This window comes from Triticum dicoccoides, chromosome 1A, assembly GCF_002162155.2.
Source record: "Triticum dicoccoides isolate Atlit2015 ecotype Zavitan chromosome 1A, WEW_v2.0, whole genome shotgun sequence".
NCBI classification, from domain to species: domain Eukaryota; kingdom Viridiplantae; phylum Streptophyta; class Magnoliopsida; order Poales; family Poaceae; genus Triticum; species Triticum dicoccoides.
The window spans coordinates 290,637,793-290,781,971 of NC_041380.1; positions in this window are offsets into that span (position 1 = coordinate 290,637,793).

Genomic DNA, 144,179 nt, shown 5'->3' on the forward strand with positions numbered 1-144,179 from the left:
GCTGCCTCGGCAACCGTTTGACTTGACGAGACTCTGTTGCATGCAGAGAGAAAACCATCATTGCGTGTGATCGTGGACGCCGACAGTTGGCCTCCCTCCGGCTATAAATGAGGGGAGGGGCGGAGCCCCCTTTGCTCATCTCCATCTTCTTGCCACCTGCTTCTTCTTCTTTCTTGTCCCATCATCTTGCTGCAATTCTCATGTCACCGACAAGGAAGTTTTCCGCCCCCGAGAAGGGGAAAGAACCCAAGGAGGGGCCAGACTCGCTACCGCCCAAGAGGGGGCGAGGCCGCCCTCGCAATCATGCTACAACCCCGATGGTAGCTCCTCAAGGGCACGGGCGCACTTCTTCGGGGGACGGTGTCACTTTGGGTGGCCGCAACGCGGCTTCTTCTCAAGGTGGGGGCCGCCAAGGGCGAGGCAGACCCAGCGATGAGGGGAGGCGCGCCCTGGTCGCCCGGCCTCCTCGGCCGTGCTTCCATTCGGCGGATCTACTCCCTGAGTTCGTCGTGTAGTCGGAGAGGCCCGCCGGCACCTGGCTTCAGCTTCCACGCTCCTTTGCCGGCGAGTTGCCGGCCATGGAGCTTGACGACCTCCGGCTGCAGGCTGACGGCTGTTGCAGCAGCGCCTTGTGGGTCGGGGTCGAGGTCACCGCCACAGGCAACGTGGCCCTGACCTGTAGTTGGCATGCGTTCGCCCGCACACGAGGCCTGAGCGGGAGGTGCAAACTCCACTTCAAGTATGATGGCCTCGCGACCCTCTGTGTCAGGGTGTTTGGGGGAGATGAACATTGCACGGGGTGCTGCCCCGAAGACGGCAGCGACGACGATGAGCTTGGCCTTGACGGCAGCTACGACGATGCTGAGGGTGAGCTTGCCCTTGGCGACGGCAGCCGCGACGTCGCCGAGGGTGAGCTTGCCCTTGGCGACGGCCGCGCTTCCTTCAGCAGCAACGGCTCCTCTTCCGGCCAGAGCACGAGCAGCGATGGCTACGACCAGCCACCATGTCGTCGGGCTCGCATCGGGGAAGGTGGCGGGCCGTCTCCTCGCCATGCTCCGGTGAAGCGGGAGGAGGACTCGGGCTGAGTCCGGGGCTGCCAGAGCCTGGCGTCAGGAGCTGTTGCGGCCGTGCGGGCCACTTTTGTTTAACCTTTCCTTCTTCCTGCATTTTGAAAAAAGTAGAGGGCCCCGCTGGGGTGTGTAATGAACTATGGCACTTACGCCACTATGCTATGCTTATTATTCTGATGTTATGCCGTGATATATGTGCTCCGAGTAGGTGTGGTTTGGGTACTTAGCTTGATATGCTTGCGGCAGTTTCCTGCCTCGCAAGGGCGAGCTTCCTGCCTCGCTAGGGCGCACCTCTCCAGCAGCGTCCGGCGGACCTCCCTTCCTAACGCCTCAGAAGCCGTTGGGGCTCAGGAGGCGTTATTAAGTCGCAGAGTTATTAGAAAGCTTGGCGGGGCGTCGCATTCTTCCTCGTGTGAGCCCCCAAGCATGGGTTGGCTGGGGCTAGTACACCGCGTCTCACTGCCCGGAGGCATGGACTTAAGAGGGTGCGCATGCCCACTAGCTCATTCGAGAGCATCTCGCAAGGATTAAAGAAGCCGAGGCTTCGACAGGTGTGTTCGCGGTACGGGTGAACCCAAACGCACACACCTGCCTAGCCCTCATGCGCGTGACGCGTGAGGAGGAGCGATGGGCAACTGCCGCTCTTCCTGGGCCAAGATCGAGAGGCAAGTGAAGCAAGAGGAGACAAATAAAATTCAACTAGGCGAACGAGAAAGAACGCGAAAACTCCAAATTCCATTAAAAAGTTGCAAACCAACTAAAAAAAAGCAAGCAAAAGAACAGCCGCGTCTGGCACCTAGTCTAATCTTCTCACCAGCGTGGAGTTAAGTGCTGCCACTAGGACGTGGGAGGGAGCTCCGGTGAGGCCTGCGGGCGACACTTAAGAGACTCCAGGGTGTGTACAGCCCCACTCATTATTACGTGAGAGTGTGACGCGCGGAGACCTTCATAGCCACGGGGCCTTGCTTCATGGGTAGAACTTCTGGAGGTGTTGGATGTTCCAGGCGTTCTGGATGGGGATTCTATCCTGCGCCTCCAGGCGCGCGGCACCGGGCCTGGAGACACAGGCGATCCTGAACGGACCCTCCCACATGGGTGAGAGTTTATGCAGTCCCTCACTGAAGAGCACCCGCCTCGGGACGAGATCACCCACCTCGAGCGCCCTGGAGCGGACGTTGCATCAGTGGTACCACCACAACGCCTGCTGGTACCTTGCTGCTTGGAGCGCGGCGTTCCTCCCCCAGCACGAGGTCCATCCCCCGCGAGGCGTCCTGGCGTGCCTCGTCAAACTCCAAGACCCGTGTGGAGCGATGCCTGACCTCGTGTGGGAGAACCACTTTAGCTCTATAGACGAGGAAGAATGGAGTCGCCCGTTGGCTTGGTCCGGTGGTACGGATGGGCCACAACATGGACTGGAGCTCGTCAAGCCAGCCCCTGCCGCAGGCCTCGAGCTTGTTCTTGAAGGTTCTTGCCTTGAGGCCTCTCAGGACCTCCGTGTTGGCGCGCTCGGCCTGGCTATTGCTCCTGGGGTGTGCCACTGAGGCATAGTATATCTGCATTCCAAGGTTAGCACAATATGTTTGGAAAAGGTTGCTAGTGAACTGCGAGCCGTTGTCAGTGATAATACGGTTAGGAACCCCGAACCAGCTCACGAGGCCCTTGATGAACTTGACCGCCGAACCAGCTGGGATGGTGCGGACGGCCTCCACCTCCGCCCACTTGGTGAACTTGTCGATGGCGACGTATAGGTAGCGGTAACCCCCAGGCGCTCGAGGGAACGTGCCCAGGATGTCCAGCCACCAGACCGCGAATGGCCATGAGAGCGGGATGGTATGGAGACCCTGAGCAGGCTGGTTGATTTGCTTTGCATGGAACTTGCAGGCTTCACAAGATCTCACCAGTTTAGTGGCATCTTTGAGCGTCGTGGGCCAATAGAACCCGCTACAGAACGTCTTGCCCATGAGGTGCGCAATGACGAGTGATCCCACAGTCCCCGCCATGTATGTCAGCCAACAGGTCACACCCATGCTCCCTAGAGATGCATCATAGAGAAACATCGTTTGGCCGTTTCCGATAGAGCTCACCGTGCCGAATGCAGTTGGCAGCGGCCTGTCGAGCCAGGCGCTCTACATCTTCCTCCTTCTCCGATAGGGTCCCCTGAAGCAGGTACGCCTTGAACTCTTTGGTCCATCATCCCTCCTGAGGCTCAAGCGCGAGGAGTAGACGCGCTCCCGAGGTTGGCCCGCAAGCAGGGGCTCCCGAGAGGGGTGCTGGGGGGGAGCTCCTCTTGAGGTGATGTTGGTTCTGCGGTAGGAGGGGCTGCTGAAGGCTTGAAGAGACACTCCTCGAAGACGCCAGGCTCCTGGGGCAGGCGCCGGGACGCCCTCTTGGCGATGTCATCTGCTTCCTTGTTTGTGCCGCACGACACATGCTGCAGTTCCAGGCCCAAGAATTGTTTCTCAATTTTGCGTACCTCCGCAAGGTATGCCTTCATGTGCTCGTCCTTCGGCTCGTATACTTTATTGGAGAAGTTGACGAGGAGCTAGGAGTCTCCCTTGATGGTGAGGTGCTTCACTCCCAAGGCTGCAGCAGCCTTGAGACCGGCGATCAAGCCCTCGTACTCCGCGATGTTGTTGGAGACCTTCTCGCCCTGCTACAAGCAGAGCTGCACGGCGTAGTAGAGCTTGTCTTGGATGGGCGAGATGAGCACGGCTCCAGCCCCCACGCCCTGACGCGCGAAGGCGCCGTCGAAGTACATGACCCAGCCATCTGGTGCCTCGCTTCTTGGTGAGAGGGGTTGGTCCTCACCTACTTCGGGGCTGGGAGCGTCAGTCCATTCCTCCATGAAGTCCGCGAGTGCAACGCCCTTGATGACCCTAGTGGTGATGAACTCCAACTAGAATGCATGCAATTCGATGTTCCATTCGACGACTCTCCCCGCAGCATTGGGGCTCCAGAGCACTCTTTCCAGTGGGTAAGTCGAGACCACTTTGATGGGGTGGCCTTGGAAGTAGTGGCGCAGCCTGCGGGAGGCGACAAGGAGTGCGAGCAAGAGCTTTTATGGCATGGGGTAGCGCGCCCGTGCATCACGTAGTACCGTGCTGACAAAGTACACCGGATGCTCAACGAGGGTAGAAGTGTCGGTGGGGTCTTGTACCTCCTGAGGCTGGAGGGCCTCAGGAGTTTGGTCGGTTGTTGGGGCAGCCAAGGTCTCAGGAGCACCGTCCTGAGGAGCTTGGTCATCCGTTAGTGCTGCCGAGGCCTCTAGAGCGTCGTCCTTAAGCTGCGTCGTCTTGACCGGGTGTGTGGCATCGCTGGGCAGGCCCTTGGCCTGGCACTCCTCCCGAACCGCCATCAGCATTGCGCTGGCTGAGTGAGTTGTGACGGCCAGGTAAAGCAGCAGGGGCTCAAGAGGATGCGCCACTACCATCACCGGTGGGCTGGTGAGGTATCTCTTGAGGTCTTGGAATTCCGTCTCAACCTCCAGGGTCCACTCGAACGACCCCTTCTTCTTCATCATCTTGAAGAACGAGAGAGCGCGTTCCCCCAGCTTGGAGATGAAGCACCCAAGAGAGGTCACACAGCCGGCCAACTTTTGCATTTCCTTGAGAATTTGTGGCGGGCTCATCCTTTCTTTTTCCTTGACCTTCTCTGGGTCTGCCTCGATTCCCCTGTGCAACACTAGAAAGCCGAGCAGCTTGCCAGAGGGGATGCCAAACACACATTTCTCTGGGTTGAGCCGCGGATCCACCTTGCGCGGACTAGTAATTGTTTCTTCCAGGTCCTCGATAAGGGTCCTTGTTTCCCAAGACTTCACCACTATGGCGTCGACGTAGGCCTCAGCGTTCCTCCCGAGCTGCTGGCCCAGAGTGATGTGCATCAGCCACTGGAAGGTTCCTATGGCATTGTGCAGCCCAAACTGCATGTAGGTGTAGCAATACACCCTGCATCGGGACAGGAAAGCAGTCTTCTCAACATCTTGCACCACCATCTTGATTTGGTGATAGCCTGAGAAGGCATCCAGGAAACACAGCAGGTCGCACTCGGCGGTGGAGTCGACGATCTAATCGATACATGGAAGTGGAAAGGGTCTTGAGGTCAAGCCTTGTTGAGGTTGGTGAAGTCGATGCACATGCGCTCCTTTCCACCCTTCTTGGGGATGATAACCGGGTTCACCAACCATTTTGGGTACCGCACCTCCCGAATGACACCAGCATCTTGCAGCTTGCCGGTCTCTTGGACGATGAATGACCGATTCTCTGTGGACTACCGCCGCGCCTTCTGCTTCACTGGTCGTGCATTAGGGCACACCCTTAAGTGATGCTCAATTATTCCCCTCGGGATCCCAACCAGGTCCTTGGGCTCCCATGCGAACACTTCCTTGTTCGTGCGTAAGAAGTCAACCAACACCTTTTCTTGATCTAGGGAGAGGTTGGCACCTATGATAAAGGTGGCACCCGATGCCCCGTCTTCATCGACCGGCACCTACTTCGTCTCAGCCCGATCTTGAGAGAACATCCGCTTCTTCTCTGCTGGCGCAGCCCCCGGGACCTCTGGGGGCCCTCCCTCGGCCAGGTGCACTACTGCTGTGGCCCTGAAGGTGAGCTTGAGGGCCATAAGTGCGTCCTTGGTGTCTCCTGCCACGGTGAGGATGCTGCTGCTTCCTAGCATCTTCATGAGGTTGTAGGCTGGGTGACTCACTGCCATGAACTTGGCCAGGGCCCGGCACCTGAGGATGGCGTTGTACGGGAGGCTGATGCGGGCGATGTCGAAGTCGATAATCTCGGTGCGGTAGTTGTTGCGAGTGCCGAAGGTGACGGGGAGGCGGATCTGCCCGAGGGGGCTAGCAGAGCTATCGACAACTCCAGAGAAGGGCTTTGTAGGGCGGAGCCGGCCATGGGCAACATGAAGCAGGCCAAATGCTTCCACCGAGAGGACGTTGAGGCCGGCTCCACCGTCGATGAGGGTTTTGGTGACCGCCATGTTGTAGATGGTGGGGGTGGAGAGCATCGGGACCACACAGGCACCGTCGGTGATCGCGGGGTGGTCCCCAGAGTCAAAGATAAGGTCGGCCTTTGGCGCTGCCCAAATTGGCGGTGCCACCTGCTGCCCGTCGAGCGCGCCCGCCTGGCAAAAGAACTGCTTGATGTGGCGACCCGAGGGTGGCGCCTGCGAATCATCAAGGAGGGCCGCGATGGCGTGAGGTGCCGGTGCCGCGAAGCGCCCGACGAAGAGGCCGTGCAGCTCCTCCCAGGAAGCCACAAAAGATCCTGGCAGGCTGAGCAGCCAGGCGTGCGGCACGCCTGCGAGGGCCATGGGGAGCCAGTTGGCCATGACCTTGTCGTCACCGCCGGCTGCCCACACACCCTCCTCTTACGCATGGAGAAAACCTACTGGGTCCGCCGCCTGTTGTATCGGGGCGGCAGCTCCGGCCTGAACTTGGGTGGCCACTACACTCACCACAAGGCGGGGGTGAAAGCCCGGAGGCCCTCGGCTCCTCCGAAGGCACGCGTCAATCTGGTCGATGGAGGAGCGTCCGCCACGAGAGCCGGCAGTGGAGCGCAGCGGACAGAGCAACGGATCTTCGATGCACCCCTACCTGGTGCGCCAAATGTCGGATTTTGGGTTCCGCAGACCCTTGAGAGGTTCAAACTCTAGGGTGCGTGCGAAGAAATCGTCCTTCCCAGTCTTCCTACTAGCTAATCTCATAGCCTAGCTCGACGAACTGAATGAAAAAGAGACACAACAGTTTACCCAGGTTCGGGCCACCTTGTGGTGTAAAACCCTACTCCTGCTTTGTGGTGGATTGGCCTCGAGGGGCTGAGGAGGAACTTGTACAGTGGGAGAACAACCTCAGGAGGAGGAGTGTTCTTGTGCTCAATGAGCTGGTGGGTGTGAGGATGATTTGAATGATCCATCCCCCTCTATGGTGGTGGCTAAGTCCTATTTATAGGGGCCTTGGTCGTCTTCCCAAATGAAGGTGGAAAGGGATCCCACAATAGCCAAATTCGAAGGGAGACAACTAGTACATGCTATCCTGGCAAAAGTAGTCTTCGCCTGCAAAAGCCTCTAGTCGTGACGCCGTGGTGGGCTCAGCGATAACCTCCGTCCTGCTGTCCTGGCAGTCTTGGACTTGTTGCACCAGAATGGAAACCTTTGGCTGATTCCTCGGGGCTCCGCGGCTGCGCTTTCCTCCTTAGTACCAAAGAGAAAACGGGTACACTGCACCCGCTGGTGCCCACCTGGCCTTGGTCGTCACAGCTCATGTCATCTGAACCTAGCGAGGTGAGCCTTGCATAGAAATCTCCGCTCCTCGGGAGCCAGCCTGGAGAGACTGCTCCCCGTGGAGGTCTTGACGTCGTCCGCCTTGCGAGGCTTGGCCCCTCGCGATGGTCTTGAGCTGTTGATGCTGAAGCTGGGCCGTACGGGCCATTAATGGAGCCAGGCCGTGGGCCACAGGCAGGCAAGTCTGGGTACCCCCGTCCCCAGAATGCTGACAGTCATATTGCTTTGGATGATCACACCTAACATAGTATTTGTGGCACAACCACCATCCATCATTTTGTATACATGTTACGCTAGATCATTGCACATCTCGCTTGATGACCCACAAGTATAGGGGATCTATCGTAGCCCTTTCCATAAGTAAGAGTGTCGAACCCAACGAGGAGCAGAAGGAAATGACAAGTGGTTTTCAGCAAGGTATTCTGTGCAAGCACTGAAATTATCGGTAACAGATAGTTTTGTGATAAGATAAATCATAACGGGTAATAAAGTAACTAAGGTGCAGCAAGGTGGCCCATTCCTTTTTGTAGCAAAGGACAAGCCTGGACAAACTCTTATATGAAGCAAAGCGCTCCCGAGGACACATGCGAATTATTGTCAAGTTAGTTTTCATCATTCTCATATGATTCGCGTTTATTACTTTGATAATTTGATATGTTGGTGGACCGGTGCTTGGGTGCTACCCTTCCTTGGATAAGCCTCCCACTTATGATTAACCCCTCTCGCAAGCACCCGCAACTACGAAAGAAGAATTAAGGTAAACCTAACCATAGCATGAAGCATACGGATCCAAATTAGCCCCTTACGAACCAACACATAAACTAGGGTTTAAGCTTCTGTCACTCTAGCAACCCATCATCTACTTATTACTTCCCAATGCCTTCCCCTAGGCCCAAATAATGGTGAAGTGTCATGTAGTCGACGTTCACATAACACCACGAGAGGAGAGACCACATACATCTCATCAAAATATCAAAGGAATACCAAATTCACATGATTACTTATAACAAGACTTCTCCCATGTCCTTCATGTCTACTATGCAACTTGTTCTTGTAGACTTGTGTTGGGTCTCCAAGCGCAGAGTTTTGTAGGGCAGTAGCAATTTTCCCTCAAGTGGATGACCTAAGGTTTATCAATCCCTAGGAGGCATAGGATGAAGATGGTTTCTCTCAAACAACCCTGCAACCAAATAATAAAAAGTCTCTTGTGTCCCCAACACACCAAATACAATGGCAAATTCTATAGGTGCACTAGTTCGGCGAAGAGATGATGATACAAGTGTAGTAACGATAGTAGATATTGATTTTTGTAATAGTAACAATAAAAAACAGCAAGGTAACAATTGATAAAATGGATCACAAACGGTATTGCAATGCTTGAAAATGAGGCCTTGGGTCCGTACTTTCGCTAGTACAATCTCTGAACAATGCTAATATAATTGGATCATATAACCACCCCTCAAAGTGCGATGAAGAACCACTCCAAAGTTGCTATCTAACGGAGAACATAAGAATAAATTATTCATAGGGTACGAAACCACCTCGAAGCTATTCTTTCTGATCGATCTATCCAAGAGTTTGTACTAAAATAACACCAAATAATTTCAGATTCATAATACTCAATCCAACACAAAAGAACCTCAAAGAGTGCCCCAAGATTTCTACCGGAGAAACAAAGACAAAAACATGCATCAACCCCTATGCATAGATTACCCCAATGTCACGCGGGAATCCGCAAGTTGAGTGCCAAAACACATATCAAGTGAATCAATATGATACCCTATTGTCACCACGAGTATTCATATGCAAGACAGATATCAAGTGCTCTCAAATCCATAAAAGTATTCAATCTGATAACAACTAAATCTCAAAGGGAAAAATCAATTCATGACAACAAGATAGAGAGGGGAAAACACCATATGATCCGACTATATTAACAAAGTCCGAGATACATCAATATCGTGACATCTCAAGAACACGAGAGAGAGAGAGAGAGATTAAACACATAGCTACTGGTACAAACCCTCAGTCCCGAGGGTGGACTACTCCCTTCTCATCGTGGTGGCCGCCGGGATGATGAAGATGGCCACCGGAGATGATTCCCCCCTCCAGCAGGGTGTTGGAATGGGGTATAGATTGATTTTTGGTGGCTACAGAGGCCTGCTGTGGCGGAACTTATGATCTAGGTTAACCCGGAGGGTTTTTGAAATATTTGGGATTTTATAGGGCAAAGAGGGGGTGCGGGAGGCCACCAAGCTGGGCACAACCCACTTGGGCCCCCAGGCGCACCCTGGTGGGTTGTGCCCCCCTCGTGGCACCCCTAGGTGCTGCTCTGGCCCATCGAGAGTCTTCTGGTCCATAAAAAATCCACAAAAAGTTTCGCGGTGTTTGGACTCCGTTTGATATTGATTTCGTGTGATGTAAAAAACAAGCAAAAAATAGTAACTGGCACTGGGCACTGGGTCAATAGGTTAGTCCCAAAAAATGATATAAGTTGCTATAAAATGATTGTAAAATATCCAAGAATGATAATAAAACAGCATGAATACTTCATAAATTATAGATACGTTGGAGACGTATCAGCGTCCCGAAGCTTAATTCCTACTCGTCCTCGAGTAGGTAAATGATAAAAGAAATAATTTATGAAGTGTGAATGCTAGCAAGGTGCACAAGTTTGATCAATGATAGTTTCAATCACTTTTCCTAGCATCATAACAACAACTCTTTCTTATAAAACTTCTCATGTTATAGTAGCAACCAATTCACATGTTAAGGTTCAAACAATGAATTCTCTTGAAACTCAACAACCTATGTTCTCAGTCACCAAGCAATTGTAATTTAACTTATTCAACAGAGTTTAAGTAAGAGCTCCACATACTCAACCATCATATAGTCTTCTATGATTACTAACACTCACCGCATACACATGAGCAAAACGTTTCAACCGGACACATAGAAAGATAGGGGCTTATAATTTTGCCTCCCAACGTATTCACCTCAAGGGTGATGTCAACAATAATAACTCATGCTATCCATATCCAACTGGATATATGTGCCTAGATCTTTCCTCACCACATGATGCTTGGCAAAAGAGAAAAATAAAAAGGAATAGAGAGAAAAACTTTGACTCTTGCATGAAAGTAAATACATAAAAGTAAAATATAGGCCCTTCGTAGAGGGAAGCAGAGGTTGCCATGTGTTGATTTGTTTGTATGATCAACCCCTTAGTGCAAAAGAATGTCACGTTATATTGCCCCTTATGATAGCAACCTTTATTATACAGTCTGTCGTTTTTATTGTTTGCCATCACAAGTTCGTACAATGCTCAATTTTCTCTTACACTAAATGATCTAGCACTTTTAGAAGCAATTTTTATTGCCTTATTGCACCGATGACAACTTACTTGAAGGATCTTATTCAATCCTTAGGTAGGTATGGTGGACTCTTGAAAATAAGATTTGGGTTTAAGTGTTTTTGGATGCTTAAGTAGTATCTCTACTTGGTGCAGAATTTTTGGCTAGCAAAGATGGGGGGACAAGCACTACATGTTGAAGGATCTATGACAATAGAACTTCTATGTGAATATGAACAAACATAAACCATTACGTTGTGTTCCTTGTCCAACTTCAACAATTTTAGAATATAATATTTTGATGGGGGCTCACAATCACAAAAGATTTCCAATATAGTGTATTTGTATGTGAAAGTTCTCTTCCTTATACTAATTATTCGTAAATTGCTTGTATGACCAATATTGTGATTGTCAAGCCTCAAATGATTCACATTCTAAACCCAATGTGAAGCTACCATTAGGCATGATATAATTTCAACTTCATGATATTCAATTCATTCAACGATTTACTCATAGGATATAAGTGAAGCACAAGAGTAAATGGCGAGCTACTCCAAAAAAGGTATAAGTGAAGTTCAAGCGAGTAGTTAAGTAAATAGGTAGCTATTTGAGGACTCTCTCTTATTTAAAAACTTTCAGATCTAAGAATTTTATTAAAACATCAAGAGAAACAAAATAAAATGACATTCCAAGAATAGCACATATCATGTGAAGAAGCAAAAACTTAGGCTCAACCGATACTAACTGATAATTGTTGAAGAAGACATGTGGGATGCCTACCGGGGCATTACCAAGCTTAGATGCTTGAGACTTCTTGAAATATTATCTTCGGATGCCTTGGGCATCCCCAAGCTTTATCTTTTGTGTCTCCTTAATTCTTCTCATATCACAGTTTTCCTAAATCTCAAAAGTTTCATCCACATAAAACTCAACAAGGACTCGTGAGATAAGTTACTATGAACCAATGCAAAAACCTTATCATTCTCTATTGTAGCAAATCAAGAAAATTATTATTCAACATTGCACACTAAATTCCTATGAATATTTAATACTCCTATCCTCAAATAGAATCATTAAACAAGCAAACATATGCAAACAAGGCAAACATAACAGCAATCTGCCAAAACAGTACAGTCTGTAAAGAATGCAAGAGTACCAATACTTACCTAACTCCAAAAGTTATGAAAATTTGCCACACTATAGAAAATTTATCAGAGCTCATTTTGCAGAAAGTTTCAACATTTTATCACATTCTGACTTTTCTAGGGAAGTTTGGCAACAACGGTAAACTTTCTGTTTTCAAACAGCAACATGTATACTTGCAAAATAAGTATGGCAAAGGCTATCATTGCGACTTCTATTGAAATAAAAGATGCAAAACATTATCCTAAATAACATAAATCAAATTCTAACAAAATAAAATGATGCTCCAAGTAAAACACATATCATGTGACGAATGAAAACATAGCTCCAAGTGAGGTTACCGATAATGTTGGAGACGAAAGAGGGGATGCCTTCCGGGGCATCCCCAAGATTAGTTGCTTGGATCTTCCTTAGGTATTAACTTGGGGTGCCTTGTTCATCCACAATATTAGGGTCTTGTCGCTCCTTATTCTCCTCATATACACATCTCACCTAAAACTTGAAAATTTAATCACACAAAACTTAACGGAACTTTGTGAGATTGGTTAGTATGATATAGACCAAACCATTTCACTTTTGGTACTATAAAAGAAAAGATTCATAATTTTTCTCACACAATGCCTACTGTAGCATATCATTTCCACAATTTATATTGAGCAATATAAGCCATGGAAACTAGAAAACAAACAAACTATGAATTGAAAACAGAATCTGTCAAAAATAGAACAGTCTGTAGTAATCTGTACTCTAGCCATACTTCTGCTACTCCAAAAATTCTGAAACATTAGGAAAACCTAATAAATTTGTCTATTAACCTTCTGCAAAAACAATCAGCGTTTTATCGCGCTTCTGTTAAAAATAAGAATTGTTTTACTGAGCGCAAAAGTTGTTGGTTTTCAGCAAGATCAAATCAACTATCACCGCAAGCTACCCCAAAGGTCTTACTTGGCACTTTATTGAAACGAATGATATAAAACATGATTACTACAGTATCTTAATCATGTGAACACACAAAACACAGTAGGTAAAAGTGTTGGGTTATCTCCCAACAAGCGCTTTTTAATGCCTTTTAGCTAGGCATGATGATTTCAATGATGCTTGCATAAAATTAAAGAATTGAAACACAATGGGAGCATCATGAAACACATGGCAAGCACATTTAAGCCTAACACACTTCCTATGCATAGAGATTTTGTGATCAAACAATCTATGGGAGCAGGAATCAACTAGCATAGGAAGGCAAAACAAGCATAACTTCAATATTTTCAACACATAGAGAGGAAGCTCGATATTATTGCAATACCTACAAGCAAATGTTCCTCTCTCATAATAATTTTCAGTAGCATCATAAATGAATTCAACAATATAGCTATCACATAAATCATTCTTTTCATGATGCATAAGCATAGAAATTATGTTACTCTCCACATAAGAAAATTTATTCTCATCAATAGTAGTGGGAGCAAACTCAACAAAATAACTATCATGGGAGTGAAAATTAAAATCATGATGACAAGTTCCATGATTATCATTATTATTTATAGCATACATGTCATCACCATAATCATCATAGATAGTAACTTTTTTATCATAGTCAATTGAAGCCTCATCCAAAATGGCGGATTCATCACTAAATAAAGTCATGACCTCTCCAAATCCACTTTCATCATTATAATTATCATAAATAGGAGGCATGCAATCATTATAACAAATTTGCACATCAAATCTTGGGGGAGATGTATTGACAAATACGATTTTTGATTGAATAGACGCTCTGGAGAAGGATGACGACAATGGACTGCTCCCGCGACCCCGATGGCGACGCGCCGCCCGCAGCCATGGCCCGGCTGTCTACGCCTCTGGCCGGCTCCGCCCCTCCCACCGGCGTTGCACCCTGTCCCCCGTCTCCCCTGAGCTTGTGGCCGGAGCCTCGCGCCCCCTGCCCCCCCGCCCGTCGCCGCCCCTGCTGCAGAGGTGTCGCCGTTGCGCTGGGCTGATGTGGCGGAGGAGGATGACGCCGCTGCTAGCCGCCCCGTCGCCCGGCGAGACCCGCCAGCTCGTAGAGCGGTGCCTCAGTCAGGGATGGTGGCCGTGCCTCGGCACGGGTGTCCTTCCCCTCCATCGGCTCGTCGGTGCCCCGCGCTCCCCTTCCTTTCGTCACCGCAGAAAAGGGACGCCCTTGGGTCCAGGACCGCTCGCCGCCGCCGCGCTCCGGCCTGGGGTGTTGCGGGGCGGCCCGACTTGGGCCGGGCCCGGTGCTCATGGCGCCCTGCCGCGGCCGCCGTCCTGCCCGCCGCTCCCTCGATGCCGGCTGCCTCTCCGGTGATCACCCCTAAATCCCCACTCCGCCCCTTCATTGCTGCGTTCGGCTCCTCTTCACTTCGGGTCTCTCCCAGCCGTACCCTACGCCGCCCTTGGCTCGCAGTTGCTTCTACACCGACGCCGGCGCTAGTCGCGGCGGTGGTTGCAGCTTCGGGGGAAACCCTAGATGCTGCCGCTCCGCATCGCAGGCTGGGTCGCATGGCTGTGGGCCTCAAGGCCTCTGGGCCGGGCGCTGGGCCGTCTGCTAGGGGCTGCCGCCTACGGGCCGGCTCACTTTGGCGCGGTCCGTGAACGGGCCGGCCTGCGTGGCGGTCCGGCCTATTAGGCCACCGGTTGGTTTCCCTCGACCTCGACCTCCCAGTTCGCCCCCTCCCCTCCCGTCCCAACCCTAACCCTAACCCTCGCCCAATCCCTTCCCGCAGCCAGCGGCGCTCGCCTCCTCCTCCCGTCGCCGCCCCCAGCCGGCATGCCTCGGGAATGGAATGACGCGGTGCCTCACCCCAAGCGACGCGCTGACGAGCGCCGGCCCGACGTCTCCCGCGCGGAGGACTATCGTGACTCCTCCCGCCCCTCCCCCGACGCACTCCGGCACGAGGCCGACCTCCGCCGCCATCTCTCCGGCCGCGGAGCTCACCGGTCTCCCCCGCCCGATGCTCACCGATCCCCTTCTCGCCGCTCTCCTTGTTGGGCTGACCACCGTGGTCCGTCCCGCTCGCCCCCTCCGCCCAATGCCTGGCGCGGCCAGCGCCGTCGGTCTCCCTCCCTGGTGCGCAGAAGGGATGCCATCCGTTCCCCGGCTTGCAGTGGCCGCCCCCGATCCCCCGAACGCCTCCAGTCCGCTGCCCCGCATGCCTCCCCCGCCCGCCGCTGGCCAGACACGCCGATATCAGCCACCTCGGGGGGAACTGAGTTCCCCCCGGCTGGCAATGGTGCTGGCCGGGGCCGGCCGAGCGGCAAGCGCAAGAAGAAGCGTGGCTTGGGGCATGCCAATGGCGCGCCCCTGGCCATTGGATCCTCTCGTGACCCGGCGACATCTAACACGACCGCGCTACTCCCCGATGACTGCAGCTCCGACCATGTCAAGTGCTTCAACTGCGGCCTCTCCGGTCACTCCCAGGTGGCATGCACGCGCCCCCAGTGCTGCTACCTCTGCTCGGATGCGGATCACCCGGCGATCCTTTGCCCCGACCATCCGGTGATGGAGGAGATGATGATGTACGGGCATGGGATTGAGGGCCTTGGCTTCTTCGACATCGAGGTGCCTGACATCCCCTCTCCCTCACCATCGCTCCTGGTGATTGTCACCGTGAAGGATGGGGTCGCCTCGCCTGAGATGATAGAGGCCGAGCTCAACCACCTCTACCACTGCTCCTGGGATTGGCAGGTCACCATGCTTTCTGGAGGTTAGTTCTCGGTCGTGTTACCCGACGCTGTCAGCCACGGCTACGGCACCCGCAGGAGCGACATCACCCTAGCCCTCTACAAGCTAGTGGTGGACATCTCCGTGGTGGTGCCGGACCCCCTGCTGGTGGCTGTCTTGGACACGGCCTAGATCCTCATCGGTGGCCTCCCCAACAATGCCCGCTTGGAGCAGGTTATTCGGAACATGTCCCGCATCCTCGGGAAGGTGGTGGTGGTGGACGAGCTGTCTCTCCGCAAGGAGGAGGATGTCCGGGTTAAGGTCAAATCCCTTGACTCATCCAAGCCTTGCGCCACGATCCGTGTGTTCTTCAACGACCAGGGTTTTGATCTTCGCATCTCCCCCGAGCCTCGCAACCACATTGGCCGCCCTCTTCTACCCGACGACGGCTTCTTGAGGGGTGGTCCGGATGGGGATGGCACGGGGGAACGCCGCAGCGACCGAGAGCCCCGCCACGGACGCCGCTCCGGCTCGGAGGAGGACGACGATGCTCCAAGGACAGTCCTCCTCACGACCAGCCTCCTGCCCCGGCTGGTAGGGGCGGCACTGGGACCAGCTGCACCCACTCCTCGGCCGCTCCCCCGTCACCCGACGATGACCTCGACGCTTCGGACGCTAGCCTTCAGGTCTTCCCTGCTTCATCGCATCGCTCCCCCGACGGTCCGCTCCTCGATGTCTTCGTCCCCCTCTCCGTCGGGACCGCTTCAGACCCGATCATGTCAGCCACGCCCTCGCCTGCCGCCCCGTTGGTGGAGCTTGTGGGGCGGTCAAGGCGGGTCTGGACTCGCTCTGCCCTAGGCATCCTGCAGGACCCGGCGCTGGAGTCGCTCTCCCCCATGCTGCCTGTTGCGACCTCCAGCCCGGCCCTGGGGGTCGTTGACCTGCCTCCCGTGTCTGGTCTGATTCTGACTCCCCGGGCCCCCACTAGGTCTACCTGCCTGGCTCCTCCTGCTCCGCCTCTGGAACCTCCGCACTCCGCTGGCGTGGGGCTGCAGGTGGTGGTGTCCACCCTGGTGGCCGCTCCCCCTCCACCCCCCGGACCGCAGCCTACTCCAGGCGTGGCAGGTCGACCTCGTCTCTGGTGACTTCCTCTCGTTGCAGTGCATGGATCGAGGCGGCCAGACCTGTGGGTAGCCCGGCTCTGCCTATCCCCGAGCGGGCAGAGCTCCGGGCCGCTGCCCGGAACCTCGAGCCAGGTACACCGATCATCCCTGCCTCTTCCGCTACATGCTCCTTTTCTTCCTTGGAGTCGGATCCGCTAGGCAACTTCGCGAAGGTGGCGGCGGATTCGGCAATAGTGTTTCACGGAGAGTTTGCCCCCCCCCCGCTAGTTCAGATTGAGGCTACCCGTGCACGGGAAATCCTAGATGGATGCCTCACCGAGGCCCGTGCATGCTTACCCTCCTCCTCGGGCCCCCCTTCGGGGACTGCCCCAAGCATTCCGCCTCGCACGGTGACCGACCCGGTTGAGATCCGCGGCCGCACAAGCTCTTGCACCGCTGCCCTCCGCGCCCAGAGCGCCTCACCTGTCTTGGGGTCAAGCAGCCCCCCGATGGATGCATGATGCGGATCCTCTTCTGGAACATCCGCAGTTTCGGCCAAGATGGCTGACGCCACCAACTAATAGAGTATATGCGATCCAAACAAATTGACATTGTGGCCATCCAAGAAACCATGCGTACGAAATTCTCCCTGTCGGAGCTCGAGCACCTGAGCTCCGACCTATTTGCTTGGCACTGGCTCCCTTCTAGTGGGAGTACGGGCCACTCGAGTGGCATCCTGCTAGGGGTGAAGGATGCCACCTTTGAGATACGTAGCATGGATAGGGGCGAGTTCTTCGTGAGCATGGAGATTTTCGAGCGGGCCCTAAACTTCAAATGGGAAATCATTGCGGTTTATGGCCCGGCCGACCACCGCCGTTCGGAGGCCTTCCTCAGTGAGCTCCGTAGGAAGGTGGCGTTCGCCCAACTACCGGTTGTGGTGGGAGGTGATTTCAACCTCATCCGATCGGAAGCCGACAAGAGCAATAATCTGGTGAACTTCCCTCGAATGCAGATGTTCAACGACTGCATTGCTGACATGAGGCTTCACGAGCTCGATCGAGTCGGGGCCAGGTTCACTTGGACAAACCGTCAAGTGGAGCTGACCTGCTCCGTTCTCGATAGGGTCTTCGCCTCCCCTGAGTGGGACATCCACTGCCCCTAGCTTCACTCCGAGCAATTACACGGATTGGCTCAGATCACGTCTCCCTGCTCCTCTCTTCGGAGAATGAGCGCCCTCCCCTTCCACCCTGATTCTGCTTCGAAACCTTTTGGTTGTGCCATCCTGGGTTCTCCGTCGCGGTGGGCACACGGTGGCACGAGGCGCGTGAGGCACCCTATCGTTCCCTTTCGGCTGTTGACAACTGGCACTTGTGCGCCAAGCGGTCAAGACAATTCATGAAGGGTTGGGGTGCCAACGTCGGCCGTGACATCTGGGAGCGGAAAAAAGCTCTCCTTGAAGACATCCAAGCTCTCGACCTGCGGGCCGATGCCGCTGGCCTCTCTGCCGACAAGTGGATGCTTAGATACGACTTGGAAGACCAGCTCACGGTCATATACACAGACGAGGAGGCATACTGGCGTTTGCGGGGTACTCAGAATTGGGTCCTCAAAGGGGATGCCAATACCGCCTACTTCCAGGCCTTAGCTAATGGCCACCGACGCCGGAATGCCATCCCCCTCCTCTGGGACGGAGCGGCCCTCCTGGAGCGGCCCGAGGACATCCGGGCACATGTTGACGACTTCTACAGAGACCTATTCTCTGCCTCCCCTCGGGGAGGTCTTGCCGTTGCGCAAGATATTTGGCCTGCGCACAGGTGCGTCTTGCCTGCGGACAACGCGACCCTCATGGCCCCGTTCTCTGAGGCTGAAGTCTGGGCAGCGATTAAGGGCATGAATCCATCCTCGGCTCCCAGCCCGGATGGGCTCCCAATGAAGTTCTTCCAGACCTTCTGGGAGGTGATCAAACCTGAGGTGATGGCCCTTTTTGACGAGTTCTTGGTCGGGTCCATCATCCTGGCCCGGCTCAATTTTCGCGTAATCACCCTCATCCCCAAAGTGACTAGGGCCTCGGATATCCACCAATTCCATCCGATTATGGTGATTAATGTCATATTCCGCATCCTCGCTAAGGGGTATGCCATTAGGGTGGCCCCTATTGCCGACCGGATCACCCAGCCTGATCAGTCGGCCTTCATCCAAGGCCACCATATCCTTGACGGAGTCCTGGTGTTTCACGAAGCACTCCATGAGGTTCACTCCAAACACCTCAAGGCAGTCTTCATGAAACTAGACTTCCACAAGGCCTATGACATGGTTAGCTGGTCTTTCCTTCGGGAATGCCATCTCCGTAAGGGCTTCGACGATCGTTGGGTGACTAGGGTGATGCAGATGGTTCCTCGGGTCGGACCGCGATAAACATTAATGGGGAGATAGGCCCATTCTTCCCGACCTTCTGTGGGGTGCGCAAGGGCGACCCCTTCTCACTGTTCCTATTTAACATGGTGGTCGATGCCCTGGCTGCCATCCTTGATAAAGCCGAGGTTGCGGGCCACATTAATGGTATAGTCCCGCATCTTGTTGGGGGGAATGGGATCTCCCTTCTGCAATATGTAGATGACACCATTATAATAGTGGAAGGCTCGGAGAGAGATATTTCGAACCTCAAGCTCCTTCTGCCGTGCTTCCAGTAGATGTCGGGCCTCAGGATCAACTTCGACAAGAGCGAGGTAATGGTCTTGGGCTACTCCCGGGACGAGCGTCAGAGTATTGCAGATCGGCTTAACTGCTAGCTTGGGAGCTTCCCCACGACATATCTGGGAATACCCATTAGTGACACTAGGCTCATGGTGGCCGACTTGCGCCCCACGGTGGGGAAGCTTCAGCACTGTATCGAGCCCTGGTAGGGTCGTTGGCTCTCGAAAGCGGCCCGTACGGTGCTCATTAACTCGTCCCTCTCTAGCCTGCTCCTATTCATCATGAGCTTCTACAGCCTTTCGGTACCCTTCATCACGAGATTGCCACTGTTCAGGGGCATTTCTTCTGGCCGGTGAGGGCGATAAGCAGAAGTACCACATGGTTAGGTGGTCAGAAATCTGCAAGACCCGCGACCAGGGCGGACTCGGGATTATGTCTTCCAAACGCATGAACATTGCCCTCCTGACTCGGTGGCTTTGGAGGATTGCCAACGGTGATGGTGGCCTGTGGCTTCGCATCATTCAGCAGAAATACCTCTGTGGCCAACCTCTTGCTTTCTGCCAGCGGTCTGGGGGCTCCCAGTTATGGCAATCCGTCATCCAGCTCCTCCCTGTCCTCCGGATCAGGACCTCAATCGTGGGTGGATCTGGCACTGCCACTCTGTTCTGGTTCGATAGATGGGCTGGCGACATGCCCCTGGCGGCCCGCTGTCCCGACCCATTCTCCATAGCGGTCTCCCTTCAGATCTCGGTAGCAACAACCCTTATTGACTTGGGGCAACTCGCGTTCCAGCGAACTTTTGGCCCGGCTGAGACCACTGACTGGCAGGAGCTGCTCGACTGCATTGCCTTGCACGAGCCTGACCTTACGACCAACGATGACCGCTCCAGTTGGCGACTAGAGCCTTTTGGACAATTCTCCACAAAATCTCTCTACCAGGCCATCGCCCCATCGCCTGGCCATGAGGCACTTACCTGCATCTGGGAGATCCGCTTGCCCCTGAAGATTAGGATCTTCTTGTGGTAATGGATTCGCGGCCGCCTCTCGTCCGGTGTGGATCGATTGTAAAGAATAGCTTCGTGTAGGGTACGAAACCATCACGAAGCTATTCTTTACAATCGATCTATCCAATAGTTCGTACTGAAATAACACCAAGTAATTTCAGATTCATAATAATCAGTCCAACACAAAAGAACCTCAAAGAGTGCCCCAAGATTTCTACCGGAGAAACAAAGACAAAAACGTGCATCAACCCCTATGCGTAGATTACCCCAATGTCACCGCGGGAATCCGCAAGTTGAGTGCCAAAACACATATCAAGTGAATCAATATGATACCCTATTGTCACCACGAGTATTCATATGCAAGACATATATCAAGTGCTCTCAAATCCATAAAAGTATTCAATCCGATAACAACGAAATCTCAAAGGGAAAAACTCATTTCATCACAACAAGATAGAGAGGGGAAAACACCATATGATCCGACTATATTAACAACGCCTGTGATACATCAAGATCGTGACATCTCAATAACACGAGAGAGAGAGAGAGATTAAACACATAGCTACTGGTACAAACCCCCAGCCCCGAGGGTGGACTACTCCGTCGTCATCGTGGTGGCCACCGGGATGATGAAGATAACCACCGGAGATGATTCCCCCTCCGGCAGGGTGCCGAAACGGGGTCTAGAATGGTTTTCGATGGCTACAGAGGCCTGCGGCGGCAAAACTTCTGATCTAGGTTAAACCCGAGGATTTTTGGAATATTTGGGATTTTATAGGGCAAAGAGGGGGTGCGGGAGGCCACCGAGGTGGGCACAACCCACCTGGGTGTGTTTGGGCCCCCAGGCGCGCCCTGGTGGGTTGTGCCCCCCTCGGTGCACCCACCAGGTGCTTCTCTGGCCCATCGGGATTCTTCTGGTCCATAAAAAATCCACAAAAAGTTTCGCGGTGTTTGGACCCCGTTTGATATTGATTTCCTGCGATGTAGAAAGCAAGAAAAAAATAGCAACTGGCACTGGGCACTTGGTCAATAGGTTAGTCCCAAAAAATGATATAAAGTTGCCATAAAATGATTGTATAACATCCAAGAATGATAATAAAACAGCATGAATACTTCATAAATTATCAATACGTTGGAGATGTATCAGTCCTCAGGAACAAACGTAACTACTCACAAAGCATATTTATGATCAAGATCAAAGGAGTATTAATTATCATTAAGGATCTGAAAATATAATCTTCCACCGAATAAACCAACTAGCATCAACTACAAGGAGTAATCAACACTACTAGCAACCCACAGGTACCAATCTGAGGTTTTGGGACCAAGATCGAATACAGGAGATGAACTAGAGTTTGAGAGGAGATGGTGTTGGTGAAGATGGTCATGGAGATTGACCCCCTCTCGATGAGAGGATCGATGGTGATGACGATGGCGATGATTTCCCCCTCCCAGAGGGATGTTTCCCTGCAGAAGAGCTCCGCCGGAGCCCTAGATTGGTTCTGCCTCGAGACGGCGGTGCTTCGTCCCGAAAGCTTCCTTCTTTATTTTTTCTAGGTCAAAACACACCAAATAGCCAAAGATGGGCACTGGAGGCCTGCCAGGGGGGCCACAAGGTCAGGGGGCACGCCCAGGGGGGTAGTGCACGCCCTCCACCCTTGTGGCTGGCTGGTGGCCCCTCTGGTTTTTTCTTCGCCCAATTTTTTTTATATTCCAAAAAATGCTCTGTGAAGTTTCAGGACTTTTGGAATTGTGCAGGATAGGTCTCTAATATTTGCTCCTTTTCCAGTCCAAAATTCCAACTGCCAGCATTCTCGCTCTTCATGTAAACCTTGTAAAATAAGAGATAATAGGCATACGTATTGTGATATAATGTGTAATAACAAACCATAATGCAATAAATATCAATATAAAAGCATGATGCAAAATGGACGTATCAACTCCCCCAAGCTTAGACCTCGCTTGTCCTCAAGCGAAAGCTGATATTGATAAATATGTCCACATGTTTAGAGATAGAGGTGTCGATAAAAATAAAATACGGACATGAGGGCATCATGATCATCTTTAGAATAACAACATATATTGTCATATAATTTCTTATGATAAAGTAACAATTCATTCACAAAGTAAAGTATGAATCAGAAACTTCATTGAAAACTAACAAACTATGATCTCAGTCATTGAAACAATTGCAATTTATCATAACATCGGAAAGAGTCAACTAAAGAGCTTTCCAGCAAGTCCACATACTCAACTATCATATAATCTTCCACAATTGCTAACACTCATGCGATATTTCCGAGTCCAAAGCTTCAACCGGACACAGAGAAAGATAGGGGCTTATAGTTTCACCTCCCAACCTTTTACCTCAAGGGTAACGTCAACAATAATACTTTATGAAAACCTACATCCGAGTGGATATATATATATATCCGGATCTCTCTAACATATAGTGCTTGCTAAAGGAAAAAGTATAAAAAGGAAAGGTGATGATCACCATGACTCTTGTGTAAGGGTAGAAGATAAAAGTAAAAGATAGGCCCTTCGCGACGGAAGCAGAGATTGCCATGCGCTTTTATGGTTGGATACAGAAAATCTTAATGCAAAAGAACGTCACTTTATATTGCCGCTTGTGATAAGGACCTTTATTATGCAGTCCGTCGCTTTTATTTCTTCCATATCACAAGTTCGTATAAAGATTATTTTCTCCACACTAATAGATCATACATATTTAGAGAGCAATTTTTATTGCTTGCATCGATGACAACTTACTTGAAGGATCTTACTCAATCCATAGGTAGGTATGGTGGACCCTCATGGCAAAATAGGTTTAAAGGATGTTTGGAACCACAAGTAGTATCTCTACTTGGTGCAAAGAATTTGGCTAGCACGAGAGGGAAAGGCAAGCTCAACATGTTGGATGATCCATCACAATATAACTTCTATTCGGATATAAGAAAGGGAGGCGCTAGGGACCAGACTACTGATCCTTCGCTTCTATCAGACTGGTAGAAGGCCGTAGGATTAGAATAATCTTGGCCGTCCAATATGGTACTAAAAACCCGTGCCTAACAATTTAGTTTCCTTGGTTAATTGCCTGTTTCCGAGAAATTGCTCCCGTGCTGTTAGCCGCTTCCTTCGTTAATTACATGTTTCCTAGTAACTACTCCCGTAATGTTAGCTGCTCCCTTTAAGTTAGTTGCTTCCTAATTTTTTGGTCAATACTTTTTGGAAAAACATAGTTATTCCTAAAACTTCTTAATAATTTTGGAAATTACGATTATTCCTCCCAAATAAATCCAATGATTAATTATGATATTTTTTTGACACGTGTTTCTTCACAGATGGCAACATGATTTTTACGCCATGGAAGCATTATCGTTGATGCACGGAAGCATCAATTCAGAAATGATGTCAAATCCCACTTTTTGTGAAAATTATTTGGGAACTACAATTAAATCTTTCAATTAATTATGATATTTTTAGGATGTGTTTCTTTATAGATGGCAACATGTTTTATAAAAGCATTCTTCTGGATGCATGGAAGCATCACTTTCTTGGTGCTTCCATAAACATAAAATTGCTTCCAACCACAATAGGATATTTTTTGTGCAAAAGAAATGATATTTTTGTATTCTTTTGTGCTATGGAAACAATCATTTTGATTGATGGAATCATAAGCTTTTTTTGTGGGATATGGAATCATACACTTGAAATAACAATATATCTCTAGATGCATCTTTAACGTTGACGACATAGCTTTTGTGCTATGGAAACATTCATTTTAAATGATGGAAACATACACTTTTATTATGGGATACTTCAAATAATAGTTTTTACATGCATTTTTTTGATGATGATGACAGTGTAGATTTAATTCAAACATTCCTTTTGACTGAGGCAAGCATATACTTGAAAGAAAATTTATACAGCCCAAGAATCAATTTTTCCGAGGCACAATTTTATGCGATGAAAACATAGCTTTTATGACATGGAAACATTTCTTTTGACAGATGAAAGCATACACTTCAAATAAAAATTTGGCCCAATAATTATAGTATTTACATAGACACATTTTTATGCGACAATGACACATATTTTGTGCCATTGAAACATTTATTTTGACCGACAGAAGCACATGCTTTGTTATGCATTAGAAACTTAGTTTTTCAACACAAGCATAAACTTCAAATAAACTTTAGTCCAAGAAACATGTGGAAGAACAACAAGAATGATCAAACATTGAAAAAGTTAATGCGATATGTATACTATGATTTACAACAAAAGCAAATGCTATTACGAGAACACCATTTTCACATCGTTATAGTTATAGTAGCACCAAACATTGTACAAGCTGATCATCTACGAGTACCACACACACCATGACCTCTCCATTGTTCAATGTACAACCGACAACTTAGAGCATCTCGTGGCACACTCAACATCGTTGTCCCTACACAACAAAGGAGCACCAACTAGAATCAGGTGCATCAAAATCTCTATACAACAGAAGCATTCAGAAGTAAGAAGGAAACACATGTTCATATTGGTTGATACACAAATATATTGAAACAAAAAGAGTATGGTAAAATAAAATTTCATTAACAGAAGGAATGATGGCAAGTGGTTGAAGCCCACACTAGTGATGGTTGAAGCATACTCTTATTTCTGCCAATGATTAAAGAAGAATATCTCCGCACCATAAGAAGCACAAACTTAGATTGTTTCTGCCAATTTTATTTCAAGTGTATCCTTGCATCAGTCAAAAGGAATGTTCGACTTAAATCTACGCCGTCATCATCGTATGAAATTGCATCTAAAAACTGTTATTTGAAGTATCCCATAATAAAAGTGTATGCTTCCATCATTTAAAATGAAAGTTTCCATAGCACAAAAGCTATGTCGTCAACGTTAAAGATGCATCTGAAGATATATTGTTATTTCAAGTGTATGCTTCCATATCCCACAAATAAAGCTTATGATTCCATCGATCAAAATGAATGTTTCCATAGCACAAAAGAATACGAAAATGTCATTTCTTTTGCACAAAAAATATACTATTCTGGTTGGAAGCAATTTTATGTTTATGGAAGCAAAAAAGAAAGTGATGCTTCCATGCATCCAGAAGAATGCTTCTATAAAACATGTTTCCATCTATAAAGAAACATATCCTAAAATTATCATAATTAATTGCCGGATTTAATTGTAGTTTCCAAATAATTTTCAGAAAAAGTGGGATTTGACATCATTTCCGAAATGATGCTTCCGTGAATCAATGATAATGCTTCCATGGAATAAAATCATGTTGCCTTCCGTGAAGAAACACATGCAAAAAATATCATAATTAATCATTGGATTTATTTGGGAGGTATAATCATATTTTCCAAAATTATTAAGAAGTTTTAGGAATAACTATGTTTTTCCAAAAATATTGACCAAAAGAATTAGGAAGCGACTAACTTAAAGGGAGCAGCTAACATTACGGGAGCAGTTACTAGGAAACATGCAATTAACGAAGGAAGCAGCTAACAGTACGGGAGCAATTTCTAGGAAACAGGCAATTAACCAAGGAAACTAAATTGTTAGGCACGGGGTTTTAATAACAGATTGGACGACCTAGATGATTCTAATCCTACGGCCTTCTACTGGTCTGATAGAAGCAAAGGATCAGTAGTCTAATTCCTAGCACCTCATAATAGGGATCATATCAGGAAAGAGGGGTGAGGGATTAGGGGATCGCGAGTATTAAATAGGGTTGGATAACGGGGTAGTTTTGGACAGAAAATGGTGGAGCTTCTCGACCATCCGATAGGAAGAAAATCAATGGAAGAGGATTAGTCGAATGATTGGAAAGAAATCAGACGTTTGAATAGAAGTGTTTCCCTATAAGAAAACATAACCTATTATGTTGTCTTCCTTGTCCAACATCAACTTCTTAGCATGTCATATTTTAATGAGTGCTCATAATTACAAAATATGTCCAAGATAGTATATTTATATGTGAGGCCTCTCTTTCTTTATTACTTCCTATTAATTGCAGCAATGACCAAAACTATGTTTGTCAACTCCCAACAACTTTTATTCATCATACTTTTTATATGTGAAGTCATTACTCTCCATAAGATCAATATGTAAACCTTTTATTTCATCCCTTTTATTATTTATTCTATTTAATTCCCTCAAGATCATAGCAAGAAAGCAAAAGCCCTTATCTAAAACTACTCTTTATTATATATCTCGAGGGCTCGATTACATAGATAGGGATCGAAGCAAAAACTCAAAGCTAGATCATTCTAAAGCTTTATTCTACTAGATCAAGATATAACCAAAAGGACTGAACTAAGAAAATGATAAAGATAAAGATGTGATGGTGATACGATACGATACCGGGGCATTCCCCCAAGCTTGGAAATTGCCAAGGGGAGTGCCCATACCCATGTATTTAGATCCCTTCCTTCGGAGGTGGTGGTGAAGGAGTTGTTGATGAAGTAGGCTTGCCATCCATCTTCCAAGGCATAGGTTCACCATCATAGAAGATGAACGAGTCTCCGGGATCCTTGAATCTGCAGCCAAACTCATCCTCCTGAATCTATATTCATACTCAAAGTTTTGGTTTTGCAGGTAATAGATCTGGGCTTGGAGTTGCTCGATTTTCTCATGAAGCCTAAAGATGGCCTCCTCAATGCTCTTGGGATCCAGCTTGTGCTTGTTGGTGAACTCCACGATCATCATGTGATTTGCATTGATTCCATGTTCCACCATCCCTTGGCACTTGAAAACTTGTTTCTCCATTTCTTCGAGCCTTGTCTCCACACTTCCGGTCTTATTCGGCCCCTCAACATCACGGATTTGCAACACCCCCTCACGCAACTCAATAGCTTGAGGGTGTCGCAGCACCTCCGCAAGGTAGGGGTTCATGACGTTCTCGAAAAACTTGTCCTTGGGGGCGCTTGGAGATGTCATGATGATCTAGATCTGTCAGAAGAACAGCTCGAAACAAAAACAGGAAATATTTGCGTGGTACGGGGGTCAAAACTTTTGGGAGATTATATAATGAATTTTTACCGATCATAAGAAGTATTGTGCAAGAAAACAGAGTCTAGAAGGCACACAAGGTGGCCACAAGGACGAGGGGGGGGGGGGCGCACCAGGGGGTAGGGCGCGCCCTCCACCCTTGTGGTGGACTCGTGTCTCTTTCAGACTACTTTTAATTTTCCTATTTTTTTAAATATTCCAAAATGAAGAAAAATTATCATTGGAAACGTTTTAGAGTCGGTTTACTTACCGTACCCCATACCTATTCCTTTTCGGAGTCTGGAACGTTCTGGAAAGTGTCGCTTATGTACTCCTTCGGTGTTACGGTATTAATAATATTGGTCTCAACATTTATGGGAGTACCCGAGATATAATGTTTGATTCTTTGGCCATTTACCACCTTCAGATTTGTGCCTTCGACGTTGTTGATCTTGATGGCACTGAAATGATAGACCTCCTCGATGATGTAAGGACCTTCCCATTTAGAGAGAAGCTTTCCTGCAAAAAATATTAAGCGAGAGTTGTATAGCAAGGCATGATCACCTATATCAAACTTACGTTTTTGTATCCTTTTTTCATGCCATCTTTTAACTTTTTATTTAAAAAACTTGGCATTCTCATAGGCTTGGGTTCTCCATTCATTAAGTGAGCTAATTTCAAATAACCTCTTCTCACTGGCAAGTTTGAAATGATAATTGAGCTCTTTGATATCCCAATATGCCTTATGTTCTAATTCAAGAGGTAAGTGACATGCTTTTCCATAAACCATTTTATATGGAGGCATACCCAAAGGATTCTTATAAGCAGTTCTATAAGCTCACAATGCATCATCAAGTTTCTTAGACCAATTCTTTCTAGATCTATTAACAGTCTTCTGCGAAATTAACTTAATCTCTCTATTACTCAATTCTACTTGACCATTAGACTGAGGATGATATGGAGATGCAATTATATGGTTAACATCATACTTAGAAAGAATTTTACGGAAAGCACCATGAATAAAATGTGAACCACAATCAGTCATTAAATATCTAGGGACTCCAGACCTAGGAAAAATAACTTCTTTAAGCATCATAATAGAGGTGTTATGATCAGCACTGCTAGTTGGAATAGCTTCTACCCACTTAGTAACGTAATCAACAGCAACTAAAATATGTGTATACCCATTAGAGGAAGGAAAATGTCACATATAATCAAATCCTCAAACATCAAATGGTTCAATAACGAGTGAATAGTTCATAGGCATTTCCTGACGTCTACTAATATTACCAATTCTTTGACATTGATCACAAGACAAGACAAACTTACGAGCATCCTTGAAGAGAGTAGGCCAATAGAAACCAGATTGCAATATCTTATGTGCCGTTCTATCTCCAGCATGGTGTCCTCCATAGGACTCAGAGTGGCACTTGCATAGGATCTGTTCCTGTTCATGATCAAGAACACAACATCTAATAACACCATCTACTCCTTGTTTATAAAGGTGAGGGTCATCCCAAAAGTAATGTCTTAAATCATAGAAAAACTTTTTCTTTTGCTGGTATGTGAAATTAGGTGGTATAAATTTAGCAACAATATAATTAGCATAATTAGCATACCAAGGAGTATTATGAGAAGCATTTGTGACATTTAATTGTTCATCAGGAAAACTATCATCAATAGGCAGTGGGTCATCAAAAACATTTTCTAACCTAGACAAGTTGTCTGCAACATGGTTCTCAGCTCCCTTTCTATCAATAATATGCAAATCAAATTCTTGTAGCAAGAGAACATATCTAATAAGTGTAGGTTTAGCATCTTTCTTTTCCATAAGATACTTAATAGCAGCATGATCAGTGTGAACAGTTACTTTGGAATCAACAATATAAGGTATGAACTTATCACATGCAAATACAACTGCTAAAAATTCTTTTTTAGTGGTATCATAATTTCTTTGGGCACTGTCTAGAGTTTTACTAGCATACTGGATAACGTTTAATTTCTTATCAACTCTTTGTCCTAGAATAGCACCAACAACATAATCACTAGCATCACACATAATTTCAAAGGGTAAATTCCAATCAGGCGGCTGAACAATAGAAGCAGAAATCAAGGCTTTGTAAGTATTTCAAATGCTTCTACACAATCATCATCAAAAACAAAAGGAACATCTTTTTGCAAAAGATTAGTGAGAGGCCAAGAAATTTTAGAGAAGTCTTTAATAAACCTCCTATAGAAACCAGCTTGACCAAGGAAACTTCTTATACCTTTGATATCTTTAGGGCACGACATCTTTTCAATAACATTAACTTTAGCTTTATCAACTTCAATACCTCTTTCATAAATTTTATGCCCCAAGACAATACCTTATTTAACCATAAAGTGGCACTTCTCCCAATTCAAGACAAGATTAGTTTCTTCACATCTCTGCAAAACTTGGTCAAGGTTGCTTAAGCAATCATTGAAAGAAGTTACGTAAACGGAGAAATCATCCATGAAAACCTCAACAATCTTTTCAGAAAAGTCAAAGAATATAGCAGTCATACATCTTTGAAAGGTAGCAGGTACATTACATAAACCAAAAGTCATACGTGTATAAGCAAATGTACCGAAAGGGCAAGTAAAAGTGGTTTTCTCTTGATCATTGTTTTGACACAGGTATTTGAGAGAAACTAGAATAACCATCTAGAAAGCAAAAATGTGTATGCTTGGATAATCTTTCTAGCATTTGATCAATAAAAGGTAGGGGGTAATGATCTTTTCTAGTAGCTTTATTTAATTTGCGAAAATCAATTACCATTCTATAACCTGTAACAATTCTTTGCGGAATCAATTCATTCTTATCATTAGGAACAACAGTAATACCTCCCTTCTTAGGTACACAATGAACATGACTTTCCCATTTACTATGAACAATAGGATAAATTGTACCTGCCTCCAGAAGCTTTAGTATTTCATTTCTTACCACTTCTTTCATCTTAGGATTTAACCGTCGCGGATGATCAACAACCGGTTTAGCATCTTTCTCCAATTTAATTTTGTGCTGACATAGAGTGGGACTAATGCCCTTAAGATCATCGAGGGTATATCCAATAGTGGCATGGTGCTTCTTCAGAGTTTTCAACAATTTCCTTTATTCATGCACTGAAAGGTTAGCACTAATAATAACATGATATATCTTCTTTTCATCAAGAAAAGCATATTTCAGAGTATGAGGTAATTGTTTAAGCTCAAACACGGGATCACACTTAGGTGGAGGAGGATCCCCAAGGATTTCAACAGGCAAATTGTGTTTCAAAATAGGTCCTTGATTAAAGAATACTTCATCTATTTCCCTTCTTTCATTCATAAACATATCATTTTCATGGTCTAGCAAATATTGTTCTAAAGGATTACTAGGAGGCACGACAATAGAAGCAAGACCAATAATTTCATCCTTACTAGGCAATTCTTTATCATGGGGTTGTCTACGAAATTTAGAGAAATTAAAATCATGAGACATATCCCCTAAACCAATAGTAACAATATCTTTCTCGCAGTCTATCTTAGCATTAACGGTATTCAAGAAAGGTCTACCAAATATAATGGGACAAAAATTATCTTATGGGGAACCAAGAACAAGAAAATCAGTAGGATATTTTATCTTCCCACACAAGAATTCAACATCTTTAATGATCCAAATTGGTGATATAGTATCTCTATTAGCAAGCTTAATAGTAACATCAATATCTTCTATCTCAGAAGGTGCAATACCATTCATAATTTCTTTATATAAGGTATAAGGCATTGCACTCAAACTAGCACCCACATCACATAGGCCATGATAACAATGATCTCCAATTTTAACAGAAACAACAGGCATGCCAACAACAGGTCTATGTTTATCTTTAGTATCAGGCTTAGCAATCCTAGCAGCTTCATCACAGAAATAAATAACATGCACATCAATATTATCAACCAAGAGATCTTTAACCATAGCAATACTAGATTCAACTTTAATTTGCTCAGAGGGTTTGGGTGTCCTAATATTACTTTTGTTTACCACAGTTGAAGCTTTAGCATGATACTTTATTCTAACAAGGAATGATGGTTTCTCAATATAAGCAGTAGGAACAATAGGATCAACATTATAAATAATAGTTTCTTCTTAAACTTTAGTAGGTTCAACTACTTTAACTTCAATGGGAGGATGATATTTACACCACTTCTCCTTAGGGAGATGAACATGGGTAGCAAAAGATTCACAGAAAGAAGCTACTATCTCAGAGTCAAGTCCATATTAGTGCTAAAATCACGAAAAGCATCGATATACACAAAAGATTTAACACAATCAAACTTAAGGTTCATACCTGACTCTTTACCTTCGTTGAGTTCCCAATCTTCAGAGTTTCGTTTAATTCTTTCCAATAAATCCCATTTGAATCCAATATCCTTCTTCATATAGGAACCAGTACAAGAAGTATCGAGCATGGATCGATCATTATGAGAAAGCCGAGCATAATTTTTTTGAATAATAATTTCTCTTGAGAGCTCATGATTGGGGCATGAACATAATATTGACTTAAGCTTCCCCCAAGCTTGAGCGATACTTTCTCCTTCACGAGGCCAAAAATTATATATATAATTCCGATCACGATGAACCACATGCATAGGATAAAACTTCTGATGAAATTCCAATTTCAATCGGTTGTAGTTCCATGATCCAATATCATCCAATAGCCTATACCATGTAAATGCCTTTCCCTTCAAACATAAAGGGAATACCTTCTTCTTGACAACATCCTCGGGCAGACCTGCAAGCTTAAATAATCCACAAACTTCAACCACATAGATTAGGTGCATATTGGGATGTAACGTTCCATCTCCTGCACAAGGATTAGCTAGCAGTTTCTCTATCATAACTGAAGGAATTTCATAATAAATATTTTCAGTAGGTGAAATAGGTTGAGGAGAAACTAATTTTGGTTCCGATCGAGGTGAAGATACCCCAAACAAACCCCTCAATGGATTATTTTCCACAGTAACAATTGACAGTAAATTTCAGCACACTATATAATTGTTTCCTACCAAATTCCACTTACCAAAGGGGCTTCACTCCCCTGCAATGGCGCCAAAAAAGAGTCTTGTTGACCCACAAGTATAGGGTATCTATCGTATTCCTTTCGATAAGTAAGAGTGTCCAACCCAACGAGGAGCAGAAGGAAATGACAAGTGGTTTTCAGCAAGGTATTCTCTGCAAGCACTGAAATTATCAGTAACAGATAGTTTTGTGATAAGATAAATCATAACGGGTAACAAGTAAATAAAGTAACTAAGGTGTAGCAAGGTGTCCCAATCCTTTTTGTAGAAAAGGACAAGTTTGGACAAACTTTTATATGAAGCAAAGCACTCCCCAGGACACATGGGAATTGTTGTCAAGTTAGTTTTCATCATGCTCATAAGATTCGCATTCGTTACTTTGATAATTTGATATGTGGATGGACTAGTGCTTGGGTTCTGCCCTTCCTTGGACAAGAGTCCCACTTATGATTAACTCCTCTCGCAAGCATCCGCAACTACGAAAGAAGAATTAAGGTAAACCTAACCATAGCATGAAACACATGCATCCAAATCAGTCCATTACGAAGCAACGCATAAACTTGGGTTTAAGCTTCTATCACTCTAGCCACCCATCATCTACTTATTACTTCCCAATGCCTTCCCCTAGGCCCAAATAATGGTGAAGTGTCATGTAGTTGACGTTCACATAACACCACAAGAGGAGAGACAACATACATCTCATCAAAATATCGAACGAATACCAAATTCACATGATTACTTATAACAAGACTTCTCCCATGTCCTTAGGAAAAACGTAACTACTCACAAAGCATATTTATGATCAAGATCATAGGAGTATTAATTATCATTAAGGATCTGAAAATATAATCTTCCATCAAATAAATCAACTAGCATCAACTACAAGGAGTAATCAACACTACTAGCAACCCAATGGTACCAATCTAAGGTTTTGGGACCAAGATCGAATACAAGAGGTGAACTAGGGTTTGAGAGGAGATGGTGCTGGTGAAGATGTTGTTGGAGATTGACCCCCTCTTGATGAGAGGATCGGTGGTGATGACGATGGAGATGATTTCCCCCTCCCGGAGGGATGTTTCCCCGGCAGAACAGCTCCGCCGGAGCCCTAGATTGGTTCTGCCCAGGTTCCGCCTCGAGACGACGACACTTCATCCCAAAAGCTTCCTCCTTTATTTTTCCAGGTCAAAACACACCATATAGCAAAAGATGGGCACCGGAGGCCTGCTTGGGGGCCCACAAGGTTGGGGGCGCGCCTAGGGGGTAGGGCGCGCCCTCCACCCTTGTAGCTGGCTGTTGGCCCCCTCTGGTTCTTTCTTTGCCTAATATTTTTTATATATTCCAAAAACATGCTCCGTGAAGTTTTAGGACTTTTGGAGTTGTGCAGAATAGCTCTCTAATATTTGCTCCTTTTCTAGTCCAGAATCTCAACTGCCGGCATTCTCCCTCTTCATGTAAACATTATAAAATAAGAGAGAATAGGCATAAGTATTGTGATATAATGTGTAATAACAGCCCATAATGCAATAAATATCAATATAAAATCATGATGCAAAATGGACGTATCACCACTACACCGCCAGAGGAATTCATATAGAGTCATATTTTGTTCTATTATTGAGTTGTAATTTCTTTCGAGGTGGAAGTCAATATAAGTATGATGATAATCATATTCATTATTAGAGCATTGTACCAAGTTAGGGAATGCAAAAAAGGCCAAAAAGAGCCCAACCAAAAAAAATTCTCTTATGCTTTCATTTGCATATAGTTAGTGCGAGTTTTTCATTACAGAGCTTGGCTTGTACATTCCAATGATGGGCTTCCTCAAATGCCCGAGGTCTTCATCAGCAAGCAAGTTGGATGCACACCCACATAGTATTATATTTTAGCTTTCATACTTATATGTCTTGGTGCACCCGTTGCATGGCAATCCCTACTCCTTGCATTGGCATCAATTGATGGGCATCTCCATAGCCCGTTGATTAGCCTCATCAATGTGAGACTTTCTCCTTTTTTGTCATCTCCATATTATCTCCATCACCATACTCTATTCCACCCATAGTGCTATATCCATGGCTTGCGCTCATATAGTGCATGAGAGTTGAAAAAGTTGAAGCGCGTTGAAAAGTATGAACCAATTTCTCGACTTGTCACCAGGGTTGTGCATGATAAATATTTTGTATTGAGAAGATGGAGCATGACAAGGCTATATTATTATGTAGGGATAATGTTCTTTAGCGTTGATATTTTGAAATACATGGTTGTTTGTTGGTATGCCTTATTATTATTATTATTATTATTATGTCAAACTATAGACTATTGCTTTGAATCTTTCATATCTTAATACATACTACAAAAGGGAGATTACATGATGAACACGTTAGGTAGCATTCCACATAAAAATTAATTGTTTTTATCATTTACCTACTCGAGGACGACAAGGAATTAAGCTTGGGGATGCTTGATATGTCTCCAATGTATCTATAATTTTTTATTGTTCCATGCTATTATAGTATCAATCTTGGATGTTTTATATGTCATTATATATATCATTTTTTGGGAGTAACCTATTAACTTAGTGCCTAGTGTGAGCTGCTATCTTTTGCCTATTTTTAGTTTCCTAGAATATCAGTACCAAACGAAGTCCAAATGCCACAAAAATTTTTGGAGATTGTTTTCTATACATAAGAGACCCTGGAAGCTTCGGAAGAGGGCCGGAAGATGAAGAAGGGGCCCACAAGGCACCAGGGCGCGCCCTGGCGGCTATCGGGGTCCATGTTCACCTGTTTGACCTAATTCTGCCTCTATGAATTCCTTAAAATCGGGAAACCAATATAGAGCCACCCAAAATACTTTTTCCGCCGCCGCAAGCTTCTGTTCTTAAGAGATCCCATCAGGAGGCCTTTTTCGGTACTCTGTTGGAGGGGGATTCCACCACGGAGGGGCTCTAAATCAACCTTGTTTTACTTCCGATGATGTGTGAGTAGTTTACCATAGACCTACGAGTCCATAGGTAGTAGCTTCATGGCTTCTTCTCTCTCTTTGATCTTCAATACGATGTTCTCCTTGATGTTCTTGGAGTTATATTCGATGTAATCACGTTTTGCAGTGTGTTTTTTGGGATCCGATGGATTGTGATTTTATGATCACATTATCCGTGAATATTATTTGAGTCTTCTTTGAACTCTTTTATGCATGATTATTATAGCTTTGTATTTCTCTCCGATCTATTGATTTGGTTTGGCCAGCTAGATTGATTTTTCTTGCAATGGGTGAGGTGCTTTGTAATGGGTTTAATCTTGCGATGATCTATATCCAAGTGACAGAAAGGGAGAAGACACATATTCGTATTGTTTACATTAAGGATAAAAGGGATGGGGTTTATTCATGTGTGAGTTTACTTTGTCTACATCATGTCATCTTGCTGAAGGTGTTACTCTGTTCTTTATGAACTTAATACTCTAGATGCATGCTGGATAGCGGTCGATGTGTGGAGTAATAGTAGTAGATGCAGGCAGGAGTCGGTCTACTTGTCTCGGATGTGATGCCTACACATGATCATTGCTTGGATATCTTCATGATTATTCGCTTTTCCATCAATTGCCCAACAGTGATTTGTTTACCAACTGTATGATATTTTCAAGAGAGAAGCCTTTAGTGAAAACTATGCCCCCCGGGTCTACTTTTTATCATATATTAAAATCAAAAATACGTTGCTGCAATTTTTCTGTCCTTTATTTTATTTTGTATTTTAATTATCTATCTATCACTACAGGATTTGATCCTTTCAATTAACCGCCGAGGGATAGACAAGCCCTTATTCGTGTTGTGTGCAAGTATTTATTATTTTGTGTGTAGGTACTTCTAAAAATGTGTTGCTAGCTCACAAGTAGCAGGAAGAATTTTTGGCGCCATTTCCCGGAGACATGATCAACATCTATAAAGTACCTATGCGTAAACTTTCATCTCCTTGCATTTAAATTATTTTCCGCTTACCTCTCATTTTCATCTGCCCCATTTCTAAAATGTTTTCATAAAAATACCAAAAATTTTTTTGCTTGCCTTTTTTGTGTTTGCTTCTTTTCTTGCTTGTTATCTTGTTTGCCTAGCCATGATATCTCAATAAAATACAAAATTGTTTGATTTTTCCAATACTAATAATAATGATTTTATTGGTACTCCGATTTCTCCTCCCGCCACTAGTGTAGAGTCTTATGATGTTCGTGTTGGTTTACTAAATCTTTTTATAAAAGAACAATTTTCCGGTAGTCCTAATGAAGATGTCACGTCCCATCTTAACACTTCCTTTGAATTGTGTGACATGCAAAAGAAAAATATATGTGGATAATTATATTGTCAGATTAAAATTATTTTTGTTCTCACTACAAGATCATGCTAAAACTTGGTTTTCATCCTTGACACAAAATAGTATTTATTCTTGGGATAAGTGTAAGGATGATTTTATTGCCAAGTATTTTCCTCTCGCTAAAATTATTTCTCTTAGAAATCAAATTATGAATTTTAAGCAACTTGAGCATGAACATGTTGCCCAATCTTGGCAGAGGATGAAATTAATGATAAGAAATTGCCCTACTCATGGTTTAAGTTTGTGGATGATCATACAAAATGATTATGCGGGGTTGAACTTTGTTTCTAGAAATCTTTTAGATTCCTACGTGGGACGTACCTTTATGGAAATCACATTAGGAGAATCTACCAAATTTCTTGATAATATTACGACAAATTATTCACAATGGCATACCAAAAGAACTCCTACTATTAAAAAAGTGAATTCTGTTGAAGAAATTAGTACTTTGAGTGATATAGTAGATGTGCTTATTGATAACTCACAAGTATAGGGGATCAATTGTATCCTCTTTCGATAAGTAAGAGTGTCGAACCCAACGAGGAGCTAAAGGTAGAACAGATATTCCCTCAAGTTTAATCGACCACCAATACAACTCTACGGACGCTTAACGTTCGCTTTACCTAGAACAAGTATGAAACTAGAAGTACTTTGTAGGTGTTTTTGGATAGGTTTGCAAGATAATAAAGAGCACGTAAATAAAAAGTAGGGGCTGTTTAGATAAAGAAACAATAAATTTAGTATAGCGGGTGTGGAAAAGTGGTGGTAGGAGTTGCGAAATTGTCCCTAAGCAATTGACTACTTTACTAGACCGATAGCAAGTTTTATGTTGGAGAGGCCACTGCTAGCATGTCATCCTTGACTTGGAATTCTATGCACTTATGATTGGAACTATTCGCAATCATCCGCAACTACAAACATTCATTAAGGTAAAACCCAACCATAGCATTAAGATATATTGGCCCCCCTTCAATCCCGTATGCATCAATTTTTATGCCAGGTAGAAGCTTCTGTCACTCTTGCCCTCCAATACACAGTCCTATCAACATACAACTAACCCTATGGTGTGATCCACGCGCGCTTATATGATGGGCACCAAAGTATAGCATCATAACCACAAGCAAATTAAACCAATCATAGCAATTCACCAACCACCGATAGGACAACGAAAATCTACTCAGACATCATAGGATGGCAACACATCATTGGATAATAATATGAAGCATAAAGCACCATGTTCAAGTAGAGGGTACAGCGGGTTGTGGGAGAGTGGACCGCTGTACATAGATGGGGGAAGGTGATGGAGATGTTGGTGGAGATGGCGGAGGTGTTGGTGAAGATCACGGTGATGATGATGGTCCCGGCGGCGTTCCGGTGCCACCGGAAGCGAGGGGGAGAGAGCCCCCCTCCTTCTTCTTCTTCTTCTTCTTCCTTGACCTTCTACCTAGATGGGAGAAGTGTTTCCCCTCTGGTCCATGGTCTCCATGGCATGGGAGGGGCGAGAGCCCCTCCGATATTGGTTCTGTCTCTCTGTCTCTCTTTGTTTCTGCATTCTGGGATTCTGCCCTTTCACCGTTTCTTATATATCCGGAGATCCGTAACTCCGATTGAATTGAAACCTTCGCCCAGATTTTTTGCGGCCAAAGAAGAGCATCAACCGCCTTACAGGGGGCCACGAGGGCCAAGGGCGTGCCCCCATGCCTCATGGCCCCCTCGGGCACCTTCTCGTGTTGATTCTTCTTCCCATATTTCACAAATATTCCAAGAATATTCTCCGTACGTTTTTATTCGGTTTGGACTCCGTTTGATATGGATTTTCTGTGAAACAAAAAACATGCAACAAACAGGAACTGACACTGGGCACTGGATCAATATGTTTGTCCCCAAAAATAGTATAAAAAGTTGCCAAAAGTATATGAAAGTTGTATAACATTGGCATGGAACAATAAAAAATTATAGATACGGTGGAGACGTATCAACATCCCCAAGCTTAATTCCTTCTCGCCCTCGAGTAGGTAAATGATAAAAAATATAATTTTTGATGTGGAATGCTACCTAGCATTGTTGGGGAACATTGCAGAAAATAAAAAATTTCTACGCTTCACCAAGATCAATCTATGGAGTCATCTAGCAACGAGAGAGAGGAGTGCATCTACATACCCTTGTAGATCGTGAGCGGAAGCGTTCAAGGGAACGGGGTTGAGGGAGTCGTACTCGTCGTGATCCAAATAATCGAAGATCCTAGTGCCGAACGGATGGCACCTCCGCGTTCAACACACGTATGGTTGGGGAAGACGTCTCCTTCTTCTTGATCCAGCAAGGGGAAGGGAGAGGTTGATGGAGATCCAGCGGCATGACGGCGTGGTGGTGGAAGCAGCGGTGATCTCGGCAGGGCTTCGCCAAGCTTAGCGAGAGGGAGAGGTGTTACAAGGGGAGAGGGAGGCGCCAAGGGCTAGGGTGCGCAGCCCTCCCTCCCCTCCTCTTTATATAGGGGTCCAGGGGGGCGCCGGCCCCCTAGAGATCCCATCTCAAGGGGGGCGGCGGCCAAAGGGGGACTTGCCCCCCAAGTCAAGTGGGGCGCCCCCCACCCCTAGGGTTTCCAACCCTATGCGCAGGGGAGGCCCAAGGGGGGCGCACCAGCCCACCAGGGGCTGGTTCCCTTTCCCACTTCAGCCCATGGGGCCCTCCGGGATAGGTGGCCCCACTCGGTGGACTCCCGGGACCCTTCCGCTGGTCCCGGTACAATACCGATGACCCCCGAAATTTTCCCGGTGGCCGAAACTGGACTTCCTATATACAATTCTTTACCTCCGGACCATTCCGGAACTCCTCGCGACGTCCGAGATCTCATCTGGGACTCCGAACAACTTTTGGGTTACCGCATACTAATATCTCTACAACCCTAGCATCATCGAACAAGTGTGTAGACCCTACGGGTTCGGGAGACACGCGGACATGATCGAGACGACTCTCTGGTCAATAACCAACAGCGAGATCTGGATACCCATGTTGGCTCCATCATGCTCCTCGATGATCTCATCGGATGAACCACGATGTCGAGGATTCAAGTAATCCCGTATACAATTCCCTTTGTCAATCGGTACGTTACTTGCCCAAGATTCGATCGTCGGTATCCCAATACCTGGTTCAATCTCGTTCCTGGCAAGTCACTTTACTCGTACCGTAATGCATGATCCCGTGAGCAAATAGTTGGTCACATTGAGCTCATTATGATGATGCATTACCGAGTGGGCCCAGAGATACCTCTCCGTCATACGGAGTGACAAATCCCAGTCTCGATCCGTGTCAGCCCAACAGTTACTTTCGGGGATACCTGTAGTATACCTTTATAGTCACCCAGTTACGTTTGACGTTTGGTACACCCAATGCACTCCTACGGCATCTGGGAGTTACACGATCTCATGGTCTAAGGAAATGATACTTGACATTGGAAAAGCTCTAGCAAACGAACTACACGATCTTGTGCCATGCTTAGGATTGGGTCTTGTACATCACATCATTCTCCTAATGATGTGATCCAGTTATCAATGACATCCAATGTCCATAGTCATGAAACCATGACTATCTATTGATCAACGAGCTAGTTAACTAGAGGCTCACTAGGGACATGTTATGGTCTATGTATTCACACATGTATTATGATTTCCGGATAACACAATTATAGCATGAATAATAGACAATTATCATGAACAAGGAAATATAATAATCATCATTTTATTATTGCCTCTAGGGCATATTTCCAACAAGCATAATCTTGATCATACATCTAATCATGGCATGAATATTAAGACGCGAGTGATTCAAAGCAATAGTCTATCATTTGACATTAAGACAATAATACTTCAAGCATACTAACCAAGCAATTATGTCTTATCAAAATAACATAGCCAAAGAAAGCTCATCCCTACAAAATCATATAGTCTGGCTATGCTCCATCTTCACCACACAAAGCATTCAAATCATGGACAACCCCGATGACAATCCGAGCAATTGGTTCATACTTTTTAACGCGCTTCAGCCTTTTCAACCCTCAAGCAATACATGAGCGCAAGCCATGGACATAGCACTAGGGGTGGAATAGAATATGATCATGGAGGTTTGTGTGAGAAGACAAAAAAGGAGAAAGTCTCACATTGACGCGGCTAATCAACGGGCTATGGAGATGCCCATCAATTGATGTCAATGTGAGGAGTAGGGATTGCCATGCAACGGATGCACTAACAGCTATAAGTGTATGAAAGCTCAAACTGGAAACTAAGTGGGTGTGCATCCAACTTGCTTGCTCATGAAGACCTCAGGAATTTGAGGAAGCCCATCATCGGAATATACAAGTCAAGTTCTATAATGAAAATTCCCACTAGTATATAAAAGTGATAACTCAAGAGACTCTCTATATGAAGAACATGGTGCTACTCTAAAGCACAAGTGTGGTAAAAGCATAGTAGCATTGTCCCTTCTCTCTTTTTCTCTCATTTTTTTGTTTTGTTTTTGTTTTGTTATTTTGGGCCTTCTCTTTTTTTGGCCTTTCTCCTTTTTCCTTTTTTTTAATTTTTTTCGTCCGGAGTCTCATCCCGACTTGTGGGGGAATCATAGTCTCCATCATCCTTTCCTCACTAGGACAATGCTCTAATAATGATGATCATCACACTTTTTATTTACTTACAACTTAATATTACAACTCGATATCTAGAACAAAGATATGACTCTATATGAATGCCTCCGGCGGTGTACCGGGATGTGCAATGATCTAGCGTAGCAATGACATCAAAAAATGGACAAGCCATGAAAACATCATGCTAGCTATCTTATGATCATGCAAAGCAATATGACAATAAATGCTCAAGTCATGTATATGATGATGATGGAAGTTGCATGGCAATATATCTCGGAATGGCTATGGAAATGCCATGATAGGTAGGTATGGTGGATTTTTGAGGAAGGTATAAGGATGCTTATGTGTGATAGAGCGTATCGTATCACGGGGTTTGGATGCACCGGCGAAGTTTGCACCAACTCTTGAGGTGAGAAAGGGCAATGCACGGTACCAAAGAGGCTAGCAATGATGGAAGGGTGAGAGTGCGTATAATCCATGGAATCACATTAGTCATAAAGAACTCATATACTTATTGCAAATGTTTATTAGACCTCAAAGCAAAGTACTACTATGCATGCCCCTAGGGGGATAGATTGGTAGGAAAAGACCATCGCTCATCTCCGACCACCACTCATAAGGAAGACAATCAATAAATACCTCATGCTCCAACTTCGTTACATAACGGTTCACCATACATGCATGCTACGAGACTTGCAAACCTCAACAAAAGTATTTCTCAACTTCACAATTACTCAACTAGCACGACCTAATATCACCACCTTTATATCGCAAAACTATTGCAAGGAATCAAACATATCATATTCAGTGATCTACAAGTTTTATCACTACTAGAAAAAGGGCTATAGATGGGATTGACACTAATGGCGCACCAGACAAGCGGTGCGCCATTAGTATATACTAATGGCGCACCACCTTCTGATACGCCATTAGAGCTGAAACTACTAATGGCGCACCTGGCCCAGGGTGCGCCATTAGTATCAAATTTTTTTTTGAACTAGTGCGCCTGTCCAAACATACTAATGGCGCATCCAGACACAGTGCGCCATTACTAGTTGTAACTAGTAATGGCACACCTGTCGGAAAGTGCGCCACTAATGTTGTTTTTTTATTATATTTTTTATTCCTTTTTTTTGCAAAACTACTAATGGCGCACTGTTCGACCATGCGCCATTACTAGTTTAAACTAGTAATGGCGCACTGTGGAACAGTGCGCCATTAGTATGTTTTTTTTTGCAAAAGTACTAATGGCGCACCACCAGAAGGTGCGCCATTAGTAACCTGGATTACTAATGGCGCATTTAGAGTTGGTGCGCCAGTAGTAAGTGGGCAGCAACAAGATATTTTGGACAGCCTCTCCTACCCACACTCACTTTCTCCCCACTTCATTCTCTCCACCTCCTCCTTGTCTCGGGTGCCTCCTCTTTTTCACCTCATTTCCACCATAGATTCGTTCAATTTAAGTGGTTAAATTACCTTGTTTTGATAGGTAAGTAAGGGGGGAAGCTATATTTATGTTGTTCTCCCTACAACAATGTGCACATGCACTTTTTATGGCCTAGATAGATCTATGTATGTTCGTGGTGTTGCATATGTTTGTGGTGTTGCATATGTGTTTGTGTTTGGAGGTGTACCAGTATTTGAAATGCGATAGTTGCCAATATTTTGCCGGAATGTTGATTCATTTCCGTTTCAGCGAGAATTTTGGCATTAAGCATTCTTTTTGGTCCTATTTTTAGGGAAAGTCATGCCAAAAATTTTCTTGGTTCTAAAATATCGTTTTGCTCTACCGATGACCGAAGGCATCGTGAATAGGTTTTTGAGGTCCGCGAAGGCCGAGATGCTTCAAAAGAACGAGACGGAGATAAGATGTCCGTGTCCAAGATGCAAGCTGAAGAGCCTTATTGCGGACCCGGAATCCGGGCAGGTGCGGGACCACCTGCTCTTGCGTGGTTTCATGGATGGCTATTGGTGGCAAGGTGATGAAGATGACTACGAAGTCATCCATGGGGGCCGGGCAAGAAATGAGGAAGGGCAGCAAGACAACCACCGCGGCTCGGGCGGGCGAGAAGACGAAGAATCCCCAGGAGATGATCACGACGGTGATGCTATACATAGTCATCATGTAGAAGATGCAGGACATGATGATGAGGAAGATGCCGGAGCAGACGACGGGCATGATCATGAAGATGATAATGCCGGCGGAGCAGACGACACTGGACCATCGATGGGCTAGGTGCAGGACCCTCATATTCAAGAGCTGCTTCTCAAACAGACGGATAACGCAAGAGCTACCGCCCGAGAGAAAGCCAAGATGGATCAACTTGAGTTAGACGCGGTTACTCCATTGTATGAAGGATGCAGGCCCGAGGATACCCACCTGAAAGTAACGCTCATGGCTCTGGAGATGAAGGTAAAACACAAAATGACCGACGCATGCTTCGACGAGAACATGTAATTCTGGCACAAACGTCTTCCCAAGGGGAACAAGTGCCCGACCAGTTTGGAGGAGGCGAAGAAAACCGTGTGTCCTCTGGATTTACCGCACGTGAAATACCATGTGTGCATGAACAATTGCATCATTTATCGGGACGAGCACGCGGAGTCTACCATATGTCCGGTGTGCGGCGTCACTCGATACAAGAAGAGGAAGAAAGCTCCTCGAAAAGTGGTGTGGTACTTTCCGATCACTCCTCGTCTGCAGCGGTATTTCGCGGACCCTAAGGTAGCAAAGCTCCTGCATTGGCACGCGGATAGGGAGGAGAAGAAGCGAGAAGATGACGCAAATGATCCGGAGATAGATAAAAAAGACAAGATGCTGAGTCACCCTAAGGATGCAAGCCAGTGGCAAGCGTTGAACTTCGAAGACCCAGAATTTGGGAACGATCCAAGGAACATCGTGCTGGGCGCGAGCACCGATGGAGTCAATCCGTTTGGCAGCCAGAGAAGCACACATAGCACCTGGCCTGTGTTTGTGTGGATGTACAACCTTCCCCCCTGGTTGTGCATGAAGAGGAGGTACATTCACATGAGTATGCTAATTGAAGGACCGAAACAACCAGGGAACGACATCAATCTGTATCTGGGGCTGCTGAAAGAGGAGCTTGACACGCTGTGGAAAACGCCAGCCAATACGTGGGACGCCGCAGAGAAAGAATATTTCCCTATGAGAGCCGCGCTGCTCACGACGGTGCACGACTATCTCGGTTACGGATATGTCGCGGGGCAGGTGGTCCACGGATTTCCTGGATGCGTCAGGTGCATGGATGACACAACGTATCGCCAGCTAGATAGAGATCCCGGGTCTTCGAAAACCATGTTCATGGGACATCGAAGGTGGCTTCGCGACGATGACCCGTGGAGAAAATGCAAGGATCTATTCGATGGTGAAACCGAACCCCGAGGACGCCCGCGTACGAGGAGCGGCGAGGAAATAGACGAGCTGTTGAAAAATTGGAAAGACTGCCCACTACCGGGAAAGAAGCAAAAGGCGCCAGAGCCGGGAAAGAAGCGAAAGGCGCCAGAGCCGCTGCTGAAGGTATGGAAAACGAGGTCTGTTTTCTGGGACTTGCCGTACTGGAAGATCCACCATGTGCCTCACAGCCTTGATGTCGTGCATATCACGAAGAACGTGTGCGAGAGGCTGCTTGGTACCCTGCTCAACATGCCAAAGAGGACCAAAGATGGGCCAAAAGCAAGGGCAGACTTGAAATCAATGGGCATCAGGCAGGAGCTTCACGCTATATATGATGATGATGATGAGGCGAAGCAGGACACGGAAAGTCGTCGCAAAGGCAAAAAGGCCTAGAAGACCGGAAATGACTACCCTCCCGCGTGCTTCACTCTAAGTCAGGAGGAGATCGAGCAGTTTTTCACCTGCCTCGTAGGAGTAAAACTTCCTTACGGTTACGCGGGGAAGATAAGCAGACACCTAGACCCAGCGAAGCTGATGTTCAGCAGGATGAAGTCTCACGACTGTCACGTGCTGATGACGCAGATACTTCCAGTTGCAATCCGTGGGATCATGGACGCGCACGTCCGTGAAACCCTATTTGGCATATGCAACTTTTTCGACGTCATCTCTCGGAAGTCTGTTGGCGTGAGGCAACTCAGAAGGCTACAGGAAGAGATCGTGGTGATACTATGCGAGCTTGAGATGTACTTCCCGCCCGCATTCTTCGACGTTATGGTGCATCTGCTGGTCCATATCATGGACGATATCATCCAACTCGGGCTGACGTTCCTGCACAGTATGATGCCGTTCGAAAGGATGAATGGTGTCATCAAAGGATACGTTCGCAACATGTCACGTCCAGAGGGAAGCATAGCCAGGGGCTTTCTGACCGAAGAGTGCATCTCCTACTGCACGAATTATTTAGGCATCGAGAACCCGTTGGTCTGCCCGTCAACAGGCACCTCGGCAGGCTCGCTGGATGGGGTCACCGTGAGGGTCGCCGCGAAATGCATGTCGACTTCGAGGGTCGACTCGCCGACTTTGAAAGAGCAAACCTAGTCGCGATACAACACATAGACGTGGTCGATCCTTGGGTGGTAGAGCACAAAACCTTTATTAAGAAGACGTACAATGACCGAGGCCAACAGAGGATGGACGGAGATATACTCAAAGAGCACAACTCATGTTTCACGTGTTGGTTCAAGCAGAAGCTTCTGTCGTACCCTTTACATGAGGATTCTTCCGCGGAAGAACAACTCATATTCGCCTTGTCACAGGGCGCCGAGCACAACCTGATGACCTATGAGGCGTATGATATCAACGGCTACACATTCTACACCGAGGCCAAGGACATGAAGAGCGATGGTTATCAGAACTCCGGGGTAACGATGGAATCCTACACCGGTAATGACAAGGACAGATACTACGGAAGGATCAAGGAGATCTGGGAGCTGAGCTACGCTGGAGAGAAGGTCCCGATGTTCCGTGTCAGATGGGCCAAGAGCGTCCTAAAAGAAGACCGGTATTTCACCACCATGGTTATACCCGAAGCCAAATCCAAGACCGCGGGCGCAAATGTCACCGCGAAAAATGAGCCATGGGTACTGGCTTCCCAAGTGGACCAATGCTTCTTCATTACCGACCCGTCAAAGCCCAGTTGTGTTGGCCTTCTGTGATCATGTGAACCTTCTGATGTAGGTTGTTTCCTAAGTTATGCCTATCGACACAATAGTTGTTCTAATGGCGTAGTGGGTGGTTTGGGGATCTTTGCAAACCTGCCTCTGAACTGATTTTATTTGTTCATCATGCTTTTGTACTATTGGAGCTTCAGTTGGGTGGCTGCTGTGATATGGGGTTTTAGTTTTCTTGGAATTGGGGATTGATATTTGGATATACAGATAGGATTGCAAATGCTGTCAGTAGGACTGACTACTGATAGGCACTGTGATATGTGTTTGGTGATGTGTTTTTGTGGTTATCTGAACCTTCTATTATGTCTAGAGTGTTGAATTCTCGCCATTACGTGTTGGACTTGCCATGTGCTGTGTAGTTTAGCTCCATTATTGTTCTCATATGTTGCCACCTTTTTTGGGGGGTAGTTTTTGTTTGGAGATTGCAATTGGAATTGTTGTATTTGGTGCATCTGTCAGTCAACTGCTGCTGACCAGTTGATCGTCGTAACTTAAATCATCAACCAACTATGCAAGGGAATTAACCAGATTTGACAATGTTTAATCACAACTGTTTTAAAGCTTTTTCAGTACAACATGGGTCCACAATTGGCACAGATTCTGTTACTGAAGTTTCATGCTCCCAACTAACACTCATAATGCACCCATGGTATTATTTTCCAGCTTCTTACCTAGGTGCTTCTGTATTGTGATTATTTTGTTTTGAGGGACTATAAAAATGCTTCCATTTATCAACAGAATTTCCGGTTCTGTTTTGAAAGTTGGCGACACAGAAGATGCATCCGCGTCTTGCTGCCATGCTTAGTTTTTTTATCCATTCTCAGTTTTCTATCTGTCATACCAATATTAGTTATGTAGAGTTCTCATCTTATGTAATGTTCAACTCTGACTAAACAGGTTCTGCAAACGGTCTTTTACTTCACTTGACTGAAGAAGTAGGCGTCTGCTATATCCTGCACTTGAGGTGAGTTGTGTTCTCAGGTTTACATTGCAATGGGCACTCTTCTTGTAAACACAAATTCAGATTTATATACTATATGCTGGCATGACTGTTTTTATTAGGCAGGACAGTGCAGTAGTTGATGTATCTTGGGTTAATATTAACCTAACTATTCTTTTTCCTTAGGTTAATATTAAAATGTCCAGTGTATATATATTTGAAAATGATTGCTGCTAGCTGGTACTAGCTAGAATTTGGCACTGAAAAGCAAAAGCAAAAGCTAATTAACTGCTGGGTAATAGCACTGGTACTAGGTAGCTAAAATATGTGTTCTGAAACACTGAGAGCAGAAACACTTACTACATACATATGCTCAAGAAACACTTACTAACCAGAAAAGGTTTTGACTTGAAATGTTAATAGCACAGAGAGCACCACAAGTTAAACACCTCAATCTGTTAGTATTTGTCTGCATTTTCTCACATTCTTCTTGTATCTGATCTAGTATTGCTTGTAGTGGTTTGTCCAAAATGTTGAATGATACTGCTTGGAGATGCATATATTGTTTCACCTCTTCACATGCCAATGTATTTTCCATGTTGTGATGGAGGCCTTTTTTGCCTTGTCCACCCGAGAGGCCCTTGAGTTTGCTGGAATGTCGATTAACTTCCGTTCCGGCAAATTCGGGTACTCCATATGTCCTATTTTCAGCAAAGGTCATGCTGAAATTTTCCGTGAATTTTAGCATGACTTTGCTAAAAATAGGACATATGGGGTACTTGTGACTAATGCATGGGCCGGGGTATCTTAGTAGTTAATTAAGTAGGATCAAGTGCCCCGGCGTACTTGTGACTAATGCATGGCTTTTAGGGTGCCTCGGTGTCGATATAAACCGAAATGATGAAAGCTTAGGCTTTTAGGGTGCCTCGGCGTCGAAAAACCCTCAATGATAAAAGCTTAGCTTTTAGGATGCCTCGGTGTCGACAAACCCTAAATGATGAGACCATGATCTTGTTCCTTGACAATAACCAACTTTTTGACCAAACTTTGTTCCTATTTAGAGAGAAACATGGCCAACAATGATGAGGCCGGGGGTTCGGGCGTCAAGGCATTCTGGGAGCTGTCCCAGGAGATGGAGGAATAGCTTCACTTGTATGAGGACGCCGCCTTCCCCACTGATCCTGAGACCACTGATGGTACCGCCGAGGATGACCCCACTGATGCCACCACTGATGGTGCCGCCGAGGATGCCACCACTGATGATGGTGGCGCATGCACAGATGGCAGCCAACCGAAGAGGCAACGGAAGGACCGGCGCCCGACCGTGCTCCGCACCCTCAAGGAGGAAGTTACTGAAGTGGACTCCGACGGAATCCAACGACGCCCGAACGAATAGTCAAGGGGTACTCGCTTCAGCTCGGGTGCATTCTCCGGAGCACCGTCTCGATCAACACCGAGAACCTGAGGCATCCTGACCGAGGGAATTTGCGCAACCTCCTCTTCACGAAGCTGCACGAATGATACAAGTTCCCCGCTGAATTTGAAAACACAAGCCTCAAAGGGAATAAAGTGAACAATGCTGCCCTCACGAAGATGAGCAAGGCCCTGTCTACTTGGAAAAGCGATGTGAAGAGAATGATCGAGAAAGGTGAGAGTTATGAGAAGATCAAGGAGAAAAATCCTTCGATCATCGAAGATGACTACAACGACTTCAAGATCAATTGCTCGAGCACCGCAAACTCCGAATCAAGTAAGTGGGGGAAAGAAATGCGGGAGCTGAACTTAGGGGAACACACACTCGGTCCCAGCGGTTACAAAGTGGCGGAGCCTATATGGGACAAGGAGGAGGTGGACCGTGCCGAGCAAGGCCTACCGCCCCTCTTCGATAAATACGGTGACAAGCAGACCAGGAACTTTGTCAGGGCCCGGTACAAGAAGGACCCAAAAACAAAGGAGCTTACCACGGATCTGAAGACCAGGGTGCTTGAGCTTGTTCTGGTAAGGAATACACCCCCGTGTAATTAGCTCCATATGGTTGCATTCTAATTAATGAAGCCAAATTTCTAAATGGTTCACATTCCTTCCGCAGGCGACTGAAAGCAGTAGCGCGGGGTTGACTAAGAGAAACCCTTGGGACACCACTCTAAATAGGGCGTTGAATGTAATGAAGAACAAGGATAAGCTCAGTAAGCCGACGTCAGCTGGTCGTGTGGCCGGCAAAGGCTTGTCGACAAAATGGTCGTCATACTATAACAATGGTGGGCGAAAGGAGAAAAAGACCAGCTCGGAAAGCCAGGCGCGCGAGGTTCAAGAACTCAGGGCACAGGTGGCGCGGATTCCGGAGATTGTCCAAGAGCAAGTGGAACAACAACTCGGGATGAAGATCACCGCCATTGTGCCTACCTTGATCCAGGGGATTAGTGCGTGGATTGCGGGCGGCCAACAAGGGCCGCCCCCGATTCCTAGCTTCACGGCCAGCAACTCACAGAACGCGATGGCGGGGCAATTGGTGTCTCCGACGCCGGCACGGGAGCTTAATGCACCCGGGTGTACGCCGGCCGGCACCTCTGCAGCAAGCGGCCCCTCCGTCAACTGCACGCCCGCCGTTGGCGGTGCCTCGACATTAGCCGAGCTCGATGCCATCATCACGGTAACTAATTAAGCCTCTCTCAGCCGAGGACTTCATCTCCTTGCCTTTGACTGGGCATCCCTGACGCCCTACATGTTTTCGTAGGGCGCCGCCGACGTTCCGTGCACTCTCCTGCACTTCGTGAACAACGAGTTGGTCGATGTCGCCAAGGGCAAAATCGTTCAACCGGGCAACCCCTTATTCCACGGTACCCAGATGCCAGCCAACTTGTTTAGGGTTCAACTGGTTCAGGTGCTGCCAGGCTGCGACGAGTTGTTACCTCCGATTCGACCCGTCGGGGCCGACGATGATGACGTGATGACCCTCAGCGCCTGCCTGAGCTGGCCCCTGCTTTGGCCGAAGAGCCAGATTTGTTTGGGGGCGGGGGACACCACCCCAAAGAAAACACCGCCAGTCATGCCGGCGCCAAGTCGGCCCCATGGCAAGACCGCCGCAACGGTGCCGGACATCCCTATGCCACTGGATCCAAACATGCATATGGCACAGGATCAGAACGACGACGACGATACATTTGCCAACGTCGATCAGTACTTTGCCGATCATGGGTACGGTGGCGACTTCATGGGGCCTCCTTCTCAAGAACCTAACCCAACAAAAGACGTGCGCGATCTAGCTGGTACCACAGAGAAGCCAAGTTGCAACAGGCGTCGTCTGCCGTTCAGCTCTCAGGAGACGCCTCCAGCTGCCGACTTCACCGAGCCTCAGATAGGCGAGGTGCGAAATATTATCAGCCCCAACACACTCAAGAAGGCGGTCTGTGAGCAGAACTCGGCCCCATTACAGGAGAAGAAGAAGGCACGCAAAAGAAAGACTAACAAGGGTGCGGGCCAGCCAGCACCGAGTACGATCCGTGCTCAGGACGGGCCACCTTCACCTGAGGATATCTCGAGGAGGGTGCATGTGGCGGGTAGGCCGATGCTACCGAGAAATATGCTCGATGCTGCAACCGGTGCTATGCGGAGTCTGCATGACAGCATTCTTTCTTTGGAGAAGCGGCGTCTCGGACAGAAGGATGTGGCATACCCGGTTTTCGCGGCCAAGGTGCCAGAGGGCAAGGGCTTTGTGGATAACTCCATCGGGGATACGATCGTCCTGCGGTTTGATGACATCCACGCTATGTTGAACCTTCATCCGCTGCACTACACCTTCGTTCGGCTATTTTCGCTGAGTATGCAGATGCGGATCATTCGCGACAAGACCCCGGACATCGTGATAGTCGACCCCTTCTACATGCGTGCCAAGATCTTGGGCAGCGCTGGGGACCGGCAAGTCGCGACTTCTTACCTCGAAGGCGTCATTCTGGCAAACCAAGATAAGGATAACTTCCTCGTGCCTTACTTTCCCGAGTAAGTCCTCCCCTCAACCACCCCGTAACATATGAATTCTTAGATTTCGATCGTTTTTCTTTTAACATTCCGTGTTTTCTGCAGTGACACACATTGCACGCTCATCCTCCAAAGCCCCAAATATTCCATGGCCACGTATTTCGACCCGGACCGTTAGTCGAACGTAGACTACACAAATGTCAAGAAGGTTCTTCATGATGTTCTCCCCGGCTACGTCAAATCTGGAGGCACCTTCACCAGGCCTATTCGTAAGTACGGCAAGCACGTGTTCTCCCACAATACGACGTTCTGCTGCGTCAAGCAGCCGCCTGGCGGTCAGAAGGGTGCCTACTATGCCATCCATCACATGCGGGCGATCGTACGGGACCATCATCAACTTCTGCTACCGAGTAAACTCAAAGATTGGGCCGCGAGCGTGTCGGCAATCCAGGACGCACACATCAGACAAGAATTCTTTCGCATCCAGTCGGAGTTTGCGGAAATCATCCATCAAGATGTCCTTCGTACCTCGGGGCAGTTCTACCTGACAAATCAACCGTCCAACAGTGACATCGACACAATGCTACAAATGCAGGCTGACAACGACCGTTATTTCATGACTCCCACGATAGACGGAGGCTTCATCCACGCTCCGGTCCCTTGAGTCGAGTCGAAAGCAGTGATGCTGTGTCTAGTTCTGAAACATCAATTGGCTCATGTTGTAATTAAACTTTAATGAACTTGTAGTATGTCTCTTTGGTTTCGAGAGTCGTTCAACTTAGATGTAATCGATGCTATTAATGTCTTGCTTTTCTCTTCCGATCGTTCTGTTGCATACTTATATATTGCTTATGTATTGTCTGTGAATTGGTACTAACGTTTTGTTTGGCTACCGCATAGCGATGCCGTCGTATGTCGTGTACAAGGGTAAGGTTCCCGGAGTCTACGACGACTGGGAGGAGTGTCGGAGATAGGTTCACCGATTCAGCGGTAACAGTTACAAAGGGTACACCACTAGGGCCGAGGACGAATCTAGATACGCCCGCTATCTAGCGGGAGAGGGGAGGGAGCGCGGGAGGAACCGGGTGAAGACGAGTTTCATCGTGATGATGCTCATCGTGATGACCGCAGCTCTCTTCTATGTGATGGTAGTTTAGATGATCGATATCGACTTGTAATGTGAAGACAAACTCGCTACTCGCAGTCTCGAGACTTGTAATATAATGTTCTATCTTTGTTCGGTCTTTTCAATTCGGAGACTAATATGATGAATTGTATTCGGAGACTAATATGATGAATTGTATTCAGAGACTAATCTTCTATTGTATTCGATGAATCTGTTGTTGATGTGTGCTGTCTATATTTTGTCCAATTATACATTTTGTAACCTGTGCAAAAAAACAGAAAATAAAAAAATAAAAAAAACCTAATATTCATACTAATGGCGCATCACATCACAGTGCGCCATTAGTATGCCAAAGGATACTAATGGCGCATCATTAAACAGTGCGCCATTAGTATGCCGAAGTTACTAATGGCGCATCTTGTTGTTGTGCGCCATTAGTATGCCAAAGCACCTGGGTATACATGGCCCCCTGGGAGGCATACTAATGGCGCACTGTTGTATATACTAATGGCGCATCTGAGGTGCGCCATTAGTATACCAGATACTAATGACGTGGCACTAATGGCGCACCACTAATGCGCCATTAATGGCCAAATTAGGTGCGCCATTAGTAGGCCTTTTCCTATTAGTGTATGTAGGATTTTATGACTAACCATGTGAATGACCAATTCCTCTCAACTCTCTAAATTGATATAAGTGAAGCAAGAGAGTTTAATTCTTTTTACAAAAGATATGCCCACGCTCTAACAAATATAAGTGAAGCAAAAGAGAATTCTACAAATGGCGGTTTTCTACGTGAAGAGAAACAAGCAATCCAAACTTCAAATGATATAAGTGAAGCACATGAAGCATTCTATAAAGCCATACTCAAAAGATATAAGTGAAGTGCAATGAGAATTCTATAAATCAACCAAGGACTATCTTATCCCAGCATGGTGCATAAAAGAAAAGTAAAAACTAAATGAAAAAGATGCTCCAAGATTGCACATATCGCATGAACGAAACAAATCCGAAAACATACCGATACTTGTTGAAGAAAGATGGGATGCCTTCCGGGGAATCCCCAAGCTTAGATTCTTGAGTCTCCCTGAATATTTACTTGGGGTGCCTTGGGAATCCCCAAGCTTGAGCTCTGGCCTCTCCTTCTTCTCCTCACATCGAGACATCCTCGATCTTCGAACACTTCATCCACACAAAACTCAACAGAAAGCTCGGTAAGATCCGTTAGTATAACAAAGCAAATCACTACTCTAAATACTATTGCAAACCAATTCATATTTTGTTTTTGCACTATAGCTACTGTAATATAACTTTTCCATGGCTTAATCCACTGATAGGAATCGATAGTTTCATCAAAACAAGAAAACTATGTATCAAAAACAGAATCTGTCTTAAACAGGACAGTCTGTAGTAATATGAAAATTCACCATACTTCTCGTACTCCAAAAATTCTACCAAAATTAGTAAAAATAAAAATTTGTATAGAAAGGAAGTGCAAAACTTTCAGAACCGTTTGACGTTCCAGTAAAAAATGTAAAATCGTGCACTACAGCCAAAGTTTCTTTCCTACACCGCACAAACCAACAAGCATAGTAAACATCCTACAGGCAAACCTTGGCACATTTTTTTAAACCTTAAAAAAGCACACAACAAAAATAAATGACTCTCTAAAACTTTCGGGTTGTCTGCCTGGCAACGCTTTCTTTAAAGCCATTAAGCTAGGCATATAGTGCTCAAGTAATGGATCCACCCGGATCCCAAGGTATATCAAAGCCAATTTTAATTAACAATGATTTGTAATTTAGTAGTGAGCACAAAGTAACATATATCATGTAATGACGAAGTCTAACTCTCTTCCTATGCATCGGCATGTCATAAAAGAACAATTCATGCACGCAAAGTAAAGGCCAATGCATAGTATAAACAGTTTCTTGCAATTTTTTCGTGTTCGAGACATAAAGAGGCGGAAATGTAGTTCCTCTCTCATAATAATTGCAAGTAGGAGCAGCAAGCACATGCATATTATATCTATCAAAATCATCATGTGTAATAGTAAAACGCAACCCATCAATATAATCCTTAATAAGGGTAAACTTCTCCAATATAGTATAGTTGGGAGAATTCGAAAAGATAATAGGACTATCATGTGTGGGTGCAATAGCAACAATTTCATGTTTAACATAAGAAACTATAGCAAGTTCATCTCCATAAGCATAATTCATATTGGCATCTTGGCCACAAGCATAGCAAGCATCATCAAAAAGGGATATTTCAAGAGAATTAACGGGATCATAACAGTCATCATAGCAATCATCCTTCGGTAAGCACGAAGGGAGATTAAACAATGTATGGGTTGAAGAGTTACTCTCATTAGAAGGTGGGCACGGGTGATCAATCCGCTCTTCCTCCTTTTGTTCTTCGCTCTCCTCATCATCTTTTTCATCCAATGAACTCACAGTTTCATTAATTCCTTTTTCCATAGACTCCTGCAAAATATTAGTCTCTTCTTGGACAGCGGAGACTCTCTCAATAAAATCATCAATATAGGAATTGAATTCATAATTCTCATAGCAATATTTAAGGATAGCTAAATTTTCAGGTCTATAAACTGAATCATCAAAATTTTCACACTCTTTAAACAAAGATTCAATTTCATAAGCACACATAAAAGCAAAAAAATATTCTATTTGTTCCACATCATAGTAATCATATATACCATCAGCATAATAAGACAAGGTTTTATCATCATTAAATTTGCATGAAAAGGGAAGGTGTGGAGCCTTCATCCTAGAGCAACAAGTATAGTCATATCTCAAGCATAGTTCCCGAGCATACCAATGCAACATATCAATTTGATCCCATAATAGTTTCCCTTTTTGAGTCAAGCAATAATCCCTAAAGTATTCACGTTGATCCAACGTGTCTCCCATTACATAATTGAATGGGGTTTTCTCAGGATTATCAAAGTAGTACATAATATTTTTCACATAACCAGCATCGAGGGTTTTAGGAGGTTCCCCATCTCCATGAGTAGCAGGTACACCTAATTTTTTTGGTATTTCGTGTTCCATATCCATAACTAAAGATAGAGAAAACTTAGAAAAGAAAATAAAAACTACTTAGTGATAAAGCAAACAAGCACGCACGAGAATATTCCCCCCATGCTATTGCTCCCCGGCAACGGCGCTAGAAAAAGGTCTTGATAAACCAAAAGTATAGGGGATCAATTGTAGCCTCTTTCGATAAGTAAGAGTGTCGAACCCAATGAGGAGCTAAAGGTAGAAAAAATATTCCCTCAAGTTCTATCGACCACCGATACAACTCTACGCACACTTAACATTTGCTTTACCTAGAACAAGTATGAAACTAGAAGTACTTTGTAGGTGTTTTTGGATAGGTTTGCAAGATAATAAAGAGCACGGAAATAAAAAGTAGGGGCTGTTTAGATAAAGAAACAATAAAGTTAGTATAACGAGTGTGGAAAAGTGGTGGTAGGAGTTGCGAAATTGTCCCTAAGCAATTGACAACTTTACTAGACTGATAGCAAGTTTTATGTGGGAGAGGCCACTGCTAGCATGTCATCCTTGACTTGGAATTCTATGCATTTATGATTGGAACTATTAGCAAGCATCTGCAACTACTGACGTTCATTTAGGTGAAACCAACCATAGCATTAAGATATATTGGTCCCCCTTCAATCCTGTATGCATCAATTTCAATGCGAGGTAGAAGCTTCTGTCACTCTTGCCCTCCAATACATAGTCCTATCAACATACAACTAACCCTATGGTGTGATCCACGCGCGCGCTCATATGATGGGCACCAAAGGACAGCAACATAACCGCAAGCAATTTAAACCAATCATAGAAATTCACCAACCACCGATAGGACAACGAAAATCTACTCAGACATCATAGGATGGCAACACATCATTGGATAATAATATGAAGCATAAAGCACCATGTTCAAGTAGAGGGTACAACGGGTTGCGGGAGAGCGGACCACTGTAGATAGATGGGGGAAGGTGATGGAGATGTTGGTGGAGATGGCGGAGGCGTTGGTGAAGATCGTGGTGATGATGATGGCCCCGGCGGTGTTCCGGTGCCACCGGAAGCGAGGGGGAGAGAGCCCCCCTCCTCCTTCTTCTTCTTCTTCCTTGACCTTCTCCCTAGATGGGAGAAGGGTTTCCCCTCTGGTCCATGGTCTAAATGGCATGGGAGGGGCGAGAGCCCCTCCGAGATTGGATCTGTCTCTCTGTCTCTCTCTGTTTCTGCATTCTGGGATTCTTCCCATTCACCGCTTCTTATATATCCGGAGATCCGTAACTCTGATTGGATTGAAACCTTCGCCCAGATTTTCCCCGAAAATTAGCTTTCTTGCGGCCAAAGAAGAGCAGCAACCACCTTATGGGGGGGCCACGAGGGTCAGGGGCGCGCCCAGGGGGGCAGGCGCGCCCCCTGCCTTGTGGCCCCCTCGAGCACCTTATCGCGTTGATTCTTCTTCCCATATTTCACAAATATTCCAAGAATATTCTCCGTCCGTTTTTATTCCGTTTGGACTCTGTTTGATATGGATTTTCTGCGAAACAAAAAACATGCAACAAACAGGAACTAGCACTGGGCACTGGATCAATATGTTAGTCCCCAAAAATAGTATAAAAAGTTGCCAAAAGTATATAAAAGTTGTATAATATTGGCATGGAACAATAAAAAATTATAGATACGTCAGAGACGTATCACTTATAAAAATGGTTTCTGGTAAAAATGTTCATATTGATCCTAATGATGTGCTATTGTCTACTTTGATTGAGCAAAATAATGATCCCGTAAATGTGAATTTTATCTCACGAAACAGTTTCAATAGTAATGCTTATAGAGGTAATAATCCTAGGCCGTTTCCCGAAAATTCCTCTAATAATTTTGGAAATTACTATGGTAATTCTTATAATAATAATAATTGGATGCCCTATGATCTAAAAAGTAATATTAAAGAATTTATCAATGCTCAAAAAGTTTTCAATACTACGATACAAGAAAAATTGAGTAAACTTGATGATATGTCTAGGAGCATGGATATAATTGTTCATGATGTGTAAAATCTTAAATCTAATTATTTTTCATTCAAGCTTGATATTAATGAATCAATTAAAGCTCTTTATGTCTCCATGGATGAAAGTAAAGGATGAACCGCTAGATTGAGGTCTAAGTTTGATATTAATGATGAAGATATAAAATGATTGGTGTTACACCCATTGAATTTTTGTTTTGTGATATTAAACTTAATGAAAAGGGGACTGAATAATAGCCAACTTTATCTAGAAGGCGTCCCCACAATTCGGAGGGTGAAAATCTTAATGATTTTTTTGATAAAAGTGGGTTTCGAGAGGTAAAAACTGTAAATAGTGATGTGTCCACTATTTTGGATTTCAAGGACTTTAATTATGATAGTTTTTATTTAATTGAATGTATTTCCTTGTTGCACTCCTACTAAGTTCACCCAATGCTTATGAGCAAAATAAGGCTTTTACTAAACATATCCTAGAAGCGATGATGATAGCTTTAGAAGATAAGCTAGAATTGGAGGTTTCAATACCTAGGAAATTATATGATGAGTGGGAGCCTACCATTAAAGTTAAAATTAAAAATTATGAGTACAATGCTTTATGTGATTTCGGTGCTAGCATTTCCACAATACCCAAATCTCTATGTGATGTGCTAGGTTTTACCAATATGGATGAATGTTCTTTTAATTTGACTTAGTGGATTCCACTATTAAGAAACCTGTGGGTAGAATAAATGATGTTCTTACTCTTGAAAATAGGAATTATGTTCCCATTGATTTGACTTTGGTTGATATTGATTGTAATCCGTCTTGTCCCATAATACTTGGTAGGCCATTTTTAATAACCATATGTGTTGTTATTGGTATGAAAGGAGGGAATATAAAATTTCAACTTTCGTTAAAGAAGGGTATGGAACACTTCTCTAGAAAGAGAATTAAGCCACCATATGAATCTGTTATGTGGGCCACCTATGGAATCAATTAGAAAGATGACAACAATTGAAACTATGCATTACGCCTAGCTAGGGGCGTAAAACAATGGCGCTAGTCTGGAGGCAACCCAATAGTTATCTTAATTTTCTTGTTTCTTTTTCTGATTTTTCATGTTCACACAATTATGGTACTACTATGGTTGTGTTTTTGTGTTTTAAATTAGTGTTTGTGCCAATTAAAGCCTTTGGGATGATTTGGATGATAGTTGCTTTGATTCTGTGCAAAAACAGAAACTTTTGCGTGTAGTAGTAGAATTGTTGAGATTTGCTGGAGCGTGATAAAATTCTAAATTTTTTACACATGATTGATATACAAATTTCTCATCTTGTCCTAATATGTCAGAATTTTTGGAGCTACAGAAGTATGGTCATTGTTCTAATTATTACACACTATTCTATTTTTTTACAGATTCTATTTTCGTTGTGTTGTTTGGCTATTTTGATGAATCTATGGATTGTATCAGGGGGTATAAGCCATGCTGAAGTTAGAATACAATAGGTATAATGCAACGATAAAATATGAATGGATTTACAATAGCATCTAAAGTAGTGATTTACTTTGTTATACTAACGGATCTCATGAAGGTTTTCGTTGAGTTTTGTGTGCTGAAGTTTTCAAGTTTTGGATGAGATCACGATGGATGAAGGAATAAGGAGTGGCAAGAGCATAAGCTTGGGGATGCCCAAGGCACCCCAAGGTAATATTCAAGGACTCCCAAGCATCTAAGTTGCGGATGCCCCGGAAGGCATCCCCTCTTTCTTCTACCAACTATCGATAAATTTACTTGGAGCTATATTTTTATTCATCACATGATATGAGTTTTGCTTGGAGCGTCATGTATTATATGAGTCTTTGTGTTGTTTGCTTTTTAGTTTGTCACAATCATATTTTCTGGACACACCTTTTTGAGAGGGACACACATTATTCGTGATTTGTTGGAATACTCTATGTGCTTCACTTATATCATTTGAGCTAGGCAGTTGCGCTACTGCTTCACTTATATCTTTTAGAGCACGACGGTGGTTATATTTTAAAGAAATAGTTGAACTCTCATGCTTCACTTATATATTTTTGAGAGTTGATAATATTAATGGAAATTGGTACAAGCTATGAATTTGGTCCCAATATGTTAGGTATTAAAGAGGGATATAATAAAAACTTTCATGTAGATCACTGAATATGATAAGTTTGATTCCTTGCAATAGTTTTGCGATATAAAAGTGGTTATACGTGGGTTGTGCTAGTGGTCAATTGTGGTTTATTAATAATATTGGTGTTAGGTTTGTGATTCACGAAGCATGCACGTATAGTCTCCCATTCTGCTAAGAAGTTGGAGCATTGTCTATTATTGATTGTCTTCCTTATGAGTGGCGGTCGGGGACGAGTGATGGTCTTTTACTACCAACCTAGGGGCATGCATGTTAGTAGTTTTCTTCGAGGGATAATAAGGATGGGAGTTCTTTATGACTAATGTGTGTCCATGGATTATACGCACTCTCACCTTTCCACAATTTGCTAGCCTCTTTGGTACCATGCATTGCCCTTTCTCACCTTGAGATGTGGTGCAAACTTCGCGAGTGCATCCAAACCCCGTGATATGATACGCTCTATCACACATAAGCCTCCTTATATCTTCCTCAAAACAACCACTACTACCTATTATGACATTTCCATAGCCATTCCGAGATATATTGCCATGCAACTTCCACCATTCCATTTTAATATGACACATATCATCATTGTCATATTGCTCTGCATGATCACATATCTGACATAGTATTTGTGGCTCAGCCACTATTCATCATTTTCTATACATGTTACGCTAGATCATTGCACATCCCGATACACCGCCGGAGGCATTCGTATAAAGTCATATTTTGTTCTAGTATTGAGTTGTAATTTTCATTTGAGTTGTAAGTAAATAGAAGTGTGATGATCATCATAGTCATTTTTAGAGCATTGTCCCAAGTGAGGAAATAAAAAATGGGGCCAAAAAGAGCCCAACAAAAAAGAGAAAAAGAGGGAAAAAGAGAGAGGCGCAATGTTACTATCCTTTCCACACTTGTGCTTCAAATTAGCACCATGTTTTTCATATAGAGAGTCTCCTATGCTTTCGTTTTCATATAGCTAGTGGGATATTTTTATTATAGAACTTGGCTTGTATATCCCAATGATGGGCTTATTCAAATGCACGAGGTCTTCATGAGCAAGCAAGTTGGTTGCCCACCCACTTAGTTTTATTTTTGAGCTTCCATACACTTATAGTTCTTAGTGCATCCGTTGCATGGCAATCCCTACACATTGCATTGACATCAATTGATGGGAATATCCATAGCATGTTGATTAGCCTCGTCAATGTGGGACTTTCTCCTTTTTTGTCTTCTCCATATTATCTCCACAACCATACTCTATTCCACCCATAGTGTTATATCCAAGGCTTGCACTAATATATTGCGTGAGAGTTGAAAAAACCGAAGCGCGTTAAAAAGTAAAATAATTGCTCAGCTTTTCATCGGGGTTGTGCATGATAAATACTTTGTGTTAAGAAGATGGAGCATGACAAGGCTATATGATTTTTTAGGGCTAACGTTCTTTAGCATTGATATTTGAAAGACATGATTGTTTGTTGGTATGCCTTATTATTATTGTTTTTTGTCAAACTATAGACTATTGCTTTGAATAATTAGGATATTAGTATTCATGCTACAAAAGAGAGATTACATGATGAACATATTAGGTAGCATTCGACATCAATTTTTTTATCATTAATCTACTCGACGACGAGCAAGAATTAAGCTTGGGGATGCTTGATGCATCTCCAACGTCTCTATATTTTTTGATTCTTCCATGCTATTATAGTATCTATCTTGGATGTTTTATATACATTTATATGTCCTTATATATCATTTTTGGGACTAACCTATTAACTTAGGGCCTAGTGCCAGTTGTTGTTTTTGCTTGTTCTTAGTTTTCCATAATATTAGTACCAAACGAAATTCAGATGCCATGAAACTTTTTGGAGATTTTCTTCTGGACATAACAGACATTGGAAGCTTCGGGAGAGAGCCAAAAGATGAAGGAGGGGCCCATGAGGCACCAGGGCACGCCTAGGGGGTTAGGCACGCCCTGGTGGCTTGTGGGGCCCACGTTCACCTGTTTAACCTAATTCGGCCTCTATAAATTCTGGAAAATCGGGAAACCAATAGAGAGCCACCCAAAATACTTTTTCCGCTGCTGCAAGATTCTGTTCTTGAGAAATCCCATCTGGAGGCCTTTTCTGGTACTCTGCCGGAGGGGGAATTGATACATCTCCAATGTATGTATAAATTTTTTATTGTTCCATGCTGTTATATTATCATTCTTGGGTGTTTTACAATCATTTTATAGGAACTTAATATTATTTTTGGGAAAACCTATTGGCATAGTGCCCAGTGTCAGTTGCTATTTTTTGCTTTTTTTACTTCGTATAATATGAGTACCAAACGGAGTCCAAATGTACCGAAACTTTCTGGAGATTTTTTCTGGACTAGAAGACACTCAGTGGGCCAAAGAAGTACCAGAGGGGAGGCCCGTGGGGAGCACAACCCACCAGGGCGCACCCAGGGGGTTGTGCCCCCAGGATCCCCCCTTCACCGCCTCTTCGCCCTATAAATTCCCAAGTATTCTAGAAACCATAAGGGAGTTGACAAAACACAATTCCAGCTACCACAAGTTCTAGAACCACTAGATCCAATCTAACACAATCACGAGAGGGGTTCATCATCCTCATTGGTGCCTCTCCGATGATGCGTGAGTAGTCCACCATAGACCTACGGGTCCATAGGTCGTAGCTAGATGGCTTCCTCTCTCTCCCTCTTTTTATTCTCAATACAATGGTCTCTTGGAGATCTATTTGATGTAACTTGTTTTTGTGGTGTGTTTGTTGGGATCTGATGAACTTTGAGTTTATGATCAGATCTATATCCATGAATATTATTTGAGTCTTCTTTGATCTCTTATATGCATGATTATTTATAGCCTCGTATTTCTTCTCTGAATCTTTGGTTTAGTTAGGCCAACTAGATCGATTTTTCTTGCCATGGGAAGAGGTGCTTTGTGATGGGTTTGATCTTGCACTGTTCTTTCCCAGTGACAGAAGGGGCAGCAAGACACACATGTAGCGTTTCTATTAAGGATAACAAGATGGGGGCTATTCCTGCAAGAATAGATCTCGTCTATATCATCTCATCATTCTTATTGCATTACTCCGTTTATCCATGAACTTAATGTTGGAAATATTCCCTAGAGGCAATAATAAAATGATTATTATATTTCCTTGTTCATGATAATTGTCTATTATTCATGCTATAATTGTGTTATCCGGAAATCATAATACATGTGTGAATACATAGACCATAACATCTCCCTAGTGAACCTCTAGTTAACTAGCTTGTTGATCAATAGATAGTCATGGTTTCCTGACTATGGACATTGGATGTCATTGATAACGGGATCACATCATTAGGAGAATGATGTGATGGACAAGACCCAATCCTAAGCATATCACAAGATCGTGTAGTTCGTTTGCTAGAGCTTTTCCAATGTCAAGTATCATTTCCTTAGACCATGAGATCGTGTAACTCCCGGATACCTTAGGAGTGCTTTGGGTGTACCAAACGTCACAACGTAACTGGGTGACTATAAAGGTATACTACAGGTATCCCCGAAAGTATCTGTTGGGTTGACATGGATCGAGACTGGAATTTGTCACTCCGTATGACGGAGAGGTATCTCTGGGCCCACTCGGTAATGCATCATCATAATGAGCTCAATGTGACCAAGTGTTTGGTCACAGGATCATGCATTACGGTACGAGTAAAGTGACTTGCAGGTAACGAGATTGAACGAGGTATTAGGATACCAATGATCGAATCTCGGGAAAGTAACGTACCGATTGACAAAGGGAATTGAATACGGGATTGATTGAATCTTCGACATCGTGGTTCATCCGATGAGATCATCGTGGAACATGTGGGAGCCAACATGGGTATCCAGACCCCGCTGTTGGTTATTGCCCGGAGAGTCGTCTCGGTCATGTCTGCGTGTCTCCCGAACCCGTAGGGTCTACACACTTAAGGTTCAGTGACGCTAGGGTTGTAGAGATATTAGTCTGCGGTAACCCGAAAGTAGTTAGGAGTCCCGGATGAGATCCCAGACGTCACGAGGAGTTCCGGAATGGTCCGGAGGTGAAGATTTATATATAGGAAGTCCAGTTTCGGCCATAGGGAAAGTTTCGGGGGTAATCGGTATTGTACCGGGACCACCAGAAGGGTCCCGGGGGTCCACCGGATGGGGACACCTATCTCGGAGGGCCCCATGGGCTGAAGTGAGACGGGAACCAGCCCCTGGTGGGCTGGTGCGCCCCCCATGGACCTCCCCGTGCACCTAGGGTTGGAAACCCTAGGGGTGGGGGGCGCCCCACCTGACTTGGGGGGCAAGTCCCCCCCTTGGGTGCCGCCCCCATTGGAGATTGGATCTCCTAGGGCCGGCGCCCCCCTAGGGGCCCTATATATAGTGGGGGGAGGGAGGGCAGCCGCACCCAAGTCCCTGGCACCTCCCTCTCCCCTCGTAACACCTCTCCCTCTCGTTGGAGCTTGGCGAAGCCCTGCCGAGATCACCGCTGCTTCCACCACCACGCCGTCGTGCTGCTGGATCTCCATCAACCTCTCCTTCCCCTTACTGGATCAAGAAGGAGGAGACGTCTTCCCCAACCCTATGTGTGTTGAATGTGGAGGTGCCGTCCGTTCGGCGCTCGGTCATCGGTGATTTGGATCACGACGAGTACGACTCCATCACCCCCGTTCTCTTGAACGCTTCCGCTCGCGATCTACAAGGGTATGTAGATGCACTCCCCTCTCCCTCGTTGCTAGATGACTCCATAGATTGATCTTGGTGACGCGTAGAAAATTTTAAAACTCTGCTACGTTCCCCAATAGTGGTATCAAAGCTAGGTCTATGCGTAGTTTCTATGCACGAGTAGAACACAAGTTGTTGTGGGCATTGATTTTGTCAATTTACTTGCCATTACTAGTCTTATCTTGATTCGGCGGCATCGTGGGATGAAGCGGCCCGGACCGACCTTACACGTACGCTTACGTGAGATTGGTTCCACCTACTGACATGCACTAGTTGCATAAGGTGGCTAGCGGGTGTCTGTCTCTCCCACTTTTGTCGGATCAGATTCGATGAAAAGGGTCCTTATGAAGGGTAAATAGAAATTGGCATATCACATTGTGGTTTTGGCATAGGTAAGAAACGTTCTTGCTAGAAACCTATAGCAGCCACGTAAAAACTTGCAAAAACAATTAGTGGACGTCTAACTTGTTTTTGCAGCATATGCCGTGTGATGTGATATGGCCAAAAGGATGTGATGAATGATATATGTGATGTATGAGATTGATCATGTTCTTGTAATAGGAATCACGACTTGCATGTCGATGAGTATGACAACCGGCAGGAGCCATAGGAGTTGTCTTAATTTATTTATGACCTGTGTGTCAACTTATACGTCATGTAATTACTTTACTTTATCACTAACCATTAGCCATAGTAGTAGAAGTAATAGTTGACGAGACAACTTCATGAAGACACGATGATGGAGATCATGGTCTCATGCCGGTGACGACGATGATCATGGCGCCCCGAAGATGGAGATCAAAAGGAGCAATATGATATTGGCCATATCATGTCACTATTTGTTTGCATGTGATGTTTATCATGTTTTACATCTTATTTGCTTAGAACGATGCTAGCATAAATAAGTTGATCCCTCGCAATAATTTCAAGAAAGTGTTCCCCCTAACTGTGCACCGTTGCTAAGGTCCGTTGTTCCGAAGCACTACATGATGATCAGGTGTGATAGGTTCTAACATTCGCATACAGCGGGTGTAAGCCAGATTTACACACACAATACACTTAGGTTGACTTGACGAGCCTAGCATGTACAAACATGGCCTCGGAACACGGAAGACCGAAAGGTCGAACATGAGTTGTATAGAAGATACGATCAACATTAAAATTTTCACCGATGATGACTAGTCCGTCTCACGTGATGATCAGACACGGACTAGTTGACTCGGATCATGTATCACTTAGATGACTAGAGGGTTGTCTGTCTGAGTGGGAGTTCATTAAATAATTTGATTAGATGAACTTAATTATCATGAACTTAGTCTAAAAACCTTTGCAAAATGTCTTGTAGATCAAATGGCCAACGCTCATGTCAACCTCAACTTCAATGTGTTCCTAGAGAAAACCAAGCTGAAAGATGATGGCAGCAACTATACGGACTGGGTCCGGAACCTGAGGATCATCCTCATAGCTGCCAGGAAAGCATATGTCCTAGAAGCACCGCTAGGTGAAGCACCCATCCCAGAGAACCAAGACATTATGAACGCTTGGCAGTCACGTGCTGATGATTACTCCCTCGTTCAGTGCGGCATGCTTTACAGCTTAGAACCGGGGCTCCAAAAGCGTTTTGAGCAACACGGAGCACATGAGATGTTCGAAGAGCTGAAAATGGTTTTCCAAGATCATGCCCGGGTCGAGAGATATGAAGTCTCCGGCAAGTTCTACAGTTGGAAGATGGAGGAAAATAGTTCTGTCAGTGAGCACATACTCAAAATGTCTGGGTTGCACAACCGCTTGTCCCAGCTGGACATTAACCTCCTGGATGAGGCGGTCATTGACAGAATCCTTCAGTCGCTCCCACCTAGCTACAAGAGCTTTGTGATGAACTACAATATGCAGGGATGATGAAAACTATTCCTGAAGTATTTTCAATGCTGAAATCAGGGGAGGTGGAAATCAAAAAGGAACATCAAGTGTTGACAATAAAACCACTAGTTTCAAGAAAGGCAAGGGTAAGAAGAACTTCAAGAAGGACGGCAAGGGAGTTTCCGTGACCGGTAAACCAGTTGCCGGGAAGAAGTCAAAGAATGGACCCAAACCTATGACTGAGTGCTTTTATTGCAAGGGAAAGGGACACTAGAAGCGGAACTGCCCCAAATACTTAGCAGACAAAAGGCCGGCAACACTGAAGGTATATGTGATATACATGTAATTGATGGGTACCTTACCAATGCTCGTAGTAGCTCCTGGGTATTTGATACCGGTGCGGTTGCTCATATTTGTAACTCAAAATAGGAGCTGCAGAAGAAGCGGAGACTGGCGAAGGACGAGGTGACGATGCGCATCGGGAATGGTTCCAAGGTCAATGTGATCGCCGTTGGCACGCTACCTCTACATTTACCTACAGGATTAGTTTTAAACCTCAATAATTGTTATTTAGTGCCAGCTTTGAGCATGAACATTGTATCTGGATCTCGTTTAATACGAGATGGCTACTCATTTAAATCTGAGAATAATGGTTGTTCTATTTATATGAGAGATATGTTTTATGGTCATGCCCCGCTGGTCAATGGTTTATTCTTATTGAATCTCGAACGTGATGTTACACATATTCATAGTGTGAATACCAAAAGATGTAAGATTGATAATGATAGTCCCACATATTTGTGGCACTGCCGCCTTGGTCACATCGGTGTCAAACGCATGAAGAAGCTCCATACAGATGGACTTTTGGAGTCTCTTGATTTCGAATCATTTGACACATGCGAACCATGCCTCATGGGTAAAATGACCAAGACTCCATTCTCCGGAACAATGGATCGAGCAACCAACTTATTGGAAATTATACATACTGATGTGTGCGGTCCAATGAGCGTTGAGGCTCGCGGTGGCTATCGTTATGTTCTCACTCTCACTGATGACTTAAGTAGATATGGGTATGTCTATTTGATGAAAAACAAGTTTGAGACCTTTGAAAAGTTCAAGGAATTTCAGAATGAGGTAGAGAATCAACGTGACCGAAAGATAAAATTCTTATGATCAGATCGTGGGGGAGAATATTTAAGTCACGAATTTGGTACGCACTTAAGGAAATGAGGAATTGTTTCACAACTCACGCCGCCTGGAACACCTCAGCGTAACGGTGTGTCCGAACGTCGTAATCACATTCTATTGGATATGGTGCGATCTATGATGTCACTCACTGATTTACCGCTATCATTTTGGGGATACGCTCTAGAGACAGCTACATTCACTTTAAATAGGGCACCGTCTAAATCCGTTGAGACAACACCGTATGAATTACGGGTTGGGAAGAAACCTAAGCTGTCGTTTCTAAAAGTTTGGGGATGCGATGCTTATGTCAAGAAACATCAACCTGAAAAGCTCGAACCCAAGTCAGAAAAATGCGTCTTCATAGGATACCCTAAGGAAACCATTGGGTATACCTTCTACCTTAGATCCGAAGGCAAGATCTTTGTTGCCAAGAATGGGTCCTTTCTGGAGAAAGAGTTTCTCTCGAGAGAAGTAAGTGGGAGGAAAGTAGAACTCGATGAAGTACTGCCTCTTGAACCAGAAAGTAGCGCAGCTCAGGAAGATGTTCATGTGGTGCCTGCATTGACTAGAGAGGAAGTTAATGATGATGATCAAGGTACTTCGGATCAAGTTGCTACTGAACTTCGAAGGTCCACAAGGACACGTTCCACACCAGAATGGTATGGCAACCCTGTCCTGGAAATCATGTTGTTAGACAACGGTGAACCTTCGAGCTATGAAGAAGTAATGGCGGGCCCAGATTCCAACAAATGGCTTGAAGCCATGCAATCCGAGATAGGATCCATGTATGAAAACAAAGTATGGACTTTGACAGACTTACCCGATGATCGGCGAGCGATAGAGAATAAATGGATCTGTAAGAAGAAGACGGACGCGGATGGTAATGTTACCATCTGTAAGGCTCGACTTGTCGCTAAGGTTTATCGACAAGTTCAAGGGGTTGACTACGATGAGACCTTCTCACCCGTAGCGAAGCTGAATTCCGTCCGAATCATGTTAGCAATTGCCACATACTATGATTATGAGATATGGCAAATGGACGTCAAAACGGCATTCCTTAACGGCTTTCTTAAGGAAGAATTATATATGATGCAGCCGGAAGGTTTTGTCGATCCTAAGAATGCTAACAAGGTATGCAAGCTCCAGCACTCCATCTATGGGCTGGTGAAAGCATCTCAGAGTTGGAACATTCTCTTTAATGAAATGATCAAAGCGTTTGGGTTTATGCAGACTTATAGAGAAGCCTGTGTTTACAAGAAAGTGAGTGGGAGCTCTGTAGCATTTCTCATATTATATGTGGATGACATACTTTTGATGGGAAATGATACAGAACTTTTGGACAGTATTAAGGCCTACTTGAGTAAGTGTTTTTCAATGAAGGACCTTGGAGAAGTTGCTTACATATTAGGCATCAAGATCTATAGAGATAGATCGAGACGCCTCATAGGTCTTTCACAAAGCACATACCTTGATAAGATATTGAAGAAGTACAATATGGATCAGTCCAAGAAGGGGTTCTTGCTTGTGTTGCAAGGTGTGAAATTGAGCTCAACTCAATGTCCGATCATGACAGAAGATAGAGAAAAGATGAGTGTCGTCCCCTATGCCTCAGCCATAGGGTCTATCATGTATGCCATACTGTGTACCAGACCTGATGTAACCCTTGCCGTGAGTTTGGTAGGAAGGTACCAAAGTAATCCCATCATGGAACACTGGACAGCGGTCAAGAACATCCTGAAGTACCTGAAAAGGACTAAGGATATGTTTCTCGTATATGGAGGTGACGAGGAGCTCGTCATAAAGGGTTACGTCGACGCTAGCTTCGACACAGATATGGATGACTCTAAGTCACAAACCGGATACGTGTATATTTTGAATGGTGGGCAGTATGCTGGTGCAGTTGCAAGCAAAGCATCGTGGCCGGATCTACATGTGAAGCTGAGTACATGGCAGCCTCGGAGGCAGCGCATGAAGCAATCTGGATGAAGGAGTTCATCACCAACCTAGGAGTCATACCCAAGGCGTCGGGGCTGATCACTCTCTTCTGTGACAACACTGGAGCTATTCCCTTGCCAAGGAGCCCAGGTTTCACAAGAAGACCAGGCACATCAAGCGTCGCTTCAACTCCATTCATGAAAATGTTCAAGATGGAGACATAGATATTTGCAAAGTACATACGGATCTGAATGTCGTAGATCCGTTGACTAAACCTCTTCCGCGAGCAAAACATGATCAACACCAGAACTCTATGGGTGTTCGATTCATCACAATGTAACTAGATTATTGACTCTAGTGCAAGTGGGAGACTGTTGGAAATATGCCCTAGAGGCAATAATAAAATGATTATTATATTTCCTCATTCATGATAATTGTCTATTATTCATGCTATAATTGTGTTATCCGGAAATCATAATACATGTGTGAATACATAGACCATAACATGTCCCTAGTGAGCCTCTAGTTAACTAGCTCGTTGATCAATAGATAGTCATGGTTTCCTGACTATGGACATTGGATGTCATTGATAACGGGATCACATCATTAGGAGAATGATGTGATGGACAAGACCCAATCCTAAGCATAGCACAAGATCGTGTAGCTCATTTGCTAGAGCTTTTCCAATGTCAAGTATCATTTCCTTAGACCATGAGATCGTGTAACTCCCGGATGTCATAGGAGTTCTTTGGGTGTACCAAACGTCACAACGTAACTGGGTGACTATAAAGGTATACTACAAGTATCCCCGAAAGTATCTGTTGGGCTGACATGGATCGAGACTGGAATTTGTCACTCCGTATGACGGAGAGGTGTCTCCGGGCCCACTCAATAATGCATCATCATAATGAGCTCAATGTGACCAAGTGTTTAGTCACGGGATCATGCATTATGGTACGAGTAAAGTGACTTGCCGGTAACGAGATTGAACGAGGTATTGGGATACCGACGATCGAATCTCGGGCAAGTAACGTACCGATTGACAAAGGGAATTGAATATGGGATTGATTGAATCCTCGACATCGTGGTTCATCCGATGAGATCATAGTGGAACATGTGGGAGCCAACATGGGTATCTAGATCCCTCTATTGGTTATTGACCGGAGAGTCGTCTCAGTCATGTCTGCGTGTCTCCCGAACCCGTAGGGTCTACACACTTAAGGTTCGGTGATGGTAGGGTTGTAGAGATATTAGTATGCGGTAACCTGAAAGTTGTTCGGAGTCCCGGATGAGATCCCGGACGTCACGAGGAGTTCCGGAATGGTCCAGAGGTGAAGGTTTATATATAGGAAGTCCAGTTTCGGCCATAGGGAAAGTTTCGGGGGTAATCGGTATTGTACCGGGACCACCGGAAGGGTCCCGGGGGTCCACCGGGTGGGGCCACCTATCCTGGAGGGCCCCATGGGCTGAAGTGGGAGGGGAACTAGCCCCTGGTTGGCTGGTACGCCCCCATGGGCCTCCCCTGCGCCTAGGGATGGAAACCCAAGGGGTGGGGGGCGCCCCACTTGACTTGGGGGGCAAGTCCCCCCCCCTTGGCCACCGCCCCCCTTGGAGATTGGATCTCCTAGGGCCGGCGCCCCCTAGGGGCCCTATATATAGTGGGGGGAGGGAGGGCAGCCGCACCCAAGTCCCTGGCGCCTCCCTCTCCCCTCGTAACACCTCTCCCTCTCGTGGGAGCTTGGGCGAAGCCCTGCCGAGATCACCGCTGCTTCCACCACCACGATGTCGTGCTGCTGGATCTCCATCAACCTCTCCTTCCCCTTGCGGGATCAAGAAGGAGGGGACATCTTCCCCAACTGTACATGTGTTGAACGCGGAGGTGCTGTCCGTTCGGCGCTTGGTCATCGGTGATTTGGATCACGACGAGTACGACTCCATCAACCCCGTTCTCTTGAACGCTTCCGCTCGCGACCTACAAGGGTATGTAGATGCACTCCCCTCTCCCTCGTTGCTATATGACTCCATAGATTGATCTTGGTTATGCGTAGAAAATTTTAAAATTCTGCTACGTTCCCCAACACTTAATACACTAGATGCATGTTCGATAGCGGTCGATGTGTGGAGTAATGTAGTAGATGCAGGTAGGAGTCGGTCTACTAATCTTGGACGTGATGCCTATATATTTATCATTGCCTTGGATATCGTCATAATTATTCGATCTTCTATCAATTGCCCAAAAGTAATTGTTTTACCCACCGTGTGCTATTTCTTGAGAGAAGCCACTAGTGAAATCTACTGCCCCGGGTCTATTCTTCATCATATTTGCTTTCCGATCTATTATTTGCTTTGAGATCTATTATTTGCTTTGAGATATATTTTTATTCTCTTTTTTCCATATCTATTATTCTAAAAACCCAAAAATACTTTGCTGCATTTTTTTATTTCCATCTTTTATTTTGTGTTTTATCTATTTATCCAATCTATCACAAATATTTCTACCGTCAACTTGACAATTTCTAGCGCCTTCGCCTAGTAGGGATTGACAACCCCTCATACGCGTCGGGCTACAAGTATTTGTTCTTTGTGTGCATGTACCATTTACATAATGTTGCTTGGTTCTCCTACTGGATTGATACCTTGGTTTTACAACTGAGGGAAATACCTACCGTAGTTGTACTGCATCATCCCTTCCTCTTTGGGGAAATACCGACACAGTATCAAGCGACATTAGGAATCCACCACGGAGGGGCTCTACATCAACCTTGATGCACTTCCGACCATGTGTCGGTAGTTTACCATAGACCTATGTGTCCATAGTTAGTAGCTAGATGGCTTCTTATCTCTCTTCGATCTTCAATTAATGTTCTTCTCAATGTCCTTGGAGTTCTCTTCAATGTAATCACTTTTTGCGATGTGTTTGTTGGGATCCGATGAATTGTGAGTTTATGATCAGATTACCCATGAATATTATTTGAGTCTTCTCTGAATACTTTTATGCATGATTGTTATAACTTTGTATTTCTCTCTAATCTATTGATTTGGTTTGGCCAACTAGATTGATTTTTCTGGCAATGGGAGAGGTGCTTTGTAATGGGTTCAATCTTGCGGTGATCTATATCCCAGTGACAGAAAGGGACAAGACATGTATTTGTATTGTTTCCATTAAGTATAAAAAGATGGGGTCTATTCATGTGTGAGTTTACTTTGTCTACATCATGAACTTAATACTCTAGATGCATGCTGGATAGTGGTCGATGTGTGGAGTAATAGTATTAGATGCAGGCAGGAGAAGGTCTACTTGTCTCAGACATGATGCCTATATACATGATCTATTCATTGGATATCGTCATGATTATTCGCTTTTCTACCAATTTCCCAACAGTAATTTGTTTACCCACACTATGCTATTCTCAAGAGAGAAGTCTCTAGTGAAAACTATGGCCCCGGGTCTACTTTTTATCATATATTGAAATCAAAAATACCTTGCTGCAATTTTTCTTTTCTTCATTTTATTTTGTATTTTAATTTTCTGTCAACCACTACAAGATTTAATCCTTGCAATTAACCGTCGAGAGATTGACAACCCCTTGTTCGCGTTGGGTACAAGTATTTGTTATTTTGTGTGTATGTACTACTAACAAGGTGTTGCGTGGTTCTCCTACTGGATTGATAACCTTGGTTCTTAAATGAGGGAAATAGTTATCACTATTGTACTGCATCATCCTCTCTTCTTCAGGGAAATACCAACGCAGCTCACAAGTAGCAAGCATGAGTAGGATATTAAACACCATGACCATAAATATCGGGAGGCTATGTTGCTTTTGAATCTACTACGTGTGTGAACATGTGCCAAGTCAAGATACTCGAATCATTCACAGGGAGATACCATACTATCATACTACATCAAAACCATTTTAATGCATGTTGACACTCAAGATAAATCATTATCCACTCCTAGCTATTTAAGCATGGCATGAGCAACTATAATCTCTAATTGTCATCACAAACATGTTTACTCATAATAAGCTGAATCAAGAACGATGAGCTAAACATATTTACAAAAACAATAACAAGAGGAATTCATTCCACCTTTTATTCACCTCAATCACTAAGGGAGTCCTGGATTAAGGGGTCCTCGCGCGTCTGGGCTATGTAACGTGGGCCGGACTAATGGGCCATGAAGATACAAGACATAAGACTTCCTCCCGTGTCCGGATGGGACTCTATTTGGCGTGGAAGGCAAGCTTAGCGTGCGGATATGAATATTTCTTTCTCTGTAAACTGACTCTGTACAACCCTAGCCCCCTCCGATATCTATATAAACTGGAGGGATTAGTCCGTAGAGGCAATCACAATAATACACGCTAGACAATTAGGGTTTAGCATTACGATCTCATGGTAGATCAACTCTTGTAACCCCTATACTCGTCAAAGTCAATCATGTAGGACGTAGGGTATTACCTCCATCAAGAGGGCCCGAACCTGGGTAAATCATCGTGTCCCTTGTCTCCTGTTACCATCAATCATTAGACGCACAGTTCGGGACCCCCTACCCGAGATCTGCTGGTTTTGACACCGACATTGGTGCTTTCATTGAGAGTTCCGATGTGTCGTCGCCAGAAGGTTCAATGGCTCCATCAGTCATCTACAACAATGCTGCCCTAAGGGAGGTCTTTCTCCTCAGCCAGATCTTTGTGTTCGGTGGCTTCGCACTGCGGGCCAACTCGCTTGGCCATCTAGAGCAGATCGACAGCTACGCCCCAGGTCACCAGATTAGTTTTGGAAGTCTGGATTATGTTGCTGATATCCGAGGAGACTTGATTTTCCAAGGGTTCGCGACCCCAACCTCCGCTCTGGCCTTAGATCTGGCGCACGTCTCCAGGTCCGAAGACGGGATTCCCGAGACCGCCGGACTCTTTGCGGCTATTAAGCCTAGTACGGGAGAGCCGGAGGAAGCAACGTCACCGGCAATCATCATGAAGACGAACTCTTCTCCGAACACTAACCCCGAACCCTCGGAGTCAGCATCGTGTGAGCTCGGCCAAGGAGTTTCCTCCCTGTCATACTCCATGAACTCCCTTCTCCCTGGCCAAACCTTGCCTCTAAGCGAGGCTCTGGACTTAATGCGATCCCTCGTCATTATAGAGGGGCAACGTCCGAACTACGCCCATCACGTACTAGGGGCTGAGAGCGGAGAATTTTACATCTCACCCACCACCCACTTCATAGCCACTATCGAGGACTTAACCGACATGCTCGATTACGGCTCCGAAGACATCGACGGTATGGACGACGATGTCGGAGAAGAGCAGGCCCAAAACCAGCCGTTTACCGGACACTGTACGGCCACCTCTTCATATGACGTGTACATGGTAGATACACCCAAAGAGGATAACGGCGATAACAAGAAAAATCTAGTTGAGGATACACCTCCTGAGATACAACCAAAGCGCCGACGTCAACGGTGCCGCTCTAAATCACGCCGTGGAAAAGACAGCAATACCGGCACCGGAGACATTAATACTCCGGACGACGCCGAAGACCAAGAAGACCCCGTCGAGCCAGCCTCCGAACAGGACGATTAGGAAGATGGGCAAATTATCCCTGAGGAACAGGCTATAAACGAAGACTCGGAGGATAGTAATTATCTTCCACTCTCTGGGGAGGAGGTGAGCTTTGGCGACGAAGAATTTATCGTGCTTGAGGAACCCCTTGAGTAGGAATGTTGTAGGCGCTGGCTAATAGCCACTGCAAGGAGCTTGAAAAAGAAGTAGCAACAGCTTCAACCAGACCAAGATCTGCTCAACGACAGGTGGACTAATGTCCTGGCAGCCGAGGAATACAGCCTTGAGCGCCCAACCAAGACTTACCCGAAGTGTAAGCTACTACCGCAATTCGACAATGAGGCGCTGGTGCCGATACCATCGGCGCGTAACACAGCCAACCGACCACCACATGGCCGTGACAAAACGACATCTCAAGATGAATACCAGCCCGTACTACCTCGCCGTAAAGGTAGAGACACAACAGCTCGGAAATATACTCACGACCTGTGGCAGGATATGGAAAACAAAGCAGGCCAGACCAGATCGACCTACGGATCGCGGGTGTCGGTGTCAAAACCGGCGGATCTCGGGTAGGGGGTCCCGAACTGTGCGTCTAAGGCGGATGGTAACAGGAGGCAGGGGACACGATGTTTTACCCAGGTTTGGGCCCTCTTGATGGAGGTAAAACCCTACGTCCTGCTTGATTAATATTGATGATATGGGTAGTACAAGAGTAGATCTACCACGAGATCAGAGAGGCTAAACCCTAGAAGCTAGCCTATGGTATGATTGTATGTTGTCCTACGGACTAAAACCCTCCGGTTTATATAGACACCGGAGAGGGTTAGGGTTACACAAGGTCGGTTACAAAGGAGGAGATACACATATCTGTATTGCCTAGCTTGCCTTCCACGCCAAGTAGAGTCCCATCCGAACACGAGACGAAGTCTTCAATCTTGTATCTTCATAGTCTAACAGTCCGGCCAATGGATATAGTCCGGCTGTCCGGAGGCCCCCTAATCCAGGACTCCCTCAGTAGCCCCTGAACCAGGCTTTCAATGGCGATGAGTCCGGCGCGCGGTATTGTCTTCGGCAATGCAAGGCGGGTTCCTCCTCCGAATACACCACGAAAGAATTTGAATACAAGGATAGTGTCCGACCCTGCAAAATAAGTTCCACATACCACCATAGAGAGAATAATATTTCCACAAATCAAATTTGCTGACTTGTTTTGGCAACACGACATTATGCCATGGCCCGGTGATTATTCGAACCGTTTCCTTTAACTAGCCCCGCACATAACGCGAGGGAGTTTTTTGACACGTCTTGTCAAAGCAGAGATCATGTCCCCTTATCACGGGATTCTCATCAATATGGGCGTGGGTAACGCAACCACGTCTAGGACTCCTAGATTATAGGCAAGTCCCAAACAGTCATGGAGAGGACGCTTGATATTCACCCTCTTTATAAAGGGACAAGGCTTTTACTTTTTTCCCTCCCGTGCTCAATCGAATTCTTCCCCCGCCTCGAGTTCTAACACCCAAAGCCCAGGTCAGGTGCTCCGGATCTTCAATCATGTCTGGATCCAGCCTTCAAGGCCGATGGATGGCCTCCTCCGTTACGGAAGAGGATATCAAGAAGTTGAGGGAGGCCAGATACCTGACCGCCGAGGATTCGCATCGGCTGCCTGCCCGAGGGCAGGTCGTCCCTACTCCTGAACCCAACGAAGACGTCGTCTTCATATCCCACTTCCTCCGAGGTCTAGGCCTCGCTCTGGATCCCTTCGTAAGGGGTCTGATGTTCTATTACGGGCTAGACTTCCGTGATCTAGCCCCGGACTCCTTTCTCCACATCTAGACTTTTATTGTTGTGTGTGAGGCCTTCCTCCGCATTACCCCTCACTCCGGCCTGTGGCTCAAGCCCTTTGACGTGAAGCCGAAGACGGTCGAAGGGCAGCATGTAGCGTGCGGGGGCGCATTAATAAGCAAGATCGCTGGAACTCCATGGCCGAAGGGTTCCTTTCCAGAGATGTCCGGATTATGGCAACGGGAGTGGTTTTACATCATGGCTCCCAGAAGTGCCAAGTGGGCGGCTGCCCCTGTTTTCCGCTCGGCCCCTCCACCACAACTGATGTCATGGATTAGCAGAGGGCTGAGCTAGGGTCCGGCCAAGGACGTGCCTGTACTGCAGAGCCGCATTCAAGATCTCTTCGAAGGAGATTTCAGTCTGGTCATGGTGGTGCAAGTTATGCTGGTTCGACGAATCCAGCCATGCAAACGCCGACCCCTCCGCAGTGGGAGTTCAACCCAGAAGGACCGTGCTCTATTCATAATTTCCTCGGCCTGATGCACGAGGAGATGTATAAATCATTCTTCGGACCCCAAATAGAGTGTCCGGATACTACCGAGGACGTGGGCCTGAGCAGCAACCGCACCGCCGAATAGGTAAATAATCCTCTAGCCGAACACACCATCTTTTATTTATCATGACGTCATCCTGAGAAATTGCTCTTTGACCAGGACTGGCTAACAAAGGAGAAGATGATTCAGTGTTTGGCCCCCCTTCCTGAGGGTTTGGAAAATCCGGTACTGGAAAAGATGCTCGAGCTGGCACCTTGCCCGGAACCCCCAAAGGAAGATAAAGGGGGGACTAACGAGGGCGAGAGTGGGCCCCCATCGCTACCAATTCCAACCGAGGGAATGACCGCCTCCGTGAAGGAGGATAACCAAGGGGAAGAATCCGACCTTCCCTCGCTTCGGGGAAGGAAGAGGACTGCCTCTGAAGATCCAGAAACTAATGTTTCCAAACGGGAGAAGAAATCTCCACCAGAGGGTCCTGCCTTGGAGGGTGCTGTTGCCGCACAAAGTCCGCGCGGGGGTCAGCCCTCCAACGAGCTGTAAGTAATCAAAAAGTACTTTAATAGTGAAGATATACTACCTTACCTCTGAGGAAAATAACCGAAGCCTTTATCTTGCAGTTCGAACCTTAGCCCCTCTCAGCAGAGATCGTCTTCGGGGGATCTTCTTCCGGAGATGATGGAGAGTGAAATGCCTCCCCCGGACTCCCCCACTCAAGAAGCGGGCGACCTTGAAGTGTCTTCACGGAGGACCTCTCCGGATCCGATGAGGCCAGAAGATAATCCTATAGTCACTCGAAGTCCCCAGTGTCCGGCTCTCGAAGAGAGCAAACAAAAGAGTCCGGCACCATCTGGTATGCGGTCGGACGTACTGAGGGAGCTGTTGGAACGAGCGGCCATCTCAGAAGAACACCCTACGTTGATGGGTACGGTGATGGAAAGAATTTCGTCCGTCGAAAGCGGATTACATGAAGCCTTTATGAGTCTACTGACGGGCTTTGAGGTACGTGAAATGATATACCGCACATGTTTAGGTGTGCCCTGCATAGATAGTAGCCCCTAAGACTCTGGTTGTCATCGAGAACGGCGGCGAACAAAGGATCATAGTCCCAGGTAATAACAAGACTGCCTTTATGTGCAGGTGGTGGAAGCTCCGGTGGCTAGCCGGACTAATGAGTTTGCCGAACTAAAGCGGCAACTGGATGCGGCAGACGCCGACATCGAGCTTGTTAACAAGCGGCTTGACGAGTCATAAGGCAAGTAATTTTTTCTGGTGAATGTCACATAGTAAGAGCAGCATGATGCCAGTATCTTTAATATGTTGTGACTGCAGACGGAGCTGCCACCGTGGAGAACCTTCCGGCGGAACTTGCCCGAGCCAAGGAACAAGCAAGAATTAGCAATGCGGCTGCTTTGAAGGCGGCCAAAGAGTTAAGAGCCGAGAAGACCACACATTGCGAAAGCAAAGAGAAGATGGCCAAGATGGCCGTAAAATTAAAAGACACTGCCGACCGTTGCCAGTTCCTTGAAGAAGAGAACCGAGTGAAGGCAGTGGACCTTGAAAAGGCCACGATGGCGACCAAAGACACCCGCTCTACTATGAGGGAGAAGAAGGAGGAGCTGCATGAAGCCGGGGATATTGCGGCTGGGAAGCCCTTTCTGCTGCAGAGGAAGTTCGGAGATCCGTGGTATTCCCCTCTGGATCGGCTGTGGAGTTCGGCAGACGCATATATGGAGTTGGCAGCGAGCGCTGTCGATGCGGTCGAATACTTCTGAGATCAGACAGATCGTGAAGTGGACAAGCTGTTCTGGTCGCAATTTAACATTCCAGAGCGTCCGCTTCCCTTGACTGATCAGCTAGCCGAATGGGCCGAACTTAATAGATTGTCCGGACTTGCCATGAGGTCCGTCGTAGATCATCTATGGTCGGAGAAGCCGAAGCCGAACAGCTATTTCAGCTTAGTGCAGCAGTTCCTTGGTGCGGTGCCGCGCATGAATGTGATGAAGAGGTCGGCGTGCATAGAAGACTCGTGGATGGCCTTTGCCCGTGTCAAAGCATACTGGGCGGAGATGGATGCTACCACTATTGTGGCGCATGGTTCGGCCATAGGCCGAGTGGCTGCCGAGTACTATTTTGAAGAAGTTCTTGAGGGTGCTCGTTTGATAGAGGCCCAGTGCTCGAAGAATATTATGTTTGAGTGACATGTATTCACATTGTAAACACAATGTTTTTATGAAATGTGTTAAGGATGTATTTATACTTTTGCCTGAATGTAATATGATGCCTCATGTGCGGCCGTTTATGTATATATGTATATAACCTGAAAGATTGCAGTCGTCGGCTTCAACCCCCACGCATATAATGCGGAGGTGCTCGCAGAAGACGTGTGTTCACACTTAACCCAATGTCTTGGTCCTATTAAGGAGGTGATAGCACGGCGAATGAGGCAACCGGACTATAATGCTTTAACACTTTCACTTAGCCATAGGAGTTTGACGGTGGGGCTACCTCCGCACTCTCCCAAACTCGGGGTGCGTATATGCCTGGCCGGGAAACGACCCTTCATTAAAGCGGAGGAATTCTAACATTCTGATAGGTCATCGAGTGGTTGACCAGTCTCGCGCTATATCATGACAGTCAGTTTTCGGCTTTCTCTACTGAGGTGCTCGTCCGGATGAACCAGGGCACAATCGCAGTAGTTCTCCTGGTGCTGCCTTAGCCGATAGAGCGGAACGTAAGGCACCAAAACACAGGAGCCGGGCAAACCCAACATTTGACCAAAGAAATGATTCGGAGCTGATGCATATAAGGCCAAACTCGCGACGCCGAACACTCCCTAAGGTATTCGGTCTTTATGGTATTAACTGGGCCTAAATAGTGCCCTTTGTAAGAAGACCCTTTTGTCCAGGTACGTGCATTATTCTGATGTGGCCACATGCCAAGACGTCAGCATCCTTCTCAATTCTACTGAGAATCCAAGGGATGTGTATCAACAAGAGACAGTAAAAAAGGTTTACGCAGGGTCTTAATCTAAAAAGAATCCTTGGGACGGGTCCCTGCTGCACGTCTGCGCCTGTGTCTCCGTTGTGCCGTATCCTGGACGGGTGTAGCACGATGGTCATATGTAAAAGAGAGGAACTTAGGTGAAAAGTTGTCGTGCAAAAAGGTAGTTTTAAAAAAACCATGTATAATTCAAGATGAGTAAAAATTGCCACTTTTCTGCGCGCGTTGAGCCCCTTGTATTTGTAATAGGGGTGTGGCCATCAATCCTGTATAAATTACATATAGCTGCGCCCGACTCGTCTAACCGTGTCTGTGGTCTTGACGACCTATCAAATGCTTTAGTTGGTGAGGCTGTTTTTAGTGCGCGGCTGCCAAGGCAGTCGCACTCTCTTCGGCACGCAAAGATCGCTCAATATTTACATTCACTGTAATGATGCCACGCTGACCGGGCATCTGGAGCATGAGGGAAGCGTAATGCGGTATTGCATTAAAGCGAGCGAAAGCTTCGCGTCCCAGTAGTGCCTGATAGCCACTTTGGAACGGAGCAATGTGGAAGGTTAAATATTCGCTATGGAAGTTATCGGGGAAGCCGAATATAACCTCTAGTAGCAGGGAGCCCGTGCAATGAGCCCCTGGGCCTGGCGTTACTCCTTTAAAGGTAGTATTGCTGTGGCAAATTTTCGTTGGGTCTATCCCCATTTTGCGGATTGTGTCCTGGTATATCAGGTTTAGACTGCTGCCACCGTCCATCAGGACTCGTGTGAAGTGGTATCCCTTAATTATTGGGTCTAATACCAAGGCAGCCCATCCTGCACGCCAGATACTTGCTGAGTAATCCCGATGGTCGAAAGTGATCGGTTGAGACGACCAATGGCAGGACTCCGCGGTGATAGGCCCTTGGGCATATTTCTCTGGTAGTGCCGCTTTGTTTCTCCCCTTGATCACGTGTAACACGTTTACTATTTTGACTTCTGGTGGAAATTTCTTTTGTTCCCCAGTGTCTTGCTTGAGAGGCTCATCCTCGTCTTCGCTTGGTGCATCCTCCCCCTTGTGTACGGCGTTGAGCTTGCCAGACTTCTTGAAGACCCAACATTCTCTGTGGGTATGATTAGCGGGTTTACCAGGGGTGCTATGGATCTAACATATTTGATCCAGATTTTTGTTTAGGCTGGACAGTTCATCTCTGGCGCCTTTAGAGGGCAGCTTTTGCTGACCTGGCTGAGAGCTTCTGAATCCGGCGTTTACTGCCATGCTCTTCGGGCTGTCTTCTTTATTCCGGCATTTATTATTGTTGCTGCGCCGTGATTTCCTGTTTCCATCTCTAACTTCGGATGTACTGGGGTCGCTGGTGCTGCATCTGGCTAGCCAGCTATCCACACCCGTGCAAAAGCGGGTCATCCTGCATGCCTCGGCCAAGATGAATGGCTAGGCAGCTTTTAAGCATAGCGTCCGTGACGAATGGCTTGCCAGACACCTCGGCCAAGAAAAGCCGAGAACAACGGCAGCATTAACAAGCCTCATGACAGTAAATACTTAATGGCGTGGAGATCATCTCCTCAAGCCATATGGATATGGAGGATATAGTCCTCAATCCAGACCCCAGTGCCAAGCCGGACTTGATTAGTTGTGTCTGAGGTCTTGACGACCTATTGGATGCTTTTGATGGTCCGGGCACCTTTAGTGTGCGGCTGCCAAGGCAGCCTCACTCTCTTCGGTGCGCAGAGATCGCTTGATATTTCCGTGCACTGAAATGATGCCACGTGGACCGGGCATCTTGAGTGTTAGGGAGGCGTAGTGTGGTATTGCATTAAAGCGAGCGAAAGCTTCGCGTCCGAGTAGTGCTTGATAGCCACTTTGAAACGGAGCGATGTGTAAAGTTAAATGCTCGCGACGGAAGTTATCAGGGGAGCCGAATATAACTTGTAGTAGGAGGGAGCCCGTACAACGAGCCCCTGGGCCTGGCGTTACTCCTTTAAAGGTAGTATTGCTATGGAGAAATTGTGTTGGGTCTAGTCCCATCCTGCGGATTGTATCCTGGTATATTAGGTTTAGGCTACTGCCGCCATCCATCAAGACTCGTGTGAAGTGGTATCCGCCAATTACTGGGTCTAATACCAAGGCAGCCCATCCTGCGTGCCGGATACTTGAGGAGTAATCGCGATGGTTGAAGGTGATTGGTTGAGACGACCAGTGGCGGGACTTCGCGGGGACAGGCACTTTGGTATATTTTTCTGGGAGTGCCGTGTTGTTTTTTCTCTTGATCACGTGTAACACGTTTACTGTTTTGACTTCGGGTGGAAATTTCTTCTGTTCCCCCTTGTCTTGCGTGGGGGGTTCGTCCTCGTCTTCACTTGGTGTATCCTCCCCCTTGTGTACGGTGTTAAGCTTGCCGGACTGCTTGAAGACCCAACATTCTCTGTGGCTATGATTAGCAGGTTTGCCAGGGGTACTATGGATCTGACATACTTGGTCCAGAATTTTGTTGAGGCTGGACAGTTCATCCCTGGTGCCTTTGGGGGACGGCTTTTGATTTGGCCGAGGGACTTTGAATCCGGCGTTTACAGCCGTGCCCTTCGTGCTGTCTTCTTTACTCCGGCGTTTGTTATTGCTATTGTGCCGTGATTTCCCGTTTCCATCTCTAACTTCAGATGTACTGGGGTCGCTAGTGCTGCATCTGGCTAGCCAGTTGTCCTCACCCATGCAAAAGTGGGTCATGAGGTTTGTTAATGCGGCCATCGTTCTCGGCTTGTTTTGGCTGAGGTGTCTAGCGAGCCATTTGTCGCGGACGCTATGCTTGAAAGCCGCTAAGGCTTCGGCGTCTGAACAGTCGACAATCTGGTTCTTTTTAGTAAGAAACCTATTCCAAAGCTTTCGGGCTGACTCTCCAGGTTGCTGAGTTATGTGACTCAGGTCGTCCGCATCCGGAGGTCGGACATAAGTCCCTTGAAAGTTTGCCCGAAAGCCGTCTTCGAGCTCTTCCCAACTTCCAATGGATCTTTCGGGGAGGCCTTTGAGCCAGTGACGAGCTGGCCCTTTGAGTTTGAGAGGTAAGTACTTGATGGCATGGAGATCATCCCCTCAAGCCATATGGATATGAAGGATATAGTCCTCAAACCAGACCCCAGGGTCTATTGTTCCGTCGTATGCCTCTATGTTTACGGGCTTGAATCCCTCTGGAAATTCATGGTCCAGCACCTCATCGGTGAAACATAGGGGGTGCGTGGCACCCCTGTAGCTGGGTGTGCCACGTTGTTCAGATGTTTGTTGTGTTGCATTGTATGCTGGGGCGCGCTTGCGTGGTCCGTAGATGGATCTTGTTGCACCGTCCTTTGGGTGTGAGCCCTCGCATGGGTCGCGTGTTGTATTGTGAGCGGCGTTGAGTGCCGTTCTGTGTTGGTAGAGGGGTGGTCTATCCGACCAGGTGGCTGTTTTGATATTTGGTTGTGGGGGGTCTGAGGCCTCCTCATCGAATTCGGGTAGCAGCTTCTGCTTTGGGTAGCTCTTGGAGGGGCGATTGTCGCTGTACCTTGCTACAGTGTTGAGTATTTTGCTCCATCTGAATTGGAGCGTGTTTTGCGCGGCCTTGAGGCTCCGCTTCTGCTTTTTGAGGCTCCTTGCGGTGGCAACGAGCCTTTTACGGGCATTCTGCTGCTCCGAGTGCCTGTCCGGCGTTATGTCGTCCGGACCATTGTCATTGATAGGATTTGTTCGTTCGGTTTGATTATCTGGATTGCCGTTGTCTGGCAGCGGTTCGCCCTGCTCCAGCGCTGGATCAATGTGATCGCTATTTCTGTCGAGGCGGGATTTGGGGCGGCGCTTGCGTCGCCGCTTTGACTGCTTTTCAAGGGAACAATCCTTCGGTGCGTCCTTCCGCTCCTCATCGTCATCTTTGGGTGCGTCCACCATGTATACGTCAAATGACGAGGTGGCGTTCTAGGGCTCGATAGGCATTGGTTCTTCATCATCTCCTTCATCGGCGTCCATAACATCAATGTCGTCGGAGTTGAAGTCGAGCATGTCGGTTAAATCGTCGACAGTGGCTACCAAGTGGGTGGTGAGTGGGCTTTGAATTTCTTCATCGTCCAAATCCAAACCTTGCTGACCGTAGTCCGGCCAGGGCTCTCCCGATAAAGAGAGAGACTTCAGTGACTTCAGGATATCGCCGAAAGGCAAGTGCTGAAAGACGTCCGCGGCCGTGAGCTCCATGATCGGCGCCCAATCGGATTCGTTCAGCAGGGGCGCGGAGGGTTCGGAAGCTGGAGAATAATCTGGCTCCATGGAGTCACGAGTCTTGCGGAGTACGGGGCTGGTGTTCGGCTCAACCGCCATTAGGATCACAGCCCCCGAGGTGGCGTCCAACCGCCCATCCTCGATCGGCGCGGTAGGCTCCGAACTAAGGGTCGGAGCCGATGCGGGTGCGGCCTCCAGGGCGCTGTTCGGTGGCAGAGCTAGATCTTGCTCGTCGTGACAGTGCGGCGCGCTCGGCAATGGTTCGAATCCGTCGAAGATCAAGTCCCCGCGGATGTCGGCCGTGTAGTTTAAACTTCCGAATCTGACCTGACGGCCAGGGGCGTAGCTTTCGATCTGCTCTAGATGGCCAAGTGAATTGGCCCGCAGTGCGAAGCCGCCAAAGACGAAGATCTGTCCGGGGAGGAAGGTCTCACCCTGGACTGCATCGTCATTGATGATCGTAGGAGCCATCGGGCCTGACGGTGATGGCACAAAGGAACTCTCAATGAAAGCACCAATGTCGGTGTCAAAACCGGCGGATCTCGGGTAGGGGGTCCCGAACTATGCGTCTAGGCCGGATGGTAACAGGAGGCAAGGGACACGAAGTTTTACCCAGGTTTGGGCCCTCTCGATGGAGGTAAAACCCTACGTCCTTCTTGATTAATATTGATGATATGGGTATTACAAGAGTTGATCTACCACGAGATCAGAGAGGCTAAACCCTAGAAGCTAGCCTATGGTATGATTGTTCATGTGTATGTTGTCCTACGGACTAAAACCCTCCGGTTTATATAGACACCGAAGAGGGTTAGGGTTACATAAAGTCGGTTACAATGGTAGGAGATCTGATCATCCGCATCGCCAAGCTTGCCTTCCATGCCAAGGAAAGTCCCTTCCGGACACGGGACGGAGTCTTCAATCTTGTATCTTCATAGTCCAGGAGTCCGGCTGAAGGTATAGTCCGGCCATCCGGACACCCCCTAATCCAGGACTCCCTCACTAAGCTTTTTGACTCAATTGTTTTGCAAAAACCTCTGTACTTTGTGATGCTCATCTACTCTACCTCATCTACAACCTATTCACAGGGTCTGCTGACAGTTTTCCTGAAGATGTCTGATCAAAGTGACAGTCAGAACAAGTCTGAGGAGCAGGTTCATATGAGTGAGGGCACTAGTCCCTCTAGCACTTCTGATGAGGGCAGCAGGAGCACACCTAGTAACTTGCCAAAAGCAGCTACCAGGACAAGGAAGAAGAAAACCTCAGATTCTGAAGATGAGGATTATGTGGCCGTTGAGGATGAAGCCACTTCAAGGAAAAAGGTGCTGAAGAAAGAGTATGGCTCAGCTGCTACAACAAATCCAAGGATGCACAAGAAGGCTCCAGCAAAGAGGATTCACATGTCAAAGGCTAGCGCCTCAACTGCTGAAACCTCGAAGCCAACTGAAGAGACGGTTGTAGAAGGAAAGAAAAGGAAGGAAAGGGTCAAGAAGACCACTGCCAGAGTACTTGGTAGATCCTCCATGATGAGAGATGATGAAGAATAAGAGGATGCTGCACCAGCACCCAAAGCTCAGAAGCTTATGGGAGATGCAATCAGATCAGGGGCTGCTCCATCAAAGCCCAAGTCTGCTCCCAAAGCTCCAGCTCAGAAGTCTGCTCCAAAGAGAAGCACTAGAAACATTCCAGCTGCAGAAAAGAACAAGGCCCCAGTGCCTGAGACTGTTGATGAAGAAGATGATGAAGCCCAAGTGCTAAGGAAGCTCAAGCCCAAGATCCCTAACCAGAATGATGCACATCCTGTTGCAGAAAATATGAAGATCAGGAAAGATTCAAAACTGCGATTGTGGAGACAGTCTGATCCATATGCTGTCAGAAGGAGAACTGCTATGGACTATAGGTTCCACACAAAGGAACAACAAGACTTTTATGAGACTATCTTGCTTGGCAAGAAGCCCATAGTGTGTGACATGAGATGGGTTGACTGGGAGTACATCAAGGAAAATAAAGATCACTATCCAGGAGTCTATGGCAGCTTCAAGGCTTGTGGAGTAGATACATTTGTTGCCTAGAAACTCACCAAGTGGAATGATGAGCTCATCATGCAGTTTTACTCCACAACCCACTTCTATCCAGATGGAAGGATACTTTGGATGTCTGAAGGTACTAGGTACCAATCCAATGTTGAAGAATGGGCTCAGTTCATCAATGCCCCTGAGGAACATGAAGATGACTTGGGTGTTTATGCCGAGAAGAAGAAAGACCACAACACTATGGCACACATGTACAGAGATATCCCAGATGATGCTTTAGAGACTCATAAGTTTGGATCTATCCACTTCTTGTTGTCTGGTCTGCCTACCATCAACTAGATCCTAAGGCACACATTGCTACCCAAGTCAGGTGATCACAAGATGATCAGAGGACATGCTATCAATTTTCTACATTTGTTTGATGTGCCTCAAAAGTTCAAAGTCATGAGTCTGATTGTAGAGACAATCAAAAGGACAACAGATGATCAGAAGAGAAGCTATGGGTATGCCCCACAAATTCAGGAGCTCATCAACTCCAAGATGGGCACAGGCAAATATCTATTGGATAAGGAACACCTGGCCATATACCCTGAATTTAAAGACAACACTGTTGTGATGAATGAGGAAGACCCCACATCTGTGCAAGCACATGAGAAGAGAGAGAAGGCAAGGGCAGAGAAAGCTGCAAGAATGCCAACTATTGAAGAGGCATCTCAAGTGTTCTTGAAATCCAAGCAAGATCAGCTTGGATATCTGATCCAATCCACCTTGAGGATTGAGAAGGGCTTGGCCACCCTGACTCAAAACTAGGAGAGCTTGGAGAGGACCGTTGAGCAGAAATTCTATGATCTTAATGTCAAAGTAACTGAGATTCAGTCAGCAGTTGAGCAACTTCAGGAGGAAGTGGAGGAGAAGAAGGGCAAGTCAACTACATATGCTTTTGCTAGAGTGCCCTGAAGCCAGAGGTCTGCTGCAGTAGCAATCACAGGTACTAGAGCTACATCGTCAGCTCCAGCAGCTACAGCTCCAGTGCCACCTCCAGCAGCCACTCCATCTGCTCCAGCTACATCAACAGAAGCTTTCGTCCTTGGAGCCATCTCTACACCACCTCCCAAAGATCAAGCCTGAGAGACGTTTAGCACTATGCATTTTTGAACTTTTTGGTAACTTGTTGCCAAAGGGGGAGAAAAATGTATAGATCATAGGCTTCGAGAGAGAGTGTTGCTTTTTATCTCTCTTGTTTTGGTTTGGTTGAACTTCTTTATTGTGTGCTTGTGCGAGATTCTTTATGTTCTTGTGAGATACTTGTTTGATCATGTGTTTGATCATATGCTACCCTTAATGCTTGCTGGATGATATTATCTCTTATATCCTTATATGATCATTCACTTGCTTGGTGATGAGTGCATGCTTTTAATTTCTATCATTTTGAGTGCTCCATCAAGATGTATGTGACATGGAAGAGTAACCCATGATCCTAATTGATTGTGCATTTGCATTCAAAAGCAAATTTTAAATAATGCACAAATTTAGGAGGAGCTCTTGCTTATCACATACTTCTCAAAGCGACGATGTTTTTCAATCTTATTATCATTTGTCGAAGCTTTGATCTATATGTTGTCATCAATTACCAAAAATGGGGAGATTGAAAGTGCAACTATCCCTGGGTGGTTTTGGTAATTCCTAACAACATATAGCTCATTGAGCTAATGCTATTTCAAGACAAATATTTCAGGAAAGCTCAATGATTGGCATGGCATGGATTAGAAAGTGGACTCCTCACAATGCTAAGGACAAAAGGATTGGCTCAAGCTCAAAGCACAAGACTCTACATTTCTCATTTTAGTGATCCAAGATCACATTGAGTCCATAGGAAAAGCCAATACTATCAAGAGGGGGTGAGGTGTTGCTTAATGAGTTTCCTGCTCAAAATGGTTAGTGATATGCTCCTAAGCCTTCAACTACTTTCTCATATCCACATATGTCCCAAACCAAAAGTTAAACTCGGCCCCACCGAAATTCTCTATCCGGCGCCACCGAGTTCTCTTGACATAGCCACTACCAAAAACCATAGTCTTTTCGGTCTCACCGATAGGGATCTTGGTCTCACCGAGATGGGATTGTAATCTCTCTGTTTCCTTTTGTAACGTTTCGGTCCTACCGAAAGAGCGAATCGGTCCCATCGAGATTGCCTGACCAACTCTCTGTTTGTCTATTACCAAAATCGGTCCCACCGAGTTTGTGTAATCGGTCTCACCGAGATTACGTTATGCCCTAACCCTAATGACATCGGTCCCACCGAGTTGACATGTCGGTCCCACTGAAAATCCTAACGTTCACATTTTGAACTAAATCGGTCCGACCGAGTTTCATGATTCGGTCCCATCGAGTTTTGTAAATTGTGTGTAACAGTTAGATTTTGTGTGGAGGCTATATATACCCCTCCGCGCACTCTTAATTTGTGGAGAGAGCCATCAGAACATGCCTACACTTCCAACATACCTTTTCTGAGAGAGAACCACCTACACTTGTGCTGAGGTCAAGATATTCCATTCCTACCACATAAATCTTGATCTCTAGCCTTCCCCAAGTTGCTTTCCACTCAAATATTATTTCCACCAAATCCAATCCTATGAGAGAGAGTTGAGTGTTGGGGAGACTATCATTTGAAGCACAAGAGCAAGGAGTTCATCATCAACACACCATTTGTTACCTCTTTTAGAGTAGTGTCTCCTAGATTGGCTAGGTGTCATTTGGGAGCCTCCGTCAAGATTGTGGAGTTGAACCAAGGAGTTTGTAAGGGCAAGGAGATCACCTACTTTGTTTAGATCTACCCGAGTGAGGCAAGTCCTTCGTGGGCAATGGCCATGGTGGGATAGACAATGTGGCTTCTTCGTGGACCCTTCATGGGTGGAGCCCTCCGTGGACTCGCGCAACTGTTACCCTTCGTGGGTTGAAGTCTCCATAAACGTGGATGTACGATAGCACCACCTATCGGAACCACGCCAAAAATCTCCGTGTCTACATTGCGTTTGCTCCCTTAAAACTCCTCCCTTTACCTTCATATGCAATTGTTTTACTTTCCGCTGATATACTTTTAGAATTGCATGTGTAGGTTGATTGCTTGACTTGTGCAAAGTTGCTAAAAATCTGCCAAGAACTAAAATTGAGAAAAGGCTAGATTTTTATTTGGTCACGTAGTCTAATTACCCCCCTCTAGACAAACTTTCGATCCTACACAAGTCAAAACGGTGAACATGATATACATTACTAATATCCCCAAGAGGGAGCGCAAACGCACACTCAGGGATGTCTATGCGATAGAGCCAGTCACCCTAAAATTGAATCCATTGTCATCTTGCCCGATCACTTTCGATCATAGGGACCATCCGACCAGTATTCTTCACGGTGGCTTAGCCGCACTGATCCTCGACCCAATCATTGATGGATTCCACCTCACGTGGGTCCTCATGGACGGTGGCAGCAGCCTTAACCTGCTCTATCAGGACACAGTCCACAAGATGGGCATCGATCCGTCAAGGATCGAGCCCACCAAAACTACCTTTAAAGGAGTAATACTAGGTGTAGAGGCCCGTTGCACGGGCTTAATCACATTGGAAGTCATCTTCGGATCGCCAGGCAACTTCCGAAGTGAAGACTTGATCTTCGACATCGTCCCCTTCCGCAGTAGCTATCATGCACTGCTCGGATGAACCGCATTTGCTCGCTTCAATGTGGTGCCACACTATGCCTATCTCAAACTTAGGATGCCCGGGCCACGCGGTGTCATAACAGTCAACGGAAACATGGAACGCTCCCTCCATACCGAGGAGCACACCGCGGCCCTGGCAGCGGAAGTACAGGGAGGCCTTATCAAGTAGAACATCAATTCAACGGCCAAGCCCCGAAACACTATTAAACAAGTCCGGATTACTCCGCAGCACGACAGTCTGGCTCGTCAGGAGTCGGACTAGAAATTCGGCCTCCGTCTCAGTCCCGACCGAACTGCGGCGTACGTACCACGCGTACATAACTATGCACTAAAAATACCATCGGCAAATACGGAGGCATAACTCGATCATGGTCCACAATATGGCTCGACCGTATTCGGGCACTCATACTTTCCCTTTTTCTTTTTATCCTTTTTCAAGTTTCTTTTCCACAGGCCCCTCACGACAGCCTCATCATCGATCCTTTTGAAGGATAAACATACCAAGGAGGCAAGCAACATAGACGTGTGGCAGAAGCATCTAGATGATCTTCTTGACGATCAATTTGCCTGTTTGCAGGACCCGCACGCGGCTTCCCCTTGCCCTCGGCATGTTAAATAGCCTGGTTGCTTATTGCATTATTTGTACAAATACGCTTTGATGTATCAATCAAATTACAATGGAAACGGTTTGCGGCCCAACATATGTGGCATTGGCTTACTCCATTATTATATTTAAACTATTTTTATCAATTGCACATGTACACTTTGGTATGACTTAACTCGTCAGGGGTTCCATTGCGTTCCATATGTTGGCAACAAGTCCGAACACTTTTTACAATACAATTAGGCGCCCCGAATATTGCATTATATGCATCAGCTCCGAATCATGTCTTTGGTCAATAGTTGGGTTGCCCGGCTCCTGTGCTTGCTACCTTACGTTCCGTTTTATTGGCTCGGGTAGTAAAGGGAGAACTACTGAGATTGTGTTTCTGGTTCATCCGGATAAACACCTTAGTAGAGAAAGCCAAAAACTGACTGTCATGATGCGGCGAGAGCTGGTCAGCTATTCGGTGGCTAAAATCTCTTGCGATTTTTTCCGCATTATGCGACGGATCGGCTTCCTCCCGATCAGGTGTTTACAACCCCTATTCTGAATAAAAAAACTAGGGGCTGTGCCTAGACTCCTATTTGTCAAACTCCTATGGCTAAGTGATGGTGATAAAGCAACATAGTCCGATTGCCTGGTTCGATGCACTAAACACCTCCTTCAAGGACCAAACTCTTGGGTCAAGTGCGTTTAGGTTCCAATCCGAACACCCCCATACTATCTACATGGGGGCTGAAGCCGACGACTAGCCAACTCTCAGATTAAATAAACGGCCGCACAGGAGGAAATATTTTCGAAAAACAACAAGCAATATATTACATATAGGCTTTGTTCCATAACACAGGAATGGATAAACACGAATACATCCATTCAAAGATAATGTCCTCCGCACACTGGCCCGCTACAATGCGGGATCCTTCCAGGACGTCATCAAAATAGCGCTCGGGCGTGCGGTGCTCTTTGCCCTCAGGTGGCCCCTCGGTCGCAAGCTTGACGGTGTTCATCTTCGCCACTGCACCTTGATGCGGGCGAAGGTCATCCGCGCACCTTCGATGCAGACCGATCGCTTTATGGCATCAAGCCGAGGGCAGGCATCGACCAGTTCCTTCACGAGCCCGAAGTGGCTGCTGGGCATGACTTCGGCAGGCCATAGACGGATTATTAAATCCTTCATGGCCAATCCGGCCACCCTATACAGTTCGGACAGCTATTTGAACTAATCGCTGAGGGCCACCGGATGCTCTGGCGCAAGGTACTGCGACTAGAACTGCTTATCCGATGAGCTCCCCTCTTTAGCTCATTAGAACTCCACATCATCAGCAACACTGCGAGGCAGATCCGCAAATGCTCCTGGAGAACTCCAAATCCGGGCCAGTAAGAGGTACCTTTTCTTCACAAATTTGCTCTGCATAATAAAGGTCTTACCCGCCGTAATTTTCTTGGCCTCCTGGACTTCCCGGAGGGTGCCCTGGGCTTCAACCCAGGCCTCTTGTGCGCTTTGGCGGGCCTTAGCAAGTTCGGACTCTTGGTCCGCAGTCTTGCGCTCCAAGGACTCGTAGTTCTTTATGGCGTCCTCGAGCTCCTGCTGAACCCCCCCCCCCACCCTTGACTTGTGTTTCTTGCGGGCGGCTTGTTCCTTCTCCGCCTTCTTCTGGGCCTCGCTCAGAGCCATATGGAAGGACTCCACCTCGGCCGCAGCTCCTGTGAAGAATCATATTAACGTGATCAAGACAAACAATTCTTATCATTTTAAAGATTTGAATAGGCCATTGTGTACCTTGCTTGTCCTCAAGCTGTTTTTAGACACGGCCGAGCTCTTCATCAGCCTGCTCCAGCCTTTGCTTCAGTTCGGCTACTCCGGCAGAATGGGAGGTCGCAGCCAGCATCGACGCCTGCTTATTCGCATAGACATATATGATTAGTCTCCTATGAAAATAATTCAATCCTCTGTCCGGCCTTTATTTTCGAACACCGGACAGAGTCTCAGGGGCTACTGTCTATACTACGGCGTTCTTTTTGCATAATTGCTTCACTACCTCAAAGCCTGTTAGAAGGCTGGCGCAGGCTTTGGTCAGTCCGCTTTTAGCGGACCAAACCCTCTCATCCACCGTACCCATAAGGATACGGTGTTCTTCTACAATGGAAGCACCTTGGAGCACTTTCAGTAGAGTATCCGGTGCCTCCGGATGGACAGAGGTCACCGACGGAAAAGGTGCACCCCTTCCTTCGAAGGAGGCTGCTTACCTGATTCCGGAGCCGTACATGCGTCCAAATTGGGTATGGCCCACGTCGCCAGTCTCCAGGGGGTCTGCTCCCCCATGTGTCTGGCGGCCGAGGCATCACCCTCTGGCAGCACCTCGGCGGCCTCCTGTACCTCTCCCTGGCCTGGGAGGGTCCTTCGGGACAACACTTCGGCGTCGTCGGTAGTCTTGGGGGAGGAGGCCGGCGAAAGCAACCCACTGTCCATCACCTTCGGATCCAGTGAATTCCCTGAAGATGAGGATCGTTAGAGGTGGGCGAGAGCCGGACTACAGCACATGATTCAACATATTACAACTGCGAAGTAAAGGAGCTGGATATATATGTGTGTAAGTGCCTTTGAGTACTTACGGTCCAGCTAGGGGCTTTTTCCTGGGACGCCACTCAGGGCTGCTGTCGGTGTTCAATTCGGAATCATCTGCAAGGTAGACTCTCCCTTTCTTGGACGCCTCCGCCTCTGCCTTCAGATCCATGGAGGCTGCCCTTTTCTTCCTTCCCCGTCGGGGGGGGGGAAGAATTGCTTTCCTCCTCCTCGTCATCGTTCTCAGCGGGGGAGGAGTGGGTATCGGCGTCTTCGGATGTTGCGTCCGAAGTGCCTTTACGGTGGAGGCCGCTTCTTGTCTCCTGGTCCTTCCTATTGGCCTTCTTCTCCAGTGCCTGGTAGGGCACCGGAACCAGCATCCTCGTCAGGAGCGGGATAGCCGGGTTTTCAGGCAGTGGAGCTGGACACTGGATCCGCTCCACCTTCTTTATCCAGCTCTAAAAAGACAAATGGAGAAACTTAGACGTCTTCCTTGAATGTGCATGAAGAGATATACCTTGAAGTATGAAGAACTTACCAGACTGGCAAGACGGGTCAGGTCGTATCCGCGGTCCTTGGACCTCTGCGGTCATGTCTGATTGGCCTTGAAAAGCACCTTCCAGATACCTTCGTGCATGGAGACGAAGAACTGTCGCAAGGTCTGGTGCTTGGCCAGACCGAACTCCCATAAATGGCAAGTCCGGCTCTGACAGGGAAGGATCCGGCGAAAAAGCATCACCTGTCTCACATTGACGAGCTTAATGTTCTTGTTCACCATGCTCTTGATGCGTGCCTGTAGCGCTGATATCTCGTCTGGCGATGACCAGTCCAGGCCCTTTTTTAGTCAGGAGGTAAGCCGCATTGGGGGCCCAGACTTGAATTCGAGAGCCGCGGCCCAGGTGGTGTCGCGGGGCTTAGTGACATAGAACCACTATTGCTGCCACCCCTTGATGGTTTCCACAAAGGTGCTAGTGGGCCATGTGACATTGGATAGTTTGGTCACCATGGCACCTCCACACTCCGCATGTTGACCATCCACCAGTTTTGGCTTCACATTGAAGATCTTTAGCCATAATCCGAAGTGGGGTGGTATGTGGAGGAAGGCCTCGCACACAACAATGAATGCCGAGATGTTGAGGAAAGAATTCGTGGCTAGATCGTGGAAATCTAGCCCATAGTAGAACATGAGTCCCCGGACGAAGGGGTGGAGGGGAAATCCTAACCCGCGGATGAAGTGGGGGATGAATACCACCCTCTCATTGGGCTCCGGGGTGGGGATGGTCTGCCCCTTGGCCGGAAGCCGGTGGGCGATTTCTTGGGCCAAGTACCCCGCTTCCCGGAGCTCCACAATGTTCCCCTCCGTGACGGAGGATGCCATCCACTTGCCCTGCGTTCCAGATCCGGACATGGTCGGATTGCTTTTTGGTGGAGGAAAGGATGGAAGCTTGCGTGCTCAAGCTCGAGAACGGATGGGCAGATAGGAAGAAGGTGTGGGTGAAAGAGTGGATCCTTATCCTCTTATAAAGGCACTGAATATCAAGCACCTCCCCACTCGCCTTAAAACTTGCCTATTCCCCAAGGGTCATGTGGACGGTGCAGTTGGATTACCCACACCCGTATTGATGAGAATCCCGCGATAAGGGGACACGATCTCTGTTTCGACAAGACGTGTCAATGAAAAGCGCACCTCAAAATATGGAGTGGGAGGCTAAAAAACGGTTCGAAATAATGACCGGGCCGAGACGTAATGTCTCGCTACAAAAAGTTGTCAGTAGATGGGACTTGTGAAATATTATACTCTCTGAGGCTATGTGTGGTGTTTGTCCTGTAGAGCCTGAAACGTTTTCTGTGTTAGAAGACTACTTTGAAGTATTTGGAGGAGGAACCTTCCTTGCAATGCCGAAGACAATCTGCGCCGGACACATCATCATTGAAGCCTGGTTCAGGGGCTATTGAGGGAGTCCTGGATTAAGGGGTCGTCGGGCGTCCGGGCTATGTGACGTGGGCCGGACTAATGGGCCATGAAGATACAAGACAGAAGACTTCCTCCCATGTCCGGATGGGACTCTCTTTGGCATGGAAGGCAAGCTTAGTGTGCGGATATGAATATTCCTTTCTCTATAAAGCGACTCTGTACAACCCTAGCCCCCTCCGATATCTATATAAACCGGAGGGATTAGTCCCTAGAGGCAATCCTAATCATATATGCTAGACAATTAGGGTTTAGCCATTACGATCTCGTGGTACATTAACTCTTGTAACCCCTATACTCATCAAAGTCAATCAAGCATGACGTAGGGTATTACCTACATCAAGAGGGCCCGAACGTGGGTAAAACATCATGTCCCTTGTCTCCTATTGCCATCAATCCTTAGACGCACAGTTCAGGACCCCCTACCCGAGATCTGTCAATTTTGACACCGACAATCACTTCATTAAATCATCGTCATTATTGCCTTTCACTTGCGCGACCGAATGATATGAAAGTAATAATAGTGCAAGTGTGACATGGATTAAGCTGGAATTTTCAAACATTTTATTCAAAGGAGAAGACAAGGTAATATGGACTCTTTGTTAGATCAACAATAATGCATATGAGAGCCACTCAACAGTTTCATCGTGGTCTTATCCTTACAACAACTCAAAAAAAAGAAAAGAATTTCAGAGAAACACACAGAAATGTTTTTGGAGTTTTTTGTTTTTCTGAAAGAAGCAAATTAATGAAGGGAAGAAAATGAAAACAAGAAAAACTATTTACACGGGAAAGCTCCCAACAAGTAAAAGAAGAATGACAAATCTTTTTCGGTTTTTATTTCCAATACTACATACTAATAAACAAGGAAAAAAACTGAAAAGAAACGAGATTTTTTTTGGATTTTCAAAGCTTTTTCAAACACACAAGAAGAAAGGGGAAATAAAACTAACATGGATATACAATAGAAAAGGATGAACACTAACAACTGGAATGAATGTGTCATACATGAATGTAATGTCGGTGAGAAATACATACTCCCCCAAGCTTAGGCTTTTGTCCTAAGTTGGTCTACAACCATGGATCGAAGTATCCCTCTCCAGGATAGTACTGGGGCTCCTCAGGGTTACACTGGTAGACAGGGTCCTGCGGATTCCAGCGATAAATAGGCTTTGTGGCCGCCTCAGGATTAGGTGATGGCTCTCGCTCGTCCACTTGGGGCAGCAGCAATCCCCAATAAGCGCAAATGTCCGCAGGCATAATAGTGTGCCTGCCTAAAGAAATATCGAAGAGGAAGGTGCAGGCAGGGTAATAGTCTCACGAGTGCCCTGACTGAACACCATGTTATACTGAAATCATGGCGTGCCACTGTTAATAAAGTCATCCCAACCATGCTAGTGTACTCAAGGTGTCGAACAGGTAAAAGCTTCCTCTCAACCTCATCGTGCCTAATAGGAATATCAAAATTTCTAGCGAGGCGAGAAGCATAAATTCCACCATAAATGACTCCATTCGAGCAGTTAGTGTGTAAGCGTCGAGCAACCATAGCACCCAAACTAAAATTTCTATCACGATGAAGAGCATGGCACAAAATAGCAAGGTCTGGTGAGCCGAGTGATCCACTCTCCCACCGTCCAGGCAAACACCTCATGGCAAATAATAAGTAGTAACGCAAAACAGGAAAATGTAAGCTAACAACTCTAGCCTCACAAACTCCTCTCGTCTCCCCCACATCAACTTCAGATATAAAATTCGCAACATCAAGAGGATGTGGCTCTACAGGGCTACCCTTGGATGGAATCAAGCAAGCCTCACAAACCTTATCAAGTGTCATCTCTCTAGGGATATCATATAAGTTGAATGTAACAGTGGGTGGCTCTGTTATAGAGCGGACGTGAGAACTTTGCATGAAAGTGTTTGTGAGGAGAAGGTACTGATCGCACTTATCTTCGAGGAAGGGGAGGATGTCGGCCTTGTTCACCAAGTGATAAAAGTCATCAAGAATTCCTCCATCCCCCAAGAACATGTTGCACGACCATTCAAACGGCCGCACCTCAGCTCTGCGAGGAAGGTGGTATTTGGGCATCTGGGCCTCCTTAGGATTCCATCCCGAAGATCCTCTCAACCTCCACTTGAGCATTTTATTTTCTAAAAATTTCTGAAATTTTTAGTGACTCAAAATAAAAGTGAACAAAACTCGACAAAATTGATAGCCACTACTCCTCCATGTGTCTAGAGGCTATATCATGCATCAAAACTACTTTGGACCCTATAAATTCAACATGCAAGCTCAAAAACATGGTCACCACAGCAGTGAAAATTTGCAATATATAAAACACTAGAATAAAAACTAATTGGACCATTGGAGCAGTCAGATACCAAAGAGTAAACTCCCAAAATAGTTTCAGAAATGGAGTTCCGAGCAAGGAGATCGAAAATTGCAGGGAGAGGAGCAAAACCATGGGTTTAAACAAGCTAGTGACTTTGTCTGGAGAAAGAATAAGAGAGTGGGCGGCTGGGATAAGTGAATGGGTCCCTGTGGGACCCACAAGCCCACTAGGCACGCCTTGGGGGGTGGCGTGCCCTGTGAGCTTGTGGCTCACAGGTGCACCCCCTGTGGTGTGTTTAGTCACTACTAGGAAAAGGCCTACTAATGGCGCACCAGTTTTGCCTACTAATGGTGCATCACTGGTGCGCCATTAGTATCACGCCACTAGTATTTATTACTAATGGCGCACCACTGGTGCGCCATTAGTATCTGGTATACTAATGGCGCACCACCCAGTGCGCCATTAGTATCTGGTATACTAATGGCACACCACCCAGTGCGCCATTAGTATATAACACCATGCGCCATTAGTATGCCTCCCAGGGCCATATTTAACCATGTGCTTTGGCATACTAATGGCGCACTGCGGATGGATGTGCCATTAGTATACTTGGCATACTAATGGCGCACTCTGTAGTGATGCGCCATTAGTATGAATATTAGGTGTTTTTTACTTTTCTGATTTTTGCACAGGTTACAAAATATATTATTTGACAGAATATAGACTGTAGCACACAGCAACATCAGATTCATCGAATACAATAGAAGATTAGTCTTCGAATACAATTCATCATATTAGTCTCCGAATTCAAAAGACCGAACAAAGATAAAACATTACAAGTCTCGAGACCGCGAGTATCCAGTTTGTCGGAAGTAATACTAATCCTAACAAGTCCTACTAATCATCATCATACAACTTCTACTCATTATTCATAACAATTCATACGATCATCATCTTGATAGTCATCGAACCAACCCTACTTAATTATTCTTAGCACATGATCATCAGTATTAGGCAGGACCTAAATACCCAATTTAAGCTAAAATAGCATAAAACAATATAGACCCTGACTCTCCATTATGGAGAATGGAGAACATCCTGTCTCCAATTCTTGCGCTTCGCTTCCTTTTGCTTCCAAGAAGCTCCTTACGACTGTCCATACATTTTTTTCCATCCTTTGATTTTCATGTCTCCACTTCTTTTAGAAATCTCGTATGGACAGTTGAGATTCATAGGACGACCTGGCTGTATGTTCAAAACATTAAGACTACCTTTCTGATACATCATATGAGGCAGACAATTCTCTGGGATTATCTGTTGAAAAACATAGTAATAACTTCATAGTTAGCAATGATGTACTAGTTTTAGAAGTATGCAAAAGATGCACGGATGTCGTAATAGTAAAAATCTTACCAGGGTATCTGCATGGTAGTTACCGTAGTTGAACACATGCACTAGTGGCACGTATTTACCATAATGTTGACAAGTTTGATTGTGGATAATGTAATTCTCAATGTCAGTACAAAATCCGACCAAATGATTTTTCTCCTTGTAAGTTGTTAATTCGGAGCCATCGGTGTAGTGGTTTTTGTCTACCATCTCCCGCACATTCTTTGAACAATAAAAATAAGCTGTCAATGGAAATAAGCTGTCAACTATTTTGAAATAAACAATATAAATTAGCTAATAACTATGTTTGAGAAACTCACATAGCGGTAGAACTGGAGGCGTATCAACAAGGACCCAAATGTCCATATTGTCTTGGTTGATGTCAGGATTACCAAGATCCATGGTGATAAGCATACCCTCATCAAAACCATACATCTTGCAAAATGCTTCCCAATTTTTGCAACCAAAAAGGGTTACGCTCTCAGAATTATATAGATTTACTTCAAAGTCCACATCGTGATGAGTCCTTAGGTGAATTTTCTTTGTTTCAGAAATTTCATGGTCTTCAAAATCCATCCTCTCCAAGACATAGCGTCTTGCATGGCATGGGATAAGCTATACTCGAATTGTAAAAGATGAAAATTACACGTTGAAATAGTTGAAATCATGCTTAATTATGAAAATAACACTTATCGTCGTTGTGTACCGTTTCAACTTTGAAGGTCTCCTCGAGCTTAATGCTGAAGCGCCGATCATCGTCCAGGTGAGGCATGTCGCACAGACCTCGATCGTCGTGGCACCAGTCGCACTACGCCGAGAGACTTTCGTCGTCCGATGATGATGATGACATATCCTACGTTCATAATTCAGAACTACATCATTTAGGGTTTGTCGACACCGAGGCATCATAAAAGCTAAGCTTTTATCATTTAGGGTTTGTCGACGCTGAGGCACCCTAAAAGCCTAAGCTTTCATCATTTAGGTTCTTATCGACACCGAGGCACCCTAAAAGCCAAGGTTTTATCATTTAGGGTTTGTCAATGTCGAGGCACCCTAAAAGCCTAAGCTTTCATTATTTAGGTTTTGTCGACGTCGAGGCACCCTAAAAGCCTAAGTGTACATCATTTAGGTTCTCATCGACACCGAGGCACCCTATAGAAGCCAAGTTAAGTTTTCATCATTTAGGGTTTATCGATGCCGAGGCACCCTAGGTTGGGCCTAATCACTTGGCACTAATCACTTGGCTCAATTGCCACCTATGTTGGGTTTATCATCTAGGGTTTATCGATGCTAAGGAGAATTCTAAGTTGGGCCTAATCACTTGGCTCTATTGCCACCTATGGTTTAATGCAGCAAGAATGGCGGGGTAGTTGATCCTACTTAACTAAGTACTACGATACCCCGGCCCATGCATTAGTCGCAAGTACCCCATATGTCCTATTTTTAGCAAAGTCATGCTAAAATTCACGGAAAATTTCAGCATGACCTTTGCTGAAATTAGGACATATGGAGTACCTGAATTTGCCGGAACAGAAGTTAATCGACATTCCGGCAGACTCACGGGCCTCTCGGGGTACCTGCAAATTCATCACGACACAATGGTCGGAGACAAAACCCAGCCACAGACCATATGGTCCTCTACTTTCATATGGAAAAAAATCAGCTCAACTTATGTGAGCTTCCATTCCAGATATAATAGGTCACCAAACAAAAAATCATCTAGATATAATGGTACAGAAAATAAACAACTTAATCCATGCCTCAGCTTATGAACAGTCATTACTTCAAATACAGAAGAAGGAACAATTTATTTGTGACATAGTTACAAATGATGACAAAATAAAGCAACACCCTGCACTAGCCTAAAAACAAGTGAAGTTTCACCCATATAAGAACAACTTTATAAAATCAGAGAAGTTGCTAAATTTTTTGTATCCTTCATATACACTGGAGTACAATGCTTTATAATGTTCCATCATCATTACAGAAAATTGACAATTGTCCATAACAGTTAACTGAAATTTTTGCCTCATAGCTTGGATGGGTTAAGTACTAGGAGACTTTGTAATGTGCGGTACAGGTGCAGTAACAGGCTTCTGAGTTAAGAAAACATTTCTGTTTGATTTTCAAACCACACACTAACTTTCAACTATAAACAAAACTGACTTGCTGTTAATGAAACTCATGGTGGAAGTAACTACTAGCAGCATGTCATTATCATGGCAGTCCACTATTTATTTTTATGACAAAATACATCATTATTAGGGCACATTATGGCCATTTTCTTACATGATGCGAACTGTACCTAACTGATTTTTTTGACAGTAGCTCAAGTTTTTGACAGTGGCTCCTAACTGTACCTAACTGAATTTTTTGACAGTAGCTCAAGTTTTTGACAGTAGCTCCTAACAGTAGCTCCTAACTGAATTTTCTGCTTAAAGGGAAGGCTGACTTAAGTGTCAAGATGATACAATTTGCGTAACATAACAATATATGCATCTTAATATAACACCATCTCCTAACAGAAATAGTATCTAGATCTACTAGGGGGCAAAGTAGAACTGATATTCTTTTGCTGACCTCTAGTACAAGGTATAGAACAGGACGTAAGAGAAGAAATAGTGACATTTCTCTTAGCAGGAGACTTTTTCTCTCTTCTAGAAACAACAGTAAATTTCTGCTCCTCTTCCACTACAGTATCATGCCAACTTAGACACAGGGAGGCGACATTTCCATTCGAGTCATGAATATCTAAACAGTGTTCAGTTTTCTTACTAATTTGTTCCCTGGATAATTCCAATTCCTTGAGAACATGAATAAAATCAAAATTATCCAGAGGTATATCAACACCCATCATTGATCCTCTAAACATAATCTCCTTAGCTACTTAATTCCCCAACCCTAGCTACTTAATTCTCCAACCCCTTTTCTTGTCCAAAATTCTCCAACCCCTAACCCTAGAACACATCAGAAGGAAATCAAGAGGGGGAAGAGGGGGAAGCGGCTTAGGTGCTCACTGGGGAGGTCGAGGGCGACTCGGGGTAGCCGGAGCTAGTCGAGGCGGCGCGAATTCGGCGTCGAGCGGTGGCGATGGTAGCCGAGGCGGAGGAAATCGGCGGGCGTCCGAGGGCGTCCGAGGAGGCGCGGGGCGGCGATGGAGACAGAGGCGCGGGGGCGGCGGCGGCATGGGGGTGACGACGGAGACGGAGGCGCGGGGCGGCGGTGGCGACAGAGACGGAGGCGTGGGGGCGGCGGCGGCGTGGGTCGGGGCAGCGGGGGGAATTAGCTAGGGGGCGAGGGAGAGGAAGGAAGGGGATCTAGCGAGAGGGAGGGAATTAGCTAGGGGGGAATCTTACTAATGGCGCACCCGCGGTCGGTGCGCCATTACTAATCTTTTTTTTACATAGCAATGGCGCACCAGGCAAAGGTGCGCCATTAGTAATATTTTTTTTACATAGCAATGGCGCACCAGGCAGAGGTGCCCCATTAGTAATCTTTTTTTATATATAGCAATGACGCACCAGCCAGAGGTGCGCCATAAGTAATTTTTTTGTTGCATATAATAATTTTTTAGAAAATGAATATGAATATGAAACAGTAATATTGTTTTATAAAAATAGTAATAATTGTTGTTTAACAACAATTGTAGCCTACACTTTTTTATTATTATTTTTTAAAAAATGAAGAGGGGAGAGGAGGCGGAGCTCACCGGGGAGCGAGGGAGGGTGCGGGGCGTGCTCGTCGGCGGTGGTGGAGCGGGGGAGGGTGCAGGGGGTCGTCGTCAGCGGTGGTGGAGCGTGGGAGGGTGAGGTGGGTCGGCGGCGGCGGTGGAGCTAGCGGGGGAGGGTGCGGGTGGGGTCGAGATCGAGATGGAGGGGGAATCGGGATCAAGATCGAGTGTCCTCATGAATATTCAATATTTTATCATATTGAATATGAAAAAATATCATCAGATTTGAAAAAATATTCATGAATTCAAAAAGTGCCCATGAAATTTAAAAATATTCATGATATCAAAAAGTGCCCATGAAATACAACCGAGAAATGAAGACTACGATTTAAATACAGTCGATCTTAGATAGCTATCTGTTCATAATCTTCTTGCCCTTCTTTTTTGCAAATGGAGTTCTTCTGTGGAACGGACGTCCTTTAGGTAGGGTGGTCCTACTTCTTCTTGTGGTGTATGTTGCTACTTCATCGTCGTCGTCATGTTCGATCTTCGGGTCGCCGTACTTGTCGAAGTCTTGCTCATTGGCTACTCCATTCATTCCGATGATCTTCCTTTTGCTGATCCTCACGACAACACGACTGGGCTTTGACGGGTCGGTAATGAAGAAGCATTGGTCCACTTCGGAAGCCAGTACCCATGGCTCATTTTTCACGGTGATGTTTGCGCCCGCGGTCTTGGATTTGGCTTCGGGTATAACCATGGTGGTGAAATACCGGTCTTCTTTTAGGACGCTCTTGGCCCATCTGACACGGAACATTGGGACCTTCTCTCCAGCGTAGCTCAGCTCCCAGATCTCCTTGATCCTTCCGTAGTATCTGTTCTTGTCGTTACCGGTGTAGGATTCCATCATTACCCTGGAGTTCTGATAACCATCGCTCTTCATGTCCTTGTCCTCGGTGTAGAATGTGTAGCCGTTGATATCGTACGCCTCATAGGTCATCAGGTTGTGCTCGGCGCCCTGTGACAAGGCGAATATGAGTTGTTCTTCCGCGGAAGAATCCTCATGTAAAGGGTACGACAGAAGCTTCTGCTTGAATTCGGATGTAACTTTTCGAGTAGATGATTTTTCATATAAAAACATTTTTCATCCGAGTTCGTACGCAAAAGTTATGCCCATTTTACAAATTCTCGAGAGATTTCGCAAATAAAGTCGAAATTCATATTTGTAAATTTTCATAACAACTAGACCACATATCACATGGGAAACTTATTTTCTTTTATTTTTTTTACATTTCCATCATTTTTGTTTATTTTTTTAAAACTAAAAAGGCGGTCCACGAGGGGGGGGGGGTGCATTCAGTGGAAGTGCTGGCCAAGTTACTAATGGCGCACCGTGGGAGTGGTGCGCCATTACTAGTTCGACTAGTAATGGCGCACCACTCCAACGGTGCGCCATTAGTAGTTTTGAAAAAAATTAAAAAAAATCACTAATGGCGCACCATGGGAGTGGTGTGCCATTACTAGTTCAACTAGTAATGGCGCACCAACACATGGTGCGCCATTAGTATATAGTAATGGCGCACCACATGTCTGGTGCGCGTGTCAATTCCATCTATAGCCCTTTTCCTAGTAGTGAGTGCAACACTTTCCTTACAGGTTAATTAAATTTGGTCCTTATACACCCTTAGTAGCAACAATACAAATACTTGCCTCAATATTCCTCCTGTCACAGAGTGAGGACACCGCAAGATTGAACCTACCACAAGGCACATCTCCCGCTGAAAATAAATCAAACTAGTTGGCCAAACCAAACGGATAGTCGGAGAGAAATAAAAAGGTATAATAATCACACATAATAAAGTTCAAAAAGACCTAATTACTTTAAATGAATAATATGATCATAAACTCACAATTCAACGGATCCCAACAAATGCACCGCACAAGATTACAACGAATCGATCTCCGAAGAGAACATTGTATTGACAATCAAAGAGAGAGAGAGAGAGAGAGAGAGAGAGAGAGAGAGAGAGAGTTGATACTTCTCCAATGTATCTATAATATTTTATTGTGATGATACTTAACTACTAGGTACAATGCATAAAATTGAAAATGAACAATACTAAAACTAATAATCTCTCCTGGGGCCAGTATTTCGGCAGCCCCTCGCCAGCATCTCCCTGGTGCGCGGCGTTTTCCCAGTGCGGAGGCAGTACTCCGCCTCCTCTGCCTCACAGCGCTTGACGTACCGATCTGCCTCTTGCTAGCAGACGACCGCGAATGATCTTGCCATTTTTTGGGCGCCCACCGGAGCTCCTCGTCGGTGGCACATTGGAGCTTATAGGCTCACCTCCATGTAGTGATGAGGCGCCTAGCGCCTTTTACCTTCCTCGCAAACTACCCGTCTTCGTACACCTCCTCCACACGATGACATGCCCGCCCCCAAAGCTCCACCACCTCCTTTTTCCAGGCGGCATCACGGGCTTCACAGGCCACCTGGTACCTGGCTTCCTCCTCCTCCATCTTCTTGTTGCCACTTGCCTGGCTTTCTCAGCCGGTGGCAGCGACTTCCATAGACAAAGATTGTACTGGCCCCTTAACCAATCCAAAGTTGGGGGTCCGCTACAACCTCGTCCGATGGCGCATAGGGGTCCTCGTCGCTGCTCTTCGAGTGAGCGTCCTCTGGGAGCGGTGACTCCTCCTTGGCGTGTGGGCACTCTGGCAGCGCCATGGCAGAGATTTGAGAGAGAGAGAAGAGAGAGGGCAAGCGAGGGGAGGATGTAGACGAGAATGCAGGCGGGACGACGTAAGCAAGGTAGTATTTATTGGCAGCCGGAATCAAGATCGATGGGAATAGTACACACGCCGGTCGCCAGGATTTACGAGTACTGTAGTTTGAATTACACACGATTCCCACAGGAAAATCCGTGTGTGAACTTAATAGTTGACGTTTTCTAATATAGAACCTTGTCTTATTAATAATCCTTGCCACTCACCTACCAAACCTTGAGCCGCGAAATAGAGTGCCAATCGTGTGGGGGCCGGTTGTCTTGCCAGATCTTTACATTTTTTTGAACACCAGATATTAACATCGTCTGATAATTTTTTAACTCGCACACAAGTACACAAAAATATGATTTTTCAAACCGTTATGGTTAGCTGTTTGTCACACCCTAGCTAGTCATGCATTAGAGTGTTGCATCATGTTTATTCTTTCATCAGAAACTTGAAATGGGGATGACAGAACCCCCAGTCCCCTCTGAAACCAACTAGGGTTACTAAAATAATTCTTCAATGAACCTGAAATGCCCTTCTAAAATGCCCATCATTTTTGTCTTGGTTCAGAACCTCTGCCAAAAATGGTGCACATTTTCCTAGGCCATCCTAGGGTTTTTGAATTAAATCATAAATATTTGAATTTGGGCATTTAAAATAATATAAAATATTTAAATGCTCAAATATCTCCAAACTAAAATGTTTCATGTTGGAAATAATCCAACTATGGGCCAGAAATAGTTTGGTGATTTTTGAACTTGTCTAGGTATTTTAATAAATTCAACAAAGTTGCAGATATATTAAATAAAAACAGAAACAGAAGAAAAGGGGAAAACTTACCTGGGCTCCTCCACTGTGCGGCCCAGCCAGCTGGCCGGCCCAGCCAGCAGCCGGCGCAGCCCACCACTGCAGCCCTCCGTCGTCTTCCTCCCCTCGCCCCGAAGCTGCTGCGTGCTCGCGCGCGCACGGCCGCGCGGCCACCTCCTGCTTGCCGACGAGCTCCTGGCCGCGTGGACGACTCCCGCAGGCCGTCCCGATCCCCCCTGCTCTCTCTCACTCTCCCCCGGCTCTCCCCTCCTCTCCCTCGCTCTCTCTCTCACACGGCCGAACACCACCGTCGCCGCCGTTCGCCATAGCAGCCATCTCCGGCCACCCCTCGCTCCCCCGACTAGCTCAGAAGCTCCGCCACAACCCCCTCTTCTTCCCCACCGCTCCACGGGCCTCCGGAAGCCCTGCATCGCCGCCACGTCGCCGTTCCCCTCTTCGGGCTCCGACCATCATCGCCGACGAATTCGCCGTCTCCAGCGCGTCTCCGAGCCCGCTTCGACGCCCACTGCAACCGCGGTGAGCCCCCGAGTCGTTTCCCCCTTCTTCCCGGGTCTCTTTCGACCTCTAGGCCCTAGCCCCACCTTGGCCGAGAGCTCCACGCCGCCGGCGATGTCGCCGTCGTGGCCACGGTCACCGTAGCACCCAACCGAGCGCACTATCGTGCTCCCCACCTCACCAGGAGCACGCAGCGCGCACTAACGCCTCCCCAAGCCCCCTGCAACGTCGATTCCAACCGCACCCGAACTCCGGCCGCCGCAGCCGAGCTCGCCGCCGTCAACTCCGGCCACCCCGAGCCCAACCACCACCACCAATAGTCGCGGCTCAACCTCAGCAACACGTAGATGCCTTCCGCCGTCCATTTGGTTGCCGGAATGGCAAAAAGCACTTTCGCCGCCGTCTCGGGCCTCGCCGGCGTCATGTCGCCGGTGGGGTTTGACTTGTCCAACCTGGGGTTTGACCCCCGAGTGTCACTGTCGCGTGGGCCCTGTCGGTCAGATGGTTAGATTAGCGCTAACCACTGTTAGTTAACCCCCTGACACTGACCAGTGGGCCCCAGCGCCACTAATTAGTAATTAGGATTAATTTAACCCTGTTTAACCTCCCTGTCACTGACGTGTGGGCCCCACACGTCAGGTTTGACCTCAGCCAGCCGCAGTTGACCACTGACGTCATGATGACGTCATGCTGGCGCAATAATTATATTTCTGGATTTAAATTAAATCAGGAAATTCCAGAATATAATTTAAACTTCAAAAATTCATAACTTTTATTCTGTAACTCCAAATTGGACAAATTATATATGAAAAATGATCAGAAAAATCCAATCTATCCATCTGTACTATTTTCATGCATGATCAAACAAGTTAAATTGATGTTTTAAGCAGAACAAGGAAAAGCACTTTAAAAGGCCATATTTGAATTTGAAATTTGAATCCTTGATTCAAATTTGCTCAAACCCTTCTGGTTTTAGTTGCATTAGCCCAACACACTCATATTGCCATGTTTCATGCATGCATCATATTGTTGCACATTGTTTGGTGATGGTTGTATATCGATGTCCCTTGCGACAGGTTCTGCCTCCGAGGAATACCGTGATTACCCTAACGAAGAACCGTATCAGTGCATCGAACCATCAGGCAAGCAACCAACCATTTGATCATATCGATACAATCCCATGTTCTCGCTCCTGCTCTCTTTTACTGCATTAAGACAACGCGATTCAAACTGCTGTGTGCTACGGTAGTTGAACCCATTTCCTCTGCATGACCTGTCATTGCCACAGTAACTAGATGAAACCCACTAGCATGTGTAGGAGTTGATTGAGCCATATGTATGTGTTGTTCCTACCTTGCTATGCCTGCTATGCTTAGAGTCGTGTCAGGTCTGGTTCATCTGGGTGATGGGCTAGAGTGAAATGAGTATGTCGGTAATGAGAGTGGTGTGGTGAACACGATTTGGTAAAGGTATCGATGAGAGGCCATGTAGGAGTACATGGTGGGTTGTTTCATTGAAGCCGACCTTAAGCACTGAGATCTATATGCGTGATTTAAGATACAGCTACTACCATGCATTGGGCCCTGAAATATGACCCCGCTCGACTTCTTATTCACCCTAGCTCTCTGTCCAGGAGTTGCAAGTAGTTTCTGGTGTTTGTAGCCTACTGGAGGCCGTGGACAGCGCTGACCGTAGGGGTGGGCTGTGATGCGGTAGGTACGTGGCCGGGTGTACCGAATACCCGTTAGGTATCTCGGGAACCCTGTTCACATCGTTCGGGGCCGTATGGGAAACCCCGGCCGGACTCCCTGCGGATGGAACCTGAATAGGCGATAAACCTGGACTAGAGGCTTAAGTGTTTAGGTAGGTCGTGGTCTACACCCACGTCGGCTTTCGCTTGAAGTCTGTCGAGCACATGTCGTGTGCAGACGCTAAGTGGTGGAAACATGTATGAAGAAGTACACCCCTGCAGGGTTATCATAATCTATTCGAATAGCCGCGTCCGCGGTAAAGGACTACTTGGTTGTCTATACAGTTCATAGACAAGTAAATGGAAACTGTTAAAAGCCTCAAGATAAGTGTGAGTGCCGAGGATGGCTCTTCCGTAGGAAGACGGAGGTGGATCCTCGGTAGTGTATTGAAGTGGTGAATAGTGGACTCGTGTGCGCAAAACCATTTCAAGTTGGAGTATCGTAGGATAGCCTAGCCAAGAGTCAAAGCTGGCTTGCTGCAATAACTCCACCAACCCTTCTTGATACTATGCATGTATGTAGGATCTGATGTAAGTCTTGCTGAGTACCTTTGTACTCATGTTGCTATAATCTACATTTTTACAGAAGACGCTGCAACCCCTTCTGATGGGTTCTATGTAGACGTTGACATCAACGAGTAGGCTAAGGACCCAGGTGGTGACCCTGAGCTTGTGAAGGACCACGTAGTATAGCTAGGCTTTCCAAGCCTCTTTTGTTTTACTAGTTGTCTGTACTCAGACAAGTTACTTCCGCTGCTGGTTTGTATGACTGTATGATTTGTATGTTGGGTCGTGAGACCCGTACCTTTGTGTATGTTATGTATGGCTCCCTGAGCCTTAAATAAAGTACTTGTGTCGTAGAGTCATGTTGTGATGCTTCGTTGTATTTGCACATATCGAGCATATTGTGTGTATGATTGAAATGCTTGGTATGTGTGGGATCTGACTATCTAGTTGTTTATCTTTAGTAGCTTCTCTTACCGGGAAATGTCTCCTAGTGTTGCCGCTGAGCCATGGTAGCTTGCTACTGCTCTGGAACACTTAGGCTGGCCGGCATGTGTCCTTCTTCGTTCCTGTGTCTGTCCCTTCGGGGAAATGTCACGCTTTGAGTACCGGAGTCCTGTTAGCCCGCTACAGCCCGGTTTACCGGAGTCCTGCTAGCCCAGTGCTACAGCCCGGACCCACTTGCTGATGACCGACACGTTCGAAGCTGGGTCATGGATGCCTGTCCCTGTAAGTCTGTGCCACTTTGGGTTTGCGACTAGTCATGTCAGCCCGGGCTCTTTATCATATGGATGCTAGCGACACTATCATATACGTGAGCCAAAAGGCGCAAACGGTCCCGGGAAAAGGTAAGACGACACCCGCGGGGATACCGTGCGTGAGGCCGCAAAGTGATATGAGGTGTTACCAGCTAGATCGATGTGACATCGAGTCGGGGTCCTGACAGCGTTGGCATCAGAGCAGGACTGCCTGTAGGTTCTCCAAGCCAAACTGGTCGATGTTGAGTCTAGAAATTCTTTAGTTATATGTAGGGGAATTGTTTGTGGGTTGGAACGTAAGGCTCTTTTTACTCCTTATACCTTATGACTTTCTGATCTGAGTCAGTCCATTCTTCTACCGGGGGATAAGGAATTAGGATCTGTTCTCTCTATCAGGATCATGTGTTACTAATCAGTAGTACCTTATAAGTTTGATGGTTACCAGCCTAGTTCAGTTCTACTACCACATTATGTTGCCAGAATGGTTTCAGAACTTTGATATGATGATGATGAGTGTGTATGTAATCCTTTGTCAAATGTCTCAAAATCCTTTTTGAGCATTTACAGCTGTTATGCTGCCGAAATTTTGCTAGAAATTCTAATGCCCTTGCATTATGATGGTGCTTTCAGATGGCCACTCGCGACCTCAATCAAGTGGTTCGCCTGACTCGATGCCTAGATGTACCCGGCCATACTGCCAAGTTGGTCAGGGTAATGACTGAGGCTGGATACCGCTGGTATCCTGAGTACACGGTCGAAGAGCAATTCCGAGATTTTAATCAAAGCCAGTATCTCTGCACTGTCAGGGTATTTCCATCTTATCCTGGATCCACCGAGCCTCTTCACTGCTCTTATGGACTCGGGGTTACCATTGAGATGGCTGTGCAGGACGCCGCCTACTCTATGATGACCATTATGCGAGTCAGATCTGGTATATTTCGGGACTCTGATTTCCGGTATATGCCAGGATCACTTCCGGGAGCACAAGGGTATCTCCAGGCTATCTATGCTGACCCCACTCAGGAGGATTCACGGACTCGCACCACTGCTGAGATGCTCGAGGATAAGGACCGTGAAAATCGGGCCTTAAGGCTAGAGCTCTTCAACACCCGTGCTGACCACTGGGCCACTTTGACTCGGTTCGCACTGGCGGTGCAAGCTGGATATTCAGATATGCGCGATCTCTATCCTGTGAGATCTGCTCTGCCAGACGTGATGGTTTGGCGTGATGTAGGAGGCATCACCCCACCTCGCGGTCCCCGCAGGCCATCGTTTGTTGGTCCAAGGCCTCATCCTAGCCCCTATGGTCCACAAGCTCCGCGAGACCGTCTGTTTCCAGATGATCATGTTGAGCTCCCAGGCTATGGAGGTGACTTCTACGAGGACTACTACGGATCGGTCTGAGTTAGTGGTAGTATCACTAGCTCGCACTAGCTGTGTCGTCTATCGTCCCGCGTGACTCGTGGGATATGACCTAGTTTGTACTCCTTCCGGAGGTGTAGAAAAATAATGTATAGGAGCTTGGAATGCCTCCGATGAGATGTAATCCTCTTTTCACCGTAATAGTACTTTGTTTGGTCTTGTACTAAACCCTGTATGGTGTGTATGACGATGGAATAAAAGAAGCAGTTTCTGTATCTACCATGTCATACGGATGATCATCTTGCATTCCGAGTTATTTCTTACATTATGAATCCTATGTCGGAATTTTACCATCCTGACTAAATCATTGTCTTGTTTACCTAGGATGGTCAACACGCGCGCTAACCCTGCTTCTCAAGAGCAGGCCGAAGGCAGTGAAGCCAGGGATGTAAATCTGCCTCATCCTCCTTCACTAGCCGAGGTGATGATGGAAGCTGAGAGAAACAAGCGAGAGACAAACCGTTTGTTGGAGCGTATTGAACAGAATACAGCACACCATCAGAGGGCTAACGTGGTGTCACTCAGTGATTTTATCAAATTGCATCCACCCACGTTCCACCACTCCGTCGAGCCCCTCGACGCTGATGACTGGCTTCGCAGTATCTCTCACAAACTGCGTTCCGCGCTGGTAGCGGAGGCTGACAAGGTCACCTTTGCTGCATATCATCTTGAAGGCCCCGCCAGTCTATGGTGGGAGAATTATGGAGCTATGCGCCCAGCGGGCCATGTCACAACTTGGGCTGAGTTCAGCGAGGCTTTCCGTGAACATCACATTCCGGAGGGTCTCATGGACCGTAAACGTGAAGAATTTTGCAGTTTCACCCAAGGCCGACTTTCTGTGGATGCCTATAGCAGGGAGTTTGGTAATCTCGCCCGTTATGCAACTGAGGAAGTGTCTACTGACGCCAAGAAGCAAGCAAGGTTCCGTAAGGGCCTTAGTCCTGAGCTTCGCCGTGACCTCCGTCTGCATGAGTGCACATCTTTTTCGAAACTTGTCAACAAAGCCATCAGTGCTGAAACTGGTCAGACTGACTATGACGCAACACGCAAGCATGGACGTGACACGGGTTCCTCATCCGGTGCTGGTTCTCAGAAGCGCCGCGTGTGGGTACCCAACACCGCCCTGCCACCCAGGTTTACACCGAGGCCATCCTTCCAGGCGCCTCGCCCCGTTCAACAGTCTGCTCCAGCCAAGCCCTATGGGGTCCAACTAACAATGCTCCTCCACGTACCAGTTCCGTGACTTGTTTCAAGTGTGGGGAATCTGGTCACTATATGCGTGAGTGTCCCCAGACCAACCCCAATCAATCTGCTAAAGCTGTTGGCCGTGGCAAACCGACAGGAAAAATATTCCACGCCAAGCCGGTCACCGCTTCACGTGGCCATGTCAACTGTATCTCTGCCGAAGAAGCTCAAGAGGATCCCAACGTCGTTCTCGGTACGCTTCTTGTTAACTGCCACCCGGCATCTGTTCTTTTCGATACAGGAGCCTCTCATTCTTTTATATCCGAAAGTTATGCTCGTTTGCATAACGTTGCATTCTGTGACATGCCATCCACTATGGAAATTTCTACCCCTGGTTCTAGATGGCAGACCTCTAGGGTAAGCTATGGAAATGAAATCCAAGTCGACAGACTTGTTTTCCTTGCGTCTTTGATAGCCCTTAAATCTTCAGATATTAATATCATTCTGGGTATGGACTGGATGTCGGCTCATCATGCCCAAATCGATTGCTTCTCTAGGACTGTTCAACTCACCCATCCTTCGGGAGAGATAGTCAATGTCTTGACCCGAATAGCCAAGCGACAATTATATTCTCTTAACGCCAGCCCTTTGCCAGACCTTGAGGACGTTTCGGTAGTCCGTGACTTCCCGGATGTCTTTCCAGAGGAATTGCCAGGTGTTCCACCTGACAGGGATGTTGAGTTTGTAATAGACCTCATTCCAGGAACCGTTCCGATTGCTAGAAGACCTTATAAGATGGCACCCCTAGAACTAGCCGAGCTTAAGAAACAACTCGATGAGTCCTTGAAAAAGGGTTTCATCCGACCTAGCTCATCTCCATGGGCTTGCCCCGTCCTATTCGTCAAGAAGAAGGATGGTACGGACCGGATGGTTGTAGATTACCGACCTGTTAATTTGGTCACAATCAAGAACAAATATCCGCTTCCCAGGATCAACGACCTGTACGATCAGCTCGCTGGATCCTCAGTCTTCTCCAAGATGGATTTGAGGTTGGGCTACCATCAAATCAAAATCAGAAACGGGGACATTCCTAAAACGGCCTTTGTTACTCGTTATGGCCAATACGAGTACACCGTCATGTCCTTCGGATTAACCAACCCTCCAGCCACCTTTTCTCGGTTAATGAACTCAATCTTCATGGAGTATTTGGATAAATTCGTCGTGGTTTACCTCGATGATATACTCATCTACTCCAAGAACGAGGAAGAACATGCCGAACATCTAAGGCTAGTGTTGCAGAAACTTCGAGAGCATCGCCTTTATGCCAAATTTTCTAAATGTGAATTCTGGTTGTCAGAAGTGACCTATTTGGGTCATGTAATATCTGGTAAAGGTATTGCTGTTAACCCCGAGCGAGTTCAAGCCGTCCTTAACTGGACTCCACCCGAATCGGTCAAGCAAGTTCGGAGTTTTCTAGGCTTAGCGAGCTATTGCCGTCGCTTTGTCGAAAACTTCTCCAAAGTTGCTAAACCTCTAACCGAACTCCTCAAGAAAGATAAGAAGTTCGAATGGACTCCACAATGTGAGCACAGCTTTCAGGAACTGAAAAGACGCCTGACTTCTGCTCCCGTGCTGGTACCGCCAGACTTCTCCAAGGACTTTGTTATCTACTGCGACGCCTCGCGACAAGGAATAGGTTGCATTCTCATGCAAGATCGACACGTAATTGCCTACGCTTCACGACAATTGCACCCACATGAGGAGAATTATCCTACCCATGATCTAGAGCTTGCAGCCGTAGTCTATGCACTTAAGACCTGGCGACATTACCTCCTCGGTAATCGTTGTGAAATATTCACTGATCACCAAAGTCTGAAGTATATTTTCACCCAACCGGATTTGAATCTCAGGCAGAGACGTTGGGTTGAATTGATCACAGACTTCGATTTAGGAATAACCTACACCCCAGGGAAAGCCAACGTCATGGCTGATGCGCTAAGTCGTAAATCTTATTGTAACAATCTGATGTTACAACGAAGTCAACCGCTTCTCCATGAGGAATTTCGGAAGCTTAACCTTCACATTGTTCCTCAAGGATTTCTTTCCAGCTTGGTGGCGAAACCTACTCTTACGGATCAAATCATTGCTGCCCAGAAGCGAGATAAGGGAATAGCTAAGATCAAGGAGAACATTGCTAGCGGAGGTGCTAGTTGTTTCTCCACAAATGATCATGGTGTTGTGTACTTTGAGAACCGTCTAGTGGTTCCCAAGAACCAGCATCTACGGCAGTTGATCCTTAAGGAGGCTCATGAATCTCCTCTCACTATTCATCCCGGTAGCACTAAGATGTATCAGGACCTACGCCAGAGGTTCTGGTGGACTAGGATGAAGAGAGAAATTGCTCAGTATATTGCAAATTGCGACGTCTGTCGTCGTGTAAAAGCAGAGCACCAACGGCCTGCTGGCACCCTTCAACCCTTAGCTATTCCTGAATGGAAATGGGATAAAATTGGTATGGATTTCATTACCGGTTTTCCCAGGACCAAGAGAGGGAATAATGCTATTTTCGTCGTGGTCGATCGTCTTTCCAAAGTAGCCCATTTCCTACCTGTTCGAGAGAGTATAACCGCTAGTCAGCTGGCAGACTTATACATCTCCCGAATAGTGTCCCTTCATGGTGTCCCTTTGGAAATTAACTCGGATCGAGGAAGTCTTTTCACCTCTCGATTTTGGGAAAGTTTCCAAAATGCTATGGGAACCCGTCTCTCCTTTAGCACCGCCTTCCACCCTCAGTCGAGCGGTCAAGTGGAACGCGTCAACCAGATTCTAGAAGACATGCTTCGAGCCTCTGTTATCTCATTCGGAATGGATTGGGAGAAGTGCCTTCCATTTGCCGAATTCGCTTATAACAACAGCTATCAATCTAGCTTGGGTAAAGCCCCTTTTGAAGTTCTCTATGGACGACGGTGTCGAACACCCCTTAACTGCTCAGAGACCGGGGAAAGACAATTCTTTGGCCCGGATATGATTCAGGAAGCAGAAGAACAAGTTCGTATCGTTCGTGAAAAGTTGAAAACAGCCCAATCCCGTCAAAAGAGTCAATATGACCAAAAACATAAGGCTATGACTTTCGAGGTTGACGAGAAGGCTTATCTTCGGGTCACCCCTCTGAAGGGAACCCATCGTTTCGGTATCAAAGGCAAATTGGCTCCTCGTTACATTGGACCTTTTCGCATTCTCGCCAAACGAGGAGAAGTTGCCTACCAGTTGGAACTACCTCCGCATCTCTCCAGAGTCCACGATGTCTTCCACGTTTCCCAACTCAGGCGTTGCTTCTCGGATCCTGTCCGTGAAGTGGACCACGAAACGCTTGATCTCCAGGATAATCTTACATATCGAGAGTACCCCATTCGTATCCTCGATCAGGCCGAGCGTACCACTCGACGCCAGAACATCAAGTTACTCAAAGTACAATGGTCGCACCATTCTGAGGATGAAGCAACTTGGGAAAGGGAGGATCGTCTTCGACTCGAGTACCCCGCCTTCTTCCCGGAGGAACCCAAATCTCGGGACGAGATTCTTTTGAGTGGGGGTGAGTTGTCACACCCTAGCTAGTCATGCATTAGAGTGTTACATCATGTTTATTCTTTCATCAGAAACTTGAAATGGGGATGACAGAAACCCCAGTCCCCTCTGAAACCAACTAGGGTTACTAAAATAATTCTTCAATGAACCTGAAATGCCCTTCTAAAATGCCCATCATTTTTGTCTTGGTTCAGAACCTCTGCCAAAAATGGTGCACATTTTCCTAGGCCATCCTAGGGTTTTTGAATTAAATCATAAATATTTGAATTTGGGCATTTAAAATAATATAAAATATTTAAATTCTCAAATATCTCCAAACTAAAATGTTTCATGTTGGAAATAATCCAACTATGGGCCAGAAATAGTTTGGTGATTTTTGAACTTGTCTAGGTACTTTAATAAATTCAACAAAGTTGCAGATATATTAAATAAAAACAGAAACAGAAGAAAAGGGGAAAACTTACCTGGGCTCCTCCACTGTGCGGCCCAGCCAGCTGGCCGGCCCAGCCAGCAGCCGGCCCAGCCCACCACTGCAGCCCTCCGTCGTCTTCCTCCCCTCGCCCCGAAGCTGCTGCGTGCTCGCGCGCGCACGGCCGCGCGGCCACCTCCTGCTTGCCGACGAGCTCTTGGCCGCGTGGACGACTCCCGCAGGCCGTCCCAATCCCCCCTGCTCTCTCTCACTCTCCCCCGGCTCTCCCCTCCTCTCCCTCGCTCTCTCTCTCTCACACGGCCGAACACCACCGTCGCTGCCGTTCGCCATAGCAGCCATCTCCGGCCACCCCTCGCTCCCCCGACTAGCTCAGAAGCTCCGCCACAACCCCCTCTTCTTCCCCACCGCTCCACGGGCCTCCGGAAGCCCTGCATCACCGCCACGTCGCCGTTCCCCTCTTCGGGCTCCGACCATCATCGCCGACGAATTCGCCGTCTCCAGCGCGTCTCCGAGCCCGCTTCGACGCCCACTGCAACCGCGGTGAGCCCCCGAGTCGTTTCCCCCTTCTTCCCGGGTCTCTTTCGACCTCTAGGCCCTAGCCCCACCTTGGCCGAGAGCTCCATGCCGCCGGCGATGTCGCCGTCGTGGCCACGGTCACCGTAGCACCCAACCGAGCGCACTATCGTGCTCCCCACCTCACCAGGAGCACGCAGCGCGCACTAACGCCTCCCCAAGCCCCCTGCAACGTCGATTCCGACCGCACCCGAACTCCGGCCGCCGCAGCCGAGCTCGCCGCCGTCAACTCCGGCCACCCCGAGCCCAACCACCACCACCAATAGTCGCGGCTCAACCTCAGCAACACGTAGATGCCTTCCGCCGTCCATTTGGTTGCCGGAATGGCAAAAAGCACTTTCGCCGCCGTCTCGGGCCTCGCCGGCGTCATGTCGCCGGTGGGGTTTGACTTGTCCGACCTGGGGTTTGACCCCCGAGTGTCACTGTCGCGTGGGCCCTGTCGGTCAGATGGTTAGATTAGCGCTAACCACTGTTAGTTAACCCCCTGACACTGACCAGTGGGCCCCAGCGCCACTAATTAGTAATTAGGATTAATTTAACCCTGTTTAACCTCCCTGTCACTGACGTGTGGGCCCCACACGTCAGGTTTGACCTCAGCCAGCCGCAGTTGACCACTGACGTCATGATGACGTCATGCTGGCGCAATAATTATATTTCTGGATTTAAATTAAATCAGGAAATTCCAGAATATAATTTAAACTTCAAAAATTCATAACTTTTATTCTGTAACTCCAAATTGGACAAATTATATATGAAAAATGATCAGAAAAATCCAATCTATCCATCTGTACTATTTTCATGCATGATCAAACAAGTTAAATTGATGTTTTAAGCAGAACAAGGAAAAGCACTTTAAAAGGCCATATTTGAATTTGAAATTTGAATCCTTGATTCAAATTTGCTCAAACCCTTCTGGTTTTAGTTGCATTAGCCCAACACACTCATATTGCCATGTTTCATGCATGCATCATATTGTTGCACATTGTTTGGTGATGGTTGTATATCGATGTCCCTTGCGACAGGTTCTGCCTCCGAGGAATACCGTGATTACCCTAACGAAGAACCGTATCAGTGCATCGAACCATCAGGCAAGCAACCAACCATTTGATCATATCGATACAATCCCATGTTCTCGCTCCTGCTCTCTTTTACTGCATTAAGACAACGCGATTCAAACTGCTGTGTGCTACGGTAGTTGAACCCATTTCCTCTGCATGACCTGTCATTGCCACAGTAACTAGATGAAACCCACTAGCATGTGTAGGAGTTGATTGAGCCATATGTATGTGTTGTTCCTACCTTGCTATGCCTGCTATGCTTAGAGTCGTGTCAGGTCTGGTTCATCTGGGTGATGGGCTAGAGTGAAATGAGTATGTCGGTAATGAGAGTGGTGTGGTGAACACGATTTGGTAAAGGTATCGATGAGAGGCCATGTAGGAGTACATGGTGGGTTGTTTCATTGAAGCCGACCTTAAGCACTGAGATCTATATGCGTGATTTAAGATACAGCTACTACCATGCATTGGGCCCTGAAATATGACCCCGCTCGACTTCTTATTCACCCTAGCTCTCTGTCCAGGAGTTGCAAGTAGTTTCTGGTGTTTGTAGCCTACTGGAGGCCGTGGACAGCGCTGACCGTAGGGGTGGGCTGTGATGCGGTAGGTACGTGGCCGGGTGTACCGAATACCCGTTAGGTATCTCGGGAACCCTGTTCACATCGTTCGGGGCCGTATGGGAAACCCCGGCCGGACTCCCTGCGGATGGAACCTGAATAGGCGATAAACCTGGACTAGAGGCTTAAGTGTTTAGGTAGGTCGTGGTCTACACCCACGTCGGCTTTCGCTTGAAGTCTGCCGAGCACATGTCGTGTGCAGACACTAAGTGGTGGAAACATGTATGAAGAAGTACACCCCTGCAGGGTTATCATAATCTATTCGAATAGCCGCGTCCACGGTAAAGGACTACTTGGTTGCCTATACAGTTCATAGACAAGTAAATGGAAACTGTTAAAAGCCTCAAGATAAGTGTGAGTGCCGAGGATGGCTCTTCCGTAGGAAGACGGAGGTGGATCCTCGGTAGTGTATTGAAGTGGTGAGTAGTGGACTCGTGTGCGCAAAACCATTTCAAGTTGGAGTATCGTAGGATAGTCTAGCCAAGAGTCAAAGCTGGCTTGCTGCAATAACTCCACCAACCCTTCTTGATAATATGCATGTATGTAGGATCTGATGTAAGTCTTGCTGAGTACCTTTGTACTCATGTTGCTATAATTTACATTTTACAGAAGACGCTGCAACCCCTTCTGATGGGTTCTATGTAGACGTTGACATCAACGAGTAGGCTAAAGACCCAGGTGGTGACCCTGAGCTTGTGAAGGACCACGTAGTATAGCCAGGCTTTCCAAGCCTCTTTTATTTTACTAGTTGTCTGTACTCAGACAAGTTACTTCCGCTGCTGGTTTGTATGACTGTATGACTTGAATGCTGGGTCGTGTGACCCGTACCTTGTGTATGTTATGTATGGCTCTTTGAGCCTTAAATAAAGTACTTGTGTCGTAGAGTCATGTTGTGATGCTTCGTTGTATTTGCACATATCGAGCATATTGTGTGTATGATTGAAATGCTTGGTATGTGTGGGATCTGACTATCTAGTTGTTTATCTTTAGTAGCCTCTCTTACCGGGAAATGTCTCCTAGTGTTACCGCTGAGCCATGGTAGCTTGCTACTGCTCTGGAACACTTAGGCTGGCCGGCATGTGTCCTTCTTCGTTCCTGTGTCTGTCCCTTCGGGGAAATGTCACGCTTTGAGTACCGGAGTCCTGTTAGCCCGCTACAGCCCGGTTTACCGGAGTCCTGCTAGCCCAGTGCTACAGCCCGGACCCACTTGCTGATGACCGACACGTTCGAAGCTGGGTCATGGATGCCTGTCCCTGTAAGTCTGTGCCACTTTGGGTTTGCGACTAGTCATGTCAGCCCGGGCTCTTTATCATATGGATGCTAGCGACACTATCATATACGTGAGCCAAAAGGCGCAAACGGTCCCGGGAAAAGGTAAGACGACACCCGTGGGGATACCGTGCGTGAGGCCGCAAAGTGATATGAGGTGTTACCAGCTAGATCGATGTGACATCGAGTCGGGGTCCTGACACTGTTGCATGTACATGTAGTTCATATTTGAATTACGGTCATTAAATAGCTAGAAAATCACTTAAATGTCTTTAAAAGCACAAATGACCCCTAGATTTTTCCAAATTTTCACATGACAGTTGTAGTAGTGCATGTTAAACGTAGAAAAAAATTGAAGGCCGTAAGAGGAAGCTATCTCTCATTCGTCATCAAACATGCATTGTTCCCTCTCGGACCCACGAGCCTTCTAGTGAGTTTCTCCGATTTGTGAGGGGTGTGTGACCAAACTTTCGTCAAACAGGCCAATTTCTTTACCACATCATCTTGGTGGCTTGACAGTACATCAAGCAAGGTTTCATGTTTTCTGATCATTTGTTAATTTTTTGGAATTAAAATGCCATGGCACTCCATGCATGTGTCCATGTCGTGAGACGAATATGTTTGAAAATTCCTTCTAATTTACTGCACATGGAATTAACTCGCACACAAGTACACAATTATGATTTTTATAACCGTTATGGTTAGCCGTTGCATGTACATGTAGTTTAAATTTGAATTACGGTCATTAAATGGCTAGAAAATTGATACTTCTCCATTGTATCTACTTTTCCAAACACTTTTGACCTTGTTTTGGATTCTAACTTGCATGATTTGAACGGAACTAACGCGGACTGACGCTGTTTTCAGCAGAATTGCTATGGTGTTATTTTTGTGCAGAAATAAAAGTTCTTGGAATGACCTGAAACTTCACGGAGAATATTTTTGGAATATATAAAAAATTCCGGCAAAAGAATCAACGTAAGAGGGCCCACACCCTGTCCACAAGGGTGGGGGCATGCCCACCCCCCTAGGCCACGCCCCCTATCCCGTGGGCCCCCTAAGGCGCCACCGACCTCAACTCCGACTCTATATATTCATGTTCAGGGAGAAAAAAATCAAGGAGAAGGATTCATCACATTTTACGATACGGAGGCGTCGCCAAGCCCTAATCTCTCTCGGGAGGGCTGATCTGGAGCTCGTTCGGGGATCCAGAGAGGGGAATCCATCGCCATTGTCATCATCAACCTTCCTCGATCACCAATTTCATGATGCTCACCGCCGTGCGTGAGTAATTCCATCGTAAGCTTGTTGGACGGTGATGGGTTTGATGAGATTTATCATGTAATCGAGTTAGTTTTGTTAGGGTTTGATCCCTAGTATCCATTATGTTCTGAGATTGATGTTGCTATGACTTTGCTATGCTTAATGCTTGTCACTAGGGCCCGAGTGCCATGATTTTAGATCTGAACCTATTATGTTTCCATGAATATATGTGAGTTCTTGATCCTATTCTGCAAGTCAATAGTCACCTACTATGTGTTATGATCTGGTAACCCCGAAGTGACAATAATCGGGACCACTCCCGCTGATGACGGTAGTTTGAGGAGTTCATGTATTCACCAAGTGTTAATGCTTTGTTCCGGTACTCTATTAAAAGGAGGCCTTAATATCCCTTAGTTTCCAATAGGACCCCGCTGCCACGGGAGGGTAGGACAAAAGATGTCATGCAAGTTCTTTTCCATAAGCACGTATGACTATATTCGGAATACATGCCTACATTACATTGATGAACTGGAGCTAGTTCTGTGTCACCCTATGTTATAACTGTTACATGAGGAATCGCATCTGACATAATTATCCATCATTATCCAATGCCTACGAGCTTTTCACATATTGATCTTTGCTTAGTTACTTTTCTGTTGCCACTATTACAATCACTACAAAACCAATATTGTTACTTTTGCCACCGTTACCGTTACTTCCATATTACTTTGCTACTAAATACTTTGCTGCATATATTAAGTCTTTCAGGTGCGGTTGAATTGACAACTCAACTATTAATACTTAAGAATATTCTTTGGCTCCCCATGTGTCGAATCATTAAATTTGGGCTGAATACTCTACCCTCGAAAACTGTTGCAATCCCCTATACTTGTGAGTTATCAAGACAATTTTCTGGCGCCGTTGCTGGGGAGCATAGCTCTATTCTTTGCATCACTTGGGATTTATATCTGCTGATCACAATGAGGAACTTGAAAGATGAAAGAACCAAGATTTTTCCCTCAACTACGAGGGGAGGTAAGGAACTGCCATCCAGCTCTGCACTTGATTCACCTTCTGTTATGAGTAAACTTGCGACACCTACTCCTGCTATTTATTTTGATATGTCACATGTTATTGATGATGCTACTTCTGCTTTGCATGATATTTATGATGAAACTACTTCTATGCTTGATAATACTGTGCCACTAGGTGAATTTCTTGAAGAATGACTTGCTAGGGTTAGAGAGAATGAAATTATTGAAACTGATAATATTAATGAAAGTGATGATGAAGATTATCCCCCTAGATAGGAATTGCCTGTTGTGCTTGAGGGTTATGTTATGGATGAAGAAACTGCTAGAGACTTTTTAGCTTGCAATGATAGATATGATCTTAAGAAATTGTTAGCTAAGCTGAAAGAAAAATCCTTGAATGCTAGAATGAAACATGACCCCGCTTTTGCTACTTCACCTATCTGTATCTCTAATAAGAATTATGAAATTTCTCTGTCGATCCTGAGTTAATTACTTTGGTTGAGTATGATCCTTTTTATGGCTATGAATCTGAAACAGTTGTGGCACATCTTACTAAATTAAATGATATAGACACCCTGTTCACTAATGATGACAAAACTTGCTATTACTTTATCCTTAAGTTATTTCCATTCTCATTAAAGGGTGATGCTAAAATATGGTTTAATTCTCTTGATCCTGGTTGTGTGCATGGTCCCCAGGATATGATTTATTACTTCTCTGCAAAATATTTCCCCGCTCATAAGAAACAAGCTACCTTAAGGTAAATATATAATTTTGTGCAAATTGAAGAAGAGAGTCTACCACAAGCTTGTGGGAGGCTTCTTCGATTACTTAACGCTTTGCCTGATCATCCTCTCAAGAAAAATGAAATACTTCATATCTTTTATAATGGACTAACCGATGCTTCCATAGACCACCTGGATAGTTGTGTTGGTTGAGTTTTCAAGGAAAGAACTATTGAGCAAGATGAATTGGTATTGAATAATATGTTGAGTAATGATAATGATTGGACACTTCCTAAACCAACTCCTAAGCGAACTCCGAAGAAAAGGGGTATTCTATTTCTCAATCCTGAAGATATGCGAAAGGCAAAGAAATCTATGAAATAAAAGGGTATTAAAGCTGAAGATGTTAAGAATTTACCACCTATTGAAGAAATACATGGTCTTGATAACCCGACACAGGTACTAAAGGTAAATTCTCTCTATAGATTTGATAAGGGTGAAATTCCATCTACTAAGTTTGCTAGCCAATGCTTGGATGAGTTTGATAATTTTATTGTTAAACAAGAAAACTTCAATGCTTATGTTGGTAGCCAATTGAAATGTAATGATTATATGATTGAACACTTGAGTGATTATATGTCTAGAGTTAAAAGTGAACTTAAACTTATTAGTAAACATGCTTCTATGGTTACCACTCAAGTAGAACAAGTACTTAAAGCTCAGAATGATTTGCTCAATGAATTAAATAATAAGAAAAATGATAATCTTGTTAGAGTTGTGACTAGAGGGGGTAAAATGACTGAGGAACCTTTGTATCCTAAGGGCCACCCTAAGAGAATTGAGCCAGATTCTCAGAGAACTAATGTTGATGCACCTAGTTCTTCTAAGAAGAAGAAAAGAAAAATGATAAGACTTTGCATGCTTCTAGTGAACTTGTTGTTGACATACCTGAGAATCTCAATGATATTTCTATTTCTGATGCTGAAACACAATCTGGTAATGAACATGAACCTAGTGATAATGTTCATGATGATGATGTTCATGTTGATGCTCAACCTAGCAATGACAATGATGTAGAGACTGAACCTGCTGTTGATCTTGATAACCCACAATCAAAGAATCAACGGTATGATAAGAGAGACTTTGTTGCTAGTGTCGGTTTTCGAGTTCCGACAAAACCCTTGAGGTTCGAACACTGGGGTGCGCACGAAGATCTCTCCCCCTCTCTAGCTCACGCACCCTATGATCTCACGGCCTAGCTCGACGAACCCAAAGAACACGAGACACAAGATTTATACTGGTTCGGGCCACCATTGTGGTGTAATACCCTACTCTAGTGTGGTGTGGTGGATTGCCTCTTGGGCTAAGGATGAACGGTACAAGGGAAGAACAACCTCGCGAGGGGAGGTGTTCTTGTGCTTGGTGTGCTTTTGTGGTTGAGGGTCGGAATCAGCCCAGATCCTCCGATGAGATGAGTTCGTCTCCTAATGATCCTCCCCTGGCTACGGTGGTGGCTAGCCCTATTTATAGAGGCCCTGGTCCTCTTCCCAAATATTGATCGGGAAGGGATCCCTCAACAGCCAAATTCGAAGTAAGACAACTAGTACAAGCTATCCTGACAAAAGTGGTCTTCGCCTGCCAAAGGCTCTGGTAGTGACGCTGTCTTGGGTTCCACAATGACCTCTGTCTTGCCATCCTGTTGATCTTGGTCTTGTTGCCCCGATATGGAAACCTTTGACTAATGCCTCGAGACTCCTCGCCTGCGCTTTCCCCTTTAGCACCAAAGAGGAAACAAGGACATTGCACGCGATGGCGCCCGCCTGGTTCCAGTCGTCATGGCTTACATCACAGGAACCTTGCGAGGTGCCCCTCGCCTTGATCTCTCCGCCCCTCGCGAGCCAGCCTGGTGAGGCCGCCCCTGAGGAGGTCTTGTGTCGTCCGCCTCGCGAGGCTTGGCCCCTCGCGAGGGTGTTGAATGTTTGCTGGTGAAGATGGGTCGTACGGGTCCGCCGGTGGAGCCACGTTGCGGGCCGTAGGCAGGCATGTTTGGGAACCCCCATTCCCAGAACGCCGATAGTAGCCCCCGGGCCCAAGGCACACTCGGGCTTGGCTTCGAGGAGAAGCCGAAGGGCGATCGTGAAGCGCCGCGGCCCCAAAAGCCTGTGGCCCTGCCTGGCACGTGGCGATCGATTGGACGTGGGCGGCCCTGCTTCCCCACGCAGCCTTGATATCCGCCTGGCTAGGCGGCCACGGTGTCCCACACAGTTATTTTCCCCTTGCTCGCAATGCATCCCCCAACTCCTTCGCTTCCTCGGACTTCAGCTTCCACTACCAATCCAACCTGAGCTCAGCCCTCCCCATCGTCATGGCGCCGAACCAGACGGAGAAAGGCAAGAAGCCCCTGTCCTCGGTCAACCCGCCTCCTGCCGTTGATCCTGCTGTTGGCTGATCGCTGGTTCTTAATGAGGAGGCCATAGACAAGGTCCGCCTGATGCTTGCCACCAGCTTCAATTAATGGGGTAGGACGGCGGCCTGGCCGGCGGCCCGAGCTTCTGTTGATAGAGTAGCCAACGAAGTCCAGTTCTTCGTCGACGCCCTGTGTTCCGGTCTGGTTCCCCCCTTCTCCTCCTTCTTCAACGCTGTGCTCTCCCGCTACCAGATTCATCTGCTGCACAAAGATCCCCAATCTTTCGCTCTTCTGGCCGTCTTCGCCTTCGCCTGCGAGGCCATGGTGGGCATCGCCCCCTCTATGGCCCTTCTGCGCCATTTCTTCTCGCTACACCTGACCGACCCCTGGCAATGCTCGGGGTGCCTGAGCTTCCAGGCCTTGGCGGTAACGGCCGGCTCGTGGATTGACTTTGAGCTCCCGCTATCTGCGAGCAGGCTTCGGATGCGGTGGGTGTATGTGGATGTCGGAGTGCTCAGCCCTTTGCTCTCGCCTCTGTCTGCGCCCGCCATTCCCAGCTCTGGCTTGGCTCACGAGAAGCTTACGAGCCCCCGTCTTTCCTTCGTCTGGCTCTGGATGAGGAGGTTGAAAGACCTTGGCTTGAGTGTGCCCATGATGATGAAAGAGTTCCTCCAACGTCGCATCGCACCTCTTCAGCACCATTCCCGACCGGTGTGGGCTTTAACCGTCGGCCCGGATCCCATGATGCTCGAGGAGTCTGAGCTTCCACTTGCGGCATGAAGAATAGTGCTCAAGGTCCTTGCGGGCAACCGCTCGCCAACCGATATGCCACCGGAAGGATGTCTCTTGTACTGCTGCCCAAACATGGTAGAGTTCGTGGGGCAGATGCCCCCTTTTGACGAATGGGGGTTGCATCCGGTTGGCCTTGAGGGGTCCCGTGAGAACCCCGTCACCGTGGTACCCATCTTTGCTGCCGGCGCCGGACTTGCCCCAAGAGTGGACACAGGGGGGCAAGCATCACCGGAAGCTAGAAGCGTGGGGGGTGCGGCGTTGGAGCCGCCCGCAGTTCCTGAGGCGTCGACATCGATAGCCCATGTCTCCCGCGCTGAAGAAGTAGTTGAGGGGGTGACGCAACCTGATGCTTTCGAGGCCAAAGCTCCCGAGGCCTGTGGAGGCTGTCACGACACGGTACTTGATGGCTCTTCCCAGCTTGGTGATCCTGAGGTCATCCCCTTGAGCGCTTCACCTGCCACGCCTTGCGCTGGTCACCACGCCCAACGCTTCGGCCGGCTCCGTGTAGACTTCGATGTGCTCCGCAAGAGGAAGGGGTCCCCAAGCTGTGGCAGCGGCGCTTTCCGGCAGTTGGAACAGAGGAAGTACATCGCCATAGATGAGTAAGTACCTTATCTCTGTAATTCTTTGAGTGATGCTTCCCTTCTTGACGGTGGTTCTTTAGGATCCCATCTGCTAAGGCCGCGAAGCCCCTCGAGAAGCAAACTCCTCCTGCCTTGGATCTTCCACTGGCCTTTAGCATCCCAGGCAAATATGCTGCCCCCGTCGCAGGGTCAGCTGGAGAGGCAGGTGCGCTGGCTTGGCGCCTTGAGCCTGCGCTGCTGTCGTCTCTTCTTCGTGGCCTTTTCGGTGGTGCGGCGAGCGTGCCAAGGTCTCTTCCTCTGGTTATAGATGGAGAATGGATGGCTTCGGTCTTGGTTCCTTCTTTGAGCGGCGAGCCTCATCCTAATCAGGCTCCTGCCGAAACCCAGTCGGCGTCCGGAGGGGCGCCAGCCCCCAGCCCCCTGCAGGAAAGGGGCAAGACGCTTCGGGTCCGTCGACGGCCCCTGCTGTAGAGGATGGAGTCGGCCGCGTGATCAAAGCTGCGCATGAAAGGAGCGTCGTCCGCCACGAGCTCTTCCGGGAGGCGATGGGCGTGATGAACCGGCTTGGCGGGGAGCTTGTGAATGTAGACGCTCGCCTTGAGGCTGAGGGTCTTCGGCTGGTGGAAGAGTGGCATAAACTGAGGGTGGCCATCAACCTTGGGCACCACCAACGCAAGCTTGATAACACGAAGGCCGAGGCGTCTCTCGCGACCTCGCGTGAAGCTTGCGCCTGAGCCTTGGAAGAAGCCCGGGAAGCAGATCGATGTCACGAGATCGCAGAGAAGCATGAGTGGGAGCTCCAAGCCTGGAGTGCCTCCCTGGAGCAGCAACTGGAGGTGCACAAGGCTGCCTTAGCATCGATGAAGGGGACGCCTGCTGAGGAGGAAGAGATCCTGAGGCGCGAGGAAGCGCTGGCGCTGGAAGCCGCAGAGCGCAGCCTTGAGCTCGAGCGGTTGGAGATGAGGGAGCGCCAGGTTGCCCATGTTGAGGATGTTGTCGGCGCGTGCGAGGCCAAGGCCCAGGAGGAAGTCGATCGCCGGGCGGCCAAGGCTTGCGCGGACGTTGAGGGAAGGTACGACCTAAAGTTGAAGCTTGTGGAAGTCGAGGCTGTGGGCAGGACCAAGGCCCTCAGGTCAAGGCTGGACGAGGCTGAACGTCGCGAGAAACCCGCTGCAGCCGCCCTGTATTTAGTGCAAGCCGAGCTGGCTTTCGAACGTGCCGAGCTATCTTATCTTCAGTAGTGGGTCGCCGGCGCCGAATCCTCCATGCAGCAGGGCAGGGAGGAAGCACTCTGGCGGATGCTGGAGCGCAAGCACGCCCCCATGCTCCAAAACCTTAGGACCAGAGCCAACACGGCGCTGGGCGCCATTTGTGACGAAAATGCACCTCATCCCCACTCGGACGACAACGCCAGTCACCTCCTTTTCTTCACCGACGTGGTGACGCGTTTGGAGAATCGATCCGAGAGGGCTCGCGTGTTTGTTGAGGAGAGGAGCCGCAGCCTGCTCAAACGCGCGTTCTCCCGTGTCTTCAGCCACCTCTTGAACACCTACCCCAACTTTGACTTTGACGCCGCCATTGCTCCTGTGCCCCAGGCCATCTGGGACGACCTGGCACACTGGGTTGAGGACAATGTGGACGCCCTAGTCAGGGCCTTCACCTCCGAGGATGACGCGGTGCTGGTCGCTACGGATGAAAGCGACGTGATCAACGATGGTGCGGGAGACGCCGGCAATGGTGACGGTGATGCTGATGACGAGGATGGCGGCGCCAGCAATGGTGACGATGATGCCAGTGATGATGATGCCAGTGACGCGTCTGAGGGCGTCCCGGAGGACGCGGGGAGCGATATGTCCGATTGAGCCTGTGCCACTGACCTTGAAGTGAAAACTTGGGCACAACCCTAAAAGTTGTGATAGCATTTTGGGAGGGGGAGCCCCTCATGTAAACAGATTACTGCCTCTATTCCTTAGGCCAAGCTGAAGATGTGTTTCTATGGGCCCGCAAGTCGTGCCGCGAGTTTACTACTGAAATTTACCTTGGTCAGGACCGGCTTCTGTCCAGCTCGTGAGGTCGTGAGCTCCTGAAGGGCCTGCTGGCTCGCCCGAGAGGGCGTCGCAAGGAGAAGCGCTAGCCATGGGAGGGCGTACGCGCAGCGCGCGCGTGCCGCGCCCAGCCCCCGCTCTCAAGGGGCTCGCGAGGGGGAGGAAGTAGGTACGAACTCCGGGTTGGGCAAGGAACCAGATGGCAAGAAATCGACGGAAGAAAAAAGTCACCCCCCGTGCATAGCAATGAAAATTCAACTTCGACTTAAATCCAAAGCGAGAAATAGGGCTACAAAAAAGAGATTAAAAGCAAATGGCCGCGTCCGGCCCCTAGTCTTGTCTTCTTGTCTTCTCACCAGCGCGGAGCTAAGTGCTGCCACTAGGCGTGGGAGGGAGCCCCCGAGGCCCAAGGGCAGCGCTCCTGAGACTCCGGGGCGTGTACAGCCCCACTCATTATTACGTGAGAGTGTCACGAGCGGAGATCTACACAGGCATGAGCCTTACTTCATATCGCCAGACGAGGGCCCCGCCTTGCGCCGCCCTCGACCACCATTGGTTTGACCAGAAACCAGGACAAAGCAAAGGGGCAAAGGGGACGCCAGCAGCGCCCTCGGCGATGACGGGTCCTCTACCGGGGGAAGGCCCATTAGCACCTCCCCGACAGAGGGCCTACCTCCGGGAGGCGCCTTGCTCCGTGGATGCGGAGAGAGACCTGGCTCCCGGCCTCTCCCCTACAGCCCCCAGTGAACTCCTCCTGGTGGGAGGGAGGCCGTTGAGCTAGGGCCGCCATCCGCCATTGCGACCTGATGCTCCTACGACCCATGGTTAGCATCAGCTTGCTCCTGATAGATTAGCGGTACCCTGTAGCTGTCGTCGCTGGCATGGTTGGTGAGGCTCACGGCATGCTCGGGGGGCTCCTGGAAGGCCTCAGCTTCCAGCGCCTCATCCTCCCAGCCCGGCTCGAGGAACGAGCTAGGGTCGTCTTCCAGTGCATACTCCCGGTCTATCATGCGGGGCACGTAGGCCTCCGAGGCCGCCGCCCCGAAAACTTCGCCAAAGTCCCCCACGCTCCACGTCGCGCCGCACTGAGAATGGTACGGCGGCATCCCACGGAGGCCATGGGTGGCAACGCTCGTGCTCGCGCCCATCGGAGGCGGCGCGGACGGGAGTGTGCGTCTAGCGCTTCTGGTTGCGCCGGTGTCGATGAAGCCTCTTGGCGAACCTGGGAGTGCGCGGGCGCGGCGAGGCCCGCCATGCAATTAGGTCGCGGCCTGGGGCGTGAGCAAGGAGCAGAAGGGCGGTGCTCCCGAGGCCATGGCGTCTAGTAGCTCGGTGACGCGCTCCAGCAATGCGTCCCGGCCGCTCTCCATCAGTCGGCATCACAGCAGCTCCCGAGCCACCGTGAGTGCGGCCCTCATGTTTGCTTGCTCCCATCGAGTGTGCGGCGCCGTGGCCGCAGCATGGCTTGAGGCCCTTGCGTCTGCCCGCACTTGTTGTGGAGTGAGGGTGGACGACATTTGACTGCACCGCCCGTGGTGCCTGGGGTGCTGGGTTGAGGTCTTTTTGGGCAGATGGCGCTGCCCGGCTGGCCAAGCTGCCCAGCAGTCGGTGTTGGTCCTCGGGTCGCCGGACATCGGACCCATGGGATGTTGGTGGATCAAACGGGGGAAGAGAAGCCCTGGCGCACCCCTACCTGGCGCGCCAAATGTCGGATTTCGGGTTCCAGCAAAACCTTGAGGTTCAAACACTGGGGTGCTCACGAAGATCTCTCCCCCTCTCTAGCTCACGCACTCTACGATCTCACGGCCTAGATCGACGAACCCAAAGAACACGAGACACAATATTTATACTGGTTCGGGCCACCGTTGTGGTGTAATACCCTACTCTAGTGTGGTGTGGTGGATTTCCTTGGGCTGAGGATGAACAGTACAAGGGAAGAACAGCCTTGCGAGGAGAGGTGTTCTTGTGCTTGGTGTGCTTGTGTGGCTGAGGGTTGGAATCAGCCTAGATCCTCCGATGAGATGAATCCATCTCCTAATGACCCTCCCCTAGCTACGGTGGTGGCTAGCCCTATTTATAGAGGCCCTGGTCCTCTTCCCAAATATTGAGCGGGAAGGGATCCCTCAACGGACAAATTCGAAGGGAGACAACTAGTAGAAGCAATCCTGACAAAAGTGGTCTGCGCCTGCCAAAGGCTCTGGTGGTGACGCCGCCTTGGGCTCCACGATGACCTCTGTCTTACCATCCTGCTAGTCTTGGTCTTGTTTCCCAGATATGGAAACCTTTGCCTGATGCCTCGGGACTCCTCGCATGCTCGTGCCCTTTTAGCACCAAAGAGGAAACAAGGATACTGCGTGCGCTAGCTCCCGCCTGTTCCAGTCGTCATGGCTTACGTCACAGGAACCTCACGAGGCGCCCCTCACCTTGATCTCTCTGCCCCTCATGAGCCAGCCTGGTGAGGCCGCCCCTGAGGAGGTCTTGCGTCGTCCGCCTCGCGAGGCTTGGCCCCTCGTGAGGGTCTTGAAAGTTTGCTGGTGAAGATGGGCCGTACGGGGCTGCCGATGGAGCCACGTTGCGGGCCGCAGGCAGGCAAGTCTGGGGACCCCCGTTCCCAGAACGCCGACAGCTTGGAAGCATGGTAAAGAAAGAGAACCATGGGTTCAGAAACCCATGCCTTTCCCTCCTAAACCATCCAAGAAAAAGGATGATGAGGATTTTAAGCGCATTGCTGCAATGATCAGACCTATCTTTTCACGTACACGTTTGACTGAAATGCTTAAAATGAATCCTTATGCTAAGTGTATGAAAGATATTGTTACAAATAAAAGAATGATACCAGAAGCTGAAATGTCCACCATGCTTGCTAATTATACTTTTAAGGGTGGAATACCAAAGAAACTTGGAGATCCTGGAGTACCAACTATACCATGCTCCATTAAAAGAAACCATGTTAAAACTGCTCTATGCGATCTTGGAGCCGGTGTTAGTGTTATGCCTCTCTCTTTATATCGTAGACTTGATTTGAATAAGTGGACACCTACTGAAATATCTTTGCAAATGGACGATAAATCAACTGTTATACCTGTCGGTGTTTGTGAGAATGTGCCTGTTGTGATTGCAAACATTACTATTTTAACGGACTTTGTTATTCTTGATATTCCTGAGGATGATAGTATGTCTACTATTCTTGGTAGACCCTTGTTGAATACTGCAGGGGCTATTATTGATTGCAACAAAGGCAATTGCCATGGTATTATTTTTGTGCAGAAATAAAAGTTCTCGGAATGACCTGAAACTTCACGGAGAATATTTTTGGAATATATAAAAAATACTGCCGAAAGAATCAACGTTAGGGGCCCCACACCCTGTCCACAAGGGTGGGGGCGCGCCCACACCCTAGGGCGCGCCCCCTATCTCGTGGGCCCCCTGAGGCTCCACCAACCTCAACTCCAACTCTATATATTCACGTTCGGGGAGAAAAAACAGGGAGAAGGATTCATCACGTTTTATGATATGGAGCCGCCGCCAAGCCCTAAAATCTCTCGGGAGGGCTGATCTGGAGTCCGTTTGGGGCTCCGGAGAGGGGAATTCGTCGCCATCATCATCATCAACCTTCTTCCATCACCAATTTCATGATGCTCACCGTCGTGCATGAGTAATTCCATCGTAGGCTTGCTGGACGGTGATGGGTTGGATGAGATTTATCATGTAATCGAGTTAGTTTTGTTAGGGTTTGATCCATAGTATCCATTATGTTCTGAGATTGATGTTGCTATGACTTTGCTATGCTAAATGCTTGTCACTAGGGCCCAAGTTCCATGATTTCAGATCTGAACCTATTATGTTTCCATGAATATATGTGAGTTCTTGATCCTATTCTGCAAGTCAATAGTCACCTACTATGTGTTATGATCCGGTAACCCCGAAATGACAATAATAGGGACCACTAAAATCACTTAAATGTCTTTAAAAGGTCAAATGACCCCTGAATTTTCCAAATATTCACATGATAGTTGTATTAGTGCATGCTAAATGTTGAAAAAAGTCAAAGGCCATAAGGGGAAGCTATCTCCTGTTCGTCATCAAGCATGCATTGTTCCCTCTCGGAACCACGAGCCATCTAGTGAGTTGCTTCGGTTTGTGAGGTGTGTGTGTCCAAACTTTCGTCAAACATGCCAAATTTTTTACCACATCATCTTGGTGGCATGGCATTACATTAAGCAAGTTTTCATGTGTTTCTGATTTTTTTTGGAATTTAAATGACATGGCAATCCATGCTTAATTGTGTCATAGCCATTAGACCAATATATTTGAAAATTCCTTCCAATTCACTGCACATGGAATTAAATCGCACACAGGTATACAAAATATGACTTTTCAAACCTTCATGGTTAGTTGTTGCTTTTACATGTAGTTCAAATTTGAATTACGGTCATTAAATGGCTAGAAAATCACATAAATGTCTTAAAAGGTAAAATGACCCCTAAAATTTTCCAAAAATTTGACATGACAGTTTTATTAGTACTACAAATTTTCTTGTACATTTAAAACACCATCCGTTGCCACTTTACTCGAAATTCGTCTTTCACAACTAATAAAAAATATCCACTACATCACACACAGTTTTTTGTAGCAACCGTTTGCGATGAAAATTTCTGGGTCTATTTAAGTCTTCCTCCTTAAGCGTCGCCAAGTGTTACTAGAACAAGGACGGAGGAACTATGGATTAACGGGAGAGATAGGGGCACCAAGGGCTTGGTGTGTCCTCTTGGGGTGCCCCCTCACCTCTATATATAGGTGGAGGGGCGTTGGGAATAGCCCCTCCAAGTCATGGTGCGCATCCAAGGCCCAAGGGAGAGAGGACTTGGACTCCAAGTCCAATCCTATTCCTACTAGGACTCCTCCTTTTTCCCTTCCCTAGCCACATGGGCTTTTGAGGACTTGTTGCGCCTAGCCCAATAAGGCCAGGGCACCTCCCATAAGCCCATGCCAAACCTTGGGTCGTGGTGGACCCACTTGTTGACTTCTGGACCCCTCCGGAATCCTCCGTAACCTTCTAGAAGCTTCACGATACAATATCGGAAAAGCTGCAACTTTTTCTAGAACCCAAAATATGAATTATCATATATAAATCTTTACCGCTCGACCATTCCGAGACTCCTTGTGACATATGGGATCTCATATGGGACTCTGAGCAACATTTGGTTGCCAATCATCAAATATCCCAATACTACTCTAGCGTCAATGAACATTAAGCGTGCAACCCCGTGGGTTCGGGAATCATGTAGTCATAACCGACAGACCTCTCCGGTCAATAACCAATAGCGGGACCTCAATGCCCATATTGATTCCTACATATTCCATGAAGATCTTTTATCGGTTGAACCACGATGTCAAGGATTCGGTTAATCCCGTATGCAATTCCCTCTATCTAGCAATATGTTACTTGACCGACATTCGATCGTCGGTATCTCCATACCTAGTTCAATCTCATTACCAGCAAGTCTCTTTACTCATTCCGTAATACAATATCTCGTGACTAACTCATTAGTCACATGGATTGCAAGCTCTTTAAGATGTTGTATTACCAAGAGGGCCCAGAGATATCTCTATGTCATATGGAGTGACAAATCCCAGTCCTGATCCATGCCAACCCAACAGATACCTTCGAAGATGCATATAGAGCACCATTGTGATCACCCAGGTACAAAGTGGCATTTGGATATACACCTAGTATTCCTCCAGTGTTAGGGAGTTATGTGATCTCGTGGTTTAAGGAACAAACACTTGACATAAGAAAGCTATAGCAAATAAACTAAACGACCTGATGCTAAGCTTACGGTTGGGTGTTGTCCATCACACCATTCTCCTAATGATGTGATCCCGTTATGAAATGACAAGTCAAGTCTATGGTTAGGAAACATGAACCATATTTGATCAACAAGATAGCCTAGTGGAGGCTCACTAGGGACACTGTGTTGTCTATGTATTCACACATGTATTTAAGTTTCCAGTCAATACAATTCCAGCATGAATAATAAACATTTATCATAAACAAGGAAATATGATAATAACCAAATTATTATTGCCTCTAGGGGATATTTCCAATAGTCTCTCACTTGCACTAGAGTCAATAATCTAGTTTGCATAGTTATGAATCTAACATCCATGGAATCTTGGTGATGATCATGTTTTGCCCGCAGAAGAGGTTTAGTCAATGGGTCTGCCACGTTCAGATCTGTATGTACTTTGCAAATTTCTATGTCTCCATCCTTAACATAATTACGAATGGAGTTGAAGTGGCGCTTGATGTGCTTGGTTCTCTTGTGAAACCCGGGCTCCTTGGTAATGGCAATGCTCCAGTGTTGTCACAAAAGATAGTCATTGGATCTGATGCACTAGGTATTACACCCAGATCGTATATGAACATGTCACACCCTGCATTTTGTAACATGTCATTTGCATTAATAAAGCATGAAAATTTGGACCAACAAAAACTTTTGCATTATTTGGCTTTTTATTTGGAGTTGGTTTTCTCTCTGTGATTTCCAAGTGCTCTTTAAAGTCAACTACTCCACTTTATATACTTCATCTCCCTGCCCCAAACTTCTGCCCAATGATCATGCCATGTGTATAGTGCAATATAGTATTTTCTTACAAAAATAATTTGGCCAAAAAGTATTTTCAAAAAAAATTAGTTTTCCAAAAACCCATGAATTGAGGTTTGCACTACAAGTACTTGATTTGGGGTATGGAAAATATTTCAAAGAGTATAATTGAAGCCTATTAGATATAGGATTCCCATAAACCACAAAAATATAATTTTAAAAGTTATTTTTCCTATATTATTTAAACTCTTTTTCTTAAGGCCAGAAATGGTCTTTAATAGGGAAAAATATTTTATTATTTTAAAAATATTTAACAAAATCAGGGAAACTCAGTGGACATATATTTTCCATATATAAGAGTTTCAACACATGGTCATGTTCAAAATATTGGGCAAAACCCTCCAAAACCATTTCTGTACATTTCAAGTATTTGAGATATTTCTATAAGAAATATTTTCAAATAAATACAAGAAAATTCTAGCAAGTCACATATACATAATATGGTGACATTGCAAAGTTTTGGCTCAAGCCAAACTGTTTTGGTTCACAAAAGTGCCCCAAAACCATCTCTGTCCAGATTCAAATTTGAACAACTTTGTACTACCAACTTTCTCTCCTTGACCCCAACTTTTATGAGCATGTTCACATGACCAAATGAGGCCACTACACCAAGTGGTGAATCAAGGGGAAGTGATTTGCTCAAGTAGATCTACACAAGTTCATTTGTGCTAATTTTCTAGGGTTTACAAAAGTTGCATTGGCAACTTTGCCCAAATGAGCTCAAAATTGGTGGAAGGCCCTAATTATATGTGCCATTTCACCCTGTAGCGTCTCATGCCAAATGGAGTTTATTTGCTCACCCAAACAAGCATCAAACTCCTTCTGCCACTTTACCAAAATTTCACTAACCTCCATGGGCTCAACTTTGTACCACAGCTACTCCTGACCACCTTCTACCTCCAGTAACTTTCCCCTGGCCATTTCTCAATGATTAAGGGGTGAAACACCCCCATTTACCTCCCTGGAAAACAAGTTCTCTCTCTCCCTCAACCTCCCTCCTCACTCCAGTGGCTCCCAGGGCATCCAAGTACATAGCCAACTTCTTTACTCCCCCCTAGAGCTACCAGCCACCTTTGGCCGCGCCGACACTTCTTAGAAAATGGCATGTCAAGCCATTTGGCCGCTCTGGAGCGCGCTACAGTGCGTCCATGCACTGTAGACGCTCCCTGCCAACCACCTCCGGCCACCTCGGGCCTTCCCAGCGCGTTTGACGATGCGCGTCGACGTCTGCGACATGCCACGCCTCTGTGCCCCTCCTCCTTCTCCCTCCTCTCGCCCCAGCTCTCACGCGCGACGATCGCGCGAGCGCACTAGTGAGCACGCTCACACGCGCGGTGCCTCTGGCCCTCCTGCTCCCTCTCTCTTCCTTCCCTAGCTCTGGACCGAACCCACGAGCACCCCAGACACGCCCCCGCGCGCCCCCGTGACCCACAACAACGGCAACGACCTCACTGGCGCACAGGTCTACGGTGAGCCATGGCTCGCCTACTTAAAGGCCTCCCCGAGCCTCTCCCTCACCACCACTCGCTCCTACCCACTCCAAATCGGCCCCCTGTGCCCTCAGCTCTCCTCCAGGAGCACCCGAGCTCGAGATCGAGCTCGAGGTCCGCCGCTTCGGCTCGCCGTAGTTCGCGAGGTACAGGCCTCCCCCCGCTCCTCCTCTACCTCGATCTGGAATCCCCGAGCACCACTGATCATTTCCCCCCTCTTTCCCGCTTGTTTTGCTGTCCAAAATGGCCGGAGCCATCGATGCCCGATGCTCCTCCGTCGCGAACCTCGTCGCCGGTGAACCAGGCCACCCCGGCGACCGCAACCACCTCCACCCGAATGGCGACTCTGCGCTGAGTCCAACTTCGTCCTCCTCTCACCTCGCCGTGCCTTGCATCGTCGCCGGTGAGCTCGCCGGCCCTCTATCGCACGATTAGGGATGACAGGCGGGCCCCGCCTGTCAGCCTCTCCTCTCCATCAACCCTCTCTCTCTCGCTGACGCCTGGGCCCCGCCCGTCAGGTTTAATCCTGGCGCACACGCGCGTCCGCTCGGTTGGACCGCTGCCCTGTGGCCGTTCTGGCCCAGCTGGCATAGTGCCCCTTTTTCCTTTTTCTTTTCTAATAAATTTCCAAAAATTCCACAGGATTAAATATTAATCCAAATGCAATAATTCCACTTCCTAAAATCTTTTTAAAATCCCACCTATTTAATGGTATAACTTTCATTCATGTCCAACCAACTTTTATGTACTGTTCATATTCAAATTCAAATTTGAAAATATTTAAACCCCTCTGAAAATCCATTTCTTCTATTCTGCTTCTCCAAATCCAAAACTAGGATTTTCCCCTTCTTAGTTTTCACCCTAGTATTTAACAAAAATAAGTTGACATTTTTCTGAGCACTTTGGTTTTTCTGTTTTATTATTGCCTTATTTTTCTCATTATTATTTTGCGACGATAGATTGCGTTGCTGACGAAGGAGTTGGACCAGAAGACTTTGAAGACCCAGAAGACTTTGTTGAGCCAGGCAATCAACCCTTTGACCATGTCTAAGAAACCCTTTTTATGCATGTCATATGGCACTTTCATTGCTTGCATCGAAGTCATGATAAGATGGTGACCACTTGAGGTGGTTTGCCACCGTTACTTCCTCGTTGATACTTGCATGGTGCATGACCCTACCTCCTTATGAGGGTTATGCCGGTGGGAGTAGGTAGGATGCTAGAGTAGTTGCTACGCAAAAAGGGATGGGAATATGCATGGTGATGGAGACAAGGTATTTTCAGAAGTCTTTTTTTGAAAACCCCGTCGGGTGCCACTTATGCCCGAGGGAGATAATGATATGGGTAACCACTTGATGACAAAGTGGTGTACCGAGGCATGTGTGTGTGTTGTTTTTGAAAACGGATTAGATTTAAGATTTGTCGACTGTCCCAACCTTACATGCGCAACCACTCTACCCTTGTATGGGAAAGGGCATTATTGATTACCTAGGCCGATACTAGCTTGGAGCCCGCATTACTAGTGATGGGGGAGAGTTGGTGCTCTCTCTCGGGACGGGGTCGTGCCAAGTAGGGCGGCCATGACTGTTTTTACAGGGCACCGGACACACCTTTGGTACCCCGTGCTTGTTGTATGTGATAAATATGGGAGCGAGGCTCCACAAATTTTAAGATGTGAAATGTTGGGCACGGGGGTTACTACCAATCGAGTGGACTCTATGTTAGTGTCATCTAGGGAAAGATGGTGATCGGGTGCTTACCCCTGTTACTTGAGGTACCGCGGGTCATGGAAGACATGAAAGTTCCTCGAATCTGGTGGGTAAAGTGTGCAACCTCTATAGAGTGTAAAAGTATTCGAATAGCCATTTCCATGGTCAAGGACAGTTGGGCGGTGTTGCTTAAACTACGTCCAGAATTTTACAAACCACGTGTGTGTGTTGATGAAGCTAAATGGGTCAAGTCAGATGAGTTGACACAACGATCAAGTTGGACTGGTGTCCAACTCTGCTTATGTTGATATCTTTAACTTGTTCATACGGATATATGTACTCTCATGATGCATACTTTACAGGTTGATAGATCATGTCATTGCACTCAAAACTAGCTTTCTGCAAACTACCTACTTAGTGCTATATCATTGCATTGTTGTGCCTTGTTCCAATCATGGGTTGCTTGCGAGTACATTCAAAGTACTCATTGGCTTGCCACTGGTTATTTAATTGGCCAGACATGGAAGAACAGGAGTTCGAAGAAGAGTTCTTTGGAGACGAACATGCAAACTAGGGCGTTTCCCAGTCAGAATGCATGTAGGGTTAAGGCAGATGGCATGGGTTCTACTTATCGACAAAGATTTCTGTTGTTTAAGTTTATTTGGTATTCAGCCCTTATGGCTTTATCTATGTAAGACTTGACCATAATGGTCATAATTTGTGTAAGACGGTATGTATGCCTGTAAGACTCTTGTTATTCAGCTTCTGTGTGTTCACTGAGCATTGATCTCTGGGATCACTATACACGTGCATTCGGTGATCGCGACTTATGAGTCAGGATCCCCACAGAGTTGGTATCAGAGCCATCCTAACTGTAGGAAGCCTTAGTTAGCATGGGCGTTAGTTAGGATAAAACCCGTTTTGCAAAACCCTCTATACCCCTCTTCTTTTCTAAGCTTACCAAACCCAAGATATATTTCCATATTGACCTCTCCCATTCAACCTTTGTAGATGGCTGCCGTACCCGAAGACTTCCTAACCACCGGATTCCCCGTGCTTCTCGAGGATATCCTCAAGAAGTGCCAGTTTCACCGAGCCCCTATTCTCACCTACCATGAGCATTGGATCAATGACAGCGAGATGGAGTATCATGTGGAAGTGATGGTGAAGGCTAATGACTCTCCAACAAGCTGGTTCTTCGAGGGACCCCAGATGGCAACACTAGTTCTTGCCGTCGAGACGGCAACCCTCAAGGCACTTACCCGCCTTCGAGACCTTCTTCTCGAGATGGCAGACGAATTGGCAACCCGCTTCTTGCCTTATCGGAAGGAGGGTGAGGACGAGAGCAGTGCACCAGCTCCACCATTGGAGGAAGGACTTCCACTCCGATTCCAGACCTACTTCAGCCTTTGTGCCGATAGTTTGGCACAACACTTGGCCTCGGAATCAATGGAGCTCCGAAAGGAAATTCACGAGACCAAGGAACTTCTTCACCAAGCACAAGGGAAGACAGATAGGATCAAGAAAGAAGGTGCTCCCCCTGGATAGCCCGCAATCGCATACCGAGGCGGAAGACCCCCAAAGGATGGAGAACCACAACATCAGCACCGCATGAGCGCAAGGGATTACCACAACCTCTTCACACCACCGACAAAGCAACACCGTGTTGAGCTCCTCCACCCCCCATCCCTTTGAGCGATGAGGGAAGTCATGCTACCGATGACGAGGAGGAAGACCCAGAAGAGCCAGACTATGCGACCGAGCATTCCACCACTTAGGCATCATTCGCAACTCGGATATGCCAGTTCGTAACCCCTACAGTAGGATAGGTCGAGTACCCCCTATGCGAAGTCGAGTCCTTGTAATGGTTCATATGAAACCATGTAGTGTTGTGTTTGTTTTTGATGTGTTTGACGAATGTTGTACTTTCCTTCGGGAACTTGTAAGCGACTACATCACCCATTTGGATTTTAATGAATGTGTTTTGCCTTTTGGACATTGCATAAAAACAATTAGTGTCATACCGACCCCCTTACTAGGCATCCCATCCATATTTCTTTCCCTCATATTTCCCAATCATGAGACCTTGACCGCTCCAACAGGATGCCTGTTGTAACACGTACTAGTACCTCTACCCAGCAGCAAGAAGCCGGAGCAGGAGCCAGTCAGGACCAAACCCAAGGACAAGCTCCACCACCACCACCACCTCCAAACATGGACATGGCTCAGCTTCTCCAAGCCTTCCGAGAGGAATGCCAAGCCAACACTGCAGCACTCCAGATGATTGCTCAGGCTGTCAACCACCAGCCGGCGGGGAACAGCAATGGACGTTCCACGTTGGCGGAGTTCAAGAAGCATGAACCACCCACCTTCATCAAGACTGCTGAACCCCTGGATGCAGACGATTGGGTCCGCACCATTGAGGATCTGCCGGACCTAGTCGGCTGCACTGAGGACCATGAGAAGGTCGCATATGCTGCTCACTGTCTCGGGGGAACTGCCAGAGCTTGGTGGGATGGATTCAAGGCCATGCATGGTGAGCAAAACATCACTTGGAATGACTTCAAGGCAGAATTCCGCAAGGCCCATATTCCTTCCGGAATTATGGCCATCAAGAAGCGTGAGTTCCGAGCCTTGAAGCAAGGAAGTAGCACTGTCAAGGAGTACATGCAGAAGTTCAGTGTTCTCTCAAGGTATGCTCCTGAGGATGTCATTATTGATGCTTGATACGTCTCCGTCGTATCTACTTTTCCAAACACTTTTGCCCTTGTTTTGGACTCTAACTTGCATGATTTGAATGAAACTAACCCGGGCTGACGCTGTTTTCAACAGAATTACCATGGTGTTAGTTATGTGCAGAAACAAAAGTTCTCGGAATGACCTGAAACTTCACGGAACGTCTATTTGGCAATAATAAAAAATCCTTGCAAAAGATGAAGACCAGGGAGCCCACACCCTAGCCACGAGGGTGGGGGGGGCGCCCCCTACCTTGTGGGCCCACTGGAGCTCCTCCGACCTCAACTCCAACTCTATATATTTGCTTTCGGGGAGAAAGAAAATCAGAGAGAAGGATCCATCGTGTTTTACGATACGGAGCCGCTGCCAAGCCCTAAAACCTCTCGGGAGGGCTGATCTGGAGTTCGCTTGAGGCTCCGGAGAGGGGAATCCGTTGCCATCATCATCATCAACCTTCCTCCATCACCAATTTCATGATGCTCACCGCCGTGCGTGAGTAATTCCATCGTAGGCTTGCTGAACGGTGATGGGTTGGATGAGATTTATCATGTAATCGAGTTAGTTTTGTTAGGGTTTGATCCCTAGTATCCACTATGTTCTGAGATTGATATTGCTATGACTTTGCTATGCTTAATGCTTGTCACTAGGGCCCGAGTGCCATGATTTTAGATCTGAACCTATTATGTTTTCATCAATATATGAGTGTTCTTGATCCTATCTTGCAATTCTATAGTCACCTATTATGTGTTATGATCCGTTAACCCCGAAGTGACAATAATCGGGATACTTACCGGTGATGACCGTAGTTTGAGGAGTTCATGTATTCACTATGTGTTAATGCTTTTGTCCGGTACTATATTAAAAGGAGGCCTTAATATCCCTTAGTTTCCACTAGAACCCCGCTGCCATGGGAGGGTAGGACAAAAGATGTCATGCAAGTTCTTTTCCATAAGCACGTATGACTATATTCGGAATACATGCCTATATTCCATTGATGAATTGGAGCTAGTACTGTGTCACCCTAGGTTATGACTGTTACATGATGAACCGCATCCGGCATAATTCTCTATCACCGATCCATTGCCTACGAGCTTTCCATATATTGTTCTCCGTTTATTTACATTTCCGTTGCTATTGTTACAATCACTACAAAATACCAAAAACATTACTTTTGCTATCATTACCTTTTTCTACCGCTACCACTACTATCATATTACTTTGCTACTAAAGACTTTGCTGCAGATATTAAGTTTCCAGGTGTGGTTGAATTGACAACTCAGCTGCTAATACTCGAGAATATTCTTTGGCTCCCCTTGTGTCGAATCAATAAATTTGGGTTGAATACTCTACCCTCGAAAACTGTTGCGATCCCCTATACTTGTGGGTTATCGATGCTGCCAAAAGAGAGTGCTTCATGGAAGGCCTTAACCAGACTCTGCAGTACTCGCTTATTGTGTGTGACTGCCCAACCTTTCCTGATCTGGTGAACAAGGCACTCATGCTTGAGGACAAGCGACGTGCTTTGGATGATACTCGTAAGCGCAAGATGATCAACAAAGGTAGCTCCAGCAACCAGAAGCCTCGCCCATGGCAGCCAGCCCCGGTCAAGCCAACCTATCAGCAGCCAAGAGCCCCTGCACCCTGCACCAACTATCAGCCTCGGCAGTATGCCAACCCGAGGCCAGCTTACGGCAACCCCAATAACAATGTCGGCAAGAGCAGCAACCCCAATCAAGTCACTTGCTTTGGATGTGGTCAACCAGGACACTACTCCAAGAATTGCCCCAACAAGAAGCCCGATGCCCCGCGCCCCAATGCGTAGAACCTAGGACAAGGCCACGGAATGCCAGCAAGGAACCAAGCTCCCCGCAACCCACCCAACAACGGCAAGGGTCGTGTGAATCATGTCACTGTAGAAGAAGCCCAGGAAGACCCGGACGTCGTGCTGGGTACATTACTTGTTAACTCAGCACCTGCAACTGCCTTGTTTGATTCTGGAGCCACGCATTCATTTTTCACCCAAGAGTTTTCATTAAAAAGTGGCATGACCCCTACACCCCTAAATAACCCTATGGTGGTGCAAACCCCCAGAGCAGAGATGAGAGCCAAGGTAGGCTGTAAGGGAGTCGGAATTGTCATTAACGAGGTAGACTTCCTAGCAGACCTTATCATCTTAAGATCACAAGGCTTGGATGTGATCTTAGGAATGAATTGGCTCATCAAGCACCAAGGCTTGTTAGATTGCACCAACCGGACCGTCACTGTGACCAATGACCAAGCAATCAAAGTTAAGTTTGCTCCCAACCCCTCCTCTGCACAAGGCGCCCGAGTCAACTGTCTGTCAGAAGTTGGATTGGAGCAAGTGCTGGTAGTATGACAATACCCCGATGTGTTTCCTGATGAGCTACCGGGAATACCTCCTGACCGAGACATCGAGTTCATCATCGAGCTCATACCCGGAGCAGGACCCATCTATAAGAAGCCTTATAGAATGGGATCGAAAGAGTTAGCAGAGTTGAAGAAGCAACTGGAAGAGC